General features: G+C 46.1%; 5 protein-coding genes and 1 pseudogene across 6 annotated transcripts in view; 3 read left to right on the top strand and 3 right to left on the bottom strand.

Moving 5' to 3' along the window:
- Window positions 1-3,835: 3,835 nt before the first annotated feature.
- Window positions 3,836-8,426, top strand: LOC121581864 (synaptobrevin homolog YKT6-like). 2 transcript variants are annotated; one of them, XM_041897245.2, is made up of 8 exons: window positions 3,836-4,012; window positions 4,476-4,681; window positions 4,962-5,044; window positions 5,135-5,235; window positions 5,554-5,658; window positions 5,815-5,880; window positions 6,192-6,293; window positions 7,213-8,426. In XM_041897245.2, the coding sequence occupies exons 2-8, from the start codon at window positions 4,578-4,580 to the stop codon at window positions 7,246-7,248; spliced, it is 597 nt and encodes a 198-aa protein (XP_041753179.1). In that variant the 5' UTR covers window positions 3,836-4,012; window positions 4,476-4,577; the 3' UTR covers window positions 7,249-8,426. The 2 variants fall into 2 exon arrangements, with proteins under 2 accessions (XP_041753179.1, XP_041753180.1); XM_041897246.2 differs by having other exon boundaries at window positions 4,480-4,681.
- A 3,076-nt stretch (window positions 8,427-11,502) lies between these two features.
- On the top strand, window positions 11,503-16,792 carry sb:cb288. Its single transcript, XM_041897248.2, has 5 exons — window positions 11,503-11,835; window positions 12,778-12,823; window positions 13,945-14,013; window positions 14,787-14,871; window positions 15,314-16,792. Exons 1-5 carry the CDS (start codon window positions 11,776-11,778, stop codon window positions 15,360-15,362), a joined length of 309 nt encoding a protein of 102 aa, XP_041753182.1. The 5' UTR covers window positions 11,503-11,775; the 3' UTR covers window positions 15,363-16,792.
- A 93-nt stretch (window positions 16,793-16,885) lies between these two features.
- Window positions 16,886-83,297, bottom strand: LOC121583083 (annotated as a pseudogene).
- Window positions 83,298-83,385: 88 nt separating this feature from the next.
- pold2 (polymerase (DNA directed), delta 2, regulatory subunit) lies at window positions 83,386-91,470 on the top strand. The gene is made up of 11 exons (XM_041897247.2): window positions 83,386-83,538; window positions 83,892-84,132; window positions 84,222-84,343; window positions 84,476-84,599; window positions 84,740-84,854; window positions 85,130-85,328; window positions 85,516-85,596; window positions 85,719-85,876; window positions 86,800-86,927; window positions 87,010-87,111; window positions 91,034-91,470. Exons 1-11 carry the CDS (start codon window positions 83,440-83,442, stop codon window positions 91,192-91,194), a joined length of 1,530 nt encoding a protein of 509 aa, XP_041753181.1. The 5' UTR covers window positions 83,386-83,439; the 3' UTR covers window positions 91,195-91,470.
- A 98-nt stretch (window positions 91,471-91,568) lies between these two features.
- LOC121583084 (adipocyte enhancer-binding protein 1) lies at window positions 91,569-111,872 on the bottom strand. Its single transcript, XM_041899299.2, has 23 exons — window positions 111,620-111,872; window positions 106,072-106,290; window positions 105,470-105,517; window positions 104,929-105,315; window positions 103,662-103,745; window positions 102,767-102,848; window positions 101,741-101,769; window positions 100,137-100,211; window positions 99,815-99,924; window positions 99,254-99,396; window positions 99,084-99,168; window positions 98,690-98,834; window positions 98,512-98,603; window positions 98,179-98,302; window positions 97,884-98,080; window positions 97,408-97,584; window positions 97,043-97,215; window positions 96,406-96,885; window positions 96,160-96,290; window positions 94,268-94,407; window positions 94,077-94,176; window positions 92,823-92,989; window positions 91,569-92,721 (listed from the first exon to the last, which is right to left on the bottom strand). The coding sequence occupies exons 1-23, from the start codon at window positions 111,870-111,872 to the stop codon at window positions 92,350-92,352; spliced, it is 3,813 nt and encodes a 1,270-aa protein (XP_041755233.2). The 3' UTR covers window positions 91,569-92,349.
- A 19,262-nt stretch (window positions 111,873-131,134) lies between these two features.
- Window positions 131,135-142,698, bottom strand: part of LOC121581868 (ELMO domain-containing protein 3) — an 11,617-nt gene continuing 53 nt past the window's right edge. The window contains exons 1-13 of the mRNA XM_041897249.2: window positions 142,693-142,698; window positions 141,416-141,927; window positions 140,581-140,655; window positions 139,939-140,013; window positions 139,739-139,808; window positions 139,336-139,398; window positions 138,338-138,426; window positions 138,095-138,218; window positions 137,869-137,991; window positions 133,991-134,121; window positions 133,766-133,842; window positions 133,487-133,614; window positions 131,135-133,360 (exon numbers count right to left, since the gene is read on the bottom strand). The exon at window positions 142,693-142,698 is cut by the window's right edge and continues 53 nt beyond it. Of these exons, the coding sequence (XP_041753183.1) occupies window positions 133,143-133,360; window positions 133,487-133,614; window positions 133,766-133,842; window positions 133,991-134,121; window positions 137,869-137,991; window positions 138,095-138,218; window positions 138,338-138,426; window positions 139,336-139,398; window positions 139,739-139,808; window positions 139,939-140,013; window positions 140,581-140,655; window positions 141,416-141,451 (1,209 nt within the window). The 5' untranslated portion in view covers window positions 141,452-141,927; window positions 142,693-142,698 and the 3' untranslated portion in view covers window positions 131,135-133,142. The remainder of the gene's footprint in view (window positions 133,361-133,486; window positions 133,615-133,765; window positions 133,843-133,990; window positions 134,122-137,868; window positions 137,992-138,094; window positions 138,219-138,337; window positions 138,427-139,335; window positions 139,399-139,738; window positions 139,809-139,938; window positions 140,014-140,580; window positions 140,656-141,415; window positions 141,928-142,692) is intronic.

A 142,698-nucleotide genomic window follows, 5' to 3' on the forward strand; every position in this document is an offset into this window, starting at 1 on the left:
GTAACCACAAATCCAACATTTATTCCCAAATTATACCGTTTGAACAGCCACAAACGTCTTTTGATTCCCAATTTGTTTTCTATCAAGGTATACAGGTTTATCATTCACACTTTCATGCATATGACAACACTCGCACTGTTTAACTTTTTATAGTACCTCCTATGGGTGTCTTTTGTTAACGTTTGCACAATTTAAACCTTATTTCCTTTTTGTAATTCTCATTATTTACTGTTTTAAAATATTCTTTGTATTCACAGCCAAAAATGGTACACAGTTAAGCGTAGTATACAGTTATCACACAGCAAAAATAGTACACAGTTATCGCCCTCACTCACAATACACAGTCATAATCCTATCATACAGTCAAATATGTCACACAGTCATAAATGACACACTTATATTCCACACACAATCTATTTGGGCACACAGCCTCTTCTACTATCTTTAAAAAATACTCCGCTGAACCTAGCCATATCCTCGAAGTTATGGACCTTGCCAGTCACTAGTATTTATCTAAAATGTCCCGAACCTAGCCGTATCTCAGTTACGGACCTTGCCGGTGTAATTCCTCGAACCTTAGTCGTACTGTCGTAGTTACGAACCTTGCCGATAGCAATTACTTAAACCAATTATTCCCTATATCTTCCGAACCTTAGCCGTATTGTCGCAATTACGGACCTTGCCGGTAGATGTCAGTATTGTCTCCTGAACCTAGCCGTATCTTAACGGACCTTGCCGGTAGAACCAACACTCTCTGGTACCATGGTTTTAAACATCACATTTAGCAAAGGTTTGCATGTCACAATATTGTGCTTATCTACTCATAATAGTTTCATAATTTAGTTCACTTACATCAGACAGGTGTTTCACAAAATTAATTTGGATAAAGCCAATGTGCAGATCTTCAGTTATTTAACAATAGGTATCTGCTTACCTTTTTAGAAGCCCGGGCAGTTTGTGAAACATACGGTTCGATGAAATAGGTGACCAAATGTGCCGGACATTACCCAGCGAAGTCCCTTCTACCAGATCACGTCGGGGTCACCAATTGTCAAAGTCGCGTCAATTCAAATCTGGTATTAGGAACAAAAGAGGTCAACACGACTTCTAAGATATACTAGTTATTTTAATTAATGCAAAAACTTTCAATGGTAAATATGATGTTTCGTATATACGGGCTCTCTGAGATGCCTCGCAGGACACCCCAGAGAACTAAAAGACATTGTTCCAGATCCAATACTCAAATACTCTGACAGAGGGAATTTCCCACTTCTCTGCTGGCCAATTAGAGTAGAGGCTTGAGCGTGGTTTAAACTTTACTCAGCCAATCCGTTGTTTCAGGGGTTGGTCCCATCTCCTCGGCGCCATTTGTTGCACACTTCAGCCAGGCACAAGTTTATCGTAGCAACCTGTCATAGTGAGAAGAGCCAGCTCCCTTAGACATCATTCCTACGTCCAAGGAAGGTTCACAGATCACAAAGAACCAGTATAGTCTAGCATTTGAAGACACAATCCTTATCTCATTTTACCCCCTAAAACAGCTCTTCACATCAATCACAGCCTTGCCAGGTGTCACAACCTACATTAGCCCAGTCAAGAATGCATTCTTAGTTAGTCATCCCATCAATTTAGGAGAATAATAAATCCCCAATAGTTTGTTGAGTAAGGATGCATATGTGGGAGACCCGTTTGAGGTGTCGAAAATGGTGAAGTATGCGCTGAGAAAAGATTGACCAGTAGTGGTGTTATTTTGATTAATTGTATTTCTGAAGAACAGAGGAAGATTGCAGCGAGCCTCAAAAGAATCCGAACAACAGAAGTTTTGTGTTTTGAACTTCGGAGTAGAGCGCCTGTCAAAGGAGTCATCTCAGGGGTGACAACGGATGTTCAGGTTGAATACCTGAAGAGAATTCCTGGTGTGGTTGGTGCCCGGCATCTGACCCTCTGGGTGAATGGAGAAAAATAAGAAAGTCTGTCTGTCCTGTTGTGCCCTTGAGCAAGGCACTTAACCCTAATTGCTCCTGTAAGTCGCTCTGGATAAGAGCGTCTGCTAAATGACTAAAATGTAAATGATGTAAATGTAATTTGATAAATAGCAAATACCTACGCATGTGAAGCTTGGTTATGTAAGATTCGCTTTAAGAGCTTTCGTCCACAAACCATTGCAGTGTAAGAATTGTAAAGGATTTGGCCATGTTTCAAGTGTGTGCAGACGGACAGAATATACTGAAGAACGGTGCGTAGAAGGACGTTGGTGTTGCAATTGTGGTGGGGATCATGATCCCGAGTTCCTGGAGTACCCTGTAAGGGTGAAGTGACATGAGAGAACTAGGGAAGGTTGAACACCAGAAGGGCTGCAGCGTTCTGGATAAGTTGCAGGGGTTTAATGGCACAGGCAGGGAGCCTAGCCAACAGCAAGTTGCAGTAATCCAGACGGGAGATGACAAGTGTATTAAAAAGGTGGATTTTGTGGCGTTCATTGCCACAGTTATAAACTGTACGGCACAAGTCTTAAAGAAGTCTAAAAAACTGGACATTATTGTGGCTGCAGCATAAAAGTTTTTGGGACTTCAGGATTTTACATCTGAAGACTTGTAAGGGGTACTGGCGCCGGAAGACCAGTCCTCCCAGGTTCCCCTTGAGCCTGTGTAGGGATCAGATCTGTTTTATTTTTTTACAGAAAAGTTGTTTGATTTAGTTTAGTAATTTATTAATTTTTTGGTAGTTTTTTGGTAGTTTGTTCCGTTTTTGGGAATCCTGCTTCCATCCTGCACAGTAGGTGGCGGCATGCACATTAAATTGTGCGATCGCCAATATACCATAGAAAAAGTAGATCAGGCGGTGGAGCAATCACTCATATTAATGTACTTCTCATTGTACCACCTTACCGCGCTTAAATCTCTGAAAATGTGAAGGGAGCCAGAGTGATTGAGGCCAAAAGGTTGATCAGTAGGAAAGAGGGTCAAAGAAGTGAAAGCTTATCAGTGATGCTGAAGTTTGAGAAAGTCTTGCCGGGAAAAGTACAGATAGGATTCCTTAGTTTCCGGGAAAAGTACAGATAGGATTCCTTAGTTTCAATGTTAGAGAATTTGTCCCATATGCACTGCGGTGTTTTAAATGCCAAAGAATGGGACATGTAGCTGTTCAGTGTAAAGGAAAGAAAAGATGTGCGAAGTGTGTAGGGGCACATGATTACGGTGAATGTGGAAGCAATGTGAAGGTTAAGTGCTGTAATTGTGGGGGAGAACACAGTGCAGCAGGTACAGAAAGAGGCTCAGAGATATAGGATCAGTCATGATGTATCGTATGCAGAGGCCGTAAAACAAGTTGGTAGAACTACAGTGCGGACTGATGGAGTTTACATGGATGTACCTGTAGTTAAGTGGACCTACTGTCGGGGCTGGTGCTTCTGATGGTCCTGGCATGGTTTCGAGGCCTGTTCAGAAATCTTGTGCCCATGAATGTGCGGCCCATGAATGTGCGGCGTCAAAGGACACTTTGATAATGAATAAAGTTGACTTTATAGCTTTTATTGGTAAGGTTATCAATACGACTCGGGTTGTGGCAAGCAGAAATGTCAGGTTGAAAGTTATTGTGGAGACTGCAAAAGAGATATTGGGGTAACAGATGTTACTGTTGAAATGGTTGTTGACTTGCTGAACAATTTGGGGAGGGTGTGGTAGAAGTTAGGATTTATTTGGTTTGAATTTTATTTTCATGGTAGTACAGAATTGGTCATGATTGATCGTACATTCCAGCACAGTAGGTGGCGGCATGCACGTAAACGATTGTTTGCGGACCTCCATGATATCATAGAAGAAGAGGATGATGATGATGATGATGAGGCGGTGTTGCATTCCGGAACAATTATCCTGTGGGACATTGTTTAGATCGTGACGTGGTTGGAGTGGCTAGAAAGAAACTAAATTAGTGAGCGATTTGTAGTTATGAACTAATTCAGTTGGTATTTTATTGTCAACATTTGTCAAACAGTGCAGTGCAGTTTTATCTGGTAAGTAAGTACGACAAATTAACTTTAGCCAACTCCGTCGTCGAAAGAACATCAGTTGTTGTGTTAACGTTAGCTAGATCTTATCTTATCTTAACAGTATGAAGTGAACAGAGGTCGCATTTAGATTAATCCACTGTGAAGTTGATCCTCATCTTGACAGCGAACTAAAATAAATAATTTAGCTAGCTAGCAATCGGCGCGAGCTAGCTAGCTAACCAGCTATATTGATGAAGACATTATATGGCGAAAACGGAGCATGTCGACTATTTAAAGATATGAATAACTAACCCTTGTTCCTTGTTCTATCTGTGATTCTATCGTGGTAATGTTAGATAGTTTAGCACTCGTTTATATTGTAGAATGTGTGGCACTGTGTGTAGTAGGCTGTCTTACAGAACGTGTCCTTTGTGGCTATACGGTTGGTTTGGCTCATGTGATTTGAATTGTTTCCCTTTCTTGACAGGCAGGCATTGAGACCTCTTGGCTTTGTGGTTGACTTGAGGCTTCTGCGCAGGGATACGCCTATCATCCCTAGCCCTGTGACTGTCTCTGTCCCTGCATCATCATGAAGCTGTACAGCCTCAGCGTCCTCCACAAAGGAGCGACTAAATCCAACCTCCTTAAATCTGCCTATGACCTCTCCTCCTTCAGCTTCTTCCAGCGCTCCAGGTGGGTCTTCCTCTTGGCACCTGGGAGCATCTCAATAGTCTAAAGGGAATTCCTTCCCTCCATCTCCACTGATCTGAAGACAGGATATATGAAAGCGATGGACTCCGACTGGGCATATTCTGTCACCTGTCCAGTTCTTGTACATCAGTGCAGATGAAGGAGAAGATGATGCCCCTGTCAATAATAGTAGCCTATCTTAAACCTGTCATGTGTTTACAGACTTCATTAGAATTGACAAGAACACCAACACTGTTTTCACCATTGTCTGTGTGTTTGGCAGTGTCCAAGAGTTCATGACCTTCACCAGCGCCTTGATTGTGGAGCGTTCTGCACACGGCAGTCGAGCCTCAGTCAAAGAGCAAGGTGAAGTCCTGACCTGGGCCATAACATATGGGGGGTGTTCTGATTTGTTATTGGAGGTCATTCCTATAATTACTACCCTCCTCCCTCCAGAGTACCTGTGCCACGTGTATGTGAGGAATGACAGTCTGAGTGCAGTGGTGATAGCAGACAGCGAGTACCCCCAAAGGGTCGCCTTCACACTACTAGACAAGGTGGGTAGAGATGATGTGCAGAGTGATACTTTATCCCCTTAGCAACAAGTGGAGAATATTACTCTCTGGTCTGGGTCTTGTGCGTCTCAAGGTTTCTTCCAGAGTTATTGCTCCTCACCAGGCCCTTTCAGCTTTCTGTTTCAGCATTTAATGCAGGGGTTCTTAAAATGTGTCCTCCAAATTAAGAAGAAATGGTGTATGATTATAGATGTATTCTCATAATTCGCAACCCACCTCTCACATGAGCAGGACCCACTTTGGGTCTCGACCCATAGTTTAAGAAATCCTGATTTAATGGTTTGATGTTTGATCATGCAGGTGCTAGAGGAGTTCTCCAGACAAGTGGACAGCATAGACTGGCCATCTGGAAACCCCGAAACCATCAACTACAAAGCTCTGGACATCCACCTGGCCAAGTACCAGGTATACATGGCATCCTGTCTCTAAAATGACACATAACAAACATTACACATACAATTAAATAACATTGAAGAACACTTGAATATCCAAGCCTACTTTGACTCATGTTTCTTCTTGGATGATTGTGATAGTTTGATGGAGTCTGTGTTTTCTCCTCAGAACCCCAGAGAGGCAGATGCTATGACCAAAGTGCAGGCTGAACTGGACGAGACAAAGATCATTCTGGTGAGTCTCTTCAGTCGACACTCCCTGACACAACCACATCTCTGAGAACCTCTCACATAATGGGCAAACTTGAGATAAACTCATATAATTGCCTTTAGCGTAAATCAACTGTTTATGTCAGTTGGAGATTTGTGTGAAAAACTGGCTCTGGTCTAGATTCTCAACCTTACTTTCTTTTGCTATGGACTCTTAACATGATTTTCCCCATATAGGAAGCTGGAACTTGCACTACTGCATGTCTAACACTGCTAGTGCCTGTGGTTGGTGTGATGCTGAATATGAAGTGGGCTGTGGTGTGATTGTCTCTGCAGCACAGCACCATGGAGTCTCTGTTGGAAAGAGGGGAGAAGCTGGATGATCTGGTGCAGAAGTCTGAACACCTGGGGAACCAGTCTAAAGCATTTTATAAGACTGTAAGTACTGTAGTGACTCTAGACTGAGCTCTCCAGTTCAAATTATCACGGCATCTTAGATTCAACTTGGGCTACTTTTAACGCAACTTTCATTTGCAAGGCTTTATAAAAACGGAGTGGCTGCTGACCCGACTTCTCCTCTTGACAGCCAAAGGTCTGAAGCTTCTGCATATGTGAAGGATTCTCTACTTTACGCACAGTCTCTACTCTACTCGTTCGGCAGCTCAGAGAACAGGCTACTCTGGCGAATGGTGCTCTTTTAATAGTTAGATCGAAGCTGAATCAATGTCTGCAAGATCACATAATGATAGTATCCTACATAACAGAACTGAATATAATGGCGTAATATAATGTTACTGTAACACCACCTAATTTCTGGAGATTTTAGGATGATTGTGCGGACCGTTGCGTTTTTCTCTCGTGGCCAAAAACTCAACAGCGCGTGCCACTTGGCAAAATATGTGCTTTGATTGATTGAAACTAAACACAGGTATTCTACAGTTTAACACCATCTGCTCTAATATTCGCTCACTGTACATCATTCAAAACAACAATGTAGAACTGAAGAAGATCGAAATGCATTTCCCCAGGAAACTGATTGAGATCAAATGGTTGGCGTGCAGATGCTGCATGGATGTTTCACCTGTAAAACTTAAAGAATTAGAATTCCCGATTGACAGTCAGAAATGTGAAGGGAGGGTGAACACAAATTTGTGCATAAAGAAACATGTGCAGAATATCATTGGGATCTTCAGCTCTGATGAAAAGGGATCGGGGAGGGGGGGGGGGGATTACTTACGGATCTGCAGCCTATGCCTTTTTAAAACTCTTCATCACAGAGGTAACCTCCTCAGTGTGATTGATATAGTTGATTATAGTAATTGCTAATCAATCACTTTCTGTGTTTTCTATCCCACAGGCACGGAAGCAGAACTCATGCTGTGAGGTCATGTAGTGATGGTGAACCGTCCTCTTGGACACTTCTCTCTTGGCCTTTCTGCTCATCCTACAACTCCCATCATGCCCCAGCCTCCAGGAGACAGAATGGCTTCCGCTCAGTCTTTGGCAGAGGGGTGAGGGGAGGTCTAGGGGTGGGAGGGGGGGTTGGCAGTTTAGATCTCGGGAATCTACATGCTGATTGGGGGGGCAGGTTAGTCAGGAAAAAAATATTATATTTATTTGCTTCATTGTAACCTCTCAAAAGGCATTTTGAGGTGATTCATAGCCAGCCAGGACGTGGTCAATAATCAATAACGTGTTGTTTGTATCTTTGGTGGTTTGTTCATTGAAAAAAGTCTTAAACTGTTTCCTGAATTCAGACTGTATCAGAATCTTAGTCTGAGTTTGATCTCAGCTTTCTGGAAGGTTTGGAAGAGGAGAGATTAAGTTCTCATGCTTGGCTTTAAATCAACCCTGACAATCTCTCTGTGTTCTATGTAGTAACTCACAGCTAAGGTAAACAGAGACTTCTGGAACCCAGGATCTGCTAGTGTTTTCGTAAAAGGTCATGTAGTGTTATCTTATTTTCTCTGCCCACTAAATGGTGCTGTTTCCTCACATTCGTAGTTCAGGTATATTCAGTTACGTATTTAAAGGGCCTCTGTAGCCTGGAGGAATTATATTCAATGAAATGTGATTTGGGTGAGCAGTGGATGTTTGTGTAACTGGGTCTGAGACATCAGAACTGCATGATCTAATTGCTCATTTCCACAGGATGGTTTAGGGTAGTGATTTAATTGGATGAAATCCTATTAAATCATGTTGTTTTTTGGTGGAGGCATGTGAAAACTTTGAAACATTTCCAGGTTTTTTAAATGCAAAAACTGGATTGGTATTGTAGCTCATGCGGATGGGCTTGTTAAACTAAATGGGGTAGCCTGTACTTAGAAAGCAGTGTGTAGTGATGTCTACAGACTCGTCTTGATAGACAAAGCCTTATTGAAGTATGGGTTACATTGAAGTCCCGCTGTGTATGTGGTAGGAAAGGCAGGTCTTGCAGTGTCCTGCTGGAGTTGCTCCCAGACTTTTTTTGCGCTATAATCCCTCCCAATCTTTTTTTATTTTGTGTTGCACCAAGTAGGCTAAACAAACCAGTGTTTCTAGTCTGGACCAATGATGTATATAAACCCTGGATTGCTGACGCTATGTATTGGCTATTGAGAGGCTTTGAAGCCACCGGTCGGCCATATTGACTCTCCCCTGTAGGAGCAGTCCTCCTTAGGAATTAATGAAATTCTACAGTATTTCAATTACATTTTTCAAGGACAAAGTTACATGTATTTAAGTATTTTTTCGTTGTTGTAACCATTAGTCATCTAAAAAAAAAGATATACTTAAAGGAAAATGTTTTTATTTTTTTAAATATTGTTTTTTTTAATGTTTAGCTCACATAATATAATTATACATTAAGGTGTCTGTAATAGAATAAATGTGGCAAAAACGAATGTAGACATTAATAAAGGCATTTCTATAGATTCCAAAATATTTTTTACAGTGGTAGGGGAGTGCCAAGATGGAGGCACGGTGGCGTCAACACAGCGCCCCCTATTAGTCATCTAGTGTTTATATAAATCATTAGTCTGGACCCAGTCTTAAGACATGGCTCTCACAATGAATCAGCCATCTCCCACCCACCAATGGGTTCTGATCATAGAGATAGATATAGGACTCATCTTTATAGCTGTGCCATTATAGCGTCTGTGACAGCATGGGCAGCTCCATTGAGGCTACAACCCGTAGGAATCCCCACCCAGTTGACTACTTTAAAATGGCAGAAGCCCTCAATGGCACTGCCAATGCTAAAACTGCATTTTGGCCACTAGAGGCCCCTGTCATTCTCTATGGTTCTGATCCACCATAAGAGCCAATTAATACTTAACCCGAAAATGTGGTCGGAGACTCCGTATGGAGGGTGTGACGCAATTGCAGAGCCTCCGGAGGCACGCTGAGGCCAAATTGAGCTCCGTAACGCATCGCTGTGCGCCTCACACATTTTTTTAACAATGCGGAGGGCTCTGTATAGCTCCGCATTGGCATGATTGGTTGATGGTAGGTGGGGGCGGATGTTCCTGTATAAACACAAACTCACTTCCTTCACAACAGCTCTGCGAAGCGCAAGAAGTATGAATGGCCTGACTTCTGCAGAGGCCATATCACCGTAAATGCTAGACGGCCATTGCAGATATCAGATTGACCACGCAGCACCTTTTAATGTGACCTACTGCATCTTATGGCTGCAGCTCTGCCCCCTGTTGGCAGTGTGAACATACTAAAGCTGGACTGGTCTTTTTATTTATTTTTGAGTGATGATGACATTGACAGCAGATGTTGGGTAGTTTATTTCACTGTTGGAACAATGAAGTTACCACCTGGGATTATTATTCCATCGGGAGCAATGCTTCTAACATTGCATGTAGAAATATGAACCGTATAGAACAGACACGATTCCCCTTTCAGCATAACACTTAATCAGGTGTTCTACACAAACATTTCTATCAAAGCATTCTGTTTAATTTAACTGACTCAGCTTTGTGTGAAAAACACACTCCTCACAGGCCAACATCCCAGAAAGCACTCCTTATAATCAGTATCGTAACATACTCATTTGGCTTTGGATGGTTTTTCATTGTGTTCCCAGACCCCAGAGGACGAGTTGTTGAACAATGTGAGACAGAAAGAGGCCTTTGATCTTTTAGATGTAGTATATCTTGCTGCTTTATTTTTTGTCTATGACCTTTATGTGTGCAAATACATAATTAGTCTGACCTGAACTGCTCTTATTGCTTTATGGCACAACTTCTGTGCAAAAAGTAGGCTGACTAATCTCTCCATATAATGTTGGATCTTGAAACCTGTTTCTCAGTTGAGTGGGACAAACCGATAGTTAACTTGATACCAGTGTTTCCAACGAAGGACTCTTTGATCAACTCCCCAAGTAAAGTAAGCAAAGGGTGAACAAAAACATTTGCTCAATAGGAGCTCTGAGGAATGTTGTTCTGTAAACATTTTCAAGTTGTGTTGAAAACCAAAATACAGTTACAAGAGCTATTTAGTCATTTCTCCAGTTTAAATATCATGTCTTAATTGGGAGAAAGTCTGTAATTTATTTTGTTAAATAGCACATAATGGAATTGGAAGCAAACATTGAAGGTGTTTTATTAGTCCCCTGTAGCTCAGTTGGTAGAGCATGGCGCTTGCAACGCCAGGGTTGTGGGTTCGTTTCCCACGGGGGGCCAGTATGAAAATATAAGCACTCACTAACTGTAAGTCGCTCTGGATAAGAGCGTCTGCTAAATGACTAAAATGTAAATGTTGTATTAACAGCTATTTTGGACATTTATTTAGCTAAAACACTGTTTACACAAGTTGTAATCTTGCCTAGATAAAATACAAAATGTCTTGAACAGATGTGTCCTGCTTTTTATTGTTTTAAAATGTAGCGTTATAACCAACCCCTGGGAACCATTTTGTAATAAACCAATCAAACCAGCTAGGCAAGATATAACAACCAATAGTAATGGTAATCATCTATGTGTGAAATGATACATTTTACATGGTCCACTTTTGAACAATAGCATATTCAGTATATGGATAGGCAGTGGTGTAAAGTGCTTAAGTAAAAATACTTTAATGTACTACTTAAGTAGTTTTTTTGGGTATCTGTACTTTACTATTTATATTTTTGACAACTTTTTCTTTACTACATTCCTAAAGAAAATAATGTACTTGTTACTCCATACGTTTTCCGTGACACCCAAAAGTACTCGTTACATTTTGAATGCTTTGCAGGACAGGAAAATTGTCAATTCACGCACTTATCAAGAGAACATATATGGTCATCCCTACTGCCTCTGATCTGGCGGACTCACTAAACACACATGCTTCGTTTGTAAATTATGTCTGTGTGTTGGAGTGTGCCCCTGCTATCTGTAAATGTTTATAAAAATACAAGAAAAGGGTGCAGCCTGATTTGCATAATATAAGGAATTTGAAATGGCTTATACTTTTTTGATACCTGAGTATATTTTAGCAATTACATTTTACTTTTGATACTTAAGTATATTTAAAACCAAATACTTTTAGACTTTTACTCAAGTAGTATTTTACTGGGTTACTTTTACTTGAGTCATTTTCTATTAAGGTATCTTTACTTTTACTCAATTATGACAATTGGGTACTTTCTCCACCATTGTGGATAGGGTAAGCCTATTAATACAACTAGAGAAACAGCATATGATTAAATTATTTGTATACGTCACGAGGTATTTTTAATCAGACGAATCAAGGCTGTACGTCCCATGAACCCAACTCTCTCCGCCCTCCATCTGAAGATCGCAGTCAGCTGATGAAAAATGTTTTGAGAAAGTTCGCTGGCGGAGCAAAGCTACGAGGCGATAGAAGGTTTCCTGGTGAGCTTGCAACCGACCAGCGGCAAATGAGAGGAGCGTCACTCCCTTTAATCTGACAACAACCGCGTGCAAAAATGTGGACGGAGGTGAAAAACCAGACCAAATTTGTCTTTAGCGATGGAAACACCTCGGAGGTAAGAGTTAAACAAACACATCGTAGACGAGTAAAACAAATAAAAACAGGTAGGTCTTTCCAGCATATTTACATTGTATATTTTTAAAGAGACAAACGTAGCCTGCATGTTTTCGTGGACGTGCTTGCTCAGCTGTTACATTGTTGCAACTTATTGACGAGGGAATATTTGTAAAGAATAAAAGTAATTTACGAAACCTATTTTGCATAGGACGAGTATCGATGTATAGATTAAAGTGGTTTATATTGGTCTGCAAACTGCCTATGTGATTATTCGTATTTCTTGATGGGAGACTGTTTCATGCACGCTGTGAAAAACCCTACAGATGTTTTGGAAACTGTCGTTGGCTCAGTTCTTATCTTGGCCAAACAGTCGTGGCGCGCCATAGGCCTACTTTCATTTTCCATTCTGCAAGACTTCCTCCCATGTTTTTGCTGAAACCTGATTTTAATGTGTTTACCGTGTCTTTTAAAAAGTGCTCCAAGGGCAGTATAGTAATTTTTCTCCAGGGAAGGGTCAGTGCAAGCTGACTTAAAATCTGTACTTTTTGTTGACTGAGTTCAAGTAGGCCTATCTTTGAGTTGGATCAGAGTGCAACTATTAGCAGGAGATAAGTCTGACAACATGCACAGACAAGAAGATGCTACTGAATGCCTTTGGTGGGATTTTTTTCCAGGAACTTTTGCCGCTCTCCAGCACAGGAGGCTGCTGAGGGGAGAACGGCTCATAATAATGGCCGGAACAGAGCAAATGATATGGCATCAAACACCTGGAAGCCATGTATTTGTTACCATTCCAATATTCTGTTCCAGTCATTGCCACGAGCCCGTTCTCCCCAATTAAGGTGCCACCAACTTCCTGTGCTCTCCAGTTCTGTGTTTTCATTGGGAATCCTGTGCTCTCCTGTCCTGTATGTTTTCAGTTTGTGTTTCTGTCTTTCAGAGAGCTGTTCCAATGCACACATGGGTCCTCTCTACAGATGGAAATGGTTAGTGTGTACCAGTCAGGCTTGGGATCAATTTAATTAAAATTCCAGTCAATTCAGAAAGTAAACCAAATTTCAATTCCAATTTTTCCTAATTGCATTGAAGATAATTGGAATTTCAGTGTACTTCCTGAATTGACACCAAACCTGGTCCAAATCTCCAACGCACACAGTAACAACAAGCATGCCCCGCCCACTTGAGGAACTGTCTTTTTCAGCCATCTATTTCCTGTGTTGGAGGGGTGCAAAAAACACTTGTCACTTAAATCTCGCTTGATTGATTGGTTACATTTTACTCCTGTGACTCATTCATACTCTTGCTTGTGGCTGTCGGTTTTTTCCCGTTTATGTTATGATCGTGGAAATGTTTGTAATGACCTATCAAACACCCCTCAATGGAAAACATTGCCTTTCCGTTGCATCTATAATTTTTTGTGGAATTTTTAAAAGTAATAATTTTAATACAGTTGAAATGTTTACAAATGAGATGCGCTGAAATGAAAGCAACTTCCGAAAATGTACTCGGATTATAGTGATATTATGTTTTATCTCACAAAAAAATGTGATATGTATAGATGGGTGTAATCTAGAGCCAAGCGTGGTGATTTTTAATTTGAGGCTATTGACACACTTGTTGAAATATGCAACAGAACGTGACAACAGTAATTAACGAGGCAGTAAAGACTGCACAGGTGATTGCAGGTAGGCCTAGACAGAGCAAGTTTTTGGTGGTTGCAGCCCTGTTCCACCATTTATGTTAATTTATAAATTCAACTCATTTAGCCATATATGCAAATTAGGCACATATAATCATCTTTATTTTAACACGCGCGCACACAAAAACATACCATTTAGAAAATGTATATTGACAAATTGAATACCTGAATTCCCACCAAAATCCCTGAATTAATTATTTGTCTGTGCCAGTAACATGTTTCATGTGCTATAAATCAGTCAATATCTAATGGATTTTAACAATTCTATTTTGGAGTATCTTCATCCCTTGTCCAACTGTTGCATTTGTTAGAAACAAACAAACAACATTTTAACAATTTTGATGACTGTTGCTACACACAGCATAACCATATGGTTTTAAATCTCATTCAAGCATTATTTTTTTAAAGATTCAACGGTCATCCCTCGTCCCTCATACACAGATGATCCCCTGGCCAGAGGCAGTGGCATCATCCCAGGTGACACTCATCACTTGTTTGCATTGACAAAGGCTTGTCTGTGTTGCCTCTGTGAGACAAAGAAGACTGTTACCTTGGTGCATTGATCTGTCAGGCAGATCAGTTCACCTCTCCTCTCCCTTCATCTCCTCTTCTTTGGACAGAGTCAGTAAGTCTATCTGGATCCCTCTAGACATAGGCGATGCAGACAAATGCTGACCAAATGTAATGCTCTGACCAGTCAAATAATGACCAGGCTGAGGTCTCATTATGTCACCATGGCTCCTGGCTTTTTAAGTGTGTTTTTAGTCTAAATTCCTCTCTTTGCCTTTTTAGAGAAACAAAAACCGTGTTTGGAGCGGGTCATGACATCCCTCTCTTGCTATCCTCTTATCTGATTTTTAGGGTTTCAGTTGGAACATTCTCAATGTTTCCCTGGTGGAAAATAAAACCCCTTAATCAGACACCTGTCAGGTGGCCAGACCCAGGCAGGCCAGAGGTCTGGAAGGCAGTGTGACATTCCGCTAGCCACGGTAATAGTCAGCCAAGGGGCAGTGCAGTTAGCAATGCACTGCTAAGTGTCGTCTCTGTACTGCTTTAAACAGTTCCATGTCCTGTAGATGAGTTTGTGCTGCTCTGTTAAGACGCCTTTTCCATTTAAAGTTACTTACAGGACGTGACAGGGTAGTGTGAGTGTAGCATATTGTATTGACACTCAAAGCCATCTGTGACAGTGTGTATACTCCCTAAATGTGTGAACATGGATTTCTCTCTGTAAACCTGTCTGTGTGTAGGCGCCATTGCAGCAGCAGTGTTCATTGGTTTTGTACTGGCTCTCTATGCAGTTCTGTGGAAGTGTATGGTCTCACCACCCCAAAGGTAAGGAACAGAAAACCAATCCAAATAGCATTCTCATGTGACATTGTTTTGAAAAGGAATACTTGTCTAGGCTTGATAAGATCGTGATGACACTCTGTTACCCTATCTCCAGTGGGCCAGGTTATGGATTTCATCAGGCATTGCCACCACAATAATCGGACTTTCTCATAGTCACCAGTAATGTCCGTTTATTTGAAGTTAACTCTAATTACTGTCTGATGTAATTATCTAGGTTTAAACACAGAGAATTGTTTATTTACTTATTTGGACACCATAGTTCAAGATTAAAGTGGATCATTTTTACCCAAAATGAAGTTATGTATAATCATTTTTTTTTTATCTCAAAGGATTCAGAAATGATTAACATTTTATATTTAGCTTATTTAGCCTGTAGTGCATTCTGAGTTAGTCACCGAGTAACAGTTGAACACTTTCAACCTAGGAAGAAGAGGAGGGTGAGGGTTCGAGACAAGAGGAGCCAAGTGTGCTGACTGACCATCAGGATCTCATCTAGGCCATCTGGCCAGAGGATCCAATGGATCCTACTCAGGCATCAAACCCCGTCCAGTCAAATGACCTGAGTCTCATCAGGATGTTCCTGGACATCAGAGAGGAAATGGAGATCCAGACACCTTTGCATAGAGCTAGGGGATGGCATATTATGGAGCTATCATGGTCAGAGGATGGACCGGAATCTAAGGATCCAGTCAAATGTATCTAAAAGGATCTTCAAATTTGCCCTTAGAGGATCCACTCAAATGGCTAAAGGATCCAACTGAAGTGCATCAGAGAGCATGAACACACAATCTAAATCAGGGGTTCTTAAGCTGGGGTCCGTGGACCCCCATCTAATTTGATTATTTTTTGTATGTAAAAACATTAACCTGTTAGTAATGTTCAGAAAAACACATTTTGCCAAGGGATCTGTGGAATGAGTTTAGTGTGTGTGTAATACCACAACATGTAATATTATTAATCTACAAATGTGTAGAATTGTATAATATTAGTGTTAAAACTGCAACAAAAAAAATATATAGGAAATTAGCTTAAACTACAAAATGTTCCTTCCCAGGACCGAGCCTTGGTTCGTCCGGCCATGCACTGCCGAAGTCATAGTAAAACTCCTTGTATGCCATTTTCTTATCTCACTCGAGTTGTTCTGATTATGAGGGGGTCCCTTATATATTTGCTATGATAAAAGTTTGAGAAACCCTGATCTAAATGATTCTAGGATCCACTGAAGTCACTGTATGCCACAGTGCTATGCCTCTGTGAGATTTTATTCTGACTTTAACTGAAGCGTAGCTACACTGTTAAATTAAGTGTACACTGTTGTGTCTGTGGGTCACAGACAGTTGTCCCTGTCCGTGAACTCTGTACTACTGAGGAAGGAGGCAGCACAGGTCACTGTTCTTCCTATCGGTCAACAAGCCTACTGGCCTGGCAAATGTATGGATATGTTTTTTTCCCCAATTGGGTGAAGGTGTGTAGCTTTTGATTAGGGTTGACTACATGTGTTTGAAAGCCAAGGAAAGTGTCTATGAATGGGAAATTTGCTGATACTTTTTATATTTGGTTACGCATGTGATATGATGGCTTTAAGTGAATGAATGAAGGAGCTGTAGTTTAAGGGTATTTTTTTAAGGGTGTATGCAAGTGTTGATTGAAATTCTTTGATTTGAGTGAATGGATTGTTACGAAATCCAGGTTTTGTCATGTTGCATTTCCTCAGGACGTGACTTACTGTACCTCTCATTAAACTGTGATTTTTATGTTCTTTCACTTTTACAACAGTTCTCTTTGCTTTATTTTTTTAAATCTGAATTTACACCCGAGTTACTACTTAGTGTTGGGATGAATGTACTTTCACTGATTAAACAAATTATGCATTATGTAAAGAATAAACTTCCCTTTCAAACTGTCTTGTTGTAATTAATAAAGCCTGGCCCTCGACCAGAAAAAGGTCCATATTTGGTCTCAGCTGAGTTCAGCACAGTGTGGGTCCATGGGGAGAGAGGTTCCTACAGGGCAGTGGGGGATTCATCGTGGTCTGGCGTGGATCTTAAAGTGGTGTGTGGTGTTCTTGTGGCTCCCTCCTGTCCTTCCAGACACCGCTCCGCTGCATCCAGCGAGAAGAAACTAAACTTCTGGAACAGACTGATGATGAACAGGAAGAGCTCTATCCTGGCCAGACAGTACCCCAGGCACACATGCTTACCTGGGGATGACACACCCTCTTTAGGGGAGGTTAAGATTACCTGCAGAGAAGACCGTGAAAGCATTCCGCCTACTAAAGTGTCCGTCAGCATCCAGGAAGTGTTGTGAGTTGAAGGTGTCTGGGGTCTCCCATTGAGTCTGATCAAACAGCACTGAGTTCAGGTTGGTCATCAAAGTCGTGCCCTAGAAGCAACAAATATATGAACACTCAAAACTGCCCTACACACAACACTGAGAACACACACCTTTGGTATGAGGTACCGCCCAGCGTAGTGTCTCTGTGGGCCATCTGGGGTGCGTTGAGAGGTACGATGTTGCTCATCCTCTGGATCTCTGGATGACAGCTTCCGTGTAGGACATGCTGGCTCTGGCCTATCACTGTCTATCTCAGCCTGGACCTTCTGTCTGTGTGTCAAAACAGAGGGCTTAATAACACCAATCAACCAATCGTCCACAGGTCCAATAATTGTTAATATTAACTCAAATCGTTCATGAGGGAGGCATATACTAGTTGTAAAATGCCTATCAATGGTGTCACAGGCTCACCCTGTATGTGTGTGTGATCATGTGGAGCAGGGTGGTGGAGGTGGCTCAGAGAACACAGCACCAGATTGGTCAAACCCTGACCCAGGCTCATCTCTGTGCTGTCGGGAGGGGTTCATCAATCCCAAATGAACATTTTCAGAACTCATTATTGGGGGTAAATAACATCTGAGTAACAGGAAGAGCCGCTTACATTCTCCATCTCTATGGGGAAGGTGTCTGTGTAGCCTTGTGGTGCCTGGGGTCCAGGTCCCACCTATGTCTCTCCACCTCCTCCCTGATGAAGGCTTCCATGGCCTGGTGGTGGCTGAAGACGGCATCGTGAGGTCCTCGGAGGTGCTGCATCATGCCAGGGAAAGCCTCGTACAGCTACAGGGATTTAACATGGAGCTTCAGTGTCATATTGCTGGTGTTCTACTGCTGATGTCCTACTGGTATTCTACTGTTGGTGTTCTACTACTGGTGTCCTACTACTGGTGTCCTACTGTTGGTGTCCTACTACTGGAGTTCTACTGCTGGTGTTCTACTACTGGTGTTGTACTACTGGTGTCCTACTGTTGGTGTCCTACTGTTGGTGTCCTACTACTGGTGTCCTACTGTTGGTGTCCTACTACTGGTGTCCTACTGTTGGTGTCCTACTGTTGGTGTCCTACTACTGGTGTCCTACTGTTGGTGTCCTACTACTGGTGTCCTACTGTTGGTGTCCTACTACTGGTGTCCTACTACTGGTGTCCTACTGTTGGTGTCCTACTGTTGGTGTCCTACTGTTGGTGTCCTACTACTGGTGTCCTACTACTGGTGTCCTACTGTTGGTGTCCTACTGCTGGTGTCCTACTACTGGTGTCCTACTGTTGGTGTCCTACTGTTGGTGTCCTACTACTGGTGTCCTACTGTTGGTGTCCTACTGCTGGTGTCCTACTGTTGGTGTCCTACTACTGGTGTCCTACTGTTGGTGTCCTACTGTTATGGTGTCCTACTGTTGGTGTCCTACTGCTGGTGTCCTACTGTTGGTGTCCTACTGCTGGTGTCCTACTGTTGGTGTCCTACTGCTGGTGTCCTACTGTTGGTGTCCTACTGTTGGTGTCCTACTGTTGGTGTCCTACTGTTGGTGTCCTACTGCTGGTGTCCTACTGTTGGTGTCCTACTACTGGTGTGCTACTGTTGGTGTCCTACTGCTGGTGTTCCTACTGGTTTCCTACTGTTGGTGTCCTACTACTGGTGTCCTACTGCTGGTGTCCTACTGTGGGTGTCCTACTGTTGGTGTCCTACTGTTGGTGTCCTACTGCTGGTGTCCTACTGCTGGTGTCCTACTGCTGGTGTCCTACTGTTGGTGTCCTACTGTTGGTGTCCTACTACTGGTGTCCTACTACTGGTGTCCTACTGTTGGTGTCCTACTGTTGGTGTTCTACTACTGGTGTCCTACTGTTGGTGTCCTACTGTTGGTGTCCTACTACTGGTGTCCTACTGTTGGTGTCCTACTGCTGGTGTCCTACTGTTGGTGTCCTACTACTGGTGTCCTACTGTTGGTGTCCTACTGTTGGTGTCCTACTGTTGGTGTCCTACTGTTGGTGTCCTACTGCTGGTGTCCTACTACTGGTGTCCTACTGTTGGTGTCCTACTGTTGGTGTTCTACTACTGGTGTCCTACTGTTGGTTTCCTACTGTTGGTGTCCTAGTACTGGTGTCCTACTGTTGGTGTCCTACTACTGGTGTCCTACTGTTGGTGTCCTACTACTGGTGTCCTACTACTGGTGTCCTACTGTTGGTGTCCTACTACTGGTGTCCTACTGTTGGTGTCCTACTGTTGGTGTCCTACTACTGGTGTCCTACTGTTGGTGTCCTACTGTTGGTGTCCTACTACTGGTGTCCTACTGTTGGTGTCCTACTGTTGGTGTCCTACTGTTGGTGTCCTACTACTGGTGTCCTACTGTTGGTGTCCTACTGCTGGTGTCCTACTGGTGTCCTACTGTTGGTGTCCTACTGTTGGTGTCCTACTACTGGTGTCCTACTGTTGGTGTCCTACTGTTGGTGTCCTACTACTGGTGTCCTACTGTTGGTGTCCTACTGCTGGTGTCCTACTGTTGGTGTCCTACTGTTGGTGTCCTACTGCTGGTGTCCTACTGCTGGTGTCCTACTGCTGGTGTCCTACTGTTGGTGTCCTACTGTTGGTGTCCTACTACTGGTGTCCTACTGCTGGTGTCCTACTGTTGGTGTCCTACTGCTGGTGTCCTACTGTTGGTGTCCTACTGTTGGTGTCCTACTGTTGGTGTCCTACTACTGGTGTCCTACTACTGGTGTCCTACTGTTGGTGTCCTACTGTTGGTGTCCTACTGGTGTCCTACTGTTGGTGTCCTACTGCTGGTGTCCTACTGTTGGTGTCCTACTGTTGGTGTCCTACTGTTGGTGTCCTACTGTTGGTGTCCTACTGTTGGTGTCCTACTGTTGGTGTCCTACTGCTGGTGTCCTACTGTTGGTGTCCTACTGCTGGTGTCCTACTACTGGTGTCCTACTGTTGGTGTCCTACTACTGGTGTCCTACTGTTGGTGTCCTACTGTTGGTGTCCTACTGTTAGTGTCCTACTGTTGGTGTCCTACTACTGGTGTCCTACTGTTGGTGTCCTACTGTTGGTGTCCTACTGTTGGTGTCCTACTACTGGTGTCCTACTGTTGGTGTCCTACTACTGGTGTCCTACTGTTTTGGTGTCCTACTGCTGGTGTCCTACTGTTGGTGTCCTACTGTTGGTGTCCTACTACTGGTGTCCTACTGTTGGTGTCCTACTTTGGTGTCCTCACTGCTGGTGTCCTACTGTTGGTGTCCTACTGTTGGTGTCCTACTGTTGGTGTCCTACTACTGGTGTCCTACTGTTGGTGTCCTACTGTTGGTGTCCTACTACTGGTGTCCTACTGTTGGTGTCCTACTGCTGGTGTCCTACTGTTGGTGTCCTACTACTGGTGTCCTACTGTTGGTGTCCTACTACTGGTGTCCTACTGTTGGTGTCCTACTACTGGTGTCCTACTGTTGGTGTCCTACTGTTGGTGTCCTACTGCTGGTGTCCTACTGTTGGTGTCCTACTGCTGGTGTCCTACTACTGGTGTCCTACTGTTGGTGTCCTACTGTTGGTGTCCTACTACTGGTGTCCTACTGTTGGTGTCCTACTGCTGGTGTCCTACTGTTGGTGTCCTACTGTTGGTGTCCTACTGTTGGTGTCCTACTGTTGGTGTCCTACTACTGGTGTCCTACTGTTGGTGTCCTACTGCTGGTGTCCTACTACTGGTGTCCTACTGCTGGTGTCCTACTGTTGGTGTCCTACTGTTGGTGTCCTACTACTGGTGTCCTACTGTTGGTGTCCTACTGTTGGTGTCCTACTGTTGGTGTCCTACTACTGGTGTCCTACTACTGGTGTCCTACTGTTGGTGTCCTACTGTTGGTGTCCTACTGTTGGTGTCCTACTACTGGTGTCCTACTGTTGGTGTCCTACTGTTGGTGTCCTACTGTTGGTGTCCTACTGCTGGTGTCCTACTGTTGGTGTCCTACTGTTGGTGTCCTACTGCTGGTGTCCTACTGTTGGTGTCCTACTGTTGGTGTCCTACTGTTGGTGTCCTACTACTGGTGTCCTACTGCTGGTGTCCTACTGTTGGTGTCCTACTGTTGGTGTTCTACTACTGGTGTCCTACTGTTGGTTTCCTACTGTTGGTGTCCTAGTACTGGTGTCCTACTGTTGGTGTCCTACTACTGGTGTCCTACTGTTGGTGTCCTACTACTGGTGTCCTACTGCTGGTGTCCTACTGTTGGTGTCCTACTGTTGGTGTCCTACTATTGGTGTCCTACTGTTGGTGTCCTACTGTTGGTGTCCTACTGCTGGTGTCCTACTGTTGGTGTCCTACTACTGGTGTCCTACTGCTGGTGTCCTACTGTTGGTGTCCTACTGTTGGTGTCCTACTGTTGGTGTCCTACTGCTGGTGTCCTACTGCTGGTGTCCTACTGTTGGTGTCCTACTGTTGGTGTCCTACTGTCCTGTTGGTGTCCTACTGCTGGTGTCCTACTACTGGTGTCCTACTGTTGGTGTCCTACTGTTGGTGTCCTACTGTTGGTGTCCTACTGTTGGTGTCCTACTACTGGTGTCCTACTGCTGGTGTCCTACTGCTGGTGTCCTACTGTTGGTGTCCTACTGTTGGTGTCCTACTACTGGTGTCCTACTGTTGGTGTCCTCTGTTGTCCTACTGTTGGTGTCCTACTACTGGTGTCCTACTGTTGGTGTCCTACTGTTGGTGTCCTACTGCTGGTGTCCTACTGTTGGTGTCCTACTGCTGGTGTCCTACTGTTGGTGTCCTACTGTTGGTGTCCTACTGTTGGTGTCCTACTGCTGGTGTCCTACTGTTGGTGTCCTACTACTGGTGTCCTACTGTTGGTGTCCTACTACTGGTGTCCTACTGTTGGTGTCCTACTGCTGGTGTCCTACTGCTGGTGTCCTACTGTTGGTGTCCTACTGTTAGTGTCCTACTACTGGTGTCCTACTACTGGTGTCCTACTACTGGTGTCCCTACTGTTGGTGTCCTACTGTTGGTGTCCTACTACTGGTGTCCTACTGTTGGTGTCCTACTGCTGGTGTCCTACTGTTGGTGTCCTACTGTTGGTGTCCTACTACTGGTGTCCTACTACTGGTGTCCTACTGTTGGTGTCCTACTGTTGGTGTCCTACTGCTGGTGTCCTACTGTTGACCTACTGTTGGTGTCCTACTGGTGTCCTACTGTTGGTGTCCTACTGTTGGTGTCCTACTACTGGTGTCCTACTGTTGGTGTCCCTACTGGTGTCCTACTGTTGGTGTCCTACTGCTGGTTGTCCTACTGTTGGTGTCCTACTGCTGGTGTCCTACTGTTGGTGTCCTACTACTGGTGTCCTACTGTTGGTGTCCTACTGCTGGTGTCCTACTGCTGGTGTCCTACTGTTGGTGTCCTACTACTGGTGTCCTACTGCTGGTGTCCTACTGTTGGTGTCCTACTGTTGGTGTCCTACTGTTGGTGTCCTACTGCTGGTGTCCTACTACTGGTGTCCTACTGTTGGTGTCCTACTGTTGGTGTCCTACTACTGGTGTCCTACTGTTGGTGTCCTACTGCTGGTGTCCTACTACTGGTGTCCTACTGTTGGTGTCCTACTGTTGGTGTCCTACTGCTGGTGTCCTACTGTTGGTGTCCTACTGTTGGTGTCCTGCTGCTGGTGTCCTACTGTTGGTGTCCTACTACTGGTGTCCTACTGTTGGTGTCCTACTGTTGGTGTCCTCTACTGGTGTTCCTACTGTTGGTGTCCTACTGTTGGTGTCCTACTGCTGGTGTCCTACTGTTGGTGTCCTACTGCTGGTGTCCTACTGTTGGTTGTCCTACTGTTGGTGTCCTACTACTGGTGTCCTACTGCTGGTGTCCTACTGTTGGTGTCCTACTGTTGGTGTCCTACTGTTGGTGTCCTACTACTGGTGTCCTACTGTTGGTGTCCTGCTACTGGTGTCCTACTGTTGGTGTCCTACTACTGGTGTCCTACTGCTGGTGTCCTACTGTTGGTGTCCTACTGGTGTCCTACTGTTGGTGTCCTACTGTTGGTGTCCTACTGTTGGTGTCCTACTGTTGGTGTCCTACTGCTGTTGGTGTCCTACTGTTGGTGTCCTACTACTGGTGTCCTACTGTTGGTGTCCTACTGCTGGTGTCCTACTGTTGGTGTCCTACTACTGGTGTCCTACTGTTGGTGTCCTACTGCTGGTGTCCTACTGCTGGTGTCCTACTGTTAGTGTCCTACTGTTGGTGTCCTACTACTGGTGTCCTACTACTGGTGTCCTACTGTTGGTGTCCTACTGTTGGTGTCCTACTGTTGGTGTCCTACTGCTGGTGTCCTACTGCTGGTGTCCTACTGTTGGTGTCCTACTACTGGTGTCCTACTGCTGGTCCTACTGTTGGTGTCCTACTACTGGTGTCCTACTGTTGGTGTCCTACTGCTGGTGTCCTACTACTGGTGTCCTACTGTTGGGTCCTACTGTTGGTGTCCTACTGTTGGTGTCCTACTGTTGGTGTCCTACTGCTGGTGTCCTCTACTGGTGTGCTACTGTTGGTGTCCTACTGTTGGTGTCCTACTACTGGTGTCCTACTGTTGGTGTCCTACTACTGGTGTCCTACTGCTGGTGTCCTACTGTTGGTGTCCTACTGTTGGTGTCCTACTGTTGGTTGTCCTACTACTGGTGTCCTACTGTTGGTGTCCTACTGTTGGTGTCCTACTGTTGGTGTCCTACTGCTGGTGTCCTACTGCTGGTGTCCTACTGTTGGTGTCCTACTGTCTGGTTGTCCTACTGTTGGTGTCCTGCTGCTGGTTGTCCTACTGTTGGTTCCTCTGTTGGTTCCTGCTGTGTGTCCTGTTGGTTCCTTTTTGTTCCTCCTGTTCCTTGTTGTGTCCTATGCTGGTGTCCTCTTTGTTCTACTACTGGTGTCCTACTGTTGGTTTCCTACTGTTGGTGTCCTACTATTGGTGTCCTACTGTTGGTGTCCTACTGTTGGTGTCCTACTGTTGGTGTCCTACTACTGGTGTCCTACTGTTGGTGTCCTACTGCTGGTGACCTACTGCTGGTGACCTACTGCTGGTGTCCTACTGTTGGTGTCCTACTACTGGTGTCCTACTGTTGGTGTCCTGCTGTTGGTGTCCTACTGTTGGTGTCCTACTACTGGTGTCCTACTGCTGGTGTCCTACTGTTGGTGTCCTACTGCTGGTGTCCTACTGCTGGTGTCCTACTGTTGGTGTCCTACTGTTGGTGTCCTACTACTGGTGTCCTACTGCTGGTGTCCTACTGTTGGTGTCCTACTGTTGGTGTCCTACTACTGGTGTCCTACTGTTGGTGTCCTACTGTTGGTGTCCTAGTACTGGTGTCCTACTGTTGGTGTCCTACTACTGGTGTCCTACTGTTGGTGTCCTACTGTTGGTGTCCTACTGCTGGTGTCCTACTGCTGGTGTCCTACTGTTGGTGTCCTACTACTGGTGTCCTACTGTTGGTGTCCTACTACTGGTGTCCTACTACTGGTGTCCTACTACTGGTGTCCTACTGTTGGTTTCCTACTGTTGGTGTCCTACTGCTGGTGTCCTACTACTGGTGTCCCTACTGTTGGTGTCCTACTGTTGGTGTCCTACTGCTGGTGTCCTACTACTGGTGTCCTACTGTTGGTGTCCTACTGTTGGTGTCCTACTGTTGGTGTCCTACTGTTGGTGTCCTACTACTGGTGTCCTACTACTGGTGTCCTACTGTTGGTGTCCTACTGTTGGTGTCCTACTGTTGGTGTCCTACTGTTGGTGTCCTACTACTGGTGTCCTACTGTTGGTGTCCTACTGTTGGTGTCCTACTGTTGGTGTCCTACTGCTGGTGTCCTACTGTTGGTTGTCCTACTACTGGTGTCCTACTGTTGGTGTCCTACTGTTGGTGTCCTACTGTTGGTGTCCTACTACTGGTGTTCTACTGTTGGTGTCCTACTGCTGGTGTCCTACTGCTGGTGTCCTACTGTTGGTGTCCTACTGCTGGTGTTCTACTGCTGGTTTCCTACTGTGGGTGTCCTACTACTGGTGTCCTACTACTGGTGTCCTGCTGTTGGTGTCCTACTGTTGGTGTCCTACTGTTGGTGTCCTACTGCTGGTGTCCTACTACTGGTGTCCTACTGTTGGTGTCCTACTGTTGGTGTCCTACTACTGGTGTTCTACTGTTGGTGTCCTACTGCTGGTGTCCTACTGCTGGTGTCCTACTGTTGGTGTCCTACTGTTGGTGTCCTACTGTTGGTGTCCTACTGTTGGTGTCCTACTGTTGGTGTCCTACTACTGGTGTCCTACTACTGGTGTCCTACTGTTGGTGTCCTACTGTTGGTGTCCTACTGTTGGTGTCCTACTACTGGTGTCCTACTGTTGGTTGTCCTACTGTTGTGTCCTGCTACTGGTGTCCTACTGTTGGTGTCCCTCTACTGTTGGTGTCCTACTGTTGGTGTCCTACTGTTGGTGTCCTACTGCTGGTGTCCTACTGTTGGTGTCCTACTACTGGTGTCCTACTGTTGGTGTCCTACTGTTGTCCCTGGTGTCCTACTGCTGGTGTCCTACTGTTGGTTGTCCTACTGCTGGTGTCCTACTACTGGTGTCCTACTGTTGGTGTCCTACTGCTGGTGTCCTACTACTGGTGTCCTACTGTTGGTGTCCTACTGCTGGTGTCCTACTGTTGGTGTCCTACTGTTGGTGTCCTACTGTCTACTGTTGGTGTCCTACTGTTGGTGTCCTACTACTGGTGTCCTACTGTTGGTGTCCTACTGCTGGTGTCCTACTGTTGGTGTCCTGCTGTTGGTGTCCTACTGCTGGTGTCCTACTGTTGGTGTCCTACTGCTGGTGTCCTACTACTGGTGTCCTACTGCTGGTGTCCTACTGTTGGTGTCCTACTGTTGGTGTCCTACTGCTGGTGTCCTACTGTTGGTGTCCTACTACTGGTGTCCTACTGTTGGTGTCCTACTGTTGGTGTCCTACTGCTGGTGTCCTACTACTGGTGTCCTACTGTTGGTGTCCTACTGCTGGTGTCCTACTGTTGGTTGTCCTACTGTTGGTGTCCTACTGTTGGTGTCCTACTGTTGGTGTCCTACTGCTGGTGTCCTACTACTGGTGTCCTACTGTTGGTGTCCTACTGCTGGTGTCCTACTACTGGTGTCCTACTGTTGGTGTCCTACTGTTGGTTGTCCTACTGCTGGTGTCCTACTGTTGGTGTCCTACTACTGGTGTCCTACTGCTGGTGTCCTACTGTTGGTGTCCTACTACTGGTGTCCTACTGTTGGTGTCCTACTGCTGGTGTCCTACTGCTGGTGTCCTACTGTTGGTGTCCTACTGTTGGTGTCCTACTGTTGGTGTCCTACTGTTGGTGTCCTACTGCTGGTGTCCTACTGTTGGTGTCCTACTGTTGGTTGTCCTACTGCTGGTGTCCTACTATTGGTGTCCTACTGTTGGTGTCCTACTGCTGGTGTCCTACTACTGGTGTCCTACTGTTGGTGTCCTACTGCTGGTGTCCTACTGTTGGTGTCCTACTACTGGTGTCCTACTGTTGGTGTCCTACTGCTGGTGTCCTACTGTTGGTGTCCTACTGCTGGTGTCCTACTGTTGGTGTCCTACTGTTGGTGTCCTACTGCTGGTGTCCTACTGTTGGTGTCCTACTGTTGGTGTCCTACTGTTGGTGTCCTACTACTGGTGTCCTACTGTTGGTTGTCCTACTGTTGGTGTCCTACTACTGGTGTCCTACTGTTGGTGTCCTACTGCTGGTGTCCTACTGCTGGTGTCCTACTGTTGGTGTCCTACTGCTGGTGTCCTACTGTTGGTGTCCTACTACTGGTGTCCTACTGTTGGTGTCCTACTGTTGTTGTCCTACTGTTGGTGTCCTACTGGTGATTGTCCTCTACTGGTGTCCTACTGTTGGTGTCCTACTGTTGGTGTCCTACTGCTGTGTATCTGGTTCCTATCTACTGTGGTGTCCTACTGCTGGTGTCCTACTGTTGGTGTCCTACTGTTGGTGTCCTACTACTGGTGTCCTACTGTTGGTGTCCTACTGCTGGTGTCCTACTGTTGGTGTCCTACTGCTGGTGTCCTACTGCTGATTGTCCTACTGCTGGTGTCCTACTGTTGGTGTCCTACTGTTGGTGTCCTACTGCTGGTGTCCTACTGTTGGTGTCCTACTGCTGTTGTCCTACTACTGGTGTCCTACTGTTGGTGTCCTACTGTTGTTGTCCTACTGTTGGTGTCCTACTGTTGGTGTCCTACTACTGGTGTCCTACTGTTGGTGTCCTACTGTTGGTGTCCTACTACTGGTGTCCTACTGTTGGTGTCCTACTGCTGGTTGTCCTACTGTTGGTGTCCTACTGTTGGTGTCCTACTGTTGGTGTCCTACTACTGGTGTCCTACTGTTGGTGTCCTACTGCTGTGTTCTACTGCTGGTGTCCTACTGTTGGTGTCCTACTACTGGTGTCCTACTGTTGGTGTCCTACTGTTGGTGTCCTACTGTTGGTGTCCTACTGTTGGTGTCCTACTGCTGGTGTCCTACTGCTGGTGTCCTACTGCTGGTGTCCTACTGTTGGTGTCCTACTGTTGGTGTCCTACTGTTGGTTCGTCCTACTGCTGGTGTCCTACTGCTGGTGTCCTACTGTTTTGGTGTCCTACTGTTGGTGTCCTACTACTGGTGTCCTACTGTTGGTGTCCTACTGTTGGTGTCCTACTGTTGGTGTCCTACTACTGGTGTCCTACTGTTGGTGTCCTACTGTTGGTGTCCTACTACTGGTGTCCTACTGTTGGTGTCCTACTACTGGTGTCCTACTACTGGTGTCCTACTGTTGGTGTCCTACTGTTGGTGTCCTACTACTGGTGTCCTACTGTTGGTGTCCTACTGTTGGTGTCCTACTGTTGGTGTCCTACTACTGGTGTCCTACTGCTGGTGTCCTACTGTTGGTGTCCTACTGTTGGTGTTCTACTACTGGTGTCCTACTGTTGGTGTCCTACTGTTGGTGTCCTACTGCTGGTGTCCTACTGTTGGTGTCCTACTACTGGTGTCCTACTGCTGGTGTCCTACTGTTGGTGTCCTACTGTTGGTGTCCTACTACTGGTGTCCTACTGTTGGTGTCCTACTGTTGGTGTCCTACTACTGGTGTCCTACTGTTGGTGTCCTACTACTGGTGTCCTACTACTGGTGTCCTCTACTGCTGGTGTCCTACTGTTGGTGTCCTACTGTTGGTGTCCTACTGTTGGTGTCCTACTACTGGTGTCCTACTGTTGGTTGTCCTACTGTTGGTGTCCTACTGTTGGTTGTTCCTACTGTTGGTGTCCTACTGCTGGTGTCCTACTGTTGGTGTCCTACTGTTGGTGTCCTACTGTTGGTGTCCTACTGCTGGTGTCCTACTATCCTACTGGTGTCCTACTGTTGGTGTCCTACTGTTGGTGTCCTACTGTTGGTGTCCTACTACTGGTGTCCTACTGTTGGTGTCCTACTGTTGGTGTCCTACTGTTGGTTCCTCTGTTGGTGTCCTACTACTGGTGTCCTACTGTTGGTTGTCCTACTGCTGGTGTCCTGCTGTTGGTGTCCTCTATACTGGTTGTCCTACTGTTGGTGTCCTACTGTGGTGTCCTGCTGTTGATTGTCCTGCTGTTGTGTCCTACTGTTGGTGTCCTACTACTGGTGTCCTACTGTTGGTTTCCTACTGGTGTCCTACTGCTGGTGTCCTGCTGTTGGTGTCCTACTGTTGGTGTCCTACTTGGTGTCCTACTGCTGGTGTCCTACTGTTGGTGTCCTACTGTTGGTGTCCTACTGTTGGTGTCCTGCTACTGGTGTCCTACTACTGGTGTCCTACTACTGGTGTCCTACTGTTGGTGTCCTACTGTTGGTGTCCTACTGTTGGTGTCCTACTGTCTGGTTGTCCTACTACTGGTGTCCTACTGCTGGTGTCCTACTGTTGGTGTCCTACTGTTGGTGTCCTACTGTTGGTGTCCTACTGTTGGTGTTCTACTACTGGTGTCCTACTGTTGGTTTCCTACTGTTGGTGTCCTACGTACTGGTGTCCTACTGTTGGTGTCCTACTACTGGTGTCCTACTGTTGGTGTCCTACTACTGGTGTCCTACTGTTGGTGTCCTACTGTTGGTGTCCTACTGTTGGTGTCCTACTACTGGTGTCCTACTGTTGGTGTCCTACTGTTGGTGTTCTACTACTGGTGTCCTACTACTGGTGTCCTACTACTGGTGTCCTACTGTTGGTGTCCTACTGCTGGTGTCCTACTGTTTGGTGTCCTACTGTTGGGTGTCCTACTACTGGTGTCCTACTACTGGTGTCCTACTGTTGGTGTCCTACTGTTGGTGTCCTACTGTTGGTGTCCTACTGTTGGTGTCCTACTACTGGTGTCCTACTGTTGGTGTCCTACTGTTGGTGTCCTACTGTTGGTGTCCTACTGTTGGTGTCCTACTGTTGGTGTCCTACTGCTGGTGTCCTACTGTTGGGTGTCCTACTGTTGGTGTCCTACTGTTGGTGTCCTACTGTTGGTGTCCTACTGTTGGTGTCCTACTACTGGTGTCCTACTGTTGGTGTCCTACTGCTTGGTGTCCTACTACTGGTGTCCTACTGTTGGTTGTCCTACTACTGGTGTCCTACTGTTGGTGTCCTACTGTTGGTGTCCTACTGTTGGTGTCCTACTGCTGGTGTTCTACTGCTGGTGTCCTACTGTTGGTGTCCTACTGCTGGTGTCCTACTGTTGGTGTCCTACTACTGGTGTCCTACTGTAGGGTGTCCTACTGTTGGGTGTCCTACTGTTGGTGTCCTACTGTTGGTGTCCTACTGTTGGTGTCATACTGTTGGTGTCCTACTACTGGTGTGCTACTGTTGGTGTCCTACTGCTGGTGTTCTACTACTGGTTTCCTACTGTGGGTGTCCTACTACTGGTGTCCTACTACTGGTGTCCTACTGTTGGTGTCCTACTGTTGGTGTCCTACTGTTGGTGTCCTACGCTGGTGTTCTATACTGGTGTCCTACTGTTGGTGTCCTACTGTTGGTGTCCTACTACTGTTCTACTGTTGGTGTCCTACTGCTGGTGCCTACTGTCTGGTTGTCCTACTGTGGGTGTCCTACTACTGGTGTCCTACTACTGGTGTCCTACTGTTGGTGTTCTACTGCTGGTGTCCTACTACTGGTGTCCTACTGTTGGTGTCCTACTGTTGGTGTCCTACTACTGGTGTTCTACTGTTGGTGTCCTACTACTGGTGTCCTACTGTTGGTGTCCTACTGTTGGTGTCCTACTGTTGGTGTCCTACTGTTGGTGTCCTACTGTTGGTGTCCTACTGTTGGTGTCCTACTGCTGGTGTCCTACTACTGGTGTCCTACTGTCTGGTTGTCCTACTGTTGGTTGTCCTACTGTTGGTGTCCTACTGCTGGTGTCCTACTGCTGGTGTCTACTACTGGTGTCCTACTGTTGGTGTCCTACTGTTGGTGTCCTACTGCTGGTGTCCTACTACTGGTGTCCTACTACTGGTGTCCTACTGTTGGTGTCCTACTGTTGGTGTCCTACTGTTGGTGTCCTACTACTGGTGTCCTACTACTGGTGTCCTACTGTTGGTGTCCTACTGTTGGTGTCCTACTGTTGGTGTCCTACTGTTGGTGTCCTACTGTTGGTGTCCTACTACTGGTGTGCTACTGTTGGTGTCCTACTGTTGGTGTCCTACTGCTGGTGTCCTACTGTTGGTGTCCTACTGTTGGTGTCCTACTGCTGGTGTCCTACTGTTGGTGTCCTACTGCTGGTGTCCTACTGTTGGTGTCCTACTGTTGGTGTCCTACTGTTGGTGTCCTACTGTTGGTGTCCTACTGCTGGTGTCCTACTGTTGGTGTCCTACTGCTGGTGTCCTACTGTTGGTGTCCTACTGCTGGTGTTCTACTACTGGTGTCCTACTGTTGGTTGTCCTACTGTTGGTGTCCTACTGCTGGTGTCCTACTGCTGGTTGTCCTACTGTTGGTGTCCTACTGCTGGTTGTCCTACTGTTGGTGTCCTACTGCTGGTGTCCTACTGTTGGTGTCCTACTGTTGGTTGTCCTACTACTGGTGTCCTACTGTTGGTGTCCTACTGCTGGTGTCCTACTACTGGTGTCCTACTGTTGGGTGTCCTACTGTTGGTGTCCTACTGCTGGTGTCCTACTGTTGGTGTCCTACTGTTGGTGTCCTACTACTGGTGTCCTACTGTTGGTGTCCTACTGTTGGTGTCCTACTACTGGTGTCCTACTGTTGGTGTCCTACTGCTGGTGTCCTACTGTTGGTGTCCTACTGTTGGTGTTCTACTACTGGTGTCCTACTGTTGGTTTCCTACTGTTGGTGTCCTACTACTGGTGTCCTACTGTTGGTGTCCTACTGCTGGTGTCCTACTGTTGGTGTCCTACTGCTGGTGTCCTACTGTTGGTTGTCCTACTGTTGGTGTCCTGCTGTTGGTTGTCCTACTGCTGGTGTCCTGCTGTTGGTGTCCTACTGTTGTGTCTGCTGTTGTCCTACTGTTGGTGTCCTACTGTTGGTGTCCTACTGCTGGTGTCCTACTACTGGTGTCCTACTGTTGGGTGTCCTACTGTTGGTGTCCTACTACTGGTGTCCTACTGTTGGTGTCCTACTGCTGGTGTCCTACTGCTGGTGTCCTACTGTTGGTGTCCTACTGTTGGTGTCCTACTACTGGTGTCCTACTGTTGGTGTCCTACTACTGGTGTCCTACTGTTGGTGTCCTACTGCTGGGTGTCCTACTGTTGGTGTCCTACTGCTGGTGTCCTACTGTTGGTGTCCTACTGTTGGTGTCCTACTACTGGTGTGCTACTGTTGGTGTCCTACTGCTGGTGTTCTACTACTGGTTTCCTACTGTGGGTGTCCTACTACTGTGTCCTACTGTTGGTGTCCTACTGTTGGTGTCCTACTGTTGGTGTCCTACTGCTGGTGTTCTACTACTGGTGTCCTACTGTTGGTGTCCTACTGTTGGGTGTCCTACTACTGGTGTCCTACTGTTGGTGTCCTACTGCTGGTGTCCTACTGCTGGGTGTCCTACTGTTGGGTGTCCTACTGTTGGTGTCCTACTGTTGGTGTCCTACTACTGGTGTCCTACTACTGGTGTCCTACTGTTGGTGTCCTACTGTTGGTGTTCTACTGCTGGTGTTCTACTACTGGTGTCCTACTGTTGGTTTCCTACTGTTGGTGTCCTACTGTGTCCTACTGTTGGTGTCCTACTACTGGTGTCCTACTGTTGGTGTCCTACTGTTGGTGTCCTACTACTGGTGTCCTACTGTTGGTGTCCTACTACTGGTGTCCTACTACTGGTGTCCTACTGTTGGTGTCCTACTGTTGGTGTCCTACTGTTGGTGTCCTACTGCTGGTGTCCTACTGTTGGTGTCCTACTGTTGGTGTCCTACTGTTGGTGTCCTACTACTGGTGTCCTACTACTGGTGTCCTACTGTTGGTGTCCTACTGTTGGTTGTCCTACTGTTGGTGTCCTACTGCTGGTGTCCTACTGTTGGTGTCCTACTACTGGTGTCCTACTGTTGGTTGTCCTACTGCTGGTGTCCTACTGTTGGTGTCCTACTGCTGGTGTCCTACTGTTGGTGTCCTACTGTTGGGTGTCCTACTGTTGGGTGTCCTACTGTTGGTGTCCTACTACTGGTGTCCTACTGTTGGTGTCCTACTGTTGGTGTCCTACTGTTGGTGTTCTACTACTGGTGTCCTACTGTTGGTTGTCCTACTGTTGGTGTCCTACTGCTGGTGTCCTACTGTTGGTGTCCTCACTACTGGTTGTCCTACTGCTGGTGTCCTACTGCTGGTGTCCTACTGTTGGTGTCCTACTGTTGGTGTCCTACTGCTGGTGTTCTACTGTTGGTGTCCTACTGTTGGTGTCCTACTGCTGGTGTCCTACTGTTGGTGTCCTACTGCTGGTGTTCTACTACTGGTTTCCTACTGTTGGGTGTCCTACTGCTGGTGTCCTACTGCTAGTGTCCTACTGTTGGTGTCCTACTGTTGGTGTCCTACTGTTGGTGTCCTACTGCTGGTGTCCTACTACTGGTGTCCTACTGTTGGTGTCCTACTGTTGGTGTCCTACTACTGGTGTCCTACTGTTGGTGTCCTACTGCTGTTGACCTACTGTTGGTGTCCTACTGTTGGTGTGCTACTGTTGGTTGTCCTACTGTTGGTGTCCTACTGTTGGTGTCCTACTGCTGGTGTCCTACTGCTGTTGTCCTACTGCTGGTGTCCTACTGTTGGTGTCCTACTGTTGGTTGTCCTACTGCTGGTGTCCTACTACTGGTGTCCTACTGTTGGTTGTCCTACTACTGGTGTCCTACTGTTGGTTGTCCTACTGCTGGTGTCCTGCTGTTGGTTGTCCTACTGCTGGTTGTCCTACTGTTGGTTGTCCTGCTGGTGTCCTGCTGTTGGTTGTCCTGCTGTTGGTGTCCTACTGCTGGTGTTCTACTGTTGGTGTCCTACTGTTGGTGACCTACTACTGGTGTCCTACTGTTGGTTGTCCTACTGTTGGGTGTCCTACTGTTGGTGTCCTACTGTTGGTGTCCTACTGTTGGTGTCCTACTACTGGTGTCCTACTGTTGGTGTCCTACTGCTGGTGTCCTACTACTGGTGTCCTACTGTTGGTGTCCTACTACTGGTGTCCTACTGCTGTTGTCCTACTGTTGGTGTCCTACTGTTGGTGTCCTACTGTTGGTGTCCTACTGTTGGTGTCCTACTGTTGGTGTCCTACTACTGGTGTCCTACTGTTGGTGTCCTACTGCTGAGTTCCTACTGTTGGTGTCCTACTGTTGGTTGTCCTACTGTTGGTGTCCTACTGTTGGTGTCCTACTACTGGTGTCCTACTGTTGGTGTCCTACTGTTTGGTGTCCTACTGTTGGTGTCCTACTACTGGTGTCCTACTACTGGTGTCCTACTGTTGGTGTCCTACTGTTGGTGTCCTACTGCTGATTGTCCTACTGTTGGTGTCCTACTGTTGGTGTCCTACTGTTGGTGTCCTACTACTGGTGTCCTACTGTTGGTGTCCTACTGCTGGTGTCCTACTGTTGGTGTCCTACTACTGGTGTCCTACTGTTGGTGTCCTACTGTTGGTGTCCTGCTGTTGGTTGTCCTACTGTTGGTGTCCTACTACTGGTGTCCTACTGTTGGTGTCCTACTGTTGGTGTCCTACTGTTGGTGTTCTACTACTGGTGTCCTACTGTTGGTTTCCTACTGTTGGTGTCCTACTACTGGTGTCCTACTGTTGGTGTCCTACTACTGGTGTCCTACTACTGGTGTCCTACTGTTGGTGTCCTACTGTTGGTGTCCTACTACTGGTGTCCTACTGTTGGTGTCCTACTGTTAGTGTCCTACTGCTGGTGTCCTACTGTTGGTGTCCTACTGCTGGTGTTCTACTACTGGTTCCTGTGTCCTACTACTGGTGTCCTACTACTGGTGTCCTACTGTTGGTGTCCTACTGTTGGTGTCCTACTACTGGTGTCCTACTACTGGTGTCCTACTGTTGGTGTCCTGCTGTTGGTGTCCTACTGCTGGTGTCCTACTGTTGGTGTCCCTGCTACTGGTGTCCTACTGTTGGTGTCCTACTGTTGGTGTCCTACTGTTGGTTGTCCTGCTGTTGTTGTCCTACTACTGGTGTCCTACTGCTGGTGTCCTACTGTTGGTGTCCTACTGTTGGTGTCCTACTACTGGTGTCCTACTACTGGTGTCCTACTGTTGGTTGTCCTACTGCTGGTGTCCTACTGTTGGTTTCCTACTACTGGTGTCCTACTGTTGTTGTCCTACTACTGGTGTCCTACTGTTGGTTGTCCTACTGTTGGTGTCCTACTGTTGGTTGTCCTACTACTGGTGTTCTACTGTTGGTGTCCTACTGCTGGTGTCCTACTACTGGTGTCCTACTGTGGGTGTCCTACTGTTGGTGTCCTGCTGTTGGTGTCCTACTGTTGGTGTCCTGCTGTTGGTGTCCTACTACTGGTGTCCTACTGCTGGTGTCCTACTGTTGGTGTCCTACTACTGGTGTCCTATTTGGTGTCCTACTGTTGGTGTCCTACTGCTGGTGTCCTACTGTTGGTGTCCTACTGTTGGTGTCCTACTGTTGGTGTCCTACTACTGGTGTCCTACTGTTGGTGTCCTACTACTGGTGTTCTACTGTTGGTGTCCTACTGCTGGTGTCCTACTGTTGGTGTCCTACTGTTAGTGTCCTACTGTTGGTGTCCTACTACTGGTGTCCTACTACTGGTGTCCTACTGTTGGTGTCCTACTGTTGGTGTCCTACTACTGGTGTCCTACTACTGGTGTCCTACTGTTGGTGTCCTACTGTTGGTGTTCTACTACTGGTGTCCTACTGTTGGTTTCCTACTGTTGGTGTCCTAGTACTGGTGTCCTACTGTTGGTGTCCTACTACTGGTGTCCTACTGTTGGTGTCCTACTACTGGTGTCCTACTGTTGGTGTCCTACTACTGGTGTCCTACTGTTGGTGTCCTACTGTTGGTGTCCTACTACTGGTGTCCTACTGCTGGTGTCCTACTACTGGTGTCCTACTACTGGTGTCCTACTGTTACACTTCTGGTGTCCTACTACTGGTGTCCTACTGTTGGTGTCCTACTGTTGGTGTCCTACTGTTGGTGTCCTACTACTGGTGTCCTACTGTTGGTGTCCTACTGCTGGTGTCCTACTGTTGGTGTCCTACTACTGGTGTCCTACTGTTGGTGTCCTACTGTTGGTGTCCTACTACTGGTGTCCTACTGTTGGTGTCCTACTACTGGTGTCCTACTACTGGTGTCCTACTGTTGGTGTCCTACTGTTGGTGTCCTACTGCTGGTGTCTCTACTGGTGTCCTACTACTGGTGTCCTACTACTGGTGTCCTACTGTTGGTGTCCTACTGTTAGTGTCCTACTGTTGGTGTCCTACTACTGGTGTCCTACTACTGATGTCCTACTGTTGGTGTCCTACTGTTGGTGTCCTACTGTTGGTGTTCTACTGTTGGTGTTCTACTACTGGTGTCCTACTGTTGGTTTCCTACTGTTGGTGTCCTAGTACTGGTGTCCTACTGTTGGTGTCCTACTACTGGTGTCCTACTGTTGGTGTCCTACTACTGGTGTCCTACTGTTGGTGTCCTACTGTTGGTGTCCTACTACTGGTGTTCTACTGTTGGTGTCCTACTGTTGGTGTTCTACTGCTGGTGTCATACTGTTGGTTGTCCTGCTACTGGTGTCCTACTGTTGGTGTCCTACTGTTGGTGTCCTACTGCTGGTGTCCTACTACTGGTGTCCTACTGTTGGTGTCCTACTGTTGGTGTCCTACTGTTGGTGTCCTACTGTTGGTGTCCTACTGCTGGTGTCCTACTGTTGGTGTCCTACTGTTGGTGTCCTACTACTGGTGTCCTACTGTTGGTGTCCTACTGCTGGTGTCCTACTACTGGTGTCCTACTGCTGGTGTCCTACTGTTGGTGTCCTACTGTTGGTGTCCTACTGTTGGTGTCCTACTGTTGGTGTCCTACTACTGGTGTCCTACTGTTGGTGTCCTACTGCTGGTGTCCTACTGTTGGTGTCCTACTACTGGTGTCCTACTGTTGGTGTCCTACTGTTGGTGTCCTACTGTTGGTGTCCTACTGCTGGTGTCCTACTACTGGTGTCCTACTGTTGGTGTCCTACTGTTGGTGTCCTACTGCTGGTGTCCTACTACTGGTGTCCTACTGTGGGTGTCCTACTGTGGGTGTCCTACTGTTGGTGTCCTACTGTTGGTGTCCTACTGTTGGTGTCATACTGTTGGTGTCCTACTGCTGGTGTGCTACTGTTGGTGTCCTACTGCTGGTGTTCTACTACTGGTTTCCTACTGTGGGTGTCCTACTACTGGTGTCCTACTACTGGTGTCCTACTGTTGGTGTCCTACTGTTGGTGTCCTACTGTTGGTGTCCTACTGTTGGTGTTCTACTACTGGTGTCCTACTGTTGGTGTCCTACTGTTGGTGTCCTACTACTGGTGTCCTACTGTTGGTGTCCTACTGCTTGTGATGTGTCCTACTGTTGGTGTCCTACTGTGGGTGTCCTACTACTGGTGTCCTACTACTGGTGTCCTACTGTTGGTGTCCTACTGCTGGTGTTCTACTACTGGTGTCCTACTGTTGGTGTCCTACTGTTGGTGTCCTACTACTGGTGTCCTACTGTTGGTGTCCTACTGCTGGTGTCCTACTACTGGTGTCCTACTGTTGGTGTCCTACTGTTGGTGTCCTACTACTGGTGTCCTACTGTTGGTGTCCTACTACTGGTGTCCTACTACTGGTGTCCTACTACTGGTGTCCTACTGTTGGTTTCCTACTGTTGGTGTCCTACTGTTGGTGTCCTACTACTGGTGTCCTACTACTGGTGTCCTACTACTGGTGTCCCTACTGTTGGTGTCCTACTGTTGGTGTCCTACTACTGGTGTCCTACTACTGGTGTCCTACTACTGGTGTCCTACTGTTGGTGTCCTACTGTTGGTGTCCTACTGTTGGTGTCCTACTACTGGTGTCCTACTACTGGTGTCCTACTGTTGGTGTCCTACTGTTGGTGTCCTACTGTTGGTGTCCTACTGTTGGTGTTCTACTACTGGTGTCCTACTGTTGTTCCTACTGTTGGTGTCCTACTGCTGGTGTCCTACTGTTGGTGTCCTACTACTGGTGTCCTACTGTTGGTGTCCTACTACTGGTGTCCTACTGTTGGTGTCCTACTGTTGGTGTCCTACTGTTGGTGTCCTACTGCTGGTGTTCTACTGTTGGTGTCCTACTGTTGGTGTCCTGCTGCTGGTTGTCCTACTGCTGGTGTCCTACTGTTGGTGTCCTACTGCTGGTGTCCTACTACTGGTGTCCTACTGTTGGTGTCCTACTGCTGGTGTCCTACTGCTGGTGTCCTACTGTTGGTGTCCTACTGTTGGTGTCCTACTGCTGGTGTCCTACTGTTGGTGTCCTACTACTGGTGTCCTACTGTTGGTGTCCTACTGTTGGTGTCCTACTACTGGTGTCCTACTGTTGGTGTCCTACTGCTGGTGTCCTACTGCTGGTGTCCTACTGTTGGTGTCCTACTGTTGGTGTCCTACTGTTGGTGTCCTACTGTTGGTGTCCTACTGTTGGTGTCCTACTACTGGTGTCCTACTGTTGGTGTCCTACTGTTGGTGTCCTACTGCTGGTGTCCTACTGTTGGTGTCCTACTGTTGGTGTCCTACTGCTGGTGTCCTACTGTTGGTGTCCTACTGTTGGTGTCCTACTGTTGGTGTCCTACTACTGGTGTCCTACTGTTGGTGTCCTACTGGTGTCCTACTGTTGGTGTCCTACTGTTGGTGTCCTACTGTTGGTGTCCTACTACTGGTGTTCTACTGTTGGTGTCCTACTGTTGGTGTCCTACTGCTGGTGTCCTACTACTGGTGTGCTACTGTTGGTGTCCTACTGCTGGTGTTCTACTACTGGTTTCCTACTGTGGGTGTCCTACTACTGGTGTCCTACTACTGGTGTCCTACTGTTGGTGTCCTACTGTTGGTGTCCTACTGCTGGTGTTCTACTACTGGTGTCCTACTGTTGGTGTCCTACTGTTGGTGTCCTACTGTTGGTGTCCTACTGTTGGTTGTCCTACTGCTGGTGTCCTACTGCTGGTGTCCTACTGTTGGGTGTCCTACTGTTGGTGTCCTACTGTTGGTGTCCCTACTGTTGGTGTCCTACTACTGGTGTGCTACTGTTGGTGTCCTACTGCTGGTGTCCTACTGTTGGTTGTCCTACTACTGGTGTCCTACTGTTGGTGTCCTACTGTTGGTGTCCTGCTGTTGGTGTCCTACTGCTGGTGTCCTACTACTGGTGTCCTACTGCTGGTGTCCTACTGTTGGTGTCCTACTACTGGTGTTCTACTGTTGGTGTCCTACTGTTGGTGTCCTACTACTGGTGTCCTACTGTTGGTGTCCTACTGTTGGGTGTCCTACTGTTGAGTGTCCTACTGTTGTCCACTACTGGTGTCCTACTACTGGTGTCCTACTGTTGGTGTCCTACTGTTGGTGTCCTACTACTGGTGTTCTACTACTGGTGTCCTACTGTTGGTGTCCTACTGTTGGTGTCCTACTACTGGTGTCCTACTGTTGGTGTCCTACTACTGGTGTCCTACTGTTGGTGTCCTACTGTTGGTGTCCTACTACTGGTGTCCTACTGTTGGTGTCCTACTGCTGGTGTCCTACTACTGGTGTCCTACTGTTGGTTTCCTACTGTTGGTGTCCTACTGTTATTGTCCTACTACTGGTGTCCTACTGTTGGTGTCCTACTGTTGGTGTCCTACTGTTGGTGTCCTACTACTGGTGTCCTACTACTGGTGTCCTACTGTTGGTGTCCTACTGTTGTTGTCCTACTGTTGGTGTTCTACTACTGGTGTCCTACTGTTGGTGTCCTACTGCTGGTGTCCTACTGTTGGTGTCCTACTGTTGGTGTCCTGCTACTACTGGTGTCCTACTGTTGGTGTCCTACTGTTGGTGTCCTACTGTTAGTGTCCTACTGTTGGTGTCCTACTACTGGTGTCCTACTGTTGGTGTCCTACTGTTGGTGTCCTACTGTTGGTGTTCTACTACTGGTGTCCTACTGTTGGTTTCCTACTGTTGGTGTCCTAGTACTGGTGTCCTACTGTTGGTGTCCTACTACTGGTGTCCTACTACTGGTGTCCTACTGCTGGTGTCCTACTGTTGGTGTCCTACTGTTGGTGTCCTACTACTGGTGTTCTACTGTTGGTGTCCTACTGTTGGTGTCCTACTGCTGGTGTCCTACTGTTGGTGTCCTACTGCTGGTGTTCTACTACTGGTTTCCTACTGTGGGTGTCCTACTACTGGTGTCCTACTACTGGTGTCCTACTGTTGGTGTCCTACTGTTGGTGTCCTACTGTTGGTGTCCTACTGTTGGTGTCCTACTACTGGTGTCCTACTACTGGTGTCCTACTGTTGGTGTCCTACTGTTGGTGTCCTACTACTGGTGTCCTACTGTTGGTGTCCTACTGTTGGTGTCCTACTACTGGTGTCCTACTGTTGGTGTCCTACTGTTGGTTGTCCTACTGTTGGTGTCCTACTGTTGGTGTCCTACTACTGGTGTCCTACTACTGGTGTCCTACTGCTGGTGTCCTACTGTTGGTGTCCTACTGCTGGTGTCCTACTACTGGTGTCCTACTGTTGGTGTCCTACTACTGGTGTCCTACTGTTGGTGTCCTACTACTGGTGTCCTACTGTTGGTGTCCTACTACTGGTGTCCTACTGTTGGTGTCCTACTGTTGGTGTCCTACTGTTGGTGTCCTACTGTTGGTGTCCTACTGTTGGTGTCCTACTGTTGGTGTCCTACTACTGGTGTCCTACTGCTGGTGTCCTACTGTTGGTGTCCTACTGTTGGTGTCCTACTGTTGGTGTCATACTGTTGGTGTCCTACTACTGGTGTGCTACTGTTGGTGTCCTACTGCTGGTGTTCTACTACTGGTTTCCTACTGTGGGTGTCCTACTACTGGTGTCCTACTACTGGTGTCCTACTGTTGGTGTCCTACTGTTGGTGTCCTACTGCTGGTGTCCTACTGTTGGTGTCCTACTGTTGGTGTCCTACTGCTGGTGTTCTACTGTTGGTGTCCTACTGCTGGTGACCTACTACTGGTGTCCTACTGTGGGTGTCCTACTGTTAGTGTCCTACTGTTGGTGTCCTACTACTGGTGTCCTACTGTTGGTGTCCTACTGTTGGTGTCCTACTGTTGGTGTCCTACTACTGGTGTCCTACTGTTGGTGTCCTACTGTTGGTGTCCTACTACTGGTGTCCTACTGTTGGTTTCCTACTGTTGGTGTCCTAGTACTGGTGTCCTACTGTTGGTGTCCTACTACTGGTGTCCTACTGTTGGTGTCCTACTACTGGTGTCCTACTGTTGGTGTCCTACTACTGGTGTCCTACTGTTGGTGTCCTACTGTTGGTGTCCTACTACTGGTGTCCTACTGTTGGTGTCCTACTACTGGTGTCCTACTACTGGTGTCCTACTGTTGGTTTCCTACTGTTGGTGTCCTACTGTTAGTGTCCTACTACTGGTGTCCTACTACTGGTGTCCTACTGTTGGTGTCCTACTGTTGGTGTTCTACTACTGGTGTTCTACTACTGGTGTCCTACTGTTGGTTTCCTACTGTTGGTGTCCTAGTACTGGTGTCCTACTGTTGGTGTCCTACTACTGGTGTCCTACTGTTGGTGTCCTACTGTTGGTGTCCTACTACTGGTGTCCTACTGTTGGTGTCCTACTGCTGGTGTCCTACTGCTGGTGTCCTACTGTTGGTGTCCTACTGTTGGTGTCCTACTACTGGTGTCCTACTGTTGGTGTCCTACTACTGGTGTCCTACTGCTGGTGTCCTACTGTTGGTGTCCTACTGTTGGTGTCCTACTACTGGTGTCCTACTACTGGTGTCCTACTGTTGGTGTCCTACTGTTGGTGTCCTACTGTTGGTGTCCTACTGTTGGTGTTCTACTGTTGGTGTTCTACTACTGGTGTCCTACTGTTGGTTTCCTACTGTTGGTGTCCTAGTACTGGTGTCCTACTGTTGGTGTCCTACTACTGGTGTCCTACTGTTGGTGTCCTACTACTGGTGTCCTACTGTTGGTGTCCTACTGTTGGTGTCCTACTGTTGGTGTCCTACTGTTGGTGTCCTACTGTTGGTGTCCTACTGTTGGTGTTCTACTGCTGGTGTCATACTGTTGGTGTCCTACTACTGGTGTGCTACTGTTGGTGTCCTACTGCTGGTGTTCTACTACTGGTTTCCTACTGTGGGTGTCCTACTACTGGTGTCCTACTACTGGTGTCCTACTGTTGGTGTCCTACTGTTGGTGTCCTACTGTTGGTGTCCTACTGTTGGTGTCCTACTGCTGGTGTTCTACTGCTGGTGTCCTACTGTTGGTGTCCTACTGTTGGTGTCCTACTACTGGTGTTCTACTGTTGGTGTCCTACTGCTGGTGTCCTACTACTGGTGTCCTACTGTGGGTGTCCTACTGTTGGTGTCCTACTGTTGGTGTCCTACTGTTGGTGTCCTACTGTTGGTGTCCTACTACTGGTGTGCTACTGTTGGTGTCCTACTGCTGGTGTTCTACTACTGGTTTCCTACTGTGGGTGTCCTACTACTGGTGTCCTACTGTTGGTGTCCTACTGTTGGTGTCCTACTGCTGGTGTCCTACTGCTGGTGTCCTACTGCTGGTGTCCTACTGTTGGTGTCCTACTGTTGGTGTCCTACTGCTGGTGACCTACTACTGGTGTCCTACTGTGGGTGTCCTACTGTGGGTGTCCTACTGTTGGTGTCCTACTGTTGGTGTCCTACTGTTGGTGTCATACTGTTGGTGTCCTACTACTGGTGTGCTACTGTTGGTGTCCTACTGCTGGTGTTCTACTACTGGTTTCCTACTGTGGGTTGTCCTACTGCTGGTGTCCTACTACTGGTGTCCTACTGTTGGTGTCCTACTGTTGGTGTCCTACTGTTGGTGTCCTAGTGCTGGTGTTCTACTACTGGTGTCCTACTGTTGGTGTCCTACTGTTGGTGTCCTACTACTGGTGTTCTACTGTTGGTGTCCTACTGCTGGTGACCTACTACTGGTGTCCTACTGTGGGTGTCCTACTGTGGGTGTCCTACTACTGGTGTCCTACTACTGGTGTCCTACTGTTGGTGTCCTACTGTTGGTGTTCTACTACTAGTGTCCTACTGTTGGTGTCCTAGTACTGGTGTCCTACTGTTGGTGTCCTACTACTGGTGTCCTACTGTTGGTGTCCTACTGCTGGTGTCCTACTGTTGGTGTCCTACTGTTGGTGTCCTACTGCTGGTGTCCTACTGTTGGTGTCCTACTACTGGTGTCCTACTACTGGTGTCCTACTACTGGTGTCCTACTGTTGGTTTCCTACTGTTGGTGTCCTACTGTTGGTGTCCTACTGCTGGTGTCCTACTACTGGTGTCCTACTACTGGTGTCCCTACTGTTGGTGTCCTACTGCTGGTGTCCTACTACTGGTGTCCTACTACTGGTGTCCTACTACTGGTGTCCTACTGTTGGTGTCCTACTGTTGGTGTCCTACTGTTGGTGTCCTACTACTGGTGTCCTACTACTGGTGTCCTACTGTTGGTGTCCTACTGTTGGTGTCCTACTGTTGGTGTTCTACTGTTGGTGTTCTACTACTGGTGTCCTACTGTTGGTTTCCTACTGTTGGTGTCCTAGTACTGGTGTCCTACTGTTGGTGTCCTACTACTGGTGTCCTACTGTTGGTGTCCTACTACTGGTGTCCTACTGTTGGTGTCCTACTGTTGGTGTCCTACTGTTGGTGTCCTACTACTGGTGTTCTACTGTTGGTGTCCTACTGTTGGTGTCCTACTGCTGGTGTCATACTGTTGGTGTCCTACTACTGGTGTGCTACTGTTGGTGTCCTACTGCTGGTGTTCTACTACTGGTTTCCTACTGTGGGTGTCCTACTACTGGTGTCCTACTACTGGTGTCCTACTGTTGGTGTCCTACTGTTGGTGTCCTACTGTTGGTGTCCTACTGCTGGTGTTCTACTACTGGTGTCCTACTGTTGGTGTCCTACTGTTGGTGTCCTACTACTGGTGTCCTACTGTTGGTGTCCTACTGCTGGTGACCTACTGCTGGTGTCCTACTGTGGGTGTCCTACTGTTGGTGTCCTACTGTTGGTGTCCTACTGTTGGTGTCCTACTGTTGGTGTCCTACTACTGGTGTGCTACTGTTGGTGTCCTACTGCTGGTGTTCTACTACTGGTTTCCTACTGTGGGTGTCCTACTACTGGTGTCCTACTGTTGGTGTCCTACTGTTGGTGTCCTACTGTTGGTGTCCTACTGTTGGTGTCCTACTACTGGTGTCCTACTGTTGGTGTCCTACTGTTGGTGTCCTACTACTGGTGTCCTACTGTTGGTGTCCTACTGCTGGTGTCCTACTACTGGTGTCCTACTGTGGGTGTCCTACTGTTGGTGTCCTACTGTTGGTGTCCTACTGTTGGTGTCCTACTACTGGTGTCCTACTGTTGGTGTCCTACTGTTGGTGTCCTACTGTTGGTGTTTACTACTGGTGTTCTACTACTGGTGTCCTACTGTTGGTTTCCTACTGTTGGTGTCCTAGTACTGGTGTCCTACTGTTGGTGTCCTACTACTGGTGTCCTACTGTTGGTGTCCTACTGTTGGTGTCCTACTACTGGTGTCCTACTGTTGGTGTCCTACTACTGGTGTCCTACTACTGGTGTCCTACTGTTGGTTTCCTACTGTTGGTGTCCTACTGTTATTGTCCTACTACTGGTGTCCTACTGTTGGTGTCCTACTGTTGGTGTCCTACTGTTAGTGTCCTACTACTGGTGTCCTACTACTGGTGTCCTACTGTTGGTGTCCTACTGTTGGTGTCCTACTGTTGGTGTTCTACTACTGGTGTCCTACTGTTGGTGTCCTAGTACTGGTGTCCTACTGTTGGTGTCCTACTACTGGTGTCCTACTGTTGGTGTCCTACTACTGGTGTCCTACTGTTGGTGTCCTACTGTTGGTGTCCTACTGTTGGTGTCCTACTGTTGGTGTCCTACTGCTGGTGTCCTACTGCTGGTGTCCTACTGTTGGTGTCCTCTGGTCTACTACTGGTGTCCTACTGTTGGTTTCCTACTGTTGGTGTCCTAGTACTGGTGTCCTACTGTTGGTGTCCTACTACTGGTGTCCTACTGCTGGTGTCCTACTGTTGGTGTCCTACTGTTGGTGTCCTACTACTGGTGTTCTACTACTGGTGTCCTATTGTTGGTGTTCTACTGCTGGTGTCATACTGTTGGTGTCCTACTGCTGGTGTTCTACTACTGGTTTCCTACTGTGGGTGTCCTACTACTGGTGTCCTACTACTAGTGTCCTACTGTTGGTGTCCTACTGTTGGTGTCCTACTGTTGGTGTCCATGCTGCTGTCCTACTGCTGGTGTTCTACTACTGGTGTCCTACTGTTGGTGTCCTACTGTTGGTGTCCTACTACTGGTGTTCTACTGTTGGTGTCCTACTGCTGGTGACCTACTACTGGTGTCCTACTGTGGGTGTGCTACTGTGGGTGTCCTACTTTTGGTGTCCTACTACTGGTGTCCTACTACTGGTGTCCTACTACTGGTGACCTACTGTTGGTGTCCTACTACTGGTGTCCTACTGTTGGTTTCCTACTGTTGGTGTCCTACTGTTGGTGTCCTACTACTGGTGTCCTACTGTTGGTGTCCTACTACTGGTGTCCTACTGTTGGTGTCCTACTACTGGTGTCCTACTGTTGGTGTCCTACTGTTGGTGTCCTACTACTGGTGTCCTACTGCTGGTGTCCTACTGTTGGTGTCCTACTGTTGGTGTCCTACTACTGGTGTCCTACTGTTGGTGTCCTACTGCTGGTGTCCTACTGCTGGTGTCCTACTGTTGGGTGTCCTACTGTTGGTGTCCTACTGTTGGTGTCCTACTGTTGGTGTCCTACTACTGGTGTCCTACTGTTGGTGTCCTACTACTGGTGTCCTACTGTTGGTGTCCTACTACTGGTGTTCTACTGTTGGTGTCCTACTGTTGGTGTCCTACTACTGGTGTCCTACTACTGGTGTCCTACTGTTGGTGTCCTACTGTTGGTGTCCTACTACTGGTGTTCTACTGTTGGTGTCCTACTACTGGTGTCCTACTGTGGGTGTGCTACTGTGGGTGTCCTACTGTTGGTGTCCTACTGTTGGTGTCCTACTGTTGGTGTCCTACTGTTGGTGTCCTACTACTGGTGTCCTACTACTGGTGTCCTACTGTTGGTGTCCTACTGTTGGTGTCCTACTGTTGGTGTTCTACTGTTGGTGTTCTACTACTGGTGTCCTACTGTTGGTTTCCTACTGTTGGTGTCCTAGTACTGGTGTCCTACTGTTGGTGTCCTACTGTTGGTGTCCTACTACTGGTGTCCTACTGCTGGTGTCCTACTGTTGGTGTCCTACTGTTGGTGTCCTACTGTTGGTGTCCTACTACTGGTGTTCTACTGTTGGTGTCCTACTGTTGGTGTTCTACTGCTGGTGTCATACTGTTGGTGTCCTACTACTGGTGTGCTACTGTTGGTGTCCTACTGCTGGTGTTCTACTACTGGTTTCCTACTGTTGGTGTCCTACTACTGGTGTCCTACTACTGGTGTCCTACTGTTGGTGTCCTACTGTTGGTGTCCTACTGTTGGTGTCCTACTGTTGGTGTCCTACTGCTGGTGTTCTACTGCTGGTGTCCTACTGTTGGTGTCCTACTGTTGGTGTCCTACTACTGGTGTTCTACTGTTGGTGTCCTACTGCTGGTGACCTACTACTGGTGTCCTACTGTGGGTGTCCTACTGTTGGTGTCCTACTGTTGGTGTCCTACTGTTGGTGTCCTACTGTTGGTGTCCTACTACTGGTGTGCTACTGTTGGTGTCCTACTGCTGGTGTTCTACTACTGGTTTCCTACTGTGGGTGTCCTACTACTGGTGTCCTACTGTTGGTGTCCTACTGTTGGTGTCCTACTGTTGGTGTCCTACTGCTGGTGTTCTACTACTGGTGTCCTACTGTTGGTGTCCTACTGTTGGTGTCCTACTGCTGGTGACCTACTACTGGTGTCCTACTGTGGGTGTCCTACTGTGGGTGTCCTACTGTTGGTGTCCTACTGTTGGTGTCCTACTGTTGGTGTCCTACTGTTGGTGTCCTACTACTGGTGTGCTACTGTTGGTGTCCTACTGCTGGTGTCCTACTACTGGTGTCCTACTGTGGGTGTCCTACTGCTGGTGTCCTACTACTGGTGTCCTACTGTTGGTGTCCTACTGTTGGTGTCCTACTGTTGGTGTCCTACTGCACTGGTGTCCTACTGTTGGTGTCCTACTGTTGGTGTCCTACTGCTGGTGTTCTACTGTTGGTGTCCTACTGCTGGTGACCTACTACTGGTGTCCTACTGTTGGTGTCCTACTGTTGGTGTCCTACTACTGGTGTCCTACTACTGGTGTCCTACTGGTGGTGTCCTACTGTTGGTGTCCTACTGCTAGTGTCCTACTGTTGGTGTCCTACTGCTGGTGTCCTACTGTTGGTGTCCTACTACTGGTGTCCTACTGTTGGTGTCCTACTACTGGTGTCCTACTGTTGGTGTCCTACTGTTGGTGTCCTACTACTGGTGTCCTACTGTTGGTGTCCTACTGCTGGTGTCCTACTGCTGGTGTCCTACTACTGGTGTCCTACTGTTGGTGTCCTACTGTTGGTGTCCTACTGTTGGTGTCCTAGTGCTGGTGTTCTACTACTGGTGTCCTACTGTTGGTGTCCCTACTGTTGGTGTCCTACTACTGGTGTCCTACTACTGGTGTCCTACTGTTGGTGTCCTACTACTGGTGTCCTACTGTTGGTGTCCTACTGTTGGTGTCCTACTGTTGGTGTCCTACTACTGGTGTCCTACTACTGGTGTCCTACTGTTGGTGTCCTACTGTTGGTGTCCTACTGTTGGTGTCCTACTGTTGGTGTCCTACTACTGGTGTCCTACTGTTGGTTTCCTACTGTTGGTGTCCTACTACTGGTGTCCTACTGTTGGTGTCCTACTGCTGGTGTCCTACTACTGGTGTCCTACTGTTGGTGTCCTACTGCTGGTGTCCTACTACTGGTGTCCTACTGTTGGTGTCCTACTGTTGGTGTCCTACTGTTAGTGTCCTACTACTGGTGTCCTACTACTGGTGTCCTACTGTTGGTGTCCTACTGTTGGTGTCCTACTGTTGGTGTCCTACTACTGGTGTCCTACTGCTGGTGTCCTACTGTTGGTGTCCTACTGTTGGTGTCCTACTACTGGTGTCCTACTGTTGGTGTCCTACTACTGGTGTCCTACTGTTGGTGTCCTACTGTTGGTGTCCTACTGTTGGTGTCCTACTGTTGGTGTCCTACTGCTGGTGTCCTACTACTGGTGTCCTACTGTTGGTGTCCTACTGTTGGTGTTCTACTACTGGTGTCCTACTGTTGGTTTCCTACTGTTGGTGTCCTACTACTGGTGTCCTACTGTTGGTGTCCTACTGCTGGTGTCCTACTGTTGGTGTCCTACTGTTGGTGTCCTACTGTTGGTGTCCTACTACTGGTGTTCTACTGTTGGTGTCCTACTGTTGGTGTCCTACTGCTGGTGTCCTACTGTTGGTGTCCTACTGCTGGTGTTCTACTACTGGTTTCCTACTGTTGGTGTCCTACTACTGGTGTCCTACTACTGGTGTCCTACTGTTGGTGTCCTACTGTTGGTGTCCTACTGTTGGTGTCCTACTGCTGGTGTCCTACTACTGGTGTCCTACTGTTGGTGTCCTACTGTTGGTGTCCTACTACTGGTGTTCTACTGTTGGTGTCCTACTGCTGGTGTCCTACTACTGGTGTCCTACTGTGGGTGTGCTACTGTGGGTGTCCTACTTTTGGTGTCCTACTACTGGTGTCCTACTACTGGTGTCCTACTACTGGTGTTCTACTGTTGGTGTCCTACTGTTGGTGTCCTACTACTGGTGTCCTACTACTGGTGTCCTACTGTTGGTGTCCTACTGCTGGTGCCCACTGTTGGTGTCCTACTACTGGTGTCCTACTGTTGGTGTCCTACTACTGGTGTCCTACTGCTGGTGTCCTACTGTTGGTGTCATACTGGTGTCCTACTGTTGGTGTCCTACTACTGGTGTCCTACTGTTGGTGTCATACTGCTGGTGTCCTACTGTTGGTGTCCTACTGTTGGTGTCCTACTACTGGTGTTCTACTGTTGGTGTCCTACTGCTGGTGTCCTACTGTTGGTGTCCTACTACTGGTGTCCTACTGCTGGTGTCCTACTACTGGTGTCCTACTGTTGGTGTCCTACTACTGGTGTCCTACTGTTGGTTTCCTACTGTTGGTGTCCTACTGTTGGTGTCCTACTACTGGTGTCCTACTGTTGGTGTCCTACTACTGGTGTCCAACTGTTGGTTTCCTACTACTGGTGTTCTACTGTTGGTGTCCTACTGTTGGTGTCCTACTACTGGTGTCCTACTGCTGGTGTCCTACTGTTGGTGTCCTACTGTTGGTGTCCTACTACTGGTGTTCTACTGTTGGTGTCCTACTGCTGGTGTCCTACTACTGGTGTCCTACTGTTGGTGTGCTACTGTGGGTGTCCTACTGTTGGTGTCCTACTGTTGGTGTCCTACTACTGGTGTCCTACTGTTGGTGTCCTACTACTGGTGTCCTACTGTTGGTTTCCTACTACTGGTGTCCTACTGTTGGTGTCCTACTGTTGGTGTCCTACTGTTGGTGTCCTACTACTGGTGTCCTACTGTTGGTGTCCTACTGTTGGTGTCCTACTACTGGTGTCCTACTGTTGGTGTCCTACTGCTGGTGTCCTACTACTGGTGTCCTACTGTGGGTGTCCTACTGTGGGTGTCCTACTGTTGGTGTCCTACTGTTGGTGTCCTACTACTGGTGTCCTACTACTGGTGTCCTACTACTGGTGTCCTACTGTTGGTGTCCTACTGTTGGTGTCCTACTACTGGTGTCCTACTACTGGTGTCCTACTGTTGGTGTCCTACTGCTGGTGTCCTACTGTTGGTGTCCTACTACTGGTGTCCTACTGTTGGTTTCCTACTGTTGGTGTCCTACTACTGGTGTCCTACTGTTGGTGTCCTACTACTGGTGTCCTACTGTTGGTGTCCTACTACTGGTGTCCTACTGTTGGTGTCCTACTGTTGGTGTCCTACTGTTGGTGTCCTACTACTGGTGTCCTACTGTTGGTGTCCTACTGTTGGTGTCATACTGTTGGTGTCCTACTACTGGTGTGCTACTGTTGGTGTCCTACTGCTGGTGTTCTACTACTGGTTTCCTACTGTTGGTGTCCTACTACTGGTGTCCTACTACTGGTGTCCTACTGTTGGTGTCCTACTGTTGGTGTCCTACTGTTGGTGTCCTACTGCTGGTGTCCTACTGCTGGTGTCCTACTGCTGGTGTCCTACTGTTGGTGTCCTACTGTTGGTGTCCTACTACTGGTGTCCTACTGTTGGTGTCCTACTGCTGGTGACCTACTACTGGTGTCCTACTGTTGGTGTCCTACTGTTGGTGTCCTACTGTTGGTGTCCTACTGTTGGTGTCATACTGTTGGTGTCCTACTACTGGTGTGCTACTGTTGGTGTCCTACTGCTGGTGTCCTACTACTGGTGTCCTACTGTTGGTGTCCTACTACTGGTGTCCTACTGTTGGTGTCCTACTGTTGGTGTCCTACTGTTGGTGTCCTACTGCTGGTGTTCTACTACTGGTGTCCTACTGCTGGTGTCCTACTGTTGGTGTCCTACTGTTGGTGTCCTACTGCTGGTGTCCTACTACTGGTGTCCTACTGTGGGTGTCCTACTGTTGGTGTCCTACTGTTGGTGTCCTACTGTTGGTGTCCTACTGTTGGTGTCCTACTACTGGTGTCCTACTGTTGGTGTCCTACTGCTGGTGTCCTACTACTGGTTTCCTACTGTTGGTGTCCTACTACTGGTGTCCTACTGTTGGTGTCCTACTGTTGGTGTCCTACTGTTGGTGTCCTACTGCTGGTGTTCTACTACTGGTGTTCTACTACTGGTGTCCTACTGTTGGTGTCCTACTGTTGGTGTCCTACTGCTGGTGTCCTACTACTGGTGTCCTACTGTGGGTGTCCTACTGTGGGTGTCCTACTGTTGGTGTCCTACTGTTGGTGTCCTACTGTTGGTGTCATACTGTTGGTGTCCTACTACTGGTGTGCTACTGTTGGTGTCCTACTGCTGGTGTTCTACTACTGGTTTCCTACTGTGGGTGTCCTACTACTGGTGTCCTACTACTGGTGTCCTACTGTTGGTGTCCTACTGTTGGTGTCCTACTGTTGGTGTCCTAGTGCTGGTGTTCTACTACTGGTGTCCTACTGTTGGTGTCCTACTGTTGGTGTCCTACTACTGGTGTTCTACTGTTGGTGTCCTACTGCTGGTGACCTACTACTGGTGTCCTACTGTGGGTGTCCTACTGTGGGTGTCCTACTACTGGTGTCCTACTACTGGTGTCCTACTGTTGGTGTCCTACTGTTGGTGTTCTACTACTGGTGTCCTACTGTTGGTGTCCTAGTACTGGTGTCCTACTGTTGGTGTCCTACTACTGGTGTCCTACTGTTGGTGTCCTACTACTGGTGTCCTACTGTTGGTGTCCTACTGTTGGTGTCCTACTACTGGTGTCCTACTGTTGGTGTCCTACTACTGGTGTCCTACTACTGGTGTCCTACTACTGGTGTCCTACTGTTGGTTTCCTACTGTTGGTGTCCTACTGTTAGTGTCCTACTACTGGTGTCCTACTACTGGTGTCCTACTACTGGTGTCCTACTGTTGGTGTCCTACTACTGGTGTCCTACTACTGGTGTCCTACTGCTGGTGTCCTACTGCTGGTGTCCTACTGTTGGTGTCCTACTGTTGGTGTCCTACTGTTGGTGTCCTACTACTGGTGTCCTACTACTGGTGTCCTACTGTTGGTGTCCTACTGTTGGTGTCCTACTGTTGGTGTTCTACTGTTGGTGTCCTACTACTGGTGTCCTACTGTTGGTTTCCTACTGTTGGTGTCCTAGTACTGGTGTCCTACTGTTGGTGTCCTACTACTGGTGTCCTACTGTTGGTGTCCTACTACTGGTGTCCTACTGTTGGTGTCCTACTGTTGGTGTCCTACTGTTGGTGTCCTACTACTGGTGTCCTACTGTTGGTGTCCTACTGTTGGTGTTCTACTGCTGGTGTCATACTGTTGGTGTCCTACTACTGGTGTGCTACTGTTGGTGTCCTACTGCTGGTGTTCTACTACTGGTTTCCTACTGTGGGTGTCCTACTACTGGTGTCCTACTACTGGTGTCCTACTGTTGGTGTCCTACTGTTGGTGTCCTACTGTTGGTGTCCTACTGCTGGTGTCCTACTACTGGTGTCCTACTGTTGGTGTCCTACTGTTGGTGTCCTACTACTGGTGTTCTACTGTTGGTGTCCTACTGCTGGTGACCTACTACTGGTGTCCTACTGTTGGTGTCCTACTGTTGGTGTCCTACTGTTGGTGTCCTACTGTTGGTGTCCTACTGTTGGTGTCCTACTACTGGTGTCCTACTGTTGGTGTCCTACTGCTGGTGTTCTACTACTGGTTTCCTACTGTGGGTGTCCTACTACTGGTGTCCTACTGTTGGTGTCCTACTGTTGGTGTCCTACTGTTGGTGTCCTACTGCTGGTGTTCTACTACTGGTGTCCTACTGTTGGTGTCCTACTGTTGGTGTCCTACTACTGGTGTTCTACTGTTGGTGTCCTACTGCTGGTGACCTACTACTGGTGTCCTACTGTGGGTGTCCTACTGTGGGTGTCCTACTGTTAGTGTCCTACTGTTGGTGTCCTACTACTGGTGTCCTACTACTGGTGTCCTACTGTTGGTGTCCTACTGTTGGTGTCCTACTACTGGTGTTCTACTACTGGTGTCCTACTGTTGGTTTCCTACTGTTGGTGTCCTAGTACTGGTGTCCTACTGTTGGTGTCCTACTACTGGTGTCCTACTGTTGGTGTCCTACTGTTGGTGTCCTACTACTGGTGTCCTACTGTTGGTGTCCTACTACTGGTGTCCTACTACTGGTGTCCTACTGTTGGTGTCCTACTGTTGGTGTCCTACTGTTATTGTCCTACTACTGGTGTCCTACTGTTGGTGTCCTACTGTTGGTGTCCTACTGTTGGTGTCCTACTACTGGTGTCCTACTACTGGTGTCCTACTGTTGGTGTCCTACTGTTGTTGTCCTACTGTTGGTGTTCTACTACTGGTGTCCTACTGTTGGTGTCCTAGTACTGGTGTCCTACTGTTGGTGTCCTACTGCTGGTGTCCTACTGTTGGTGTCCTACTACTGGTGTCCTACTGTTGGTGTCCTACTGTTGGTGTCCTACTGTTGGTGTCCTACTGTTGGTGTCCTACTACTGGTGTCCTACTACTGGTGTCCTACTGTTGGTGTCCTACTGTTGGTGTTCTACTACTGGTGTCCTACTGTTGGTTTCCTACTGTTGGTGTCCTAGTACTGGTGTCCTACTGTTGGTGTCCTACTACTGGTGTCCTACTGCTGGTGTCCTACTGTTGGTGTCCTACTGTTGGTGTCCTACTACTGGTGTCCTACTACTGGTGTCCTACTGTTGGTGTTCTACTGCTGGTGTCCTACTGTTGGTGTCCTACTGCTGGTGTTCTACTACTGGTGTCCTACTGTGGGTGTCCTACTACTGGTGTCCTACTGCTGGTGTCCTACTGTTGGTGTCCTACTGTTGGTGTCCTACTGTTGGTGTCCTACTGTTGGTGTCCTACTGCTGGTGTTCTACTACTGGTGTCCTACTGTTGGTGTCCTACTGTTGGTGTCCTACTCGGTGTTCTACTGTTGGTGTCCTACTGCTGGTGTCCTACTACTGGTGTCCTACTGTGGGTGTCCTACTGTGGGTGTCCTACTTTTGGTGTCCTACTACTGGTGTCCTACTACTGGTGTCCTACTGTTGGTGTCCTACTGTTGGTGTCCTACTGCTGGTGTCCTACTGCTGGTGTCCTACTGTTGGTGTCCTACTACTGGTGTCCTACTGTTGGTGTCCTACTACTGGTGTCCTACTGTTGGTGTCCTACTACTGGTGTCCTACTACTGGTGTCCTACTGTTGGTGTCCTACTGTTGTCCTACTGTTGGTGTCCTACTACTGGTGTCCTACTGTTGGTGTTATACTGCTGGTGTCCTACTGTTGGTGTCCTACTGTTGGTGTCCTACTACTGGTGTTCTACTGTTGGTGTCCTACTGCTGGTGTCCTACTGTTGGTGTCCTACTACTGGTGTCCTACTACTGGTGTCCTACTACTGGTGTCCTACTGTTGGTGTCCTACTACTGGTGTCCTACTGTTGGTGTCCTACTGTTGGTGTCCTACTGTTGGTGTCCTACTACTGGTGTCCTACTGTTGGTGTCCTACTACTGGTGTCCAACTGTTGGTTTCCTACTACTGGTGTTCTACTGTTGGTGTCCTACTGTTGGTGTCCTACTACTGGTGTTCTACTACTGGTGTCCTACTGTTGGTGTCCTACTGTTGGTGTCCTACTACTGGTGTTCTACTGTTGGTGTCCTACTACTGGTGTCCTACTGTGGGTGTGCTACTGTGGGTGTCCTACTGTTGGTGTCCTACTGTTGGTGTCCTACTACTGGTGTCCTACTGTTGGTGTCCTACTACTGGTGTCCAACTGTTGGTTTCCTACTACTGGTGTCCTACTGTTGGTGTCCTACTGTTGGTGTCCTACTACTGGTGTCCTACTACTGGTGTCCTACTGTTGGTGTCCTACTGTTGGTGTCCTACTACTGGTGTCCTACTGTTGGTGTCCTACTACTGGTGTCCTACTACTGGTGTCCTACTGTTGGTGTCCTACTGTTGGTGTCCTACTGTTAGTGTCCTACTGTTGGTGTCCTACTACTGGTGTCCTACTACTGGTGTCCTACTGTTGGTGTCCTACTGTTGGTGTTCTACTGTTGGTGTTCTACTACTGGTGTCCTACTGTTGGTTTCCTACTGTTGGTGTCCTAGTACTGGTGTCCTACTGTTGGTGTCCTACTACTGGTGTCCTACTGTTGGTGTCCTACTACTGGTGTCCTACTGTTGGTGTCCTACTGTTGGTGTCCTACTGTTGGTGTCCTACTACTGGTGTCCTACTGTTGGTGTCCTACTGTTGGTGTTCTACTGCTGGTGTCATACTGTTGGTGTCCTACTACTGGTGTGCTACTGTTGGTGTCCTACTGCTGGTGTTCTACTACTGGTTTCCTACTGTGGGTGTCCTACTACTGGTGTCCTACTACTGGTGTCCTACTGTTGGTGTCCTACTGTTGGTGTCCTACTGTTGGTGTCCTACTGTTGGTGTCCTACTGCTGGTGTTCTACTGCTGGTGTCCTACTGTTGGTGTCCTACTGTTGGTGTCCTACTACTGGTGTTCTACTGTTGGTGTCCTACTGCTGGTGACCTACTACTGGTGTCCTACTGTGGGTGTCCTACTGTTGGGTGTCCTACTGTTGGTGTCCTACTGTTGGTGTCCTACTGTTGGTGTCCTACTACTGGTGTGCTACTGTTGGTGTCCTACTGCTGGTGTTCTACTACTGGTTTCCTACTGTGGGTGTCCTACTACTGGTGTCCTACTGTTGGTGTCCTACTGTTGGTGTCCTACTGTTGGTGTCCTACTGCTGGTGTTCTACTACTGGTGTTCTACTACTGGTGTCCTACTGTTGGTGTCCTACTGTTGGTGTCCTACTACTGGTGTCCTACTGTGGGTGTCCTACTGTGGGTGTCCTACTGTTGGTGTCCTACTGTTGGTGTCCTACTGTTGGTGTCCTACTGTTGGTGTCCTACTACTGGTGTGCTACTGTTGGTGTCCTACTGCTGGTGTCCTACTACTGGTTTCCTACTGTTGGTGTCCTACTACTGGTGTCCTACTACTGGTGTCCTACTGTTGGTGTCCTACTGTTGGTGTCCTACTGTTGGTGTCCTACTGCTGGTGTTCTACTACTGGTGTCCTACTGTTGGTGTCCTACTGTTGGTGTCCTACTACTGGTGTTCTACTGTTGGTGTCCTACTGCTGGTGACCTACTACTGGTGTCCTACTGTGGGTGTCCTACTGTGGGTGTCCTACTACTGGTGTCCTACTACTGGTGTCCTACTGTTGGTGTCCTACTGTTGGTGTCCTACTACTGGTGTCCTACTGTTGGTGTCCTAGTACTGGTGTCCTACTGTTGGTGTCCTACTACTGGTGTCCTACTGTTGGTGTCCTACTACTGGTGTCCTACTGTTGGTGTCCTACTGTTGGTGTCCTACTGCTGGTGTCCTACTGTTGGTGTCCTACTACTGGTGTCCTACTACTGGTGTCCTACTACTGGTGTCCTACTGTTGGTGTCCTACTGTTGGTGTCCTACTGTTGGTGTCCTACTACTGGTGTCCTACTACTGGTGTCCTACTACTGGTGTCCCTACTGTTGGTGTCCTACTACTGGTGTCCTACTGTTGGTGTCCTACTGCTGGTGTCCTACTGTTGGTGTCCTACTGTTGGTGTCCTACTGTTGGTGTCCTACTGTTGGTGTCCTACTACTGGTGTCCTACTACTGGTGTCCTACTGTTGGTGTCCTACTGTTGGTGTCCTACTGTTGGTGTTCTACTGTTGGTGTTCTACTACTGGTGTCCTACTGTTGGTTTCCTACTGTTGGTGTCCTACTACTGGTGTCCTACTGTTGGTGTCCTACTACTGGTGTCCTACTACTGGTGTCCTACTGTTGGTTTCCTACTGTTGGTGTCCTACTGTTATTGTCCTACTACTGGTGTCCTACTGTTGGTGTCCTACTGTTGGTGTCCTACTGTTGGTGTCCTACTACTGGTGTCCTACTACTGGTGTCCTACTGTTGGTGTCCTACTGTTGGTGTCCTACTGTTGGTGTCCTACTACTGGTGTCCTACTGTTGGTGTCCTACTACTGGTGTCCTACTGTTGGTGTCCTACTACTGGTGTCCTACTGTTGGTGTCCTACTACTGGTGTCCTACTGTTGGTGTCCTACTGTTGGTGTCCTACTGTTAGTGTCCTACTGTTGGTGTCCTACTACTGGTGTCCTACTACTGGTGTCCTACTGTTGGTGTCCTACTGTTGGTGTCCTACTACTGGTGTCCTACTGTTGGTGTCCTACTGTTGGTGTCCTAGTACTGGTGTCCTACTGTTGGTGTCCTACTACTGGTGTCCTACTGCTGGTGTCCTACTGTTGGTGTCCTACTGTTGGTGTCCTACTACTGGTGTTCTACTGTTGGTGTCCTATTGTTGGTGTTCTACTGCTGGTGTCATACTGTTGGTGTCCTACTGCTGGTGTTCTACTACTGGTTTCCTACTGTGGGTGTCCTACTACTGGTGTCCTACTACTGGTGTCCTACTGTTGGTGTCCTACTGTTGGTGTCCTACTGTTGGTGTCCTACTACTGGTGTTCTACTACTGGTGTCCTACTGTTGGTGTCCTACTGTTGGTGTCCTACTACTGGTGTTCTACTGTTGGTGTCCTACTGCTGGTGACCTACTACTGGTGTCCTACTGTTGGTGTCCTACTGTTGGTGTCCTACTGTTGGTGTCCTACTGCTGGTGTCCTACTACTGGTGTCCTACTACTGGTGTCCTACTGTTGGTGTCCTACTGTTGGTGTCCTACTACTGGTGTCTTACTACTGGTGTCCTACTGTTGGTGTCCTACTACTGGTGCCCTACTGTTGGTGTCCTACTACTGGTGTCCTACTGTTGGTGTCCTACTACTGGTGTCCTACTACTGGTGTCCTACTGTTGGTGTCATACTGTTGTCCTACTGTTGGTGTCCTACTACTGGTGTCCTACTGTTGGTGTTATACTGCTGGTGTCCTACTGTTGGTGTCCTACTGTTGGTGTCCTACTACTGGTGTTCTACTGTTGGTGTCCTACTGCTGGTGTCCTACTGTTGGTGTCCTACTACTGGTGTCCTACTACTGGTGTCCTACTACTGGTGACCTACTGTTGGTGTCCTACTACTGGTGTCCTACTGTTGGTTTCCTACTGTTGGTGTCCTACTGTTGGTGTCCTACTACTGGTGTCCTACTGTTGGTGTCCTACTGCTGGTGTCCTACTGTTGGTTTCCTACTACTGGTGTTCTACTGTTGGTGTCCTACTGTTGGTGTCCTACTACTGGTGTTCTACTACTGGTGTCCTACTGTTGGTGTCCTACTGTTGGTGTCCTACTACTGGTGTTCTACTGTTGGTGTCCTACTGCTGGTGACCTACTACTGGTGTCCTACTGTGGGTGTGCTACTGTGGGTGTCCTACTGTTGGTGTCCTACTGTTGGTGTCCTACTACTGGTGTCCTACTGTTGGTGTCCTACTACTGGTGTCCAACTGTTGGTTTCCTACTACTGGTGTTCTACTGTTGGTGTCCTACTGTTGGTGTCCTACTACTGGTGTTCTACTACTGGTGTCCTACTGTTGGTGTCCTACTGTTGGTGTCCTACTACTGGTGTTCTACTGTTGGTGTCCTACTGCTGGTGACCTACTACTGGTGTCCTACTGTGGGTGTCCTACTGTTGGTGTCCTACTGTTGGTGTCCTACTGTTGGTGTCCTACTGCTGGTGTCCTACTACTGGTGTCCTACTACTGGTGTCCTACTGTTGGTGTCCTACTGTTGGTGTCCTACTGCTGGTGTCCTACTGCTGGTGTCCTACTACTGGTGTCCTACTGTTGGTGTCCTACTACTGGTGTCCTACTGTTGGTGTCCTACTGTTGGTGTCCTACTACTGGTGTCCTACTGTTGGTGTCCTACTGTTGGTGTCCTACTGTTGGTGTCCTACTACTGGTGTCCTACTGTTGGTGTCCTACTGCTGGTGTTCTACTACTGGTGTCCTACTGTTGGTGTCCTACTACTGGTGTCCTACTGTTGGTGTCCTACTGTTGGTGTCCTACTGTTGGTGTCCTACTGTTGGTGTCCTACTACTGGTGTCCTACTGTTGGTGTCCTACTGCTGGTGTCCTACTACTGGTGTCCTACTGTTGGTGTCCTACTAGGTGTCCTACTACTTGTGTCCTACTGTTGGTGTCCTACTGTTGGTGTCCTACTGTTGGTGTCCTACTGTTGGTGTCCTACTACTGGTGTCCTACTACTGGTGTCCTACTGTTGGTGTCCTACTGTTGGTGTCCTACTACTGGTGTCCTACTACTGGTGTCCTACTGTTGGTGTCCTACTACTGGTGTCCTACTGTTGGTGTCCTACTGCTGGTGTCCTACTGTTGGTGTCCTACTGCTGGTGTCCTACTACTGGTGTCCTACTGTTGGTGTCCTACTGTTGGTGTCCTACTACTGGTGTCCTACTACTGGTGTCCTACTGTTGGTGTCCTACTGCTGGTGTCCTACTGTTGGTGTCCTACTGTTGGTGTCCTACTGTGTCTACTGTTGGTGTCCTACTGCTGGTGTCCTACTGTTGGTGTCCTACTACTGGTGTCCTACTACTGGTGTCCTACTGTTGGTGTCCTACTACTGGTGTCCTACTGTTGGTGTCCTACTGTTGGTGTCCTACTGTTGGTGTCCTACTACTGGTGTCCTACTGTTGGTGTCCTACTACTGGTGTCCTACTGTTGGTGTCCTACTACTGGTGTTCTACTGTTGGTGTCCTACTGCTGGTGTCCTACTACTGGTGTCCTACTACTGGTGTCCTACTACTGGTGTCCTACTACTGGTGTTCTACTACTGGTGTCCTACTGTTGGTGTCCTACTGTTGGTGTCCTACTACTGGTGTTCTACTGTTGGTGTCCTACTGCTGGTGTCCTACTACTGGTGTCCTACTGTTGGTGTCCTACTGTTGGTGTCCTACTACTGGTGTCCTACTGTTGGTGTCCTACTGTTGGTGTCCTACTGTTGGTGTCCTACTGTTGGTGTCCTACTGCTGGTGTCCTACTGTTGGTGTCCTACTACTGGTGTCCTACTGCTGGTGTCCTACTGTTGGTGTCCTACTGTTGGTGTCCTACTACTGGTGTCCTACTGTTGGTGTCCTACTGTTGGTGTCCTACTGTTGGTGTCCTACTGTTGGTGTCCTACTGCTGGTGTCCTACTACTGGTGTCCTACTGTTGGTGTCCTACTGTTGGTGTCCTACTACTGGTGTCCTACTGTTGGTGTCCTACTGTTGGTGTCCTACTACTGGTGTCCTACTGTTGGTGTCCTACTACTGGTGTCCTACTGTTGGTGTCCTACTACTGGTGTCCTACTGTTGGTGTCCTACTGTTGGTGTCCTACTGTTGGTGTCCTACTGTTGGTGTCCTACTGTTGGTGTCCTACTACTGGTGTCCTACTGTTGGTGTCCTACTACTGGTGTCCTACTGTTGGTGTCCTACTACTGGTGTCCTACTGTTGGTGTCCTACTGCTGGTGTCCTACTGTTGGTGTCCTACTGTTGGTGTCCTACTACTGGTGTCCTACTGTTGGTGTCCTACTACTGGTGTCCTACTACTGGTGTCCTACTGTTGGTGTCCTACTGTTGGTGTCCTACTGTTGGTGTCCTACTACTGGTGTCCTACTACTGGTGTCCTACTACTGGTGTCCTACTGTTGGTGTCCTACTACTGGTGTCCTACTACTGGTGTCCTACTACTGGTGTCCTACTACTGGTGTCCTACTGTTGGTGTCCTACTGTTGGTGTCCTACTGTTGGTGTCCTACTACTGGTGTCCTACTGTTGGTGTCCTACTGTTGGTGTCCTACTGTTGGTGTCCTACTGTTGGTGTTCTACTACTGGTGTCCTACTGTTGGTTTCCTACTGTTGGTGTCCTAGTACTGGTGTCCTACTGTTGGTGTCCTACTACTGGTGTCCTACTGTTGGTGTCCTACTACTGGTGTCCTACTGTTGGTGTCCTACTGTTGGTGTCCTACTGTTGGTGTCCTACTACTGGTGTTCTACTGTTGGTGTCCTACTGTTGGTGTTCTACTGCTGGTGTCATACTGTTGGTGTCCTACTACTGGTGTGCTACTGTTGGTGTCCTACTGCTGGTGTTCTACTACTGGTTTCCTACTGTGGGTGTCCTACTACTGGTGTCCTACTACTGGTGTCCTACTGTTGGTGTCCTACTGTTGGTGTCCTACTGTTGGTGTCCTACTATTGGTGTCCTACTGCTGGTGTTCTACTACTGGTGTCCTACTGTTGGTGTCCTACTACTGGTGTTCTACTGTTGGTGTCCTACTGCTGGTGACCTACTACTGGTGTCCTACTGTGGGTGTCCTACTGTGGGTGTCCTACTGTTGGTGTCCTACTGTTGGTGTCATACTGTTGGTGTCCTACTACTGGTGTGCTACTGTTGGTGTCCTACTGCTGGTGTTCTACTACTGGTTTCCTACTGTGGGTGTCCTACTACTGGTGTCCTACTGTTGGTGTCCTACTGTTGGTGTCCTACTGTTGGTGTCCTACTGCTGGTGTTCTACTACTGGTGTCCTACTGTTGGTGTCCTACTGTTGGTGTCCTACTACTGGTGTTCTACTGTTGGTGTCCTACTGCTGGTGACCTACTACTGGTGTCCTACTGTGGGTGTCCTACTGTGGGTGTCCTACTGTTGGTGTCCTACTGCTGGTGTCCTACTACTGGTGTCCTACTGTTGGTGTCCTACTGTTGGTGTCCTACTACTGGTGTCCTACTACTGGTGTCCTACTGTTGGTGTCCTACTGTTGGTGTTCTACTACTGGTGTCCTACTGTTGGTTTCCTACTGTTGGTGTCCTAGTACTGGTGTCCTACTGTTGGTGTCCTACTACTGGTGTCCTACTGTTGGTGTCCTACTACTGGTGTCCTACTGTTGGTGTCCTACTACTGGTGTCCTACTGCTGGTGTCCTACTACTGGTGTCCTACTGCTGGTGTCCTACTGTTGGTGTCCTACTGTTGGTGTCCTACTGCTGGTGTCCTACTACTGGTGTCCTACTGTTGGTGTCCTACTGTTGGTGTCCTACTGTTAGTGTCCTACTGTTGGTGTCCTACTACTGGTGTCCTACTACTGGTGTCCTACTGTTGGTGTCCTACTGTTGGTGTCCTACTGTTGGTGTCCTACTGTTGGTGTTCTACTACTGGTGTCCTACTGTTGGTGTCCTACTGTTGGTGTCCTACTACTGGTGTCCTACTGTTGGTGTCCTACTACTGGTGTCCTACTGTTGGTGTCCTACTACTGGTGTCCTACTGTTGGTGTCCTACTGTTGGTGTCCTACTACTGGTGTCCTACTGTTGGTGTCCTACTGTTGGTGTTCTACTGCTGGTGTCATACTGTTGGTGTCCTACTACTGGTGTGCTACTGTTGGTGTCCTACTGCTGGTGTTCTACTACTGGTGTCCTACTGTTGGTGTCCTACTACTGGTGTCCTACTGTTGGTGTCCTACTGTTGGTGTCCTACTGTTGGTGTCCTACTGTTGGTGTCCTACTGTTGGTGTCCTACTGCTGGTGTTCTACTACTGGTGTCCTACTGTTGGTGTCCTACTGTTGGTGTCCTACTACTGGTGTTCTACTGTTGGTGTCCTACTGCTGGTGTCCTACTACTGGTGTCCTACTGTTGGTGTCCTACTGTTGGTGTCCTACTGTTGGTGTCCTACTGTTGGTGTCCTACTGTTGGTGTCCTACTACTGGTGTCCTACTGTTGGTGTCCTACTGCTGGTGTTCTACTACTGGTGTCCTACTGTTGGGTGTCCTACTACTGGTGTCCTACTGTTGGTGTCCTACTGTTGGTGTCCTACTGTTGGTGTCCTACTGCTGGTGTCCTACTACTGGTGTCCTACTGTTGGTGTCCTACTACTGGTGTCCTACTGTTGGTGTCCTACTGTTGGTGTCCTACTACTGGTGTCCTACTGTTGGTGTCCTACTGTTGGTGTCCTACTGTTGGTGTCCTACTGCTGGTGTCCTACTGTTGGTGTCCTACTGTTGGTGTCCTACTACTGGTGTCCTACTGTTGGTGTCCTACTGCTGGTGTCCTACTACTGGTGTCCTACTGTTGGTGTCCTACTGCTGGTGTCCTACTACTGGTGTCCTACTGTTGGTGTCCTACTGTTGGTGTCCTACTACTGGTGTCCTACTGTTGGTGTCCTACTGCTGGTGTCCTACTACTGGTGTCCTACTGTTGGTGTCCTACTGTTGGTGTCCTACTACTGGTGTCCTACTGTTGGTGTCCTACTGTTGGTGTCCTACTACTTTGTTGGTGTCCTACTGTTGGTGTCCTACTACTGGTGTCCTACTGTTGGTGTCCTACTGTTGGTGTCCTACTACTGGTGTCCTACTGTTGGTGTCCTACTGCTGGTGTCCTACTACTGGTGTCCTACTGTTGGTGTCCTACTGTTGGTGTCCTACTGTTGGTGTCCTACTGTTGGTGTCATACTGTTGGTGTCCTACTACTGGTGTGCTACTGTTGGTGTCCTACTGCTGGTGTTCTACTACTGGTGTCCTACTGTGGGTGTCCTACTACTGGTGTCCTACTGTTGGTGTCCTACTGTTGGTGTCCTACTGTTGGTGTCCTACTGCTGGTGTTCTACTACTGGTGTCCTACTGTTGGTGTCCTACTACTGGTGTTCTACTGTTGGTGTCCTACTGCTGGTGACCTACTACTGGTGTCCTACTGTGGGTGTCCTACTGTGGGTGTCCTACTGTTGGTGTCCTACTGTTGGTGTCCTACTGTTGGTGTCCTACTGTTGGTGTCCTACTACTGGTGTCCTACTGTTGGTGTCCTACTGCTGGTGTTCTACTACTGGTGTCCTACTGTTGGTGTCCTACTGCTGGTGTCCTACTACTGGTGTCCTACTGTTGGTGTCCTACTGTTGGTGTCCTACTACTGGTGTTCTACTGTTGGTGTCCTACTGCTGGTGTCCTACTACTGGTGTCCTACTGTGGGTGTCCTACTGTGGGTGTCCTACTACTGGTGTCCTACTGTTGGTGTCCTACTGTTGGTGTCCTACTACTGGTGTCCTACTGTTGGTGTCCTACTGTTGGTGTCCTACTACTGGTGTCCTACTGTTGGTGTCCTACTACTGGTGTCCTACTGTTGGTGTCCTACTACTGGTGTCCTACTGTTGGTGTCCTACTACTGGTGTCCTACTGTTGGTGTCCTACTGTTGGTGTCCTACTACTGGTGTCCTACTGTTGGTGTCCTACTACTGGTGTCCTACTGCTGGTGTCCTACTACTGGTGTCCTACTGTTGGTGTCCTACTGTTGGTGTCCTACTGTTGGTGTCCTACTACTGGTGTCCTACTACTGGTGTCCTACTACTGGTGTCCCTACTGTTGGTGTCCTACTGTTGGTGTCCTACTACTGGTGTCCTACTACTGGTGTCCTACTGTTGGTGTCCTACTGTTGGTGTCCTACTGTTGGTGTCCTACTGTTGGTGTCCTACTACTGGTGTCCTACTACTGGTGTCCTACTGTTGGTGTTCTACTGTTGGTGTTCTACTACTGGTGTCCTACTGTTGGTTTCCTACTGTTGGTGTCCTAGTACTGGTGTCCTACTGTTGGTGTCCTACTACTGGTGTCCTACTGTTGGTGTCCTACTACTGGTGTCCTACTGTTGGTGTCCTACTGTTGGTGTCCTACTGTTGGTGTCCTACTACTGGTGTTCTACTGTTGGTGTCCTACTGTTGGTGTTCTACTGCTGGTGTCATACTGTTGGTGTCCTACTACTGGTGTCCTACTGCTGGTGTTCTACTACTGGTTTCCTACTGTGGGTGTCCTACTACTGGTGTCCTACTACTGGTGTCCTACTGTTGGTGTCCTACTGTTGGTGTCCTACTGTTGGTGTCCTACTGCTGGTGTTCTACTACTGGTGTCCTACTGTTGGTGTCCTACTGTTGGTGTCCTACTACTGGTGTTCTACTGTTGGTGTCCTACTGCTGGTGACCTACTACTGGTGTCCTACTGTGGGTGTCCTACTGTGGGTGTCCTACTGTTGGTGTCCTACTGTTGGTGTCATACTGTTGGTGTCCTACTACTGGTGTGCTACTGTTGGTGTCCTACTGCTGGTGTTCTACTACTGGTTTCCTACTGTGGGTGTCCTACTACTGGTGTCCTACTGTTGGTGTCCTACTGTTGGTGTCCTACTACTGGTGTCCTACTGTTGGTGTCCTACTGTTGGTGTCCTACTACTGGTGTCCTACTGTTGGTGTCCTACTGTTGGTGTCCTACTGCTGGTGACCTACTACTGGTGTCCTACTGTGGGTGTCCTACTGTGGGTGTCCTACTGTTGGTGTCCTACTGTTGGTGTCCTACTGTTGGTGTCCTACTGTTGGTGTTCTACTACTGGTGTCCTACTGTTGGTGTCCTACTGTTGGTGTCCTAGTACTGGTGTCCTACTGTTGGTGTCCTACTACTGGTGTCCTACTGTTGGTGTCCTACTACTGGTGTCCTACTGTTGGTGTCCTACTACTGGTGTCCTACTGTTGGTGTCCTACTGTTGGTGTCCTACTACTGGTGTCCTACTGTTGGTGTCCTACTGTTGGTGTCCTACTGTTGTTGTCCTACTACTGGTGTCCTACTGTTGGTGTCCTACTGCTGGTGTCCTACTGTTGGTGTCCTACTGTTGGTGTTCTACTACTGGTGTCCTACTGTTGGTGTCCTAGTACTGGTGTCCTACTGTTGGTGTCCTACTACTGGTGTCCTACTGTTGGTGTCCTACTACTGGTGTCCTACTGTTGGTGTCCTACTGTTGGTGTCCTACTGTTGGTGTCCTACTGTTGGTGTCCTACTACTGGTGTCCTACTACTGGTGTCCTACTGTTGGTGTCCTACTGTTGGTGTTCTACTACTGGTGTCCTACTGTTGGTTTCCTACTGTTGGTGTCCTAGTACTGGTGTCCTACTGTTGGTGTCCTACTGCTGGTGTCCTACTGTTGGTGTCCTACTACTGGTGTCCTACTGCTGGTGTCCTACTGTTGGTGTCCTACTGTTGGTGTCCTACTACTGGTGTCCTACTGTTGGTGTCCTACTGTTGGTGTCCTACTGCTGGTGTCCTACTGTTGGTGTCCTACTGCTGGTGTTCTACTACTGGTGTCCTACTGTGGGTGTCCTACTACTGGTGTCCTACTACTGGTGTCCTACTGTTGGTGTCCTACTGTTGGTGTCCTACTGTTGGTGTCCTACTACTGGTGTTCTACTACTGGTGTCCTACTGTTGGTGTCCTACTGTTGGTGTCCTACTACTGGTGTTCTACTGTTGGTGTCCTACTGCTGGTGACCTACTACTGGTGTCCTACTGTGGGTGTGCTACTGTGGGTGTCCTACTGTTGGTGTCCTACTGTTGGTGTTCTACTACTGGTGTCCTACTACTGGTGTCCTACTACTGGTGTTCTACTGTTGGTGTCCTACTGTTGGTGTCCTACTACTGGTGTCTTACTACTGGTGTCCTACTGTTGGTGTCCTACTACTGGTGCCCTACTGTTGGTGTCCTACTACTGGTGTCCTACTGTTGGTGTCCTACTACTGGTGTCCTACTGTTGGTGTCCTACTGCTGGTGTCCTACTACTGGTGTCCTACTGTTGGTGTCCTACTGTGTGTCCTACTGTTGGTGTCCTACTGTTGGTGTTATACTGCTGGTGTCCTACTGTTGGTGTCCTACTGTTGGTGTCCTACTACTGGTGTTCTACTGTTGGTGTCCTACTGCTGGTGTCCTACTGTTGGTGTCCTACTACTGGTGTCCTACTACTGGTGTCCTACTACTGGTGTCCTACTGCTGGTGTCCTACTGTTGGTGTCCTACTGTTGGTGTCCTACTGTTGGTGTCCTACTACTGGTGTCCTACTGTTGGTGTCCTACTACTGGTGTCCTACTGTTGGTTTCCTACTACTGGTGTTCTACTGTTGGTGTCCTACTGCTGGTGTCCTACTACTGGTGTCCTACTACTGGTGTCCTACTACTGGTGTCCTACTACTGGTGTCCTACTGTTGGTGTCCTACTGCTGGTGTTCTACTACGTGTGTCCTACTGTGTGTGTCCTACTGTTGGTGTCCTACTGTTGGTGTCCTACTACTGGTGTCCTACTACTGGTGACCTACTACTGGTGTCCTACTGTTGGTGTCCTACTACTGGTGTCCTACTACTGGTGTCCTACTGTTGGTTTCCTACTGTTGGTGTCCTACTGTTGGTGTCCTACTGTTGGTGTCCTACTGTTGGTGTCCTACTGTTGGTGTCCTACTGTTGGTGTCCTACTGCTGGTGTCCTACTACTGGTGTCCTACTGCTGGTGTCCTACTGTTGGTGTCCTACTACTGGTGTCCTACTACTGGTGTCCTACTGTTGGTGTCCTACTGTTGGTGTCCTACTGTTGGTGTCCTACTGTTGGTGTCCTACTGTTGGTGTCCTACTACTGGTGTCCTACTGTTGGTGTCCTACTACTGGTGTCCTACTGTTGGTGTCCTACTGCTGGTGTCCTACTACTGGTGTCCTACTACTGGTGTCCTACTACTGGTGTCCTACTGCTGGTGTCCTACTGTTGGTGTCCTACTGTTGGTGTCCTACTGTTGGTGTCCTACTACTGGTGTCCTACTACTGGTGTCCTACTGTTGGTGTCCTACTGTTGGTGTCCTACTGTTGGTGTCCTACTACTGGTGTCCTACTGTTGGTGTCCTACTACTGGTGTTCTACTGTTGGTGTCCTACTGTTGGTGTCCTACTGTTGGTGTCCTACTACTGGTGTCCTACTACTGGTGTCCTACTGTTGGTGTCCTACTACTGGTGTCCTACTGCTGGTGTCCTACTGTTGGTGTCCTACTACTGGTGTCCTACTGTTGGTGTCCTACTGTTGGTGTCCTACTGTTGGTGTCCTACTACTGGTGTCCTACTGTTGGTGTCCTACTGCTGGTGTTCTACTACTGGTTTCCTACTGTGGGTGTCCTACTACTGGTGTCCTACTGTTGGTGTCCTACTGTTGGTGTCCTACTGTTGGTGTCCTACTACTGGTGTCCTACTGTTGGTGTCCTACTGTTGGTGTCCTACTACTGGTGTTCTACTGCTGGTGACCTACTACTGGTGTCCTACTGTGGGTGTGCTACTGTGGGTGTCCTACTGTTGGTGTCCTACTGTTGGTGTCCTACTGTTGGTGTTCTACTACTGGTGTCCTACTACTGGTGTTCTACTGTTGGTGTCCTACTGTTGGTGTCCTACTACTGGTGTCTTACTACTGGTGTCCTACTGTTGGTGTCCTACTACTGGTGCCCTACTGTTGGTGTCCTACTACTGGTGTCCTACTGTTGGTGTCCTACTACTGGTGTCCTACTACTGGTGTCCTACTGTTGGTGTCCTACTGTTGGTGTCCTACTGTTGGTGTCCTACTACTGGTGTCCTACTGTTGGTGTTATACTGCTGGTGTCCTACTGTTGGTGTCCTACTGTTGGTGTCCTACTGCTGGTGTCCTACTGTTGGTGTCCTACTGCTGGTGTCCTACTACTGGTGACCTACTGTGGGTGTCCTACTACTGGTGTCCTACTGTTGGTGTCCTACTGTTGGTGTCCTACTGTTGGTGTCCTACTACTGGTGTCCTACTGTTGGTGTCCTACTACTGGTGTCCAACTGTTGGTGTCCTACTACTGGTGTTCTACTGTTGGTGTCCTACTGCTGGTGTCCTACTACTGGTGTCCTACTACTGGTGTCCTACTGCTGGTGTCCTACTACTGGTGTCCTACTGTTGGTGTCCTACTACTGGTGTCCTACTGTTGGTGTCCTACTGTTGGTGTCCTACTACTGGTGTCCTACTACTGGTGTCCTACTACTGGTGTCCTACTACTGGTGTCCTACTACTGGTGTCCTACTGTTGGTGTCCTACTGTTGGTGTCCTACTGTTGGTGTCCTACTACTGGTGTCCTACTACTGGTGTCCAACTGTTGGTGTCCTACTACTGGTGTTCTACTGTTGGTGTCCTACTGCTGGTGTCCTACTGTTGGTGTCCTACTGTTGGTGTCCTACTGTTGGTGTCCTACTGTTGGTGTCCTACTACTGGTGTCCTACTACTGGTGTCCTACTGTTGGTGTCCTACTGTTGGTGTTCTACTGTTGGTGTCCTACTACTGGTGTTCTACTGTTGGTGTCCTACTACTGGTGTTCTACTGTTGGTGTCCTATAACTAGTGTTCTACTGTTGGTGTCCTACTGTCGGTGTCCTAATACTGGTGTCCTACTACTGGTGTCCAACTGTTGGTGTCCTACTACTGGTGTTCTACTGTTGGTGTCCTACTGCTGGTGTCCTACTACTGGTGTCCTACTGTTGGTGTCCTACTGTTGGTGTCCTACTGTTGGTGTCCTACTACTGGTGTTCTACTGTTGGTGTCCTACTGCTGGTGTTCTACTACTGGTTTCCTACTGTGGGTGTCCTACTACTGGTGTCCTACTGTTGGTGTCCTACTGTTGGTGTCCTACTGTTGGTGTCCTACTGTTGGTGTCCTACTACTGGTGTCCTACTGTTGGTGTCCTACTGTTGGTGTCCTACTACTGGTGTTCTACTGTTGGTGTCCTACTACTGGTGTCCTACTGTGGGTGTCCTACTGTGGGTGTCCTACTGTTGGTGTCCTACTGTTGGTGTCCTACTGTTGGTGTCCTACTACTGGTGTCCTACTACTGGTGTCCTACTGTTGGTGTCCTACTGTTGGTGTCCTACTACTGGTGTCCTACTACTGGTGTCCTACTGTTGGTGTCCTACTACTGGTGTCCTACTGTTGGTGTCCTACTACTGGTGTCCTACTGTTGGTGTCCTACTACTGGTGTCCTACTACTGGTGTCCTACTGTTGGTGTCCTACTGTTGGTGTCCTACTACTGGTGTCCTACTACTGGTGTCCTACTGTTGGTGTTCTACTGCTGGTGTCCTACTGTTGGTGTCCTACTGTTGGTGTCCTACTGCTGGTGTCCTACTGTTGGTGTCCTACTACTGGTGTCCTACTACTGGTGTCCTACTGTTGGTGTCCTACTACTGGTGTCCTACTGTTGGTGTCCTACTGTTGGTGTCCTACTACTGGTGTCCTACTGTTGGTGTCCTACTACTGGTGTCCTACTGTTGGTGTCCTACTACTGGTGTTCTACTGTTGGTGTCCTACTGCTGGTGTCCTACTACTGGTGTCCTACTACTGGTGTCCTACTACTGGTGTCCTACTGTTGGTGTCCTACTACTGGTGTTCTACTGTTGGTGTCCTACTGCTGGTGTTCTACGTGTGTCCTACTGTTGGTGTCCTACTGTTGGTGTCCTACTGTTGGTGTCCTACTACTGGTGTCCTACTACTGGTGTCCTACTACTGGTGTCCTACTACTGGTGTCCTACTGTTGGTGTCCTACTGTTGGTGTCCTACTGTTGGTGTCCTACTGTTGGTGTCCTACTGTTGGTGTCCTACTACTGGTGTCCAACTGTTGGTGTCCTACTACTGGTGTTCTACTGTTGGTGTCCTACTGCTGGTGTCCTACTACTGGTGTCCTACTACTGGTGTCCTACTACTGGTGTCCTACTGTTGGTGTCCTACTGTTGGTGTTCTACTGTTGGTGTCCTACTACTGGTGTTCTACTGTTGGTGTCCTACTACTGGTGTTCTACTGTTGGTGTCCTATAACTAGTGTTCTACTGTTGGTGTCCTACTGTCGGTGTCCTAATACTGGTGTCCTACTACTGGTGTCCAACTGTTGGTGTCCTACTACTGGTGTTCTACTGTTGGTGTCCTACTGCTGGTGTCCTACTACTGGTGTTCTACTGTTGGTGTCCTACTACTGGTGTTCTACTGTTGGTGTCCTATAACTGGTGTTCTACTGTTGGTGTTCTACTGTTGGTGTCCTACTGTCGGTGTCCTAATACTGGTGTCCTACTACTGGTGTTCTACTGTTGGTGTCCTACTGTTGGTGTCCTACTACTGGTGTTCTACTGTTGGTGTCCTACTACTGGTGTTCTACTGTTGGTGTCCTACTACTGGTGTTCTACTGTTGGTGTCCTACTGTCGGTGTCCTAATACTGGTGTCCTACTACTGGTGTTCTACTACTGGTGTCCTACTACTGGTGTCCTACTACTGGTGTCCTACTGTTGGTGTCCTACTGTTGGTGTCCTACTACTGGTGTTCTACTGTTGGGTGTCCTACTGTCGGTGTCCTAATACTGGTGTCCTACTACTGGTGTTCTACTGTTGGTGTCCTACTACTGGTGTTCTACTGTTGGTGTCCTACTACTGGTGTTCTACTGTTGGTGTCCTACTGTCGGTGTCCTAATACTGGTGTCCTACTACTGGTGTTCTACTACTGGTGTCCTACTGTTGGTGTCCTACTGTTGGTGTCCTACTGTTGGTGTCCTACTGTTGGTGTCCTACTGTTGGTGTCCTACTACTGGTGTCCTACTGTCGGTGTCCTACTACTGGTGTCCTACTACTGGTGTCCTACTACTGGTGTCCTACTACTGGTGTCCTACTACTGGTGTTCTACTGCTGGTGTCCTACTGCTGGTGTCCTACTGTTGGTGTTCTACTGTTGGTGTCCTACTGTTGGTGTCCTACTGTTGGTGTCCTACTACTGGTGTTCTACTACTGGTGTTCTACTGTTGGTGCCTTACCTGGTTCCATAGGGATCCCTCTATCAGCATGGCCTCAGACAGGTAGCTCAACACGGTCTGGAAGCTGTGGTCGCTATAGTCAAAGCGGCTCCCAAACATCAGCTAGCAGATTATATTAAACAGAGCGTTGTTCAGGACAGACACAGGGTCAAAAGGCTCACCTGGAAAGAAAGAGGTGGAGATTGGAATGAAAAGTCAACTTACGCTCACTGCTATTTCCAACTGTTATTTCTTATTAAAGCTTAAAATAACAGGTTGACAAAGACCTCTATCACTCTCCTCATCCCTCCCTCCATCTTCTACCTCTCTCCTTCTCCTTCTCCTCTTGGAGGTAGTGGTTCTCGTGGGAAAAATATCTCTCCAGAGAGCTCTTCCGTAGGGTGGTCAGGGTAAACCGCCTCTGATGCTTCCACATCAGACCGTTACAAAAGTACCCAATATGTCAACCAAATACCACTAATTAAGCTGAATGCTGCTTTGAATAAGCATGTAACTGCTGGTGGCTGTTCTATTTGGACCAGAGCCATCTCATGTCAGTTGTTCTTGAACAAAGATCCTAAGTTGTCCTGAGCTTTAAGGCATTTATAAGTTATAAGTCGTATTGGTCAAGTTAATGTGTGGCTGCTGGGAGTCGATGCTGAAGATGTTTCCTATGAAGGGGAGGGCCAGCGTTCCCGGAGATATAGTTGGGAGGGTTTCTGATGATGTCAGCTATGAGGAGAAACAGAAACATAAACAGCAGGATTCCTTTGAAGTCCAGACCATAGAGAATGATAAAGGCCTCTAGTGGCCAAAAGGCTTGCATTCGGCGTTCCAATTCATCTCAACGGTTCGATGGTGTTGAGGTCAGGGCTGTGTGCAGGCCAGTCAAGTTCTTCCACACTGATCTCGACAAACCATTTCTGTATGGACCTTGCTTTGTGCACGGGGTCATTATCATGCTGAAACAGGAAAGGGCCATCCCCAAACTGTTGCCACTGGAACTAAAGGCACTATGCATTGGGGCAGGTAGCGTTCTCCTGGCATCCGCCAAGCCCAGATTCGTCCGTCGGACTTCCAGATGGTAAAGCGTGATTCATCACTCCAGAGAACGCGTTTCCACTGCACCAGAGTCCAATGGCGGCGAGCTTTACACCACTCCAGCCGAAGCGTGGCATTGCACATGGTGATCGTAGGCTTGTGTGTGGCTGCTCAGCCATGGAATCCCATTTCATGAAGCTCCCGACGAACAGTTCTTGTGCTGACTTTGCTTCCAGAGGCAGTTTGGAACTCGGTAGTGAGTGTTACAACTGAGGACAGACGATTTTTCAGCACTTGGCGGTCCCGTTCTGTGAGCTTGTGTAGCCTACCACTTCATGGCTGAGCCGTTGTTGCTCCTAACAGCACTTACAGTTGACCAGGGCAGCTTTAGCAGGGCAGAAATTTGACAAACTAACTTGTAGGAAAGGTGGCATCCTATGATGGTGCCATGTTGAAAGTCACTGAGCTCTTCAGTAAGGCCATTCTACTGCCAATGTTTGTCTATGGAGATTGCATGGCTGTGTGCTCGATGTTATACACCTGTCAGCAACAGGTGTGGCTGAAATAGCCGAATCCACTAATTTGAAGGGGTGTCCACATACGTTTGTATATATAGTGTACATATAAAGTGGGTGAAACAGTATGTAAACATTATTAAAGTAACCAGTGTTCAATGACTATGTACATAGGGCAGCAGTCTCTAAGGTGCAGAGTAGAGTACCAGGTGGTAGCCAGGTAGAACATCTTCTATCTTAAGGCCATTAGACTGTTAAACTGTCACCACTAGCCGGCCTCCGCCCAGTACCATGCCCTGAACCTTAGTCACTGTTTCTCAGTCTCTCGGTCCCAGCTTTGATGTACCTGTACTGTCTCAGCCTTCTAGATGGTAGCGTGGTAAAACAGGTCGTGGCTCGGGTGGCTGAGGTCCTTGATGATCTTCTTAACCCTCCTGTGACACCGGGGTGGGCTGACCGCACCACCCTTTGGAGAGCCCTGCTGTTGCAGATGGTCCAATTCCCGTACCAGGCGGTGATACAGCCCGACAGAATGCTCTCAGAGGCCAAGCAGAATTTCTTCAGCCTCCTTTGGTTGAAGAAGTGCTGTTATGCCTTCTTCACCACGCTGTCTCAATAACCATTTCAGGTTGTCAGTGATGTGCATGCCGAGGAGCTTTTGATCCTCTCCACTGTGGCCCCATCGATGTGGATGGGAACGTGCTCTCTCTGCTGTCTCCTGTAGTCCACGATCAGCTCCTTAGTTTTGTAGCCGTTGAAGAAGAGGTTATTTTCCAGGCACCACTCACCCCCTTTCCCGTTAAGCTGTCTCATCGTTGTTGGTAAAGAGGCCTACTACTGTTGTGTCGTCAGCCAATTGATGATTGAGTTGGAGAAGTGCGTGGCCACACACTCATGGGTGAACAGGGAGTACAGGAGGGGGCTGAGCACGCACCCATGTGGGGCCCCCGTGTTGTGGATCAGCGTAGTGGAGGTGTTGTTGCCTACCTTCACCACTTGGGGTCAGCCCGTCAGGAAGTCCAGGACCCAGTTGCACAGGGAGGGTTTCAGACCCAAGGCCCTGATCTTAGGGATGAGCTTGGAGGGAACTATGGTGTTGAAGGTTGTGCTGTAGTCGATGAACAGCATTCTTACATAGGTATTTCTCTTGTCCAGGTGGGATAGGGCAGTGTCCAGTGCAATGGCGATTGTGTCGTCCGTGGATCTGTTGGGGCGATATACGAATTGTAGTGGGTCTAGGGTGTCGGGTAAGGTGGAGGTGATATGGTCCTTAACTAGCATGATGACAGAAGTGAGTGCTACGGGGTGATAGTCATTTATTTCAGTTACATTCGCTTGTTCTCTTCCTCTGAATCCAATGCTAAAGCCACTTTCTATCACTCTAAAGTTCAATCTTCTGCCTCTTACCCTAGGAAACTCTTTTTCTCCTTACATTTACATTTACATTTTAGTCATTTAGCAGACGCTCTTATCCAGAGCGACTTACAGGAGCAATTAGGGTTAAGTGCCTTGCTCAAGGGCACATTTACGTCATTTAGCAGACGCTCTTATCCAGAGCGACTCACCAATTGGTGCGTTCACCCTATAGCCAGTCCTCCCTCTCTGCGGATGACTTTGTCAACCACTTTGAAAAGAAGGTTGACGACATCCGCTCCTCATTCACTCAGCCTATTGAGTCCACTTGTCCCACTCACACAGAACAACCTTACGCCTTGACCTCTTTCTCCCCTCTCTCCAGATGAAATCCTGCAACTAGTGAGGTCTGGCAGCCTGACAACCTGCCCGCTCGACCCCATCCCCTCCCTTCTCCAGACCATCTCTGGAGACCTTCTCCCATTCCTCACTTCCCTCATCAACTCATCCCTGACCACTGGCTGTGTCCCCTCTACTTCAAAATGCCCCGAGACACTCCCCTCCTCAACAAACCAACACTCGACTCTTCTGATGTCAAAAACTACAGACCTGTATGCCTTTCTTTTCTTTCCAAAACACTTGAGCTTTCTGTCTCTGATCAACTCTCTCTCAGAATGATCTCCTAGACCCTAACCAGTCAGGCATCAAGCGGGGTCACTCAACAGAGGGTGCTCTTCTCTGTGTCAAGGAGGCTCTCCGCATTGCTAAAGCTGACTCTCTCTCCTCTGTTCTCATCCTCCTAGATCTCCTCGACACCATGAACCATCAGATCCTCCTCTGTGCAGAGGGTGGTGCGGTCAGCCCAACGCATCACCGGGAGCACACTGCCTGCCCTTCAGGACATCTACAGCACCCGGTGTCACAGGAAGGCCAAAAAGATCAAGGACCTCAGCCACCCGAGCCACGGCCTCCAGAAGGTGAGGTCAGTACAGGTGCACCACAGCTGGGATCGAGAGACTTAAAAACAGCTTCTATATCAAGGCCATCAGACTGTTAAATAGCCATCACTAGCCGGCCTCCACCCAGTACCCTGCCCTGAACTTAGTCGCTGTCACTAGCCGGCTACCACCCGGTTATTCATCCCTGCATCTATGTACATAGACAAGGAACACTGGTCACTTTAATAATGTTTACATACTGTTTTACCCATTTCATATGTATATACTGTATTCTAGTCAAGGCCATCCTATTCAACTATTGCTGTACATATACTATTCTATCCTACATATCCTACATATTCTTCAGATATACTACATATTCTATCCACATACTGCCCATAATGTCTATACATCCCATCACATATTTATATATATATACACATACAGTGGGGAAAAAAGTATTTAGTCAGCCACCAATTGTGCAAGTTCTCCCACTTAAAAAGATGAGAGAGGCCTGTAATTTTCATCATAGGTACACGTCAAATATGACAGACAAAATGAGATTTTTTTTCTCCAGAAAATCACATAGTAGGATTTTTAATGAATTTATTTGCAAATTATGGTGGAAAATAAGTATTTGGTCAATAACAAAAGTTTTTCAATACTTTGTTATATACCCTTTGTTGGCAATGACACAGGTCAAATGTTTTCTGTAAGTCTTCACAAGGTTTTCACACACTGTTGCTTGTATTTTGGCCCATTCCTCCATGCAGAGCTCCTCTAGAGCAGTGATGTTTTGGGGCTGTCGCTGGGCAACACGGACTTTCAACTCCCTCCAAAGATTTTCTATGGGGTTGAGATCTGGAGACTGGCTAGGCCACTCCAGGACCTTGAAATGCTTCTTACGAAGCCACTCCTTCGTTGCCCGGGCGGTGTGTTTGGGATCATTGTCATGCTGAAAGACCCATCCACTTTTCATCTTCAATGCCCTTGCTGATGGAAGGATGTTTTCACTCAAAATCTCACGATACATGGCCCCATTCATTCTTTCTTTTACACGGATCAGTCGTCCTGGTCCCTTTGCAGAAAAACAGCCCCAAAGCATGATGTTTCCACCCCCATGCTTCACAGTAGGTATGGTGTTCTTTGGATGCAACTCAGCATTCTTTGTCCTCCAAACACGACGAGTTGAGTTTTTACCAAAAAGTTATATTTTGGTTTCATCTGACATTCTCCCAATCCTCTTCTGGATCATCCAAATGCACTCTAGCAAACTTCAGACAGGCCTGGACATGTACTGGCTTAAGCAGGGGGACACGTCTGGCACTGCAGGATTTGAGTCCCTGGCGGCGTAGTGTGTTACTGATGGTAGGCTTTGTTACTTTGGTCCCAGCTTTCTGCAGGTCATTCACTAGGTCCCCCGTGTGGTTCTGGGATTTTTGCTCACCGTTATTGTGATCATTTTGACCCCACGGGGTGAGATCTTGCGTGGAGCCCCCAGATCGAGGGAGATTATCAGTGGTCTTGTATGTCTTCAATTTCCTAATAATTGCTCCCACAGTTGATTTCTTCAAACCAAGCTGCTTACCTATTGCAGATTCAGTCTTCCCAGCCTGGTGCAGGTCTACAATTTTGTTTCTGGTGTCCTTTGACAGCTCTTTGGTCTTGGCCATAGTGGAGTTTGGAGTGTGACTGTTTGAGGTTGTGGACAGGTGTCTTTTATACTGATAACAAGTTCAAACAGGTGCCATTAATACAGGTAACGAGTGGAGGACAGAGGAGCCTCTTAAAGAAGAAGTTACAGGTCTGTGAGAGCCAGAAATCTTGCTTGTTTGTAGGTGACCAAATACTTATTTTCCACCATAATTTGCAAATAAATTCATTAAAAATCCTACAATGTGATTTTCTGGATATTTTTTTCTCAATTTGTCTGTCATAGCTGACGTGTACCTATGATGAAAATTACAGGCCTCTCTCATCTTTTTAAGTGGGAGAACTTGCACAATTGGTGGCAGATTAAATACTTTTTTCCCCCACTGTATATATATACAGTGGGGAGAACAAGTATTTGATACACTGCCGATTTTGAAGGTTTTCCTACATACAAAGCATGTAGAGGTCTGTAATTTTTATCACAGGTACACTTCAACTGTGAGAGACGGAATCTAAAACAAAAATCCAGAAAATCACATTGTATGATTTGTAAGTAATTAATTTGCATTTTATTGCATGACATAAGTATTTGATACATCAGAAAAGCAGAACTTAATATTTGGTACAGAAACCTTTGTTTGCAATTACAGAGATCATACGTTTCCTGTAGGTCTTGACCAGGTTTGCACACACTGCAGCAGGGATTTTGGCCCACTCCTCCATACAGACCTTCTCCAGATCCTTCAGGTTTCGGGGGCTGTCGCTGGGCAATACGGACTTTCAGCTCCCTCCAAAGATGTTCTATTGGGTTCAGGTCTGGAGACTGGCTAGGCCACTCCAGGACCTTGAGATGCTTCTTACGGAGCCACTCCTTAGTTGCCCTGGCTGTGTGTTTCGGGTCGTTGTCATGCTGGAAGACCCAGCCACGACCCATCTTCAATGCTCTTACTGAGGGAAGGAGGTTGTTGGCCAAGATCTTGCGATACATGGCCCCACCCCCCTCAATACAGTGCAGTCGTCCTGTCCCCTTTGCAGAAAAGCATCCCCAAAGAATGATGTTTCCACCTCCATGCTTCACGGTTGGGATGGTGTTCTTGGGGTTGTACTCGTCCTTCTTCTTCCTCCAAACACGGCGAGTGGAGTTTAGACCAAAAAGCTCAATTTTTGTCTCATCAGACCACATGACCTTCTCCCATTCCTCCTCTGGATCATCCAGATGGTCATTGGCAAACTTCAGACGGGCCTGGACATGCGCTGGCTTGAGCAGGGGGACCTTGCGTGCGCTGCAGGATTTTAATCCATGACGGCGTAGTATGTTACTAATGGTTTTCTTTGAGACTGTGGTCCCAGCTCTCTTCAGGTCATTGACCAGGTCCTGCTGTGTAGTTCTGGGCTGATCCCTCACCTTCCTCATGATCATTGATGCCCCACGAGGTGAGATCTTGCATGGAGCCCCAGAGCGAGGGTGATTGACCGTCATCTTGAACTTCTTCCATTTTCTAATAATTGCACCAACAGTTGTTGCCTTCTCACCAAGCTGCTTGCCTATTGTCCTGTAGCCCATCCCAGCCTTGTGCAGGTCTACAATTTTATCCCTGATGTCCTTACACAGCTCTCTGGTCTTGGCCATTGTGGAGAGGTTGGAGTCTGTTTGATTGAGTGTGTGGACAGGTGTCTTTTATACAGGTAACGAGTTCAAACAGGTGCAGTTAATACAGGTAATGAGTGGAGAACATGAGGGCTTCTTAAAGAAAAACTAACAGGTCTGTGAGAGCCGGAATTCTTACTGGTTGGTAGGTGATCAAATACTTATGTCATGCAATAAAATGCAAATTAATTACTTAAAAATCATACAATGTGATTTTCTGGATTTTTGTTTTAGATTCCATCTCTCACAGTTGAAGTGTACCTATGATAAAAATTACAGACCTCTACATGCTTTGTAAGTAGGAAAACCTGCAAAATCGGCAGTGTATCAAATACTTGTTCTCCCCACTGTATATATTTATATTATATATATATATATACACACACACACACATACTCCGGACTCCAACATTGCTCATCCTAATATTTCTATATTTCTTAATTCCATTCTTTTACTTTTAGATTGGTGTGTATTGTTAGATATTACTGCACTGTTGGAGCTAGGAACACAAGCATTTTGCTACACCCACAATAACATCTGCTAAACATGTGTATGCGACCAATAACATTTTATTTTATTTGTTGCACACAACAATCTTCCATTCCCCCAGTCACAAGGGGATTTATGGCTGATTTAAGATGAAATCGTCAACCCTGTTACGGTCAACCCTGTTACTTTAATTGGCACTTAATAGGCACTTACTATAGTCCTTTTTTTTATTAAACCTCTTGAGATGGGAAAACACGTTTTTCATGAAGTTGAACGTGCTCTTTATGACAGAATGTTAACACTTCTCAAAATGCACCGAATTGGTGGAATGACCCGAATACCATCAACTAAACAGTATCAATATGAAACATTCATAGGTGCAAAAGAGTTAAATTAAATAGACATTATCATTCTACAAACACGTCATACAAGAACTAGCCGCTACGCACTAGCTCAGCACCGGGATTAAAACTCGAGTTTAGTTTCATGTCAAGTCAAACAGCAGTTACCTAGCCAAAGCCATCTACTACAGCCATCTTTACCTCTGCAATGTTTTGAGAAAAAGTTTAGGTGTTCCCTGCAGCTGCGACGATGCGCTCCCCATGGAGCCAGACTGCCCATTGAGCCCAATAGTGTGTGATTGCGGCCCGCAATTTTTATTGCAAACATTTTCAGAATATATAATGTAACTCTTTACTCTCTCTCCTCCATATTCTGTATGCGACAGTTTTTGCCTTAGTTGTCAGGAGGAACTGACGGGATGATTTCTGTATTGCAAATTAAGTGTGGTTCCTATTGAGAAATGTCAAACAAATATGCTAACATATTAGTCATTTTATACTATTAGATTTGTTATATGTGTCAGTTAAATGATCATTATTGACTGAGGTGAATGAAGCTACAGCACAGGAGGTTGGTGGCACCTTAATTGGGGAGAACGGGCTCATGGTAATGACTGGAGCGGAATCAGTGGAATGGTATCTAATACATGGTTTCCATGTGTTTGATGCAATTCCATTTACTCCGTACCAGACATTATTATGAGCCATCCTCCCATCAGCAGCCTCCACTGAGCTACAGCAACTAAGTGATAATGGCTGGAATCAATTTGGCTTGTTTTTGCTGTTCTCCAAATAGCATTTGAGAGTTTTTAAATTGAGCTTCAATCATATAACCCCCCCCCCGCCATACATTTTATATTTTAGTCATTTAGCAGATGCTCTTATCCAGTTAGTGAGTGCATACATTTTTCATACTAGCCCCCCGTGGGGTTTAGCCGAAATGATGCCCCTGAGTATGTTTCTCAACTCCCCATAGCTTATCTGGTGCTAGATATTGCGGTCGTGTCTGTTGTGGTGTTCAGTACCACCTTTCTTGAATAAGGGGACATTGCCACTAGAGCAATAAATAAAGCATATGACTCAATATATAGATTCATAGAGTGCAATCGTAAAGTATTCAGACCCCTTCCCTTTCTCCACAGTTTGTTATAGCCTTATTCTAAAATTCATTAAATTAATTTTTTTCCCTTATCAATCTACACACAATACCCCATAATTACAAAGCAAAAACAGGTTTTTAGAAAAAAAAAGAAATACCTTATTTACATAAGTATTCAGACCCTTTGCGATGAGACTCGAAATTGAGCTCAGGTGCATCCTGTTTCCATTGATCATCCTTGAGCTGTTTCTACAACTTGATTGGGGTCTACCTGTGGTCAATTCAATTGGACATGATTTGGAAAGGCACACACCTGTCTATATAAGGTTCCACTGTTGATAGTGCATGTCAGAGCAAAAACCAAGCCATGAGGTTGAAGGAATTGTCCGTAGAGCTCAGAGACAGGATTGTGTCGAGGCACAGATCTGGAGAAGGGTACCAAAAAATGTCTGCAGCATTGAAGGTCCCCAAGAACACAGTGGACCATCATTCTTAAATGGAAGAAGTTTAGAACCACCAAGACTCTTCCTAGAGCTGGCCGCCTGGCCAAACTGAGCAATCGGGGGAGAAGGGCCTTGGTCAGGGAGGTGACCAAGAACCTGATGGTCACTCTGACAAAGCTCCAGGGTTCCTCTGTGGAGATGGGAGAACCTTCCAGAAGGACAACCATCTCTGCAGCACTCCACAAATCAGGCCTTTATGGTAGAGTGGCCAGATGGAAGCCACTCCTCAGTAGAAGGCACATGACAGCCCGCTTGGAGTTTGCCAAAAGGCACCTAAAGGACTCTCAGACCATGAGAAACAAGATTATCTGGTCTGATGAAACCAAGATTGAACTCTTTGGCCTGAATGCCAAGCGTCACGTCTGGAGGAAACCTGGCACCATCCCTACGGTGAAGCATGGTGGTGGCAGCATCATGCTGTGGGGATGTTTTTCAGCGGCAGGGACTGGGAGACTAGTCAGGATCGAGGCAAAGATGAACAGAGTAAAGTACAGAGAGATTCTTGATGAAAACCTGCTCCAGAGCGCTCAGGACCTCAGACTGGGGCGAAGGTTCACCTTCCAACAGGACAACGACCCTAAGCACACAGCCAAGACAACACAGGAGTGGGTTCGGGACAAGTCTCTGAATGTCCTTGAGTGGCCCAGCCAGAGCCCGGACTTGAACCCAATCGAACATCTCTGGAGAGATCTGAAAATAGCTGTGCAGCGACGCTCCCCATCCAACCTGACATAGCTTGAGAGGATCTGCAACGAAGAATGTGAGAAACTCCCCAAATACAGATGTGCCAAGCTTGTAGTGTCATACCCAAGAAGTCTTGATGCTGTAATCGCTGCCAAAGGTGCTTCAACAAAGTACTGAGTAAAGGGTCTGAATACTTATGTAAATGTAATATATTTCCAGGGGGGTTTTAATGAGCAGAAATGTCTAAAAACCTGGTTTTGCTTTGTCATTATGGGGTATTGTGTGTAGATTGATGAGGGAAAAAAACAATTGAATCAATTTTAGAATAAGGTTGTAACATAACATAATGTGGAAAAAGTCAAGGGGTCTGAATACTTTGTATGTGTGTGTGTGAGAGAGAGGGCACCTCCCTGGCACATGTCCTTCAGAGCACAAATGTGAAGGCCACTCCTTTCTTCCTCATTCTAAACAGCATTATATGGCTCCCATCATCCCACAGAAACATGATGGCACACACACACACACCATTACTCATGCACTTAGCTATCATATGTATGAAACAGTGATGGAATACATGTCTCCAAACAAAATTTGTATGTTTGTTTATTTCCCATGATAGTAGCCTTTGAGCAGCCTACAGACCAAACTATATGTAAATCATGTACAAAATAAAACATCATAATTACCAGAACTTATAGTTAGGGCAGGCTATTCTATGGTCAAAGAAAGAAAGACACCAACTGATACTGTAGACTTTGCTGACTTAAATTATAAGTTTCAGTGTTGGTGTTCAACAGAGGGACTGAAACTCAAACTGGGCCCTATTCAATCAAATACAATATAGTTTATCTGGGTAACAAGTCAACATTCCTCTTGCACTATGAAATGTTTGTTCCAGTTGCATCTACATTTATAAAGCAATAATCAAATGTAGCACAAATAAAATCATATTTTATTTCTAACTTTTTTCTATTCAAACTGTAACCTAACTTATCCCAATTCAAACATGCAATCTTGCAGCACAAGCAGCTGTCATGCCTGTCCTGGTTATCCAATCATGATCAAATCACACAGTGTGTGAACTCAAACCCACTGATATAAGCCAGACGTCATGGACCCCTGTGGTATGTGCAGAGGAACTTCCTATCTGTATAGTGTAAAGGTATCATCACTGTAGGCAAGGCTACAGCTCTCGGCTGATAGCTAAATTCACAGTCACCCCTCACCTGTATGAGAGTACAGTACAGTGGAGATAGGCAGTGCGTTACACCACCTTGGCCACAGATGGAGGCTCCATAAACCCTGATGTGGCATAGAGCAGAACCAGGGGTCCAGGTAATGAAGAGAGACAGACCAGTGGTATCTGGATGTGAGATCTTAAGGATATGCTGGTATGGCATTGCCATGACCCTACAAGTGACTAGATAGCAGCTCTAGTCATGTAATTAGCACGGTGAGGTGAGTACTGTATTGTAAGGTCAGGGGAGGCATGATATGGTAGAGATTTCTCTGCTATGCACATAGTATCTCTGTTAGTTTCTCTGTGGGGCACATACACACATCCTCACATTCAAACATTCTGAAAATAACCTTTTTCTAAACAGTTCTGTTTCTCTACACAACAGGATGCTGTTTTTATTTTATTTTATGTGTGCTAGAGACGGCTATATCGGCCTGCTAATACAAGACTGGTAAAGGCCCAGCTCTTCTTTTGTGTTTTTTAAAAAGATTTTCAGGGGGTGCTGCAGCACCCATACTTCCCGCAGCTATATTAAAATAAAATAACTCCTCCTTACCATAGAAGTGGCCCACTGCCAGTTGGCATACATTCGGAAGGAAGTGAGCTGAATAGTTTAGTGGACGTATAATTAGACAACTTTGATACTGCTGTCAGTACTCAAGAACGCAAAACTCATTTTTGACCTTACAAACATGTCTGACTGTTTTGTCTGTTACGTATGACGTTGTGCAACGTCGTCGTACGCGCCGGTTGACTGTTAAATTTCGCGGGAGATATCTATGCTATGCTCTTTGGAAAGCCCAAACTCTTTTCTCTCAACAAATAAACGTGCATTTCAACAAAATCGCATTTTTGTCACGAATAAAAGGCCAATAAAGGTAAAGTAAAAACTTTATTTAACGTTTCTGTTTTCGCAGGACGTTGTTTTTGTTGACAAAAACAAGAAGTTAGCAGCTAGCTAATGAACGCTAGCTAGCTAATTGTAGCTACTAGCTAGCTAATAACCACACTCACATTTGCAGATCACGTTACAATCGTTGTAACGATGTAATTATTCATGATCTGATTCGAGGTTTAGTTAGCAGTTGTGGAGAGGGCATATGGACTGTATTTAAGCCCTGTCCAAACTACCGAAACTAGCAAGGCTACCGTGCTCATTACAGCTGCAATGCGTGATCCCATATCATGTGTTTGTGTGTAATAATTGTCTCCCTCCTAACTGTCGCCCCAGGCAGCCATGTTCTCTGAGGTAAGCGCCCCTCGGGAGGGATCGAGTTCTCTTCTGTTGTGTCGTCCTGGCTCTGAGGACCCGGAGCCCTCTGTGTTTGACAGGGTCCAGCCGGCTTACTCACCATGCGCTGAGCGCTTCAAGCTGGGGGAGCGCAGCTTCAACCGCCAGTATGCACACATTTACGCCACACGACTCATGCAGATGAGCCCCCTGCTCACGGAGAGGGCCCAGCAGAAATGGGGTACGTGACACCTAGCTCTCCAATTTGCTGCAACAGTTAATACACCAATACCTTAAGAGTAAACTCTGTCCGGATTCTCTCCCTGTCAGGTGCAGATGTACGGGTCAGGAAGCTGTGTGATCTGCAGATGGGTGAGCAGTGTTGCATTGTGGGAACCCTGTTCAAGCACATGGAGCTGCAGCCATCCATTCTGAAGGAGATCAGTGAGGAAGTGAGAAGTTGCTGCCATAGAATCAGACTTTGATTGTCATGAAACATTTAATGCCAACATGGGGGATAGTTTGCCAAAGTCTGTATACTGGTTCTGGTAGTAACTCTTCAACTACATCTCTCTCTCTCTCAGCACAACCTGCTGCCCCAGCCTCCACGCACCAAGTACATCAGCGAATCAGATGAGTTGATACTGGAGGACGAGCTGCAGAGGATCAAACTAGAGGGCAATATTGACGTGGAGAAGTTTGTCACAGGTTTCTGTCTCCTCTGTACCTTCTACCTATTGTATCAGGATAGACAAGTTTGTCTCAGTTCTCCTGATCATGTAATTATGACCACCTCCTTTGTTTTGTTGTTATTATTTATGTTTCTCTCTCTCCTTTCTCACTCTTAGGTAGTGTTATTGCTATTTACGGTGCAGAGAAGAATGATGGGAAATTCACAGTGGAGGATTTCTGTACTGCTGACCTCCCCCCGCAGACCCCCAGAACCACCCTCAGCTCAGACAGGTACACAGGCCACCTAACCTTGTGAAATGTCAAACTTTAATAGTGTTGTCACAATACCAGTATCAGTAAAGAAACAAAATGGGAAGCGGACCTCAATTCTAGAGGAAAACAGCTTTTATGTTGTCACCCAGAGTCACATTTGTTTGTTTTACAAGCTATAGCACACAATATTTAACAAAAGTAGGTTTTAAAGGACCATAGCGTTTAGTCTGCTCTGCCAAGGAAAATGTGTGATTGTGACAACACTAAACTGTAATATATTCTGTTGTGTGTAGGTTTGTGCTCCTGTTGTCAGGTTTGGGTCTGGGCGGTAGTCATGCAGACAGTATGCTGGCTTTACAGCTGCTTGTTGACATGGTAACGGGTCAACTAGGTGACCAGGGGGAGCAGAGTGGTGCGGCGACCATCTCCAGGGTCCTACTGGCCGGGAACCTTCTGAGCCAAAGCACACAGGACAAGGACGCATCCACCAAGGTGAGGGGACTTATTTAGCTGTGACACCAATTCATTTAAGTTGAGGAGGAAGGGAACTATTACCATAGCTTACACTTATCAAATCCTTTCAGATATAGTAGAAGTGTCTTGACCTAGAGGTTGCAGGTTAATTTTGAACTGTCCAGTGTGTGTATGATGTTTTCCTAACTGTATATTGTCCCTCCAGGCTAAGTACTTGACTAAGAAAACCCAGGCAGGCACTGTGGATGCCATGCGTCTGCTAGATGAGATGCTGATGCAGCTGGTGGTGAGTTCCACCTACACCTGGGATGTCACAGCCGAGGCAATATTTCTATAGTTTGCCATAGAATGTGCCATTCATTCAACATGACATTATCTGAAGTGTGTGTGTGTCCTCCTCTCCTTTAGGCATCAGTCCCAGTGGATGTGATGCCGGGCCAGTATGATCCTACTAACTACACCCTGCCCCAGCAGCCCCTACACCACTGTATGTTCCCCCTCTCCTCCACCTACCCCACCCTGCAGCTGGTCTCCAACCCACACCAGGCCACCCTGGACGGGGTGAGGTGAGTCTCAACAACCCTGGGGCTGCTGGACCTAGAGCTAAGAAACATTTTGTTTGTTTTGACCAACTTCACAAAAGCATTCTCTGTGCAAGAGTAATGTGGCCACTATTTTCAAGTGGGATTTGTATTGCCATAACCTTTTGCATTAAGCTAGCTAATGTATTTCCTGATGCCCTTTGTACTACATAAACTCAGCAAAAAAGAAATGACCCTGTCTTTAAAAGATAATTCGTAAAAATCAAAATAACTTCACAGATCTTCATTGTAAAGGGTTTAAACACTGTTTCCCATGCTTGTTCAATGAACCATAAACAATTAATGAACTTGCACCTGTGGAACGGTTGGTAAGACACTAACAGCTTACAGACGGTAGGCAATTTAAGGTCACAGTTATGAAAACTTAGGACACTAAAGAGGCCTTTCTACTGACTCTGAAAAACACCAAAAGAAAGATGCCCAGGGTCCCTGCTCATCTGCGTGAATGTGCCTTAGGCTGCAGCAAGGAGGCATGAGGACTGCAGATGTGGCCAGGACAATAAATTGCAATGTCCGTACTGTGAGACGCCTAAGACAGCGCTACAGGGAGACAGGACGGACAGCTGATAGTCCTCGCAGTGGCAGACCACGTGTAACAACACCTGCACAGGATCGGTACATCCGAACATCACACCTGCAGTACAGGATGGCAACAACAACTGCCCGAGTTACACCAGGAACGCACAATCCCACCATCAGACTGTCTGCAATAGGCTGAGAGAGGCTGGACTGAAAATAAATGCAGTTGACATTGAGAGGACGTTTCTTGTTTTGCTGAGTTTATATGTGCTAGCTAGATTTAAGTTGTGTTGTGTATGTCATGTGAAGTTGTCTGTGAGGAGCCAATGCAAAGGTCTTCCCTGTGTGTCCCTGTGGTGTTGCCGTAGGATCCTGGGGACATCGGGTCAGAATGTAAAAGACATCCAGAAGTACAGCAGCATGGACAGTCACCTGGAGATACTGGAGAACACACTGAGGCTTAGACACCTTGCCCCTACTGCACCTGACACACTGGGTAAGAACACACACACTTTCTCTCTCACTCTCGCCGGTTATACAGACTAAGGTACATGGCTTATCTCTTGTTGTTCTCTCAGGTTGTTATCCGTTCTACCTGAAGGACCCTTTCATCCTGGAGGAATGTCCTCATGTCTACTTCAGTGGCAACGCCCCCTCCTACCAGGCCAAACGCATCACAGGTGAGTCCCCACCGTTACTGGAAACTTGGCATGACTGTTTATTCACATTGCAGTGTACTGGTCCAGATTTCCACAATGATAGTTGACAGTTGCCGGTCCTTTCTACACTGAACAAAAATATAAAAGCAACATGCAACAATTTCAAAGATTTTACTGATTTACAGTTCATATAAGGAAATCAGTAAATTGAAATAAATTAATTAGGCCCTAATCTATGGATTTCACATGACTGGGAATACAGATACCTTAAAAAAAGGTTAGGGTCGTGGATCAGAGAACCAGTCAGTATCTGGTGAGACCACCATTTGCCTCATGGAGCGTGATACATCTCCTTCACATGTAGTTGATCAGGCTGTTGATTGTGGCCTGTAGAATGTTGTCCCACATTAGGGCTGTGGTGGTCATGACATTTTGTCAGCCGGTTATTGTCATGCAAAAGTGGCCTGTCTCATGGTTATTTACCGTTAATTAACATAAGCACGTTCAGCATCTCCAGGCCTCCACACATACAAGCCGCTGATGTGCGCCTTTGGAACAGCTACATAAAAAAAATTCTTAATAAACTAATTTAATGTACACCATCACAATAAATCCATTATTTATTTGGGTCAGGTCTGAAGAAAATATACACTACATAACCAAAAGTATGTGGACACCTGCTCGTCGAACATCTCATTCCAAAATCATGGGCATTAATATGGATTTGGTCCCCTTTTGCTGCCTTCTGGGAAGGCTTTCTACTAGATGTTGGAACATTGCTGCGGGGACTTGCTTCCATTCAGCCACAAGAGCATTAGTGAGGTCAGGCACTGATCTTTGTATTTCAGGTGAATAGAATATGAGTTGGCAGACTGTAGGCCTATGTTATCTGGCTATGCATCATGCTGTAGGCTTGTTCATTTAGCTGAAAAAAATATGCTTGTAAGTCCCATGCCATTATTTTATGATTTTCTTTAGTAAGAATAATATAATTGTACTTAGCTGAATTAAATAGAAAGGATATTTTTTCCATTACAGAGCGAGTGCACATATGAAGTGACTATGTTGAGCATAAAAGGGATAATTTGAAACTGGTCCTATATGCTAGATTTAGAGTTATTTGGCAACTTTAGTTGTGAACGATACACACCTTTTATGTCTTAGAAATCAACATATATGGACTGCATGGTGCGACTATAGACTATTGATGATTTGAGAAAGTAGCAAAAAAAGCTTGTGCTCTGTTCCTTGCCTCAAGCTGCACAGCTGTTCTCTCAGTAAGTGATCATATTTTCACCCATCAGACTATTCTCCAATTTCAATCTTGTCTTTACTAATATGTAAAATTAGTTTATATTTAGAATGGCCCATTATCAAAAGGGCAGGGGAAAAATACATGTATGCTGTAGAATAGCGAATGGAGACCGTGTGCTTTCCCGCCTGTCCGTAGTTGTGCTTAATATGAGCAGCTGAAAAATAGATATAAGAACACTTATTTCACTCCACGCATCAGCCGCTGTTTGAGGCGCATGCTCTCGTTGCCTGACTGGTGATATTCCGCCCAAACTCTGTATGCCATGGGCTCTCCAACCTTATTCCTGCAGCTACCCAGTGCTTAATTTGGGAAACCAAGTGAAATCTGTTCGGGAACATCGATAGTAACATGTTTTCGCAACAAAACCTATATTTCACTAAACTGTTGACAGCCCGTCTGCTAGCTCGAGAATGGAATATAGGAGAGCAAGGAGGAGATGGAAACGCATGGTGGTGAGATTCTGTATAGCTAAAGGTAATGTAACCCAATTAATTAAGAAAATATAAAAAATGCCTTATTACTAGGCTATTCAAAATTCAATACAAATTCAATATAATCGTAGGCAACAGCAAGCCGCCCTGCACAATCAATGAACCAACAGCATCGCCTAGGGCTATACGTTCTCTCCCAGACTCATGGATAGAAATGTTGGTGTAGCGTAAGGTAACCAGTCCATCCAGTATGCATAATAATACAGTCCACACTCAAAAGGTGATTACTCGAATTCTGTTTGATTTTGGAGTATAGGCTAGACCAATTATGTACCAAAGACATCTTAAATCAATTTAGTTTTATGTTTTTCTGCGATGGTGATATGTGGTAGGCTATGTATTGTATAACGGCACAATCATCATTCTAATACAGGGTTTTCTGTGCTTGGGCCCATAAGCCTATGCATAAGCTCTAATACGCTTATGGGTGTCTTGAATTAATCATCACCTTAGAAAGTGCTGTCCATTTCGTTGTGTTAGGCTTTGAAACAACATCCACAACAACCATGTTTTACACTGTTTCAACCTGCTGTTGAACTAATTTCTTCAAATTGATCATCACAGTGAGGTGAGTTTTAAAAGTATGATAGGCCTACTGTTTTCATAAGTGTTTGATGTGATTTTTGATTTCATTTGCATTGATGTTAGAGGGACAATAGAGCCCTAAGTACCAGGCCATTAGGACCTGATGGTAGTTAGCAAGTTGGGTACTACCAAAGCATGTCCAGAGTGCATCAAAGGAGATTACAGTGACTCAACGGTCATGACTTCTGGTGTGGCGGTAATAGTCACCACAACAGCCCTAGTCCCACTCCTCTTCAATGGCTGTGTGAAGTTGCTGGATGTTGGCGGGAATAGGAACATGCTGTCATACACGTTGATCCAGAGCATCCCAAACATGCTCAATGTGTTACATGTCTGGTGAGAATGCAGGCCATGGAATGAGAATACTGGCCATGGAAGAAACTGGGAAATGTTCAGATTCCAGGAATTGTGTACAGATCCTTGCAACAAGGGGCCGTACATTATCATGCTGAAACATGAGGTGATGGTGGCAGATGAATGGCACGACAATGGGCCTCAGGATCTTATCACCGTATCTCTGTGCATTCAAATTGCCATCGATAAAATGCAATTGTGTTCGTTGTCCGTAGCTTATGCCTGCCCATACCATAACCACACCACCACCATGGTGCACTCTGTTCACAACGTTGACATTAACAAACCGTTCGCCCACACAATGCCATACACACGGTCTGCCATCTGCCCGGTACAGTTGAAACCGGGATTCATCTGTGAAGAGCACACTTTTCCAGCGTGCCAGTGTTCATCAAAGGTGAGCATTTACCCATTGAAGTCGGTTACAATGCCGAACTGCAGTCAGGTCAAGACCTTGCTGAGGACGACGAGCACGCAGATGAGCTTCCCTGAGACAGTTTCTGACAGTTTGTGCAAAAATTATTCAGTTGTGCAAACCCACAGTTTCATCAGCTGTCCCGGTGGCTGGTCTCAGACGATCCCGCAGGTGAAAAAGCCGGATTTGGAGGTCCTTGGCTGGTGTGATTACACGTGGTTGTGAGGCCGGTTGGACGTACTGCCAAATTCTCTAAAATGTTGGAGGCGGCTTATGGTAGAGAAATTAACATTAAATTCTCTGGCAACAGCTCTGGTGGACGTTCCTGCAGTCAGCGTGCCAATTGCACACTCCCTCAACTTGAGACATCTGTGCCGTTGTGTGACACAACTGCACATTTTAGTGTCCTTTTATTGTCCCCAGCACAAGGTGCACCTGTGTGATGATCATGCTGTTTAATCAGCTTCTTGATAAGCCTGTCAGATGGATGGATTATCTTGGTAAAGGAGAAAAGCTCACTAACAGCAATGTAAACACATTTGTGCACAATTTGAGAAATCATATTTTTGTGTGTATGGAACATTTTCTGGGATCTTTTATTTCAGCTCATGAAACATGGGACCAACACTTTACATGTTGCCTTTATAGTTTTGTTCAGTGTTCATTGTATGGAATCTTTTGCCATCTATATATGTTTTAGCAACTTGTGTGCTGTAGATAGATGCATTGGTGACATGGGGTGTCATCTAATGACCACTAACATGCCCCCCCCCCCCTCCCCAGGTGCTGATGGTCAGGAGGTCCTCCTGGTGGCTATCCCAGAGTTCAGCAGCACTCAGACAGCCTGCCTAGTCAACCTCCGGACTCTGGAGTGTGAGCCAATCCGCTTCTCTTCCTTCTCCGCTGGTGACGACGAGGAGAGTGAGATGAACATCAGCCACTGAAGGAGCAACTTACACATACACTCCGTCCTCAGCCCATTCTCCTGGTCCTCAAATGGAATCAGGTTGTACACTATCAAAACGTTTGTAAAGAGTCTGCTGAAGTCTCTCGTTGGTTTCTCTTGATCTGCAAAGAGATAATTCATGTCACAAATATATAGTGAATATGATGCTGAGCAGTCATCCCAGTACTGTTTGTGTAGAAAGAAAGCTGTTGCTAATGATAGGTATGTGTGGCGTGAAAATGATTGTTATGAAACTTACTGTCTAAAGAAGTGCTTTGTTTCTGTGCCGGTGCCCATACTCCTGTATTTGTCAACACATGGTTTCCATTTTAGTATGGTAGACGATGACATGAAGAAAAACTAAACACATGCTGTACGTAAATGAGCCTTTATTCATTGAAAAAATAACTTTCCTCAGCTAAGTAATGAGGAACATTTCAGAAAATCTCTCTTGATTTCTCGCTCAACCTTCAACTAACATTTTGTAAAGTTAACATTTAACATCTGTCGATATTATGGTTTTGCTGTCATGGGTGAAAATAATGTAAATAAATCCACACTTTTATAAGAAAAAGAGAAACTTTCATTCTTTGTTTTGACTCTTCAGGGGCGGAGGTGGTGGTAAAAACAAGTTTAATTTCCAACCAGCACATCTACATGATCTCTGAAGTACATTCTCTAGGAAAGCTTCAAATTGAATTGGTGTCAACAGGCTTTCCCAGATATCAGTACTGACATTTTCATTTGTGTTAAACTTCGTATCAAAAGACCTACTCGAGCAGTTATACAGAACACTGACTGACTGTTTCTGTATTCAACATCATTGTTCCTTTTTGTAAATATACCTGAACACTTCATGTGGCCCTTTTGTAGATCTGAAAGAATGGAAGGGTTCTGTAATATAGGAGTGGGAGAGTCAATCTATCCTACCAGAGTTATTGGATTTTAAGCATATCCAGTCCATTCAGATTTTCAAGGGGTCACTTAATTGTCCAGGAATTGAGTTAACAGTCTGGGCTAGACCTATGACAAATTGGTCCTGTTCAAAATACTTTAAAATGTATACTTCTTCCCTCCCTACCTTGATTACTTTAAGGAAGTGGAGAGGAAGGATGTATTGTAAATGTACTGGAACAAGACCTTGGTGTTACGCTTAGTAATCGTCGATCTTGTACTCGTAGTTGTAATCCAAGATGGAGTCTGTGAAACCTTCTGGCGCTGATGTTTGCCCCTCTCCTATGAGCCACGAGTCGTACCAGGCAGTGGTGGGCTCCGCCTCTGTTGTCGTGGGAACCGGCGTGGTTGTCGGGGGCAAAGTCGTTGTCGATCTCATCAGTTTCTGCTGTCGTAGACGACGGAGGCGGGCGAGCCTCTGCTTTTGCTGGCGCATGCGACTCTTCTCAGGATCAATGGCGGCAGCGCCGTTGTTATGCAACACACGGCTGTTACCGTTCGAGGCTGTGTTCCGTCGTGTTCCGCCGTGGCTGAGAAGGCGGATGGGCTTGTTGCCGTGCAGGGCCATGATCTGGTGATGAATAAATAGCATTTATATAATGCCTTATTGGCTCTCAAAGGGCTAATAGGTAACCTTATTATAATTGTAGGTGTAGCAATAACAGTACCCACCTGTTTGATGCGGTCCCAGTTGGACTTGGCCAGGTTAAAGCTGCAGGTAGTTGCCCCTGGCTCGTAACCCACCACACACAGCTTGGTCAGGGGGGTGAAGCCTTCTGCCCGCACTGTCACACGGTACTCACCTGGGTTCAACAAGCGCCAGTAGTCCCCTGTTACAGCTGTGGAGGGAGAAGAGAGGAGATGGGTTAGACCGCACACTCAATGAGGATAGCAGGCTCCTGGAGTACTGTTGGTTTGTTCAGGGGGGGAGGGACAGCAGGCTGTTACCAACAGTGCTCTTATCACCTGAAGTTTCATGAATCTGCCAAAATGGCAACACTGATTTGTTGAGCGGTCATGCAGAGGGCAGTATGGTGCATGGCTGACATGCAGCCAGCTGTAGTGACCTCATGGTTGACCCCCTCTACAGACACTGTACCCACCTGTAGTGACATCATGGTTGACCCCCTCTACAGACACTGTACCCACCTGTAGTGACATGGTTGACCCCCTCTGCAGACACTGTACCCACCTGTAGTGACATCATGGTTGACCCCCTCTACAGACACTGTACCCACCTGTAGTGACATCATGGTTGACCCCCTCTAAAGACACTGTACCCACCTGTAGTGACATCATGGTTGACCCCCTCTACAGACACTGTACCCACCTGTAGTGACATCATGGTTGACCCCCTCTACAGACACTGTACCCACCTGTAGTGACATCATGGTTGACCCCCTCTACAGACACTGTACCCACCTGTAGTGACATCATGGTTGACCCCCTCTACAGACACTGTACCCACCTGTAGTGACATCATGGTTGACCCCCTCTGCAGACACTGTACCCACCTGTAGTGACATCATGGTTGACCCCCTTTACAGACACTGTACCCACCTGTAGTGACATCATGGTTGACCCCTCTATAGACACTGTACCCACCTGTAGTGACATCATGGTTGACCCCCTCTACAGACACTGTACCCACCTGTAGTGACATCATGGTTGACCCCCTCTGCAGACAGTGTACCCACCTGTAGTGACATCATGGTTGACCCCCTTTACAGACACTGTACCCACCTGTAGTGACATCATGGTTGACCCCCTCTACAGACACTGTACCCACCTGAAGTGACATCATGGTTGACCCCCTTTACAGACACTGTACCCACCTGTAGTGACATCATGGTTGACCCCTCTATAGACACTGTACCCACTTGTAGTGACATCATGGTTGACCCCCTCTACAGACACTGTACCCACCTGTAGTGACATCATGGTTGACCCCCTCTACAGACACTGTGGCATTAGCGATGGGGTTCCCCTCTTTGTCTTTCACCACGCCCCTGATCCCACGATGCACCTAGGAAAGGTGAAAATCAGGGGTCACTATACAGCCACTCCATGACTGGGTGTGTTTGGTAAATTGTGCGTTGGTGTGTGTGTGTGATTACCTGCTCCATGAAGGTGAGCATAGCCTCTCTGTTCTTCTCCCACTCGATGACCAGCTCACTCTGATGGGGGAACTTATCACAGCCCAGGAACACTGACAGCTCCAGACAGTTAGTGTGCAGGTAGCTGAAGTCATTCATACCTGAGGACGGAGGAGGACAGGGGGGAGGGAGAGATAGGAAGGGAGGAAGTGGAGGGAGGGATGGAAAGAGGGATGGAAGGAGAAAGGGATGAGGGAAAGACAGAGAAAGGTAATGACAGTCTGCAATGCAAATTATTGGCCACCAGAGAGTGGCGTTATCCTCAAAAGTGGGTACTTTACTCTGATGACTGACTGTTTCATTACACAGTTGAACTACTGAATGTAATGTCGACTAATGTCGACTATCATAACAAATTGCTCCCTGTACCCAAGAAAGCAAAGGTCACTGAACTAAATGACTATCGCCCCGTAGCACTCACCTCTGTCATCATGAAGTGCTTTGAGAGACTAGTCAAGGATCATATCACCTCTACCTTACCTGCCACCCTAGACCCACTTCAATTTGCTTACCGCCCCAATAGATCCACAGACGATGCAATCGCCATCACTCTGCCCTATCCCATCTGGACAAGAGGATTACCTATGTAAGAATGCTGTTCATTGACTATAGCTCAGCATTCAACACCATAGTACCCTCCAAGCTCATCATTAAGCTCGAGGTCCTGGGTCTGAACCCCGCCCTGTGCAACTGGGTCCTGGACTTCCTGATGGGCCGCCCCCAGGTGGTGAAGGTAGGAAACACCTCCACTTCGCTGATCCTCAACACTGGGGCCCCACAAGGGTGCATACTCAGCCCCCTCCTGTACTCCCTGTTTACCCATGACTGCGTGGCCAAGCACGCCTCCAACACAATCATCAAGTTTGCAGACGACATAACAGTAGTAGGCTTGATTACCAACAATGACGAGAGGAGGTGAGGGCTCTGGGAATGTGGTGCCAGGAAAATAACCTCTCACTCAACATCAACAAAACAAAGGAGATGATCGTGGACTTCAGGAAACAGCAGAGGGAGCACCCCCCTATCCACATCGACGGGACTGCAGTGGAGAAGGTGGAAAGCTTAAGGTTCCTTGGCGTACACATCACTGACAAACTGAAATGGTCCACCCATACAGACAGCGTGGTGAAGAAGGTGGAACTGAGCCTCTTCAACCTCAGGAGGCTGAATAAATTTTGCTTGGCACCTAAAACCCTCACAACCTTTTTCAGATGCACAATTGAGAGCATCCTGTTGGGCTGTATCACCGCCTGGTACGGCAACTGCACCGCCCGCAACCGCAGGGCTCTCCAGAGGGTGGTGCAGTCTGCCCAACGCATTACCGGGGGCAAATTACCCGGCCAAAAATATCATAAAGGACATCAACCACCCGAGCCACTGCCTGTTCACCCCACTATCATCCAGAAGGCGAGGTCAGTACAGGTGCATCAAAGAGAGACTGAAAAACAGCTTCTATCTCAAGGCCATCAGACTGTTAAATAGCCATCACTAGCACATTAGAGGCTGCTGCCTATAGACATAAACTAGAAATCACTGGCCACTTTAATAAATGGAACACTAGCCACTTTAATAATGTTTACATATCTTGTATTACTCATCTCATATGTATATACTGTGTTCTATACTATTCTACTGTATCTTAGTCCATATATATTCTTAATTCCATTCCTTACTCAGATTTGTGTATATTGGGTATATGTTGTGAAATTGTTAGATATTACTGCACTGTTGGAGCTAGAAGCACAAGCATTTCGCTACACCCGCAATAACATCTGCTAAACACGTGTATGTGACCAATACAATTTGATTTGATTTAATTAAATGGGATGTTGTCGGTTTGACTGTGTCCTCACTTCCTGTGACGGGCTTCCACTTGGCGCGGTTGATGATTCCGACGCCGCCAGTGATGTCATCGCCGTGACAGGAGCCGTGGGAAGTGTATGTCATCGACAGGTGAGTGGAGGCGTAGGAGATGGCCAACCACCTGATGGCCACACACACACACAAACACACACACACACACACTCACAGTCAGATGTTTTGGGATTCAAGTTAGGGTAATCTGATTCTTGACCTGTGGTTAACTTCAGGCTACACACCTGAAAAAGGAGGCGTCTGCCGTGGCCCTGGGTTCATCCTCAGGCTCTGCGTCCTGATGTTCCCCCCTCCCTCTGTCATCCTCCTCTTCCTCTTCCCTGTGACCATAGCCATGCCCCCTCCACTCCTCCTCTGGCTCCTGGTATCCCCTGTTCCACTGGTCCTCTTCCGGCTGCTGGTATCCCCTGTTCCACCGGTCCTCTTCCGGCTGCTGGTATCCCCTGTTCCGCCGGTCCTCTTCTGGCTGCTGGTATCCCCTGTTCCACCGGTCCTCTTCTGGCTCCTGGTGTCCCCTGTTCCACCGGTCCTCTTCTGGCTGCTGGTATCTCCTGTTCCACCGGTCCTCTTCTGGCTCCTGGTGTCCCCTGTTCCACCGGTCCTCTTCTGGCTCCTGGTGTCCCCTGTTCCTATCATCTTCCTCTGGCTCCTCACGGTCGTAGCCCCTATCCCAATCTGTCCCTCTGTCATACTCGTCCTCGTACCTAGAAGAATGATTTAGATTTAGTTGATTGTTTATTTGGTTTCATTATTGCTCTGCCAAAAAGAGCAAGAGTGCAGGAAGAGAGAGAGAGAGAGAGAAAAAGAGAGGGAGAGAGGAAGAAAAGAGAGGGAGGAAAAGAGAGGGTAAGCGCCTCGTACTGTCTCTTCTTGCGGCTGTGTGCCCTGTCTCTCTCGCTGGCGCTGGCGGTCTTGGTTAGGCGGTGATTGTCATAGGGGTAGGCCACTACCCTCTCCCCTCCCTGGAAGTTGGCCCCCAGTACGAACGGGTGGCTCTCCATCCACGAGATGATGGCTTGAGTCTCCACAGCTATCTGCAGGACAAGAAGAACAAACAGCAGCTGTCATGTTGAGGTGATAGACAGAGAAAGAGGACTTGCTTGTACAGTCTCTGCTCTTCGCACCATCTACATGTATTTTCTTCCTTTTTCTCCCTCCTCTCCTGTCTTCATACCCTCCTTCCTTCCCTCCCACCCTCCCCCAATCCCCTCCCTCCCTTCACACACCTTGTCGTCCCCCACTGTGTCTGCAGGGATCTTGACATGATGATTGGGGGTCAGTTTGGGCACCATACCCTTGTCCTCTGCCTCCCACAGAACACTGTTCAGGTCAGGGAAGTTGTGGAAGATGTCATGGCCGTCCTCCGTCCAGTGGCCTGTGGTCCAACCACTCAGCTCTGAACCCTGTGGTGGCAACGGGACACAATGTTATGGAGAGAACCCTACAGAATGTCCTTACAGAACGTCTTAGGATTTGCTTGAATGTGTCTTGTCTTGTTTCAAATATCTTCTCTTAAGAAAAATAAAGATGGGTGCCAGACTGTTCCTGCATGCAACAATATTTGCCTACAACGACAGCAAGTTGGCGAAATCAGAAACTATCTGGCACCTAACTTTATTTTTCTTTAAAGAAGAAGACATTTGCACACTGGAAGAGTAAGGAGGTACAGGTGGTATTTCGCTGTATAATGCCCAGTACTAACCGCTGTGAGGGCCTTCTCCTGTCCGTCAGGATTCAGCGAGGGCACCAGGTGGGTACGTATTCCCTCCACCAGGCGGCGCACTCTGGGGTTGCCGTCTTTGTACTCCTTACAAAGGTACTGCATCAGAAGAAGAACCATCTCCCGCCCTGTCGCCTCGTTTCCATGGAGACCAGCCGTGTAGCGGAACTCTGGCTCACCTAAGGGGGAAAAACACAGATCGTCATAGTCTTTCCATGCTAAAGAGGACACAAGTACAGAGCTTTCTGTGAAAGACACAGTATCTGTTTACTCCCACCTATCTCGTGTTCTGTGGGGTTGCCTGATATCACCATGGCCACGATGTCTAGTCCATTGGAGCTGCGGCCCAGGCTGTACATACTGGTGATGTTGGGACACTCCTCAGACACAGACTTCATCAGCTATAGTAGAGACATAGTGGAAAGCAGAGGTCACCAACCCTGGTTCTGGAGACCTACAGTCTGTGCAGGACTTTGTTACAGCCAAACACATCTGATTTTAACCAATCATCAAAGTGTCAAGACAGTGTTGAAGTCATTTGTCACATTAGACCTGAATCCAGTTCATGCAGGTGGTACTCATGACCTTAACTGGGAGTGTTCCATCTCACCGTGACCATATCTGAGTAGTTGTGATGTCTGAAGTCCAGGTACTGGACTGGAGTCACCTCATTCTGCAGCCTTTGGTAAGCACTGGTGGGGTCTGAGGAGACATATGTGAGTGTGTTTGTGTGAGTGTGTTTGTGTGAGTTTTTTTTGTGAGTGTGTTTGTGTGTGTGTGTGACTCACCAGGCAGTGGGCATCCCAGCACCTCTAGCCTCATACAGCAACTGCCGTTCCAGCTCTTAGGGATGACTCTGATGTAGCGAGCTAGTATGGGCTCAGCTAACTGATTCAGCACTGGGGTGTCCTTATCAGAGTTACCAAAGAACAACTGGAGAGAGAGAGAGGAGAAGAGAGCGAGAGAGCGAGAGGAAGAGAGAGAGCAAGAGAGAGATAGGAGAAGAGAGAGAGAGGAGGTAAGAGGTAAAGAGATGGGGGGAGAGAGAGAGAGAGAGAGACAAATATAGGACTTAATGGCCAGACACAGTAAACATTTGCGCCCCATAAAGAGAGGATTAGAGTGAACCCTGGGAGCAAAGCATAATTTGAAACAGTGTAGCTGTGAGGCTAACAGACTCACCCAGTCAGAGTAACCGTCATTCATGGTTGTCCATTCTCTGCTGTCATTACTGAATTGCACATAGTATGATGTCACAAAGTCACTCCTGGAACACAAAGACACACACAAAGTTTTGTCACCATTTTATTAAATCTATGAAGATAAAACATGCGCTTACGTGTGTGTCTTACTCATTGCGTGAGTCTCGTCCTTGTGTTATGATTCCAGTAAACTCTGTTGCTCTGCGAGCGTCGATCTCAAACCAGTGAATCTTGTCCTCTTGGTTAGGACACCACGCCCCACCACGCATGTCCTCTTCCTCATCCTCCGAAGCCTGGAAACCATACAGTTTTGGAGATTAGGGGATGAGGGTTTACCCTTAGGGTTAGGGTTAATGTGTGAAGAGTTACCTTTAGGGTTAGGGTGAATGTGTGAGGGGTTACCCTTAGGGTTAGGGTGAATGTGTGAGGGGTTACCCTTAGGGTTAGGGTGAATGTGTGAGGGGTTACCCTTAGGGTTAGGGTGAATGTGTGAGTGGTTACCCTTAGGGTTAGGGTGAATGTGTGAAGAGTTACCTTTAGGGTTAGGGTGAATGTGTGAGGGGTTACCCTTAGGGTTAGGGTGAATGTGTGAAGAGTTACCCTTAGGGTTAGGGTGAATGTGTGAAGGGTTACCCTTAGGGTTAGGGTTCATGTGTGAGGCTTAATGTAAGTGTGTATGGGTTAAGGTTACAGTTTGAGGATGAGGGTGACCTGCATGTTGAGTCGTGCCCTGCCCTGGCTATAGCGGTAGTGAGACATGGAGGAGGCCAGCAGCTGGTCTGATTCTATCCTGTGAGACTCCATACCCAGTGGAGGACACTCTGCCACCAGGGGAAAACATCTCAGTCACACACACTTCACAAACATTAATAACCACACTGGAAAACACAAGGTATGCTAATAGTTTCTGGAAAACGATTATCTCAAATAAATTGAAGTATTATACTAATCAGATTACAAAGATTGTGAATATGAAGATGACATGGAGATTATAAAGTAATTTCTTTTAATTGGATGGTAGTAGTTGACTTACTTTTGGGCTCTTTGAATACAGGTGGTCTCTTGGCTTTTTCCCTATCTTCCTCCTCCCTCCTCTGCTGAGCTCTCTCTGTTAAAGAGCACCCATAGTTAATCACTAACATACCATTCCAGTAATCGATTGTGTGTGTGTGTTTGTGTGTGTGGGTGTGTGGGTGCGTTAAGAGTATTGGGCCAGTAACTGAAAGGTTGCTTTTTCGAATCCCGAGCCGACTACGTGAAACATCTGCCAATGTGCCCTTGAGCAAGGCACTTAACTGTAATTGCTCCTGTAAGTCTCTCTGGATAAGAGCGTCTACTAAATAACTAAAATGAAAATGTGCCTGTGTATGCCTGCATATGTGTGTGGCCAAATGCACTTATGCCTCAGAGGACCTACATGCCTCTGGGTTCCTTTCTATCTCTCCAAATCCAGGAATGTGCTGATTAAATTCACATGATTTTTCTTTCATTCAGTAAATCTAAGACAGGCCGCAGCATATTCCCTAAGGAGGCAGACAGACAGACAGACAGGCAGACACAGAGAGACCGACAGACACACTGTACACGCTTGCACACACCTGTTTTATGACTGTTTCAGTTGAGTGATTTTGATCACAGACACTTTGTTAACCTTACTTTTAACCTCAAGGATCCCTAAAGATTATCCCACACTGAAAACGCAGTATATCTGTCATCCCTTGACTGGTTAATCCCACACAACGGATATCCCACATAGACAATGTTCCACATTCTGATTATACAGTTCTATGGTTCTAACCTCGTCACAGTGCAGGAGGTACAGAAAGAGACCGGAACATGTGGCAACAGCTGTTGGTTCTCATCCTGAATGTTCAGATCTTCATCTCTCCCTTTCTCCCTCACCTCTCTAATATGCTCCTCTGTTTCTATCCCTTATCTTTTTTTCTTCTCTTTTCCTCCATCGTTCCTTTTAGTCCTGTAACCTCTCTTGGTTGCCCCATCTCTCCGTCTTTCTCTGCTCCACTCCAGCTCATAAATAATTCAAAAAGTTATCCCATGCAACAGTACAAGTTATCACTCTACCCCAGGCCTTCCTTTCCTAACTTCCTTTACAACACATTTCTACGGTTGAGATTTGTCCTGTTCTGGAGAGAATAAACTTTTGTCCCTTGTCTGCAAATCTTAGCAAGTGAAGCCCAGGCAGAGACTAACATCTGTGTTTTCTTTCTATTGGGCTTTTAGTGGAACCGTGAACCACGTGGGACTGATAAATCTCCAGTACATGAATCTGTGAGTAACATGACATGTTCTATCTGTGGGTCATATGTTCATCTGATGGGAGCTTTGACAGTACAATGTTTGGCATTGCAGTGTTACTAAGTATTACTTGTTGCAATGTGTGGTTGTTTTACCTACCTTAATTGAATGCACTGATTGTTAGTCGCTCTGCATAAGAATTACCAAAAATATTTTTGGCTTACGGCTAAATTACCAAAATATAAATGTCATGTCAAATATTACTGTATGATGTGAAGCCTAGGATAGACGGACGGACGGACAGACAGACAGACAGACAGACAGACAGACAGACAGATCACAGTCATTCAGATGATAATGAAAACATGCTGTGCGTCATACCTCTATCCTCTCTCTCCTTTTCTTTCCTTTGTCTCTCTCTCTCCTCCTCCTCCTCCTGTTTTTTCGCTGTGGTAAACAAAGGAGTGAAAAACTTTAATGGATGAATTACATTTACATTTTTAGTCATTTAGCAGATGCTCTTATCCAGAGCGACTTACAGTTAGTGAGTGCATACATTATTTTTCATACTGGCCCCCCGTGGGAATCGAACCCACAACCCTGGCGTTGCAAACGCCATGCTCTACCAACTGAGCTACATCCCTGCCGGCCATTCCCTCCCCTACCCTGGACCAATTGTGCACCGCCCCATGCGTCTCCCGGTCGCGGCCGGCTACGACAGAGCCTGGATACAAACCAGGATCTCTAGTGGCACAGCTAGCACTGCGATGCAGTGCCTTAGACCACTGCGCCACTCAGGACGAGGGTGAATCCATTTACCTAACATCCCCGTTACACGTAACAGTAAATACTGTGGGGTATATTCAGTGGGGTGATGTGAAACATTCAAAACGTTGCAGATAGAATAACAAACAGCTGTCATGATTCCCTATTCTATCTGACAGATAATCAATCATAATATGTGTACACAAAGCATTCTTGAACTTTTTCTTCATGTTTGCCACATAACCATAAACATGATAGTGTTTGAAGAAGGGTTTAATAATCTCTTGTCCTGACTGTTTTTATATTCCGTTACTTGGTCTTATTATTTGGCAGTTTGTAACATCAGCTGGCAAAGTATTGCTAAACCCAAACTTATGAAGAAAATAACAGACCATGTAATTGAAACAGTCTGACAATTATACACTTCTCTTGTTCATTCTTGTGGGGAATGAGAGAGTGTAGGCCCATTACTTTGACTCTGTGGTAAAGGTCCAATTCTTTATTGTGTCTATCTAATCTTGAATTCACCGCAGGGTCCCATTGAAATGAAAAACATATTTATATTGGAGATTTGGCCAAGGCCTACGGTTAATGTTACAGTTCATTGTGTGTGCGTGCGTGTGTGCATGCGTACATGTGTACATACTCTGTCCACCACTATATCCGTAGTCGTACTCCTCGTACCATGGGCTTACATAGGTGGGTGGCGGTGTAACAGAGTCCTCTGTATCAGACGGAGAAAACACAACGTTAGAATAGTCTTAGTATACTGTAGCCTGGGTAGCACATTGTTTCTGCATTGATTCAGCAGTACCACCCCACTGGGCACAAACTGGTTGAATCAATGTTGTTTCCACGTCATTTCAACAAAAAAATTATATGTGATGACGTTGAATCAACATGGAAAACTGATTGGATTTGCAAAAAGTCATCAACATAAAGACATTTTTAGAATGTTTGTCTTTTTTTTCACCCAACTTTTAACCTACTATAAATACAATGACATGATTAAATGTTTTATTGATTTCACATTGAATTAACGTTAGTTGACAACTCATTCAAATGTAAATCCAAACTATAATATAAATATGCCATTTAGAAGACACTTTTATCCAAAGCGACTTACAGTCATGTGTGCATACATTTTTGTGTATGGGTGGTCCCGGGGATCGAACCCACTACCCTGGCGTTACAAGCACTGTGCTCTACCAGCTGAGCTACAGAGGACCACTAGACATTGAACTGATGTCTGTGCCCAGTGGGACATAACTGCCCTGGCAAAACCACAGAAACCTGTCAGGTAGTACTATTCTCTTTTGACTAAACAACATCACAGAGAGACTCTCTTTGGTTTTATGTATGCTTTCCAAAGTTCTCTGAAGCTACAGCTATTTAACTAAAGGCCTTGATAATACAGTAATACAGTAATCTTCCAATACAGTGATGGTCAAATTTCTGTGAATGACTGACTGACCGCTTGAGTGAGATCAATTTATGTATTGATTGATTCATTGATTGATTTAATTATGTAAGTTACCTGTGACAGCGTAGCTCCAGTCATCTTTCTCTGTGGGGACGACCTCTTTACCGTCAGGGAAAGGAAGATTCTCGGGCACCTCGTCTGTTATTGGAGAACGGAGAGAGTGAGAGAGTTAGAGATTGAGAGAGAATGAGATAATGAGAGAATACGAGAATGAGAGAGTAAGAGATTGAGAGAGTGAGATATTGAGAGAATGAGAGTGAGAGACTGAGTGTGAGAGAATTACAGAGTGAGAGAATGAGAGAGAATGAGAGAATGAGACAGAATGAGAGAATGAAAGAGTGAGAGAATGAGAGTGAGAGAGAATGAGAGAGTGAAAGAGTGAGAGAATTAAAGAATGAGACAGTGAAAGAGTGAGAGAATGAGAGAGTGAAAGAGTGAGAGAATGAGAGAATGAGAGAGCAAGATTGAAGAGAGTGAGTTAAAAGAGGAAGATGAGAGTGAGTTAAAAGAGGAAGATGAGAGTGAGGAAGGAAGGAGACGGATGAAGAAGTACGAGTAGAGAGGAAGAAGAGAAATTAGAGGATGAGAACGGAGAGAGATGATGGAGTGATAATGGAGCGAAATAGAGGGGTACTGGAGAGTAAGATACTGTAGGAGTGGAAATATGGAGAAATGGTAGAGTAAAACAGTAGTGGAAATATGGACACAGTAACGTAATGAAAACCTGTTGTAGCTATCACACAAAGTACAGATGAGCTGAGCTTTGCTATGAATGTCACTGACAGACCTTCACATGAGATTATCTTTCCATCATATGAGGTGGAAAACCTGACTCATTGGTTAAAGCAGCATTTCTCAAACTCGGTCCTCTGGACTCCAAGGGGCGCACGTTTAGTTTTTTGCCCTAATACTACACAGCCGATTCAAATTATCAAAGCTGGATGATTAGTTTATTCTTTTAATCAGCTGTGTAGTGCTGGGGCAAAAACCAAAACGTGCGCCCCTTGGGGTCCCGAGGACCGAGTTTGGGAAACCCTGGGTTAAAGACTCCAGGTGGCAAATATCATAATTTTTGGGTTTGATATAGAGAGGAGCTGGAGAAGAAATGCACAAGGCCAAATTGTTCAGCGTGTGCTGTTATAAACATATAAACTAATAGCTAGTATGTAAAATACTTTACTAACTACTTGGAAATGACTATTAAAGTTATTTCAAAATTACATTTTACAGGTGTTGATTTCTTTGTCCCATTCATTCATCCATCCATTCAGTCAGTCAGTCATTCAGTCAGTTATTTTAGGAAACTGAGGGTGAAACATACATTTAGCGTCCCAGTAGTCTTCATCTCCCGTGTCCACCTCTCCATCCACCACAAGAGTGGGGGGTGTGGCCGTCGGGTCCTCTCCATTCCAATAGTCATCTTCTGGGTCGACCACTGGGCCTGCAGGCTCCTCCTCCTTTCCTTTCCAGTAGTCGTCCTCTGAGTCGGTCTCTGGGGTGGCTGGCTTATCATCATCAGGGTTCCAGTACTCGTCCTCTGAGTCGGTCTCTGGGGTGGCTGGCTTATCATCATCAGGGTTCCAGTACTCGTCCTCTGAGTCGGTCTCTGGGGTGGCTGGCTTATCATCATCAGGGTTCCAGTACTCGTCCTCTGAGTCGGTCTCTGGGGTGGCTGGCTTATCATCATCAGGGTTCCAGTACTCATCCTCTATCAGAGGAACATGGGTCAGTAGATGTAACATTATTATTGTGGAGAAAATCCATATACTTTTCAATGGTAAAAATAAGATCAACATTTTGATTGGTATTAGAACACTGAGGCACCAGCTTCAGAGAAATTATGTGATAACATCTGCACTCACCGCTGTCTGAATAGGGAAAGTCTGGGTATGGGTCAGGTTCTGTGGGAGCTTCAGAGGGAACAGAGAGCACAGTCTTACAAACAACTTAGCGAATCACACAATACAAAGCATTTCATATCTAATTTACCAATTCTAGTCTGTCTTAAAGAACCGGTACGGTCAAAAATGTGATTTTCCTGTGTTTTATATATACAGTATTTACACACTATGAGGTTGGAATAATACTGTGAAATTGTGAAAATTACGATTTACTTTTAGCGTAAGAGCTGTTTAAAAACACTGCCTGAAATATCAGCCTGTTTAGGTTGGATGGAGTTTTGGCCTGCCAATTAGTTAATAAACCAATAAGAGTTCCAAACCTCTCTGCCAATAACACCTAATTGTCAGTTTCCCCTCCCCACTCAGAACACTCCCAGGCAGTCCTAGCAAAATTATTGCTTGAGAAATTGCTCTTTGCTAAGAAGCTGTTTTTGTTTCTTTGTGACCATTTTAATTGAAAACAATCACAGTAAGGTACTTAATTGTTACCCAGAAATGATTTGATACTGAGATGAAAACGTCTGTATTGGACCTTTAACTAGAGTGGTGTGTAACTAAATTACCTGGTTCTGTGTACACCTCTGTGGTAGTGGTCGGTGGTAGTGTGGTAGTGGTCGGTGGTGGAGTTGTTGGTGCTTCTGTCCGTGGCTCCTTGTCTTTGCCGCGGCGGCCTCCCTTCTCCTTCGGCTTTTTGGCTGCTTTAGACTCCTTGTTCTTCTTGTCCTTCTTGCCCTTCTTTTTCTTCCCTTTGCCATCCTCCTCTGGGGCTCTCCTGACCCGGGCTTGTAGATAGACGACGGAGCAATGGAAAGGGAATAAACTTGATCATGTTAACCCGAGGGCGCAATATGAGGCCTTACAGCATCTACCACTCCTATAGGCCTCACTAACTGTAAGTCGCTCTGGACGAGAGCGTCTGCTAAATGAATCAATTGTAAATGTAATGAAAATGTTAAAATTGATAGGACAATATGGCATTGAAACAATGGCTATAAATCAACACCAACTTTCTGCTATTGAGAGAGAGAGAGAGAGAGAGAGAGAGAGATTGCGAGAGAGATTGCGAGAGAGATTGCGAGAGAGATTGCGAGAGAGAGATTCCGAGAGAGAGAGAGAGAGAGATAGAGAGAGAGAGAGAGAGAGAGAGAGAGAAGAGAGAGAGAGAGAGCGCGCCCGGTCCAGACAGGTGTATAACAGGAAGGGGGCTGTCTGCCAGACAGCATCACTAGCAGGGGGCACAACTGAGCTAACGTCTGGCAGACAGGCTGTGTGTGGCGGATGGGAGATGACGGTGTCCTGTGCAGAAGAAAGCCACTTTAATAAATGGAACACTAGTCACTTTAATAATCCCACTTTAATGTTTATATAGCATTACCCATCTCATATGTATATACTGTATTCTATTCTATCTTTAATAATGTTTACATATCTTGCATTACCCATCTCATATGTATATACTGTATTCTATACTATCTATTGCATCTTAGCCTATGCCACTCTGACAATGACATTGCTCATCCATATATTTATATATTCTTATTCCATTCCTTTACTTAGATTTGTGTGTATTAGGTATTTGTTGTGGAACTGTTAGATATTACTTGCTAGATATTGCTGCACTGTCGGAACTAGAAGCACAAGCATTTCGCTACACTCGCAATAACATCTGCTAACCATGTGTATGTGACCAATACATTTGATTTGATTAAAAGGCCACTCTAAAATGTGCCGTTTTTTCACACAGCACAATGCCACAGATGTCTCAAGTTTTGAGAGCGTGCAATTGGCATGCTGACTGCAGGAATGTCCACCAGAGCTGTTCCCAGAGACTTGAATGTTCATTTCTCTACTATAAGCCGCCTCCAACGTTGTTTTCGAGAATTTGGCAGTGTCCAACCACAGACCTCGTGTAACCATGCCAGCCCAGGACCTCCACATCTGTCTTCTTCACCTGCGGGATGGTCTGAGACCAGCCACCCAGACAGCTGATGAAACTGTGGGTATGCACAACCAAATAATTTCTACACAAACTGTCAGAAACGGTGTCAGGGAAGCTCATCTGTGCCAAGGTCTTGACCTGACTGCAGTTCGGCATCGTAACCGACTTCAGTTGGCAAATACTCACCTTCGATGGCCACTGGTACGCTGGAAAAGTATGTCAGTTCTTCCATGGCCTGCATACTCACCAGACATGTCACCCATTGAGCATGTTTGGTATGCACAAGATCGACGTGTACGAAAGCGCGTTCCAGTGTTCGCCAATATCCAGCAACTTCACACAACCATTGAAGAGGAGTGGGACAACATTCCACAGGCCACAATCAACAGCCTGATCAACTCTATGCGAAGGAGATGTGTCGTGCTACATGAGGCAAATGGTGGTCAGAACAGATACTGACTGGTTTTCTGATCCACGCCCCTACCTTTTATCTGAATTCCCAGGGCCGGTCCTGGCCATTCCGCCGCCCTTGGCGAGACCAAAAAATTGCCTAAAAATACGTATTTTCCAGACGTTGAAATCAGGTTAATTTTCGGTTCTGAATGAAAGTTGAAAAGACTTAATTTATAGACGTCTATGTTTGGGCCAAATCAAGGCTGGTCTAGACCAGACAAAATCTGAACCAAACATAGACGTCTACGATTGGTTCAGATTCGGTCCGGACCAGACTAAAAACCAACGTCCATGGACATGGAACTCAAGGCCGGTCCAGACTGCACCAAAAAAAGACGTCCAGTCCGGACAGAACCAAAAAAAGACATCCAGTAGACGTTGACGTCGGTCCGTGCTTACTGGTGTGTAGCCTACCATGTCCATTCACTCATTTGTCACTGATATGGGGTAATAATAAAAAGTGGTGTAATAGCCTACAGTTTTATTGACATTTTGTTTTAATTATTGTTAATGGCTCATGTTTTATCTGCTACATGATTTATGTTAGATAATCTTTTGGACGGAACGTTGGTAGAGCGCCGCAGCGATGCTTCTCTCCAACAGAGAGGCGCGCTGAGAATAGACAATCAAAACATTTTGTGCCCCTGCCTTTCACAAAGTGGGAACTGCTTATCACAGGGCGGCATCAGCGATCACCTAAAAAGCCCAAATGCCACTGTTTGAGAGAAATTCACATTGTTTTTGGGCAGAATTATGTGAGGTTTCATGTGTTGTTGGAGGTGCATCTTGGTCAGTTTAGCTCAGAAAATGCAGCCCTCGTCAATCTGCCACCATAGGCAGCCGCCTAAATCTGCCTAATGAGCGGGCTAGCCCTGTGTATTCCCAGTCATGTGAAATCCTTAGATTAGGGCCTAAGGAATTTATTTCAACTGACTGATTTCCTTATATGAACTGTAACTCAGTAAAATCTTAGAAATTGTTGCTTGTTGTGTTTATATTTTTGTTCAGTGTAGTTACACAGTACCTACTAACTAAATGACCATGGAAATACAAGGTTTTAGTGCAACCCAATTTGGAAATGGGACTGATTCAACTAACAGGTGTGTGTGCTGAAGTTTACTCGATTTTAAGCTGTGAAACTCGGAAACAAATGTACTTTATAATTAGCACTTCATCATCATCTCTGTCTCAGAGCGTGATTCCTTCCACTGTAGAGCGGGGTTCTGTGGTCACTGTTCACCCATGATTACAGCACAGTCAGTGGAAAATTAAAGTTGAATATACAAATCTGTCTGCAAGATGCTCAGCTCAGAGCCCAGCCAGGTCTGTTACTGCAGCAGCAGACTGAATCTTCCCCAGTCTCAGTCCCAGTCCCAGTCCCAGTCCCAGTCCCAGTCTCAGTCCTAGTCCCAGTCTCAGCCAGGTCTGTTACTGCAGCAGCAGACTGAATCTTCCCCAGTCTCAGTCCCAGTCCCAGTCCCAGTCCCAGTCCCAGTCCCAGTCTCAGTCCTAGTCCCAGTCTCAGCCAGGTCTGTTACTGCAGCAGCAGACTGAATCTTCCCCAGTCTCAGTCCCAGTCCCAGTCCCAGTCCCAGTCTCAGTCCTAGTCCCAGTCTCAGCCAGGTCTGTTACTGCAGCAGCAGACTGAATCTTCCCCAGTCTCAGTCCCAGTCCCAGTCTCAGTCCCAGGTATACTTTGCTCTGCTCTACTCTGCTCTGGTCTAGGCCAAGAGAAATGGTCCAGATGGGTATGACGAAAGACAAAAGGAACACCTACGTGAGAATGGTGTTCATTGACTACAGCTCAGCGTTCAACACCATAGTGCCCTCCAAGATCATCACTAAGCTAAGGAACCTGGGATTAAACACCTCCCTCTGCAATTGGATCCTGGACTTTCAGATGGACGTGGTGAAAGTAGGCAAAAACAACTCTGCCACGCTGACCCTCAACACAGCGGCCCCTCAGAGATGCGTGCTTAGCCCCCTCCTGTACTCCCTGTTCACCCACGACTGCGTCACCAAGCACGACTCCAACACCATCATTAAGTTTGCCGACGACACGACGGTGGTAGGCCTGATCACCGATGACAATGAGACAGCCTATAGGGAGGAGGTCAGAGACCTGGCAGTGTGGTGCCAGGATAACAACCTCTCCCTCAACTTCATTAAGACGAAGAAGCTGATCGTGGACTACAGGAAACGAAGGGCCGAACACGCCCCCATTCACATCGACAGGGCTGTAGTGGAGATGGTCAAGAGCTTCAAGTTCTTCGGTGTCCACATCACTAAGGTCCTATCATGGTCCAAACACACCAGCAGTCGTGAAGAGGGCACGGCAAAGATTTGTCATGAGCCCTCAGATCCTCTAAAAGATATACAGCTGCACCGGGCGGCAGGTAGCTTAGTGGTTAAGAGCGTTGTGCCAGTAACCGAAAGGTCGCTGGTTCTAATCCCCGAGCCGACTAGGTGAAAATTATGTTGATGTGCCCTTGAGCAAGGCACTTAACCCTAATTGCTCCTGTAAGTCGCTCTGGATAAGAGCGTCTGCTAAATGACTAAAATGTATTGAGAGCATCTTGACTGGCTGCATCACTGCTTGGTATTGGCGTTACAGAGGGTAGTGCGTACGGCCCAGTACATCACTGGGGTCGAGCTCCCTGTCATCCAGGACCTCTATACCAGGCGGTGTCAGAGGAAGGCCCTATAAATAGTCAAAGACTCCAACCACCCAAGTACAGTCTGTTCTCTCTGTTACTGCACGGCAAGTGGTACCAGAGCGCCATGTCTGGGACCAAAATGCTCCTGAAAAGCTTCTACCCCAAAGCTGAACAGTTAATCAAAGGGCTACCCGGACTTTCTGCTTTTCACCCCTACCTACATGTACATAATACTTCAATCAATCAATCACCTAACCAAACCTACATATTACCTCAATAAATCATCCCAACTACCTCGTACCCCAGTACACTGACTCGGTACCGGTACTCCTTGTATATAGCCTTGTTATTGTTATTTTATTGTGTTACTATTTTATTTTTATCTATTTGCTAATTGTCTTACTTTTTAACTGCATTGTTGGGAATGGGCTCGTAAGTAAGCATTTCATGGTTAAGTGTACACTTGTTGTATTCGGCGCATGTGACAAATAAAATGTGATTTGATTTTGTGAGCTGGAGACAAACAGGTGAGAGTGGTGTGTGTGGTGTATGTGTGTGTGTGTGTACTGTTGGACAGGTCATAGTGACTGAACAGTGCCTGGGTAATTCAGGAAACCGACGGCTTCTTTCCAAACCAACGCTCTCCATTCATCTTCCTCCTCCACCTGCCCTGTCTCCTGTGCCTTATCCCCTGTCCTATGTGCCCTGTCCCCTGTCTGACGATGTAACATCATGTTCTCCAGTCCTGCTCCTGGAAGGAGGCATCTGTTCCAGCCCAACAACCAGACGATGTAGATGATTTTACTATTAATGGTTTGATCATTAGTTGATAAGGTGTGTTATTGCTGGGCTGGAACAAAGGCCTGCACACCCTGTGAGTCTCCAGGACTAAGATATAAGAACACTGGTGTAATTGTTTCCAAAACAGTTTTTTTCTTGAGACCCACCAAGTAGATAAAACCATCCATGTTTCTAGCCACAACTCAATTGGGACCTACCAGTGGGTCCTATCTCTACACTTAGTAACATGTATTATAATAGGTACGTTGGCTTTGTTCTTACCTGGTACGGCTTCTTCCTCTGTGGCTCTCTTTGCCTTGCCAGTCTGCCTTTGTGTTTCTGTGAGCTCCTCTTCTTTAGCCGGCTCATCCTGGGACTCCTCTCCATGTAGGGCCTCCATTCCTCCGTCCATCCATCTCTTCTCCACAGCCTGGCCTATAGAGACTATGCCTCCTGCGCTCTCCCCTCCTCTGAGCAGTAGCACACCGCATAGGGCCAGCAGAACCGAACACACCACTGCAGTATGACCCCCCATCCTCCCTACTCTACAGTACCTGCCTCAGAATTCTACCTCAATGTTCCACAAAATACTTCCAGCTCAGTGTTCCAATCAAGTATTCCACCACAGTATACTACTTCAGAATTCCAAAGTTCTTGCTAAAAGTTCCAGCTCAGAACGTTACTCAGAAATTCTACCTCAGTGTTCTAAATCAGTATTCTACTAAATAATTCTACCTCACCAAAACACCTCACTGTTCTGTCTCAGTATTCTACTCTGGTGTTCCACACCTTCACTCTAGTGAGGAATATTCTGGAGCACCATGCGTACTGCAAGCCAAAGCCAGACCCAGACTCACTCAAAGCAGGGAGGGAGGGAGGGAGGGCAGCCCAAAAACAATGGCTGAGGGAGAACGAGAGAGAATTCCCTTCACCTGGCTGACGAGTTGGAATGGGTATAGTAATCAAAAGGAGATCTCATTACAGATTGAGCAGAGCAGTTCACTGGAGAAGCCAGGAGAGGGAAGGAAGAATCCAGGTTGGCTCTATAGAGGTGAAAATAGAGCTTAGTCCTGTAGCAGAGTGCTTCTTCCAGTTCTTCCTCCACTGCCTGCTCTTCCCTCTGCAGACTGCCACAGAAAGGCAGGAATGGAAAGGCTCCCAGGACACTGGATTCCAGAAGAGGAGAGGGGGAGGGGAAAATAGTGGAAAGAGGGTGGGGGAGGACAGAATGTGAACCCCACAACATCTGTGGACTCATGGAGTGGACTTAGTTCAAAGCAAATGAAAACAACAAGGAACAGAATAACATATTCCACCTCAAACTGGATATATATTTTTTTTTTATTAGGAATGTCCGGCTCTCCTTACTATCCAGATTTCAGAGGAACTGCAGCATTCTTTCCTTAGGATGTAGCTTAGCAAACTCTCCCATTAGTTTGAAGGAAAACTCATTCCCAGCCAAGGAGAAACACACACACATGCCTGAACACACACACACACACACACACACACACACACCACTGGGGAAAACTATTTGAGCAGATGACAGAAGTTTGCCCTTTTCGGGGCTTTGTGTTTCCTTTGCTCGGCTGTCTGTGGCCTCCCCCAGAGTCCTGAGTGTGTGTCAGCAGTGTGAGTTAGAAGTAGTCTCCACTCCAGTACTTCGGTTTAACGGAGACGGATCAACTGGAAAACAAACTGAATGTGCAAAAGATATGCAGCCACTGGAGGAAGCTTAAATGGAAAATTCTTCATCGTTAAAAGCCAACATCTTTTTCAGCACTAAATTCAGCATGCGGAGAAAAAAAAAAAAAAAGTTACAAAAATAAATCTGATTCTAAGCAGGATTGTTTAGATGGTGAGTAGTAGTAGTATCTCTTGAGATTTGGCCAAAAGGGCTTATTTGAAAAATGTGTTTAGAGTTATAACCCACAAATCAAGTTATAAGCATCTGGATGGAAATGACTCAAAGTGAGTAAGAGGGATTTGTTTTTGTCCAAAGTACACTGATTCAAGTCTACCTTCCCTTATGCATCACAGGTTGATGTTTTTATATATATATATAGAGAGAGCATTTCAAAATTGTGTCATATTGTAACCTGGACACAGGGGTAGACGTAAACGGAAAACCAGGACACCCATAGTATGATGTGTTATGTTTGGTATGTATTAATTTGTGGATGTTCATCATTCATTTCGTATGATATGTTACGTATTCAAATTCCTAACGTTAGCTAGGTGCCTAGATGGCTAACGCTTACATTAGCTAGGCTAGGGGTTAGGGTTAGGGGTTAAGGTTAGGAGTTTGGTTAAAGGATTAAGGTTAGGGGAATGGTTAGCTAACATACTAAGTAGTTGCAAAGTTGTTAATTAGCTAAAATGCTAAAGTTGTCCGTGATTCGAACACGCAACCTTTGGTTTGGTAGACATTCAAGTTATACGCCTACCCATCCACTCCGACCAACCACCCTCCTTTCGTTTTTGCCTTAAGTAACCTTCTGTCTTTTGTAACCATACCAAACGTAATATATCATACTAATTTGAGTGTCCTGGATTTTCATTTACTATGTTACGTCTAGTCTATGAGACCAGCCTGCATATTACAAAACTAACCCCATATGTCAGTGACCTCAGTGCTAAACTCTTTTCACAATCCCCAATAAACACACACATTTTGTCTGCATTAACAGTAGTGCTCCCATGACACAGTTTATTACCAACAAGCTGTGATGTTGGGGGATAAGGGTAGGACAAACATTGCAAGTACATGAGGACCATGCCACACGGTAGAGGAACAATTTATATTGCTCAGATGCCGTATTGACCTTTATTCCAGACAAGCATGAGTTTAATGTGTGTGTGTGTTTAATGTGTGTGTGTGTGTGTGTGTGTGTGTGTGTGTGTGTGTGTGTGTGTGTGTGTGTGTGTGTGTGTGTGTGTGTGTGTGTGTGTGTGTGTGTGTGGATGTGTTTAAGTATTCTTGTGGAGACAAGAAGTCCCCACAAGAATAGTAAACAAACAAAAATTTGACCAACTGGGGATATTTTGTTGGTCCCCACAAGTAGGGGGTTAAGATTAGAATTGGGGTTAGAATTAGGTTTAGGGTTAGGAGCTAGGGTTAGTTTTAGGGTTAGGGTTAGGGTTAGATTTAGGTTTAGGGTTAGGGTTAAGGTTAGGTTTTTGGTTTAAGGTTAGGGTTAAGGTTAGGGTAAGAGTATGGGTTAGGGTTAGGTTTAGGGTTAGGGGTTAGGGAAAATAGGATTTTGAATGGGACTGAATTGTGTGTCCCCACAAGGATGGCTGTACAAGACTGTGTGTGTGTGTGTGTGTGTGTGGATGTGTGGATGGAGATGACTGTGCTGTTACACCTGATAGATGACTAGGTGATGAGTTGTGAATCCTACTACTGTAGCATGTCTGAATAAACCATCTCATCTCTGTCATTTTTATACAGACACACACACACACACACACACACACACACACACACACACACACACACAACCTTAAACACACACTAACCTCCCTGAGTGATGAAGTAATTCACTTTGCTATGGGATTATAATGATGAAAGAACTACATGTGTTTGTATTTAGAATTTTGTGGTCGCACATTGAGATTCGTAGTTGCAAGTACGATTTACAAATGTGTAATTTAATTTTGCAAGCTGCCCACTCAAGAAAATGTGTGAAAGATTTAACAATGGTCGCAAACTTGTAACTTGACATTTCAATACATTCAATAAGATTTGCAAGTATAATTTATTTTCAGAATTATTACAAGTCCATTTATGAGTATGAATATTCTGCTGTGAACCAAAATTATACTTGCAGATTCTGAATCTGCGTGTGCTTGGAGTTCTGTTACTGTTGTCACGTTACCAAGAGATTCATAAGTTTGTAAAATGTTTTGTACGTTTGTAGAAAGATATTGCAAGTGAAAATGTGATTTGCGCTCTGGGGGCAGGACCTTTTACTCCTGACCAATCAGTTCCCTCTGCCAAAACTACAACTGCCTAACCATTGGCTTGATTGTTCCATCAATCAAATCTCAGGAAGTAGCTCCCCACATGAGAAAGAGAGGATGAGATAAATTAAACGAAAACTATCTACTTTAAAGTAATCGTCTCTTTTATCTGTGTTCATCTATTTTTGTTGTGAAAGGGCATGACAGTAGCTTGCTTATCATGTGAAATATAATGGTACATACAACTCCAGAACAGCCATCGCATTGACAACCGCTATTGCGTTAGCTAGCTGGCCTCTGACATTCATCCTAGCTTTACTATCAACTGGCTAGCTTTATCAGGCAGCTTTAGATGCGAGGGGAAAAAACAAATATATTTGCTAGTTAGTTAACCATCTGATTGATGAAGTTGATCATAAATGCCATTAGCTAGCTAGATAGCTAAATTGAAACTGCTGGGGGAAAGATAGCTAGCTAGCTATCTCCCACACTCATCACTGCAGTTTAGCTAATGTTAGCTAGGTTTCTAGAAAATATCAAATATATATTTGAAGCTATATTTTAAAGACGTGTTACTTTCTTTTTAACACTTGTCAAACTACTTCATTCCACTGCCTGTTTATTGATTAATTGGTGAGTGAAAAAGTTGGCAATAAAAATGCTCCTCCCAATTTCACTGCAAATAGACTATTAGGCTGGTTGGGTGTCATTTGGCTGATGTGCACATTTAAATGAGTGTTTAATTTGTATATATTAGGGATCCCCATTGGAAGCAGCTACTCTTCTTGGGGTCCAAACACATTAAGGCACTTACATTACACATAAAACAAAACATAAAACAGTACATCATATAACATTATTACACCATTACATATCTACAATACAAAATGTATAATACCACCATACAACGTTATTTCAATGTACGTGTGTGTAGAGTGCTAGCGTTTGTGTACGTATGCATGTGTCTGTATCTGTGTGTGTCTCCGATGTTCCATAAGGTGTTTTTGTATTTTTAAAAAATCTGATTCTACTGCTTGCATCAGTTACCTGATGTGGAATAGAGTTCCATGCAGTCATGGCTCTATGTAGTACTGTGCGCCTCCCATAGTCTGTTCTGGATTGTGAAGAGACCTCTGGTGGCATGTCTTGTGCGGTATGCATGAGTGTCCGAGCTGTGTACTAGTAGTTTAATAAGGATCGGACCCTTTATTCAACTTTCCCCTAAAATGACATACCCAAATCTAACTAGCTGTAGCTCAGGACCTGAAGCAAGGGTATGCATATTCTTGATACCATTTGAAAGGAAAGACTTTGAAGTTTGTGGAAATGTGAAATTAATGTAGGAGAATATAACACATTAGATCTGGTAAAAGATAATTCAAACAAAAAAACATGTTTTTTTTGTTTTTTTGTTCCATCATTGAAACGCAAGAGAAAGACCACAATATAATATTGCAGTTTAGGCGCAATTTAGCAGTGTCTGTGCAAAGTTTCAGATTGATCCAGTGAAGCATTGCAATACTGGTGTGATGGGTGATGAGTCAGGTGCAGGAGGGTAAATCACAGAATAACAGGATTTATTCCGGAATACAGAGTACGCAGTAAAGCGTCAAAACAGTCCAGTGTGCAAAACAGGTGCACTGGAACCAACAAGGCACACTGGGAAAATAACCCGGCGAATACAAAATACAAGGAGCTCCACCGAGCTTCACTATCCTCACAATAAACAATCACACACAAAGACAAGGGGGCAGAGGGAACACTTATACAGGTACTGATGAGGGAATATGAACCAGGTGTGTGTAATCAACAAGACAAAACAAATGGAATGATGAGATGCGGAGTGGCAGTGGCTAGAAGGCCGGTGATGATGAACGCCAAAGCCTGCCCGAACAAGGAGAGGAGGCAGCCTCGGAGGAAGTCGTGACAACTGGACTATTTTGTATCAAGTCTGCCCAAATGTGCTGAATTGGTCAATTGATACATTTTCAAGTACATAACTATAGAGAACATACAAAAATGATATGGTAATACAAAATGTAAGTTTACACAGTCCCAGGAATGTCATTCATGATGGATCATTAGCTTATACACTAACTTTCACACATCTAGATGGCCGGGCAGGGTGGGTGTGGAGCCAGAGACAGCAGGGGTTCAAACTGTAGAACCCAGTTCCTACATTTGAATATAAAAATGGATTTTATCAAACAAAACTAAGCTACATTTTATCTCTGGGACCCTTAGGATGACAAATCAGAGCAAGATTACTAAATGTAAGTACATTATTTACCTTCAGAGGTGAATGTATCAAACCAGTTGCCGTGATAAGTGTTTTGTTGTTGTGCACTCTCCTCAAACAATAGCATGGTATCTTTTCACTGTAATAGCTACTGTAAATTGGACAGTGCAGTTAGATTAACAAGAATTTAAGCTTTCTGCCCATATAAGACATGTCTATGTCCTGGAAAATGTGCTGTTACTTACAACAGTCATGCTAATCATATTAGCGCACGTTAACTCAACCGTTCCGTATACGGGACACCGATCCCTTAGAGGTTAAACAGACAGCTTGGCGCATTCAGCTTGTCAACACTTCTTAAAAAAACAAGTAGTGATGAAGTCAATCTCTCCTCTACTTTGAGCCATGAGAGATTGACATGCATATCATTAATGTTAGCTCTCCATGCACATTAAAGGGCCAGCCGTGCTGCCCTGTTCTGAGCCAATTGTAATTTTCCTAAGTCCCTCTTTGTGGCACCTGACCACACGACTGAACAGTAGTCCAGGTGCGACAAAACTAGGGCCTGTAGGACCTGCCTTGTTGATAGTGTTGTTAAGAAGGCAGAGCAGCGCTTTATTATGGTTTTGACCATGACAGTTTACAATCCAGGGTTACTCCAAGCAGTTTAGTCACCTCAAATTGCTACATTTCCACATTATTCATTACAATATTTAGTTGAGGTTTAGGGTTTAGTGAATGATTTGTCCCAAATACAATGCTTTTAGTTTTTGCAATATTTAGGACTAATTTATTCCTTGCCACTCATTCTGAAACTAACTGCATCTCTTTGTTAAGTGTTGCAGTCGTTTCAGTCGCTGTAGTAGTGGACGTGTATAGTGTGCGCATACATAGACACACTGTCTTTACTCAAAGCCAGTGGCATGTCATTAGTAAAGATTGAAAAAAGTAAGGGACCTAGACAGCTGCCCTGGGGAATTCCTGATTCTACCTGGATTATGTTGGACAGGCTTCCATTAAAGAACACCCTCTGTGTTCTGTTAGACAGGTAACTCTTTATCCACAATATAGCAGGGGGTGTAAAGCCATAACACATACGTTTTTCCAGCAGCAGACTATGATCGATAATGTCAAAAGCCGCACTGAAGTCTAACAAAACAGCCCCCAAAATATTTTTATCATCAATTTCTCTCAGCCAATCATCAGTCATTTGTTTAAGTGTTGTGTTGTTGAATGCTTTCCCTATAAGTGTGCTGAAAGTCTGTTGTCAATTTGTTTACTGTAAAATAGCATTGTGTCTGGTCAAACACAATGTTTTCCAAAAGTTTATTAAGGGTTGGTAACAGGCTGATTGGTCAGCTATTTGAGCCAGTAAAGCAGGCTTCACTATTCTTGGGTAGCGGAATGACTTTTGCTTACCTCCAGGCCTGAGGGCACACACTTTCTGGTAGGCTTAAATTGAAGATGTGGCAAATAGGAGTGGTATTATCGTCCGCTATTATCCTCAGTAATTTTCCATCCAAGTTGTCAGACCCCGGTGGCTTGTCATTGTTGATAGACAACAATCCTTTTTTTAACCTCTTCCACACTCACTTTACAGAATTCAAAATTACAATGCTTGTCTTTCATAATTTGGTCAGATATACTTGGATGTGTAGTGTCAGCGTTTGTTGCTGGCATGTCATGCCTAAGTTTGCTAATCTTGCCAATGAAACAATAATTAAAGTAGTTGGCAATATCAGTGGGTTTTGTGATGAAGGAGTTTGCCTTTTTACCCAACATTTCATTTAAGTTGCTCCAAAGCTTTTTACTATCATTCGTTCAATAATTTATATTTGTTTCATTGTATAGTTTAATCTTCTTTTTATTCAGTTTAGTCACATGATTTCTGAATTTGCAGTACCTTTGCCAATCGGTTGTGCAGCCAGACTTATTTGCCATACCTTTTGCCTCATCCCTCTCAACCATAAAATGTTTCAATTTCTCATCAATCCAAGGGGAGTAAACAGTTTTTACAGTCATTTTCGTAATGGGTGCATGCTTATGTCACGATTCAGACAGACGACCAGAGGACCACAATTGCGTCACACCAGAAAGTTTATTAAACTTAAGGGAAAAGGGAAGTAGGGAGTGAATGAAGGCTCCAGGGGTAACAGGGATCCCGTCCAATGCGCTGGGTCTGTGCCCCCCCCAGTGGCAGCGATGCGTCCTATGAAGCCGGTGGTGGGTGGTCCAGAAGTCCTGGGGGGGGGGGAGACACAGACACAACAGGGCGGAATGAAACCAGGCAGCAGTACAGTTCAAGGGAAATCCAAAATACGTAGTAGCAAGGCAGAAGGCTGGTCAGAGTTACCGGGATTGAAGAGTAGTCAGGAGTCGTAATGGCAGAAGCAGGTCTGGATCTCCTGAGGCAGAAGAGTATCCAAAAAACAGGCAGGTCCGGGGTCACAAAACCAGGGTGAGCCAGAAGCGCGAGCAAACAGGTTCCGGGTGTGAGCTTTGCAGACGATCTGACACCGGAGAGCTGAAAGACAGGGCCTTAAATACTGGGAGAGGTTAGTGGGTAATGCAGCGCAGCTGGCAGAGTAATTAGAGCCGAGCAGAGCAGGGACAGGTGGAGCTAGTTAGGCTGAGTAGAGAGAGGGAGGTGAGCAGAGTGGAAGATAGTGGAAACAAATTAAGGTGGTAACCCGGTGGAGTGAGAGGGCTCATGACAGCTTATTAGTAACTGGAAAAAGCAATTTCATAAATGTGTCAAGTGCAGCGTCTGGTTTCTCCTCATTACACACCACAGACCAGCAAATATTCTTTCCATCATCAACATAAGAATCACTACAAAACGTATTGTATGACCTCTAATACAGTATATTAGGCCCAGCCTTTGGAACTTTGTTTTTTTGGTAACATGACAACAGTGACAGAACTCTGAGCGTGCACAGATTTAAAGTCTGCAACTGTATTTTTGATTCACAGCAGAATATTCATACTCATAAATGGATTTGTAATCATTCTGAAAATAAATTATTCTTGCAAATCTTATTGAATGTATTCAAATGTCAAGTTACACATTTACGAATCGTACTTGCAACCACGAATCTCAATGTGCGACCACGAAATTCAAAATACAAACTCACATAGTTCTGTCATCATTAGAATCCCATACTTTGCACGCCACTGGAGAGAAGAGCAGAGAAATAGGCCAATATGTAAATACTGAAAATATGGCAGACAATAGATAAACAAGTCATGGAGACTTCAGAGAGGGCTCTGCTAACTGCGGTTGTCTCTATGCTCTTGATGGGGATTCAGTCTGTGTCCAGGGATGACGTTCCAGCCAAAGAATGCTGCAGATTACGGTTCAGACTACATTAAAGTCAAACTGAGAGGCCAGCCTATTAGTAAAACTCCAGTGACTGGAGTTTTACTAATTTCACAAGAGAGCAGAAACAAAACGTCAAACCTCAGGAAAGGTATGCTTAGTGTGAGTGTCTGTGGTTTTCCCATGCTCTCATGTCCTACCCATCACAGAAGGATTTCACTGGTGGCCCAATGCAGCGATTAAAAATACAAATACAAATGTAAATCAAACTATCTGGGATTGCTGAAAAAAGTTGTCAACACATAAAAACTAGCTGTTCTTATTCTACCACAGTACACACAGCATCCCATGTTCTCTCAAAACATTCCTTCCAACTTTGCAAATGGGATTATTACTGTTTCTGACTCGGTGTAGTCTCCATCTCTCTCCCTCCCCTCACTCCCTCTTCCTGCAGGCTGTAAAAGCATCATGTCATGATTCTCTTGAATTTCTCTGCAAGTGGGAGTATTGGTGGACTGCAAGGCGTGATGCTTATTGGACCAAAATGGACGTCAGCCAAAAACAACTATTCCACCATTATTAAAATCATTATCATTATGCGCTTAACCTGTGAAAACAGTGAATGAAGTAAACTTCCCATAGTTTGTGTTGAAATATAAATGAGATAGTGGGCACTGGGCATTCAAATATCTATTTTGCACTTAGAATCATTTATGAACAGGAAATAGAGTTTGTGGTGGGCTGGATTGCAGTTGCAATCACTCACCCCTTTGACAAGGACAAAGGGACAACATTGGGCAGAACAGCCAGTCCCTGATGTGTGAAAGCGTGATGACGACTGATGAGTGTGTTTTCAAGCTATTGAAAGATGCTTGACAGATGCTTGGACTTGCGAGTCCTCATGACTTATTGAAACAACACACGACACTCCCGCATCAGGCACTCACACGCACGCACAACACACCACAAATGTAATACGCTTCTTTGTTCAACTTGTTCAAGTTTTCCTAAACCTAACCAGAGAATAGGACACAGATGGCCATTGTAGAGTAGCGATACATTCCAACCCAAGTTGGAAAAGCATATTCACCTATTCATCCTCATGTCACTACCATATTGATCATTGCTGATTGCTGACTGACTCAGCATGTTGTCCGTCACAGGATAATATGAGTTGGAATGGCTTCCTTCCGTTCGGCCTTCTCCTTGAACATGTCACTTCATCTGCACCTACAGTTGAAGTCGGAAGTTTACATACACCATAACCAAATACATTTAAAGTTTTTCACAATTCCTGATATTTAATCCTAGTAAGAATTCCCTGTCTTAGGTCAGTTAGGATCACAACTTTATTTTAGGAATATGAAATGTCAGAATAATAGTAGAGAGAATGATTTATTTCAGCTTTTATTTCTTTCATCACATTCCCAGTGGGTCAGAAGTTTACATACACTCAATTAGTATTTGGTAGCATTGCCTTGAAATTGTTATACTTGGGTCAAACGTTTCGGGTAGCCTTCCACAAGCTTCCCACAATAAGTTGGGTGAATTTTGGCCCATTCCTCCTGACAGAGCTGGTGTAACTGAGTCAGGTTCGTAGGCCTCCTTGCTCGCACATGCTTTTTCAGTTCTGCCCACAAATGTTCTATAGGATTGAGGTCAGGGCTTTGTGATGGCCACTCCAATACCTTGACTTTGTTGTCCTTAAGCCATTTTGCCACAACTTTGGAAGTATGCTTGGGGTCATTGTTCATTTGGAAGACCCATTTGCGACCAAGCTTTAACTTCCTGACTGATGTCTTGAGATGTTGCTTCAATATATCCACATCATTTTCCTTCCTCATGATGCCATCTATTTTGTGAAGTGCACCAGTCCCTCCTGCAGCAAAGCACCCCCACAGCATGATGCTGCCACACCCGTGCTTCACGGTTGGGATGGTGTTCTTCGGCTTGCAAGCAACCCCCTTTTCCCTCCAAACATAACAATGGTCATTATGGCCAAACAGTTCTATTTTTGTTTCATCAGACCAGAGGACATTTCTCCAAAAAGTACGATCTTTGTCCCCATGTGCAGTTGCAAACCGTAGTCTGTCTTTTTTATGGTGGTTTTGGAGCAGTGGCTTCTTCCTTGCTGAGCGGCCTTTCAGGTTATGTCGATATAGGACTCGTTTTACTGTGGATATAGATACTTTTGTACCTGTTTCCTCCAGCATCTTCACAAGGTCCTTTGCTGTTGTTCTGGGATTGATTTGCACTTTTCGCACCGAAGTACGTTCATCTCTAGGAGACAGAACGTGTCTCCTTCCTGAGCGGTATGACGGCTGCGTGGTCCCATGGTGTTTATACTTGCGTACTATTGTTTGTACAGATGAACGTGGTACCTTCAGGCGTTTGGAAATTGCTCCCAATGATGAACCAGACTTGTATAGGTCCACAAAAAAAAATTCTGAGGCCTTGGCTGATTTCTTTTGATTTTCCAATGATGTCAAGCAAAGAGGCACTGAGTGTGAAGGTAGGCCTTGAAATACATCCACAGGTGCACCTCCAGTTGACTCAAATTCTGTCAATTAACCTATCAGAAGCTTCTAAAGCCATGACATCATTTTCTGGAATTTTCCAAGTTGTTTAAAGGCACAGTCAATTTAGTGTATGTAAACTTCTGACCCACTGGAATTGTGATACAGTGAATTATAAGTGAAATAATCTGTCTGTAAACAATTTTTGGAAAAATTACTTGTGTCATGCACAAAGTAGAGGTCCTAACAGACTTGCCAAAACTATAGTTTGTTAACAAGAAATGTGTGGAGTGGTTGAAAAACTAGTTTTAATGACTGCAACCTAAGTGTATGTAAACTTCCGACTTCAACTGTATGTAACACTTCTAATTCTAAAGTATGTATATCTGTGGTTCTGTTGATGTCTATTCTATGACGTCAATTTCTATGTCATACCTTTGACTGCCACAGTACCTCAGCAAACAGCCTGAGCTCAGCGTCTACAGGGGCAGGAAACAATGACATCAGAGGGAGAGGGAGTGAGCGTGAGAGAGGAGAGAAGGAGGTAGAGAGAGAAGGAAAAAGGGGTGAGTAAGAGAGAGAATGTGTCAGTGTGTGTAAGAGAGAGAGAGAGAGAGAGAGAGAGAGAGAGAGGCGAGAGAGGCTGTATTCCAGAAGGCTCTCTAGGTACACATGGAAACAGATCTTTATTTAAACTACACCCAGCCTCATGGTTTCATTCTTTATTTAAACTACACCCAGCCTCATGGTTTCATTCTTTATTTAAACTACACCCAGCCTCATGGTTTCATTCTTTATTTAAACTACACCCAGCCTCATGCCTTCATTCTTTATTTAAACTACACCCAGCCTCATGCCTTCATTCTTTATTTAAACTACACCCAGCCTCATGCATTCATTCTTTATTTAAACTACAACCAGCCTCATGCCTTCATTCTTTATTTAAACTACACCCAGCCTCATGGCGTCATTCTCCCGCTCATCCTTTAGACTTGTAACATACTGAATCCCTTCTAAACCTTCTTAGACGTCTAACATACACAGCTACAGTCTGGCAGCTAGAAAATAAAACACTTTTGCATGCTTTAAAATAATTGTATCATGTCAAGTTTACAGTAGGTGTAAACTGCGTTGCCATTTATTTAAAAGAAATGGGTATGGGTAGGCGAAAGGGGGGGGTGGAGAGACACTTAAAGACAGTGAGCGTAGCCTACAGTAAGCCTTTATTTCCCCAGGACCTCTGAAGTGTAATGCATTCCAAACCAGCTATCACAGTATGTTTTTATAAGATGAATTTCCTCTAGTCTAAGCATGTTGTTGTTGGCCAAGTGTCCTATTATAATAACAGTGGATGTCACCTGTGTAAAGTGATTTCCCATAAGCACAATGATGACTGTGTATAGTGTAGAGTTTTAGGGGGAACATGTCCCATTGAAGTGGGACTTAAACTCTGTAGCTCAATTGGTAGAGCATGGTGCTTGTAACGCCAAGGTAGTGGGTTCGATCCCCGGGACCACCCATACGTAACAATGTATGCACGCATGACTGTAAGTCGCTTTGGATAAAAGCGTTTGCTAAATGGCATATTATATTATATATTATAAACCAGTGACCCTGTGGTTATAGCAAGTGCAAATGCCTGTGCCATAAAAGTCCAGCAGACCTCATAGCAGAGGCTGTGGTACTGCAGACAGGAGGGAAGCCACAATGGCACTGTTCATGTCTATACTTTCAACAGCTCTACTCTATGTGGCTCTTATGACAGGACTGTCACGGAGATCTTCCTGTTGGCTGATCTAACAGGGATCCTTCTATGATGTTTACCTGTGAGAAGTTACCTGTAGTGTTCATGTCTTATGATCCAATGAGAATATAGCAGCGCTTCATACCACATCATGCCTTGATGCAGCGGCTCCAAAGCCCAGTCATCTGCTGCTGGCAGACCCAAGCCACGACTCCCAGCCTGATCACGCAGAGATGTAGAGCTGAACAGAGCTAAAGCTCATTTTGCAGGTTCCTACCTTCACTCTGTCAGGGCAGGTTGGCCTCTCTGTGTCGCGTGGTTGGAGAATCATATCACTATCACCAGCTGCCAATAGGCTGAGATAGACTTCAGGCTTTAAATAAATAGTGTTCGCCTGTTCGGTCTAAAGGTAGCAAACCTCTGAAATGTAGAAGAAATACTATTATAGAATTTGGCAACTATGGAGTTACCCATCTGGCTTTGGTTGGCCAATGACTGCTGGAACAACCCTCTGACCCGATCTTAAAAACTGCAGTGTTAGGGTGTATGCTACGCAGTATGCACAGTTTACAAGGAGTGTGGGAGAAGTTTAAAACATTATTTCTGTGCAAAAGCACCTCCAATTGCTTGTTAAGTGTAATTTGTCTTCCCCTTTGAAATGTAAACTGTAATGTGTTCCGAGGCCTGTTTTAATAGTGCCTGTGTGTCTGTCTCTGTCTACTCCACCCTAATAGCCCACTGCATGAGGAAAGGTCTCATTTCAGGACTACAGACAGACAGAACTGGTGGAAGCCCAATTCTTTACCCAGAAATGAATTGACATTTGTTACAGTACCTGTGGAATGCATATCAAGCCAAATACAGTAAAAAAAAGTTTCATTGCTTGAATATGCAGACAACACTATAAAAAAGATTGATGAGAAACCATTGTGTATGGCTCTACTGTATCAGTCTTTCCTCTCTTGTCTTCCACTCTGGCCTGGCTAGAGGAGCCAAAGCCTCTTTAATAGAAAAAACACAAGTGAGCGTGACGAATGGGTTGGCTCTCTCTGCATCCATCTTTACTTTCTTTGAAAACACAACCAGACAGATCTGTTTGTACCGAGAGAGCGAGACATGGTACACCTGAAAAATAATGACGAAAACAGCAGTCTATGTACATTTACGTAATTTAGCAGACACTCTTATCCAGAGCGACTTACAGTAGTGAATGTATACATTTTCATACTTTTTTTGAACCCACAATCCTGGCGTTGCAAGCGCCATGCTCTACCAACTGAGCCACATTTGATGCATTACCAGTGGCACAGATCATGTTCAGCCTAACGGATGTGAACGGGTCTGATATCATAGTTGTTAAGGTGCTCCATAGCAGACACCGTCTCTAACCTGATTGGCTTCTTTCCTCTCTATTACTTATTCTCGTTCTCTTTCTCTGGCAGAGGAGAGGTTTGAGCCACATGTTACAGTTTCCCGTGTCTGACTGGTCTACCCGTGTGCATGACTGATTCACATATTCCTGGACAGAAGGAAAGACACCCTCCCAACAGGCCAATAAACTAGAGCGGCAGTGGTATATCTGGCAAACAAGCCAATACGCTGGAGTTTTACTTAGGGATGTAATAGTGGAGAACTGGCAACCCTCAGGTCTTCATACCCTGTGTCCATATATAGCCACGCAGAAGCTGCTTTGGAGTTGTGAATCTGAAGTGAACCAGAGAACCTGGCCTCCGTTCAGGGCCAGAGCGTGAAACACAAACACTCCAAAGACACTTTTGTTGATCTGGCTCAAACATGCAGAACTGGAGGAGATATCTACCTATTTCATCACACTTTTTATAACCCAGAGAGCCATCACATGGAAGCCATCACATGACGGGACAATGGGGAGAGTAAAGTAGTATGATAACAATGCTATGTATAGTAATCGGGGTTGGGTTCAAATCCATTTCACCTCAGTCAGTTCAGGAGATAAATTGAGCCTCTATAGTAAGTGTGAAGGCCAAAGAGACAGGACAACTATGCGTGATTCACTGAAGTGGGGTTGAAATACACACGCGATGGCTAAATGTCTCATCTTTCCACTGTCCAAAATGTGCAGGGTTGGGGTTAATTTAGGAACTACACTGTTCTAGTGTGAAGAAGAAATTCCAATTTAACAGACTGGAATTGAGCCTGGTACCCTGAACCCTGGTACAAGCATTCATTTCACTGTCAAAGGATGCCCTCAAGTGCTGAAGCTATAAAACTACGAGAGAAACCCCATCACCGCTAATGCTTTAGGGTTCCCCAACTGGTGGCCGCGGGTGGTTTTATTTGGCCCCCAAAGTTTTCTGAGCAAAAATAAATACTAAAGAACAATCTTTTTTTTTTTTCATTGTTGGACATAAGACTGTAAAAACACCAGGAAGTGATTTTCATTTAAGAAATCTGTTCCCAAGTATTCCCACACATAATAGAGAGACACGTGATCATATACAAATGTAAGCAAAGTTAGAAATTATTATGTTTTAGTCAAACATTCTATCGGTTTGGGCTTCTTGCGGTCAATTTGCAGTCTACAAATTATTTGTAATTATGTTCCGGGCCCCCCGACCATAAGCTCAAGAAAAAAAAATCAGCCTGAGGCTGAATCTAGTTGATGATCCCTGCTTTCGGGAGTATGCGTCTATGCGAGCACAGACGTTCGCTTCACCTAGCCGAGTTCTGCTAGGAGCAAACCCAACCCATGTATGTGGACGCCTTAACAATCCCTTTTTGGTTGAAGCGTGAATAGACCTAGAATCAGAATCTCGACAAAACTGGGGAACAGTCTAGACCAGAGGTTCTTAAACCTTTTCAGCTCGAGACCCACATGAGAAATGTAGTCCTGGAATGACCCAAATTAAGAAGAAATAGTGTGTGATTATGAATGTTTACTCATGACTCGCGACCCACCTATCACATGCGCAGGGCCCACTTTGGGTCCCAAACCATAGTTTAAGAACCCGTCATCTAGACAGTGCACTTAAGTGTTTCTAAAAATATCACTGAAAAAGGCAAACCAAGAATAATAATCACAGCACAGAGAAAAATAACAAGCAAATAGCTATGTTTTAAATGGCATTTATTTTGGTTTCTCCATACAATACACTACTGTACAACAGCACATTTTTCTGAATAACTCTCATTATAAAATAGGGCTTCTACAATCAAGGTACAGCCATATAATGCTTTCAGGGACAAAAGACAACAACAGCAACAGTAGAACACCTTCATATAAAGCGCAAGAGATTAAGGAAGTGATTTCTTGTCGACAAAGCAGATTCAGTACCTTGCATGCTGCCTGTAGACCCGTTTTCTATTGGTTCTGAACTGAGGAGATCTAACAGGTGAAAATAAAATATATGACCTAACTGGTGCAAACATATGCAAGGAATTCAAGCCCAACCCTTGATTTGGGAATGCAAATCAAATTTGGAGTAGCAGCACAATTTTCCTGTACGACCAGAAACAAAAATCATCAAACAATGTGTGTGTTATTTTTTGTTTTTTCCTGACATGGTCAAAGGTGGGAACAATCACCAATACACAGCGAAAGTGGATAACGTCGAAGCCACAATAACATTTGCTTATCATCAACATAGTCAACATCGAGTGGATCTGCAGTCAAGCTGATTATAAACTATGTGGATCAAGCGTGTGTCATTTGAAATATAATACATATGCCAACCAGCTTCAGCATTAGTTCACTAGTGTTTCAGCGGTGGAATACACATGACATTTGTTGAGGGAGTATGTGTCTAAGGAAAGAGAAAAGATAAAGCCTGCAGTTATATGAAGTGACAAGCCATTGTCCTTGTCAACAGACATCCAAAGAAGAGAAAGTCTTGAGGTAAGCAATGTGGTTCTTATCATCTCCACCCGGCACAGCCCCTCAGAGCCTGGTTCTTCTCTAGGTTTCTTCCTAGGTTCCTGCCTTTCTAGGGGAGTTTTTCCTAGCCACTGTGCTTCTACATCTGCATTGCTCGCTGTTTGGGGTTTTAGGCTGGGTTTCTGTATAGCACTTTGTGACATCTGCTGATGTAAAATGGCCTTTATAAATACATTTGATTGATTGATTGATTTCAATAGAATACCCTACTGACAATCATACAGTAACAAATCACCTTTTTTACTTCCTGATTCAAACACTTAACTGGAACAAGCACCTCCGCTAAAATAGAATGAAACAAAACAACTTTGTGTATCTTCACAATCTGAAATGCAGGTTCAGTTAAATGACATTAAAATGGGGGTGAGGATGATTTACTTGAGTCCATTTTTCAGATTCAAGAGGACTATGATGAGATTATAGCTCCAGAGATATTGAGGAGAGCCCGGTTCTTTCGAGGTGGGTTAAAAATACAACACAGACAAAGCCCAATAGTCACCTAGCAACACTCACACTGTACACACATCCAACATTCTATAAGAGTGCACATTTTGCTGATCAACAAAAACACTTATGCTTGGCAAAATAACGAGCACGTATTCCTTTTTTGAAAATAGGGGGTATACAGTGCCTTCGGAACGTATTCAGACCCCTTGACTTTTCCCACATTTTGTTACGTTACAGCCTTATACTAAAATTGATTAAATATTTTTTTCCCCTCATCAATCTATACACAATACCCGATAATGACAAAGTGAAAACAGGTTTTTAGAAATGTTTGCAAATGTATTACAAATAAAAAACTGAAATACCTTATTTACATAAGTATTCAGACCTTTTGCTATGAGACTCACAATTGAGCTCAGGTGCATCCTGTTTCCATTGATCATCCTTGAGATGTTTCTACAACTTGATTGGAGTCCACCTGTGGTAAATTCAATTGATAGGACATGATTTGGAAAGACACACACCTGTCTATATAAGGTCCCACAGTTAACAGTGCATGTCAGAGCAAAAACCAAGCCATGAGGTCAAATGAATTGTCCGTAGAGCCAGGATTGTGTATAGGCACAGATCTGGGGAAGGGTACCAAAATATTTCTGCAGCATTGAAGGTCCCCAAGAACACAGTGGCCTCCATTATTCTTAAATGGAAGATGTTTGGAACCACCAAAACTCTTCCTCGACCTGGCCGCCCGGCCAAACTGAGCAATCGGGGGAGAAAGGCCTTGGTCAGAGGGTGACCAAGAACCGGATTGGCACTCTGACAGAGCTCCTCTGTGGAGATGGGAGAAACTTCCAGAAGGACAACCATCTCTGCAGCACTCCACCAATCAGGCCTTTATGGTAGAGTGGCCAGACGGAAGCCACTCCTCATTAAAAATACCATCACAGTACACTTGGAGTTTGCCAAAATGCACCTAAAGACTCTCAGACCATGAGAAACAAGATTCTCTGGTCTGATGAAACTAAGATTGAACTCTTTCGCCTGAATGCCAAGCGTCACGTCTGGAAGAAACCTGGCACCATCCCTACCATGAAGCATGGTGGTAGCATCATGCTGTGGGGATGTTTTCAGCAGCAGGGACTGGGAGACTAGTCAGGATCGAGGAAAATAATAATGGAACAAAGTAGAGAGATTCTTGATGAAAACCTGCTCCAGAGCACTCAGAACCTCAGACTGGGGCCAAGGTTCACCTTCCAACAGGACAACAACCCTAAGCAGACAGCCAAGACAACGCAGGAGTGGCTTCGGGACAAGTCTCTGAATGTCCTTGAGTGGCCCAGCCAGAGCCCGGACTTGAACCCGACCGAACATCTCTGGAGAGACCTGAAAATAGCTGTGCAGCGACGCTCCCCATCCAACCTGACAGAGCTTGAGAGGATCTGCAGAGATGAATGGCAGAAACTCCCCAAATACAGGTGTGCCAAGCTTGTAGCATCATACCCAAGAAGACTCAAGGCTGTAATCGCTGCCAAAGGTGCTTCAACCAAATACTGAGTAAAAAATATACAAACCTGTTTTTGCTTTGTCATTATGGGGTATTGTGTGTAGATTGATGAGGGGGGGAAAAAACTATTCAATCAATTTTAGAGTAAGGCTGTAACGTAACAAAATGTGGAAAAAGTCAAGGGGTCTGAATACTTTCCGAAGGCACTGGATAGTGATGTGCTTGTAAATAACCCAATAAAACAAGATAGGCTACATTTAGTAGCTGATAATGTCCACGCTTATCATGTTTCTAGATGTGCATACTTTAACCCCTGATCCAGTGATACATCCAACCTGATGATCTGCCCTTAGAGACAGGACCCTCCTGCTTGTTCTACTTTCATCCCAGAAGACAAAGATCACATTTAAGAACCGGCTACCGAAGATCTACAAGTACCTCACAAAACATGAATCCACTGAGTAGCTCTACTAACTAGATGACTGTTGTAGAGGGGATGTTGTGAATGTACTGTAGTAACAGCACCGACACTAAAGATTGTAAATCAGACCACATGACCAAGAGCAACAAGCTTTACAAGGAAGGTAAAACAACAATGAGGTTACAGTACCGGTGCTACCTGAACATGCTACTGATTGTGACTGCAGAGCTACGCTCCCCTGTAATACTGTATCATCACACACCCTGGAATAAGGAAGGATTTCCCTCATCATACAACACTGTTATTATTATTATGATCTATGACAGAGTTGGGATTGCTTACTGTACACCTTCATAGAGATACACCCTTCACCGTTATCACCACTATCAACTTATCATTTAGAAAAAGAGACAATTCACAAATATACCTCATCATAACAATACTAAGTTATCTCTGGACACTAACCTTTAGCTCATTCTAGGTATCCATGAGATGAGGCACATGTGTAATTTGTGTGCACTATGCATTTAGTCAGAAGACACACACACAATTGACTTTTATCTTGCACTTGTCAAACAACTCCAGTTGGATGCTCTGTAACGGAATGTATGTAGAACGCTCCCAGCAGACTTTTATCACTAGTCAGACTAAACCAGCTCACTGACACGCTCTGCCACCCAATAGCTAGTCAGCTGTTGCCTTGACTGACCATTCATCTCAAATGAAACCCTATTCATTATGTAGTTCACTACTTTTGACCAAAGCAACACAGGGAAGATGATCAATAGTAGAGCACTATATAGGGACCAGGGTATCATTTGAACCGTCTTCCTGAGTTTCCTAGCAGAAGAAGTCCCTCTCATTCTGCAACTATCATCAAGTGCTATATCCATAATATAATATCATTTTCATATACAGTATCATTTCATGTATTGTTATGGCATCTATCCCTTAGGAAAGGACTAACATAGTTATTCAATTATTCAAAAATATATCCCCCAAACAACCAGGGGCTCTGGGCCTATTTAACCTGCACTGGGACTGAGACAAGAACCATCCGAGCCCAGACACACACACATCGGCCTGACTTCATACACAGACACAGGGCTCACTGTTCCAACTCCCTATAGCCAACACACACCTTAATCTCCATACCTAGAGCGCGCACACACACACACACACACACACACACACACACACACACACACACAGAGTTCTGCTGACAGTAGAAGACAGTTATAGACACTACAGCCTTCCAGAACTCTACTAGTGCTGTAGACAGATAGAAGCCCTGGGGTTTGGCAGCTTCTGATTTGGCCTCAATAAACCAACTATGATTGGATGATTAGTAGAATCAGGTGCGCTACTGCTTGGCTGGAACAAAGCCTGCACCCACACCCACTCTCTGCACCCACACCAGTCCTTGAAAAGCTAACATTTCATTCACTCTCTCTATTTAATAACATCTTCTATTCATCAGTCCCATGTCTGTGATTTATTGTTATGAATGTCCGCCACACCGTCAAGCACTTCTGTTGGGAGAGGAGTGAGTGACTCCATACATACTGATCTGACAGCAGTTTTACAGCATCAATGGGAAAGGACCGCAGGGAGTGGGTCAAGGCTTGGTCGGGTCCCCAAACACACAACTGACACAAACACTCTCTCTCTCTTTCTAGCTCAGACTAGTCTAGCCGTACTCACAGACAGACAGACTCTCTCTCGCTCTCTCCCTCTCAGATGAGCCTGGCCTCTCCCTCCATGTTTAGTGGTAGCTCACACACTCCAGTAAAGTGCATCTCCTTGCCCCTGGTTCCCTCAGACCTGTCCCCTCTCCCCCCCAGGCAGGGTGAGGGTTGCTGGGCCGTGGGGTCCGGGGACCTCCTCTCCCTCAAGAAGACATCCAGTCGACGCAGCATCTGCTTGGGGTTCTTTTTGGCAAACAGCTCCACTTCTGGAAGGGAGCAGAGACACAGTGGGGATGTGATTGTGTTGCAAAGGGATGTTATTAATAATGACATGACACTCTGCTAAAAGAACTGGGCTTGGTTAAGCCTGGAGTACAAACCCAGTGAGTTACCTTTCAGGACGAAGCCAGAGTCAGAGATAGTCTTCTGCTGGCTCTTCCACAGCTGGTAGAGGTGCAGGAACGTGGCAACGTAGAACTCATTCAACACCCCCACCACCTGCTGACGACGGTTACACTCCCTGGAGCACCGCACACACACACAACCACACAAAGAACCACAAACACACAAATGTGTGAATTTCCTTTAACTAAGTGACTAAGCACTTGTGAGTGACTGTCAAGCCAATGTGTCTGTCTGTCTGTCGTAGAGGAGTAGGGCAGGACACTTACTTGGACAGGGCCTCTTCTCTGAGTGCATGCAGGGCGATACAGGTCATATTGAGGGACATCACACAGAATGGAAAGTTCTAGAGAAAGATTGGGAAGAAAGAGTATAGGTTTGTAAATAGACTATTCAAGTAGGCAAGCACACATTTAATAGATGTCCCCACTTCTTTGAAACTGCCCTCACCTGAACAGTGTGTGGCCAGTGTGTGTATGTTTGTGTGTGTGTACCTGTGTGGGGTGCTGGGACAGCTTGTAGATGTCTCTGGCTAGAGGGAGTGTCTCAGGGTCCATTACCAGGTACAAGGTATGCATCAGCCCCAGAAAACCTGTACCACGCAGGTCTGTGGCTGGGTCTGTACCTACACACACACACACACACACACACACACACACACAAACAAACGCACAGAAAACACACACACATACAGACAAGCACGCACACACACAAATACACAGACACACACGTTATCATTTCAGTGTTTTGTTCATTTCTTTATAAAAAGTATAAATCTAATCTTATCAACTATTTACAGTAATCATTCATTATTTAGTCTAAGACGTTGGGGTAGGGGTGGTGCTAAGCTGACATATGGAATTATTTTAGATGGTCATACTATAGATCATTTAGCTATTTGATTTTGAATTTTAGGACCCCTTTAGGTATAAAATAAAAAGTATAAAAAAATGATTTTATAAAATATTGATTTTGGCCTTTACTGTTGAAGCCCATAGAAACACATTGAATAACACATAAATAAATTGAATCATAAAGTATAAAAACTATATTTAACCCCTTCCTGGGGGACTTGCCTGAAGGCACAAAACTCCCTTCATACTTCCATTCGTTTCTTTAAACCGCTACCGGTTACCTTCAGGCAAGACCCCCGTGACACTTGTGGGGGTCGTAGAGCAAAACGGAGAACACCATCGTGTTCGTGAAAGTCTCATCTTTCCATTGGGTGGTCATAATAGTTTTGTAGGTCAAACAGTTCAGACGCTACAGACGTTTCCGTGAGAAGACCGATTCTCGGGATGTCAAATGGTCTGACAAACACCGCTCTAGCTATGCCACCTTTCACCGCAAATGCAGAAGTGCGACACTGGCGGATGTGGTGGATTGAGACGCATCCAATGCAAAATAACAGATATCTCTTAAACTGACAGATTTTGATGGGGATTTTTTTTAAATGTAAATTAAATTGACGCATCGGTGCGTCAATCGACTCTAGGGGGTTTTAATCTCTGTGTGAGAGTGGCATCTAATAAAGCAGTGGTCACCTACCAGTCGATTGACAAGGCATTCCTAGTCGATTACCAAACATTTCTGTCAAAAACCTAACGATAAAGCCTTACGTTGCTATTTTTTTTTATTAGCTTCGTGCTGTTGGCATTAGGTGCACTCGATTCAGCACCCCTAGCGCCGGGAAGGCAAAGTGTTCCCATTTTGAACCATTTAATGTGTCTGAAGTTAGAACTCTGCCTTTCCGTCAGGCCCAGAGAGCAAATCAAGTGCACTTATAGCCCTACCACTCGCCAATCAGATAGCTCAGATCACCATGTCTGCACAGTTTCCTCACGCCATAGACTGTAAAAAGAAGCCTCGAGCGCACAGCAAAGTTGATACTATGAGATTTCAAAACCATGACTAGAGACAGACTCAACGAATACAGCAAAGAGCTGCTGTTTTTATGAGTAAGTTCATGTTTAAGTTGTTATTATTCAGCACTGTTAACACTTTGTTCAACACTTTTATAAGCCATAAAATGTATGTTCTCCCTACTTCCACTCACACTACAACCTGCACTGCAGCTGCAATGAATAAGTATAGCAAAGTGTTCCGATAAGCTTGCGTTATTATTATTAGCGGCTTGTGTCTTTTTTAATATCAAGGAATATTTCACTTTCTCTGGTCATAGGAGTAACAACATTAATTGGTGCATGAGGCAGAAATAATGCAGTGTGACTTGAGTTTCGCCATCAGCTGGAAGACTGTGTCCCCTTTTCTCATCGGAGGGAGGGAGAGAGGAGCGATGGTGAGTCGGGTGAGGCAGCCTCACCGCTGCTCCCTCCCCTCAGACTGATCATCAGATGCAGGCCATCAGTCCAGTAAAAAAAAAAACACATACCGGTATATATATATATATATATACACAGTGCCTTGCAAAAGTATTCATCCCCCTTGGCGTTTTCCTATTTTGTTGCATTACAACCTGTAATTTAAAATTATTTTTATTTGGATTTCATGTAATGGACATACACAAAATAGTCCAAATTGGTGAAATTAAATAAATAACTTCTTTCAAAAAATTGTAAAGATTAAATAACGGAAAAGTGGTGCGTGCATATGTATTCACCCCCTTTGCTATGAAGCCCCTAAATAAGATCTGGTGCAACCAATTACCAGAAGTCACATAATTAGTTAAATAAAGTCCACCTGTGTGCAATCTGTTCTGAAAGGCCCCAGAGTCTGCAACACCACTAAGCAAGGGGCACCACCAAGCAAGCAGCACCATGAAGACCAAGGAGCTCTCCAAATAGGTCAGGGACAAAGTTGTGGAGAAGTACAGATCAGGGTTGGGTTATAAAAAAATATCAGAAACTTTGAACATCCCACGGAGCACCATTAAATCCATTATTAAAAAATTTAAAGAATATGGCACCACAACAAACCTGCCAAGAAAGGGCCGCCCACCAAAACTCACAGACCAGGCAAGGAGGGCTTTAATCAGCGAGGCAACAAAGAGACTAAAGATAACCCTGAAGGAGCTGCAAAGCTCCACAGCGGAGATTGGAGTATCTGTCCATAGGACCACTTTAAGCCATACACTCCACAGAGCTGGGCTTTATGGAAGAGTGGCCTGAAAAAAGTCATTGCTTAAAGAAAAAAATAAGCAAACACGTTTGGTGTTCACCAAAAGGCATGTGGGAGACTCCCCAAACATATGGAAGAAGGTACTCTGGTCAGATGAGACAAAAATTGAGCTTTTTGGCCATCAGGGAAAACGCTATGTCTGGCGCAAATCCAACACCTCTCATCACCCCGAGAACACCATCCCCACAGTGAAGCATGGTGGTGGCAGCATCATGCTGTGGGGATGTTTTTCATCGGCTGGGACTGGGAAACTGGTCAGAATTGAAGGAATGATGGATGGCGCTAAATACAGGGAAATTCTTGAGGGAAACCTGTTTCAGTCTTCCAGAGATTTGAGACTGGGACGGAGGTTAATCTTCCAGCAGGACAATGACCCTAAGCATACTGCTAAAGCAACACTCAAGTGGTTTAAGGGGAAACATTTAAATGTCTTGGAATGGCCTAGTCAAAGCCCAGCCGACCTCAATCCAATTGAGAATGTGTGGTATGACTTAAAGATTGCTGTACACCAGCGGAACCCATCCAACTTGAAGAAGCTGGAGCAGTTTTGCCTTGAAGAATGGGCAAAAATCCCAGTGGCTAGATGTGCCAAGCTTATAGAGACATACCCCAAGAGACTTGCAGCTGTAATTGCTGAAAAAGGTGGCTCTACAAAGTATTGACTTTGGGGGGGTGAATAGTTATGCACGCTCAATAACTGTTTTTTTTGTCTTATTTCTTGTTTGTTTCACAAAAAAAATTATTTTGCATCTTCAAAGTGGTAGGCATGTTGTGTAAATCAAATGATACAAACCCCATTTTAATTCCAGGTTGTAAGGCAACAAAATAGTAAAAATGCTAAGGGGGGTGAATACTTTCGCAAGCCACTGTATATTATGCTCACTCAGCCGTGCCTCACAAGTAATACAACAAATGATCTATTACCAGTGTGATCATATACCAAAAATGTTGAAATAGTATTTCAAAATGGTCTGAGAAGTACAACATTGGCAGGGAAATTTAAGCAAAGCCAATATGCAGTGATAATGTATTGGGCCAATTGCCTACACAAACCTCATTGCTATAGAACGGTTTTTAATTGGTTAAATGTTGCATCGGCTTACGTTTTTTAAGTCATGTTTTTAAAAAATCTGAGCGGTAGATCTCGGCTTGCATTTTGACTCATAAAGTGATCTTGACTCAGAAAAGGTTGGTGACCTCTGAAATAAAGCATGATGCAGAAGATGTCTCTCACCCTGAAAGCCCAAGTTCTCCCAGTGGGTGCCGAATCGAGGACAGTCCAGCTTGCTGCCTGTCAGCCTCTTATAGATGGTCTGTAGAACACGCAGGTGTACAGCCTGACTGTTATCCAGAGAACCTACAGAGAGGAACACGCACACAATCGATCTCTTATAGTCTGCAAAACGAATCTCTCGCCCTCTCTCAAACACACACGCGCGCACATACACACTCTATCTTACACTGTGCGATGGCAAAGACCAGGTCCCTCTCCTCCAGTAGTTCTCGGTGAAGTCGCGGCGGGCCGAACAGGAAGTGTGTGAGAGTGGCCAGACCCGTCCTGCGGATGGTGGGCTGGATCTTCTTCTACGGAGAGAGATAGGGGACAAAACGCAAACTGAAAAATGTTCTCAATTGATGGTGAGAGTGAGAATCTACAATGCAGTCATCAAACCCCCATACACAGACAGACAGACGGACCTTACCAGCAGCTCTCCAAGGTCTGTGGTCTGGAAGTGCTGCAGCGCCTCGTTAAAGGAGATGATAGGGGTGGGACTGGACTCCTCACTGACCACTGGAGACACACAGGTCAATAACAGACATCAACAGACTCAGATTCAACCTAGAATGGAGGATTTATGATCATGGGTTGGAACCAAGATTATTTTCCAATTGTTTCGTTATGAACATAACCTTTTTTTGGGGGGTTCTGTTCCACTGTTCTGACCAGTAAAATAATGTTCTGAACCAGTTCTAACCAAAAACAAGTAATGGTTTATATCATTTATTTCGGGTCCTTTTTTTTTTTTTTTACCCCCAATTTTGTGATATCCAATTGGTAGTTACAGTCTTGTCCCATCGCTGCAACTCCTGTACGGACTTGGGAGAAGCGAAGGTCGAGAGCCATGCGTCCCCCGAAACACGACCCTGCAAGCCGCACTGTTTCTTGACACCCGGAAGCCAGCCGCACCAATGTTTCGGGGGAAACACCATACAACTGCCGCCGTGTCAGCGTGCATGCGCCCTGCCCGCCACAGGAGTCGCTAGAGCGCGATGGACAAGGACATCCCGGCCGGCCAAACCCTCCCCTAACCCGGACGACGCTGGGCCAATTTTGCGCCGCCTCATGGGTCTCCCTGTCGCGGCCGGCTGCGACACAGTGCCATAAACCGCTGCCATATACTTTTTTGGGGTACGAACCGGTTCAGAACATTATTTCGCTGGTCAGAATAGTGGAACGGAACGAAGAAAATTGTGGAACGAAACGATTAGAAAATAATTTTGGTTCCAACCCATTATAGACAAAAACACTTTACAATTTACATACATTTAAAACATTAACAAAGACATTAAAGACGTACAGTATGTATACAAATAAAATAAAATACAAATAAAAACACACAAATGACAGGGGAGGAGAAATACAGGCACAGCTTTCAGGCAGCCAGGGAGTAGGGAGATGTTGCCCCTAACAACAACTCACCTGGTTGGATACTCTCTAGAGCCTCCCACTCCTCTCTAGCCTGCTCCACATCCGCACTCTCCCCTGAAAACACCCACATACACACAGGTGAGGAGAAACACACACATATACAGCTAACCTGCAACAACATACACAGCTGAGTAATCGTTCTGCCATGTTGATATGGTGGTTATTTCAATCAGCTGTGTAGTCCTAAGGCAAAAACCAAAATGTGCACGGGGGGGTGGGGGGGTTCCCAACCGAGCTTGGGAAACCCTGCTCTAGACCATGACATAACCATATCATATCCTGCCCCTCATCTCTCCAACCTCACTCCTGAGGGGACGTGCTAGGGAGGTCTGGTAGCTAGGATACATGGTTGTTCCATTGGGAAGAGTGGTGTGTGTGTGTGTGTCTATCTTACTTTCTATCTTGGGTTGCTCTCCTCCTGCTGCCAGGGACTGCAGAAGGCCATTCTGCTTCAGAGCTGAAATCTAAACGAATCACAATAAAATATATGTAAACACAGAAACTCTAAAAGAAAGAGAACAGCAACAGTGGTGATGTGACGGACGGTTTCTGTCACATCTTTGACATGATGAGGGCCTGTATAGAGCAACTCACTGGCAGAGATTTGAGCAATGAACTGCCGTTGGCGTGCTCTTTGACACTATGACATGGCGTCAGTCCATTGATCACCTGGGAATACAGAAACACAACAGGTTACATAACACAACAGGTTACACAATGTGACAGTGATGGGGGGGGGGGAATTCATAGTTACATATCGCAATATTCTTCTTGGACGATATTATATCGATATGTGACTCCAAGTATCAATTTGTAAAGACTGTAGGTAGCGTTAGCTAGCGCTAGTCAGCTGTACCGGCGCCAAAACTCCGGTATTTGTCATCCTATAGCTTATTCTCCATCTTCTTTTTAAATAGTGAGCCAACACGTTTTCGGCACTTTTATTTACATGTCTGATCAAAACTAGTTGTTTTCTAATGCTCTCTCGTCTCTCTGCAGCAGCCATACAGTGAGCAATATGTTTGGAATACAAAGAATCGTGAGGATCTCAATACATATCGTATCGGCACCTAAGCATCGTGATAATATCGTATGGTGAGATCCCTGGCAATTCCCAGCCCTACAATGCAACATAGAACAGCAGGACCAAAAAGCTACCAGTCCATAACTCTGACAACACAAGATCTGGTCATGGGAAACTCTAAATGGGAAACTCTGGTCGGTTGTTGTACTCACGGGTTTGTGGTTGGAGTGGCTATTGGTTAGCTCCTCTGTCTCTTTACATTCATGATGGAACACACCATTCAGACCCTGACAGGGGGAGGGGACAGCACAGACAAGAGGAATCATCAGACACACACACAGCACCAGAGTGGCATGAATGAGTAGGAGAGAAGAGGGCAGGAACGTCTCTGTGGAATTAGCGGTAGCCTTCTCACCTGTGCAGGATGGCACAGTGCCAGGGCAGACAGACAGACAGGCAGACACTGCAGGGAGATTATTGCTAAGCAGAGAGGGAACTGTTAGGCTACTTGCTAGTGGAAACCTTTTATTTCCCCATGTAAACACTAGAGGGGAAGCTGCTTCATTACTTCCTCCTTCACTCACTAAAACAAAGGGGATTAAATACAGAAGGGAGAGAGGGAAAGTCCCCTAAGCATAACACATTTTAAGGGCATGTCAATAGACAGACGCAGAGATACCTGCAGTTAATTAGGTCCCCCAAAAGTGAACTCAGCCATGCTCACCTGAGAAATAGCTGAGAAATGGATGTGTATACACTACTAGGAGGTTTTACTGTGAAGCAGATAGATCTGTTACTGCAGCAAGTTTCCATGTGCAATCTGAATGAATACCACCACACCGCACCCACATTGTCTACACTTGTGATGGTATCACACAATCAGTATCCAGGTAACATGCGAACAGATCAAACAGACTGCAACCAAGGCCATAAGGTCAAAATGTTGATTTGAAACTTGACTGATACTGTTCCATTTCATTGTATACAGCTGGTGAGACTGCCAATCACACTTTAAAAGGTTAGGCTATGCAAGGTTAAAACACCTACCTCTGTGTGTGCTGTGACACCACTGTCCCCTTCCATGGCATGAGTGTGTGTGTCTGTGTGTGAGTGTGTAATCCCTGTTCTACCCTTTAAAGCCTTTTTTCCCAGAATGAGGTGGTCAGAAGAGCTACTGGGAAGACCCCCATGTTGTCTGTTGTGTCCCTTTCCACAAATACTGCTTGTCAAATGTCCCCTTCCTTCCTCTCGCTGTCTAGGTCCAGAGTAGTCAACAGGTAGATCTCATTGAATACATTTGTTTTGCATCCTGCCCCATTAGAGGGGCTGCAGAGCTGGATATGGACACTGCTGATCTGGGGTGGCCTCTCTCTTTCCCAGCCGCTTCATTGCTTTGACACTCAACGTCGGCACCTCACATCCACAATATAACAATGCTCAAGCCAAGGTGGGGTGAGTCTTGGTGAAGTCTTGCAGTTGGAGTGTGGCTTCTCCTTGACAAGATCCAACCAATAGGGGGCACTCATGCCATCGTATGTCAAACTGGTTGTCATGGATATCTGCAATTTGGGGCAGAAAAAATAAGGTGGGTAGCTCGCTATTTCATAAATAGAATGCCAAAAGCATAATTATAATTGTTCATAAACACAAACTGATCAATGACGGTCTATTTTCTTTGGGGAAATTATCCAAACCAAACTCATTGAATGATTAGCTAGCTACATCGAATCGTTATCAAGCTGTCAAACTAGCTAACATTACCAAATGGCCAACATGAGCTACTGTAGCTAGGTTAGCTAGTGCCAAAGACCAACTCACACCCTACACAAAAAAAAGTGGTTAGCTAGCTAGCTAACGTTATATGTTTATGCAAAAACGTCATGGTACAATCTGAAACTTGGTTAACGTTCCCAGTAACTGTCATAGCTAAGCTAACTACCGGTATGCTAGGAAGCTACGTGCGCTGACCACTGAAGCAGAGCTGACAGGCTACGGCTAGTTAGTCTACAGTACATTAACTTTTAACAGATGCTAGCATTGATTTTATCGTCAGGTCAATATTGCTATTTATCTACATATATCATGAATGCATGTTTTTTTGGGTTGCATAACATTTATACTTAGACAGTCAACTGGCTACTACTAGCTAACTCAACATCAGTGGCTCAGAACTGTCATCCAGCTAGCCTTTTTCCACAATCATGCAATCTGTTTCCACAAGCCAACCACACATTTTCCGGATATTTTTGATTTCTCTCAGTTTTTTAAACATTAATATAACAGCAGCGATTGTCTATATATTAGTTTAATACTATTTATTTTACCTCAGT

Source organism: Coregonus clupeaformis, chromosome 18 (assembly GCF_020615455.1).
Source record: "Coregonus clupeaformis isolate EN_2021a chromosome 18, ASM2061545v1, whole genome shotgun sequence".
NCBI lineage: Eukaryota > Metazoa > Chordata > Actinopteri > Salmoniformes > Salmonidae > Coregonus > Coregonus clupeaformis.

Bases quoted from the DNA above. Each gene is read 5' to 3' on its own strand.
- LOC121581864 (XM_041897245.2), top strand. From the start codon at position 4,578: ATGAAGCTGTACAGCCTCAGCGTCCTCCACAAAGGAGCGACTAAATCC. The intron at 4,682-4,961 runs GTGGGTCTTCCT...TGTGTTTGGCAG, and splicing joins AGCTTCTTCCAGCGCTCCAG to TGTCCAAGAGTTCATGACCT. The intron at 6,294-7,212 runs GTAAGTACTGTA...TCTATCCCACAG, and splicing joins CTAAAGCATTTTATAAGACT to GCACGGAAGCAGAACTCATG.
- sb:cb288 (XM_041897248.2), top strand. From the start codon at position 11,776: ATGTGGACGGAGGTGAAAAACCAGACCAAATTTGTCTTTAGCGATGGA. The intron at 11,836-12,777 runs GTAAGAGTTAAA...TCTGTCTTTCAG, and splicing joins GCGATGGAAACACCTCGGAG to AGAGCTGTTCCAATGCACAC. The intron at 14,872-15,313 runs GTAAGGAACAGA...CTTTCAACCTAG, and splicing joins ATGGTCTCACCACCCCAAAG to GAAGAAGAGGAGGGTGAGGG.
- pold2 (XM_041897247.2), top strand. From the start codon at position 83,440: ATGCTATGCTCTTTGGAAAGCCCAAACTCTTTTCTCTCAACAAATAAA. The intron at 85,329-85,515 runs GTGAGGGGACTT...TTGTCCCTCCAG, and splicing joins ACAAGGACGCATCCACCAAG to GCTAAGTACTTGACTAAGAA. The intron at 85,597-85,718 runs GTGAGTTCCACC...CCTCTCCTTTAG, and splicing joins AGATGCTGATGCAGCTGGTG to GCATCAGTCCCAGTGGATGT.
- LOC121583084 (XM_041899299.2), bottom strand. From the start codon at position 111,872: ATGGGGGGTCATACTGCAGTGGTGTGTTCGGTTCTGCTGGCCCTATGC. The intron at 105,518-106,071 runs GTAATTTAGTTA...TTCCCTCTGAAG, and splicing joins AGAGGTGTACACAGAACCAG to CTCCCACAGAACCTGACCCA. The intron at 99,925-100,136 runs GTAAGTCAACTA...CCCTGGTGGCAG, and splicing joins TGTATTCAAAGAGCCCAAAA to AGTGTCCTCCACTGGGTATG.